General features: G+C 37.3%; 1 protein-coding gene across 1 annotated transcript; it reads right to left on the minus strand.

The window, feature by feature from the left end:
* Positions 1 to 17,801: 17,801 nt before the first annotated feature.
* ANKFN1 (ankyrin repeat and fibronectin type III domain containing 1) lies at positions 17,802 to 80,917 on the minus strand. The gene is made up of 17 exons (XM_033002593.2): positions 80,726 to 80,917; positions 73,319 to 73,529; positions 68,551 to 68,745; positions 66,949 to 67,062; positions 52,594 to 52,691; positions 50,996 to 51,086; positions 47,096 to 47,203; positions 39,690 to 39,789; positions 38,387 to 38,519; positions 37,681 to 37,797; positions 33,736 to 33,951; positions 31,413 to 31,579; positions 29,845 to 29,995; positions 27,892 to 28,060; positions 24,288 to 24,454; positions 20,790 to 21,009; positions 17,802 to 18,598 (listed from the first exon to the last, which is right to left on the minus strand). Exons 1-17 carry the CDS (start codon positions 80,909 to 80,911, stop codon positions 17,802 to 17,804), a joined length of 3,240 nt encoding a protein of 1,079 aa, XP_032858484.2. The 5' UTR covers positions 80,912 to 80,917.
* Positions 80,918 to 144,179: the final 63,262 nt, after the last annotated feature.

Genomic DNA, 144,179 nt, shown 5'->3' on the forward strand with positions numbered 1-144,179 from the left:
CAAACGACAGCATTCCCTGGGCAAAGAAGCCATTTTGTACAAGTTAGTAAGTCTATTGTATCATGGGCTAAAAATGTAGGAAAATAATGGATCTTGTTGAAAGGCTGCTTTGAAAATTTTCAAAACATCAAGAACACATATACAGTAGTATAAAAGGACAGCTGTGGTGTTGTAAACAGACTTAGCAGAGACATTGGGAAGAGAATCCAACATATTTCATACAAACCAGTACACATTTTCTGCACCATGCTATGTGTACTCAGCACTTGCTCAGTGATTATCCTCTCCAGTTCAGCTGCTTCTGTCAGATGTTCACTTTGCTTTTTCAGCTAAATGTATCAGGTGAATGTTAGTGCAGTGTAATCAGGATCCATTTGCAGTACATATTGTGCATGTGTTGAACTGCAGTTCAGGGTCTGAATTCTGGATCATCTCAATAGATTACACAGATAAACATGAGAAGATAAAAGCACACAAAGTACTTAACTGGCTTGCCCAGGGGCGCGAAACAGGAAAACTGAGAAGACAGCTCCACTTTCCCTGCTTCGGACCAGTTCCTATCTCTTATGAGTAGCATGTTGGCAAGGATAGGCCACAGGGCCTCATGGATATCATAGCATCTTCTGATTTCATTACAGTGGAAGTTAGTCATCAATTAGAAAGGGAAATCCAAATCACAGCTGCTGGAAAGGCAATGACAAAACTCCACAGCACTGCTAACAGCAGCTTTATCAACTGGCAACGAACATGGCAGAGTAAGAACTGTAGCTACAGGGAACAGTTGTGCAGTGTGTGAAATACCGGTTGCTCTCTGCACTTCTCACAGTAATCCTCGCAGCAAGGAAATACTATATAGACAAAATTAAATTTAGAAGGCTGCTTCTAAACTAAAGGCAATTGTTGCTTTTGTAGGACTCCTCACTGTTCTATCTGCATAGTCACTGTTTCTCAAATACCAGTCCTGGGGATAGAGGACCTTCAACCACCTTCAGTTAAAAGCATGATATATAAAGGAATTAAGCTGGAGGGCCTTTGTGTGGAGGAAGGACATTTTTGATAATGAACCATTTTCAGTCATGTGCCATTAGTGTCTGAGAAACAGCCCTGAATTGTTCTCACACTTCATGGTACAGCTTTTCACTATTTGAGTAAACGCCATTTGTTCCCTATGTAGTTCTTTCTACAGTCAATGTGTGGACTTTCTTTTTCATCTTTGGAGCTCACTGATTGTGCACCTGAGGATGGATCTGCAATGAAAGGAGACTGTTGCAGAAAGAGGACTCTGATTTGCTACAGTAATTAGATGCTAAGTAGTGAACCAGGCAGAAGACTGCAAGAAGATAAAGGCAACACTTGCAGTAACTTAACATCACAGAAAAATGAATTCTCTCCCTGTCTTCTGCCAAAGATCTCAGTGCAGTAGCATATAAGCAACTGAAAACTTTTCACAGGTGGCCACTCAATGTATATGTCTCATTTTCGACAATGCTTAAGCTATGCAGCCTCAGTTGGGACTCCATTCATAGCAGGGCACACATTCACAACAGCTGCAATTCAAGCCAACTGGAACTGTGCTTTGAACTTATAAAGTCCTGCTATGAAATAATAGCATTTAGGTGGCTTGAATAAGCACACCCACAATTAGGGGATACTCGATAATTTTGACTGTAGACCATCTATGCCTTGGTTGTCCAGCCATAAAATGACATCACATCCATGATGGTACGAGGAAGATAAAAAAATATATCCTTTCAAAGATTTATTATTTATATTATCATAGCACCTAAAAGCTTGGACGTGGACCAACCATGTTTAGTATTGTACAAATGTGTAAGAAAAAGGCATTCCTGCTCCCACAAAAGTTTATAGTGTAAGTTAAAACCATGAGGTAACAGATGGTATGACAGAAGAAATACAATGAAACAGTACCGTCTGCTGGTTTGCTTCACCACACCTGTGCTTCAGCACCTATGCTTTTTTTTTTTTTTTTTTTTTTCCTTTTTGAGATAAAACAGACAAAAATGCTTTTAAAAGAAGGCTTAGAAAACTTCAGTTACTGTGTTAGGACTCAGAAAAAAATTCTGTACAGCCTATGCACTAGACTATACGGCCTGTGCTCCATACATTTTGATGAACAGAGTCTTTTTCAAAAAGTCAGTTCTGTGAACTGCCAGTGAATCTAAAAGTTCTAAGTAATGCTGAGTGCTGAAGAGGTTGCCTCCATGCAGAAATGACCACATAGTAAGAGGTAAAAAACCTGTCTACATATACTACAGAAGGACATGGTGATTTGAGTTTTCCACATAAAACAAAACAAAGTCTCTATTATAGTTATTTGTTTGTTCTTTGTATTGCTGCCTGGGAAGCCCAGTCAGATGTTAGAGCCCACTATCTCTCAGGACCTGGGAATACATACCATAGAGATCGCTCCCAGCACAAGTATCTTATTATGTGATGGCTTTCCCAGCTAATTTGAAAGGTAGTAATTTATCTTAATTTTAAAATAAAAGTTGTTCTGAATCTGCAGATCTCTGCAAAGTGAGCAAGCACACCTGAGAGTTCTGCAATCAGCTGGATTTTATACATATTTTCGAAGTATCACAGGTATCTGTTGTGGGAGCAATCTGCAGACTGCAATGAAAAGTTTATGGAAATGTATTCTTTCAAATCATTACCCAGCCTTTCTCCCTACCCTCTACCATTTCAGGACAGGAGTACATATACAGTTCTCTCTTTTCCTTGGCATCTGGACAACTCTTCTACTGTCACTGCCCTGTAGTCCTCGGCTGGCATAAGAATTCCAAAATAAATGAGCGTGTTGTAATCAGGAGAAAAATATTGTGTCCTTGTGGTGTTGATGTTTTTGCAGCTCAGCTTCTCAATGGCCACCACAAGTTGAGCTGCATATTTCTTTACAAAAATATGCTTGCATTGGTAACTTGGCAGGCCACTCATTGAATAGACATTTAGCTACTTAACTGTTTACTGTTGCCAACAAAGTTCAGTTGATGAACTTGAAATAGGGGAGAAGTGGCACCTTGACAAACAGTACAGGGTTAGCAAGCAGGCGGGTGGTCTTTATGGCAAGCAGACTTTTACTGCAGATCTGCTGGTCAAGAGGCTTTTATGAGTTCCTCTGAAATCCAAAAGCTAATAGTAAGTGCAACGTATTATAGCAGAATGTCTTTAAAAAGACAAAGATACTGGCTAAATATCTTATAAGTTTAAGCATGTTTCAAGAAATCACATAAGCAAAATAAGCCTCAGCACATAATTTATAAACCCGCCTAAAGGCAACTAAAGAGGAGCATGAGCCAATACTCAAAACCAGCATGGAAGTACTTTAAAGGTGTGTTGCTGTGTACAGTCACACAGCCGGAGGGAACTTACTACCCAGGGAACTAGAAGGGCAAGGATGGGATTTTTAAAGCGCTCGCTGTCGGCTTAGCTGTGCCAACTTTTACTCCTGCCAAACTGCATCCAAAAAGGCACGTCTTAACCTGTGTTCATCTCCCAGAACCAACGCTCTTATTTGGGCCATGCAACTTCCAGTATCCTTCACTTCTTTCAAAAAGTGAAGTTTTGTCTCAACTTCACTTTCGGTAAAACTGGATGCACAAAGTCTCAATTTATTTATGCTGTAGCCTCACCGCTCCTACAGGTGTTTTTGCCTGCCTCCCATCAATTCACACCAAAATAATCTTTAAAGTACACTAATCTGCACTTTCAACCCGTGCCTTCTTGCCAACCTAGAGGGTATAGAGTAGAGCCAGAGCTGTATATTTGTTCAGGCTGGAAGACTTAAGTCAAGATCACTCACACTGCCAGTAGTTTTCCAACATCCTTTCCAGAGGTGTCTGGCTATAGATTGGGGCAGAATCAGCACCAAGAGCTGGAGGAGATGCTCCCACTCCCGGGCGGGCACTGCACAGATGGCAGGGTCACCATCTGTGCAATACTCCTGACTGATGACAACCAAACCAATCAGACTACTTACTTGTTCCCCAAACTGGTTAAGCAGAGGTATTAGTGCACTACTGCTGAGGGCTCTTTGCATTCTCCAGCAGGGTTTAGCAGATTAGGACAGGGACAGAAAGGCCATAGAGGAATAGGTACAGCCCAATTGCACCATTTTTTTCTACAGCTGTTGATTCTTATTACAAAAGGGCAGTGACTGTGTGTTATGAAAGTCCACAAAATATGAAGCTAATAATAAACTGCTAAGTGTCATGGGGAGTCTAAAACTATGCTTCATTTCAGTGGCTGCTAACATGCAGGCTATTTAGACTAGCTAACAATGTAGACCAAAATAATTCCTGTATGAATTAAAGCATGGGAGACATTAACCGTTACACCAGCAGGACTAGCTAAATTGTGCTGAAAATATGTACATCAAATGTACATGGTGAAGTTATAAGGGAATGGGGACAATTGGTTCTTTTTCCACAAATTCAACATTAAAGAGGGGAATTGCTATCTTGTGACACCCAGTATGAAAGAGTATTCAACAGATATTTTTAAATTTAAAGAATGCCCCAATACAAGAGACATTTTCCAGAGGCAAAGTTCAATCCACTCTTCAGTTTTTCTTGTAACTTTGCACATAGGCTTAAAAAAATCCCAAAACAGACCTTGGGCATACAAATTGGGGTGAAGTGTGACCACCTGAATTGATTTTTCTTTTAATGAACTCATCTTTATTCATTTCCCTCAACTTTCACAGAAATTATGTGTGTGCATGAATAATGCATGCATAGGGCCAAATACAAACTATTTTGAGAGCACAGCTCCTCCTAACATTTTTCATGGCAATACATGCTGTGGCATATGTATCTTATGACACAGGTATTAAGTATACTTTTAGAGTTCATCATAAGTCACATTTTTTGCTTTTCCTTACTTATCAAAAGGCATTTGGAGGCAATTTTTTTTTTTTAACTTCTAATAAGAAATGTGAATTTAGAGAGGCAGTTCAGTGCAAGGCACAAGTCAATCTTCATCAAGTTTCTCCAAAAGTTAATTGTACTCCCTATTTCTACTCAAAACTGCTCCAGTACCCAGACACTGGGTCTCACAATGCAGTTTCTTTTCAATGTTAGGACACCTTTACAATCTGAAGCATCCTTCTCATTAACATACATACTGAACAGGAGCAATAGCTCTTAGTCACCTCTTGGTTAAATGAGCCAGAAAGAATTGCCTAGGTATCTTGCCCTAAGGTATGTTTTCCAATCCCCGAATCATTCTTATAAATCCCTACTGATCCTTCTGAATCTTTCTGAAATCTGACTACCAGAACAGGATGAAATACTTTACAACTTGTATTAATATGCAGTAATGTGAATCTGTATGTGGTAAATCTGATCATTTGGCAAAGAATTAAAGTCAAAATAATTGGTTAAACCACAGGTAGAGAAGACATTTATCAAGAAAAATACCACTGAGACATTAGTTTGTTACTTCAAATGAGATTAACATGAAAGCTGAAAACTAGAATATTGCCTAGTTGAAAAGTAATCAGGTAGCTCATGCTCAGTACAGATGCATTGCAGCTTTCATAGCTTCAGTAGATGCTGAAATGAATCTTCAGGGTTGTTTTAAAATTAATTGCCAAAACTAAAATATGTTTTCTCAGCATTGGTTGAACTGATTTTCTGTAAACTGATTTAGCAAATAATGTAGAACATGTTGAAAGTGAAATAATAAAGCTATCTGTCACAAAAACAATGGACCTCTCATCAGCTTGCACATTAGTGAGCTCAGCAGCATGGATCTCATTTACTTCATGCTTGCTCCAAAGTTAAAGCTATCATCATGCACATAAAGGATATTCTATTCATAAATGGTAACTATGTTGCCTTAAATATAATTTTATACAATATATTTTAAAAATGCAATACTGTATACTGGATGCAATTGCTACAGAATGTAGGAGACCTGTGCATGAGGTAATTTTCTTCTGAGTTGTCCCTTTTTCTGGTATTGTGGGAGTTCACTGATTTACTTTAAGGAAAAATAGTACCATAAAAACTCCAGCTGAATAAATGTGGTTTTAAAAGTTTGTTGCATTAAACCTTTTATTTTACTTACATTCCTACCCAAATCCTACCTTGACAGATGCAGATATAAGAGCTGTGGTCTTTGAAGAAGTCCAGAATTGCATATATTTATCACATACTTATATTTTAACAAGCAATATAGTTTCAGTAGCCTCATCCATTGAAAACCTTTAGGACTCAATGCCAGCATAAAGCTCAACACAGAAATAGTTGCTATCTGAGCTTAGAAAGAAGAAAAAGCTCAATTTCTTTTCAAGTACAATGGATTAATGTAGGGGGGAAGTCAGTAGTGCTAAATTCATCCTTAATGTTAAAACCATGGATTGCAATGGCATTGAGGGTCAGAGATGAGTTTGGCCTGCTGTGGCTATGGCTATCTAATTTAATTAACATTTACGTTCTAAAAAACCCCCCATTTACAAGTACTAAGTAATATGGTAAATATGGAACAAATTATCAGCAACAGCAGGGGAGATTTAAAATATGCATCTTGAGTTTGGAGTCACTGAGAAACCTGTGGTGATGCAATCACTCAAACAGAGTAATCTTTATGAGTTTAACTTTGCCAAGAATGCATGTGGAAACTGTCTCCCAGAGACTCATCAGAGTGGATGACACTCCAGCTGCCCTTGGCTGTTGGAATGCCTTATCCATGTGGACCCATGCCTGAATGTTTTTTCACATCAGGTGTTTCCTAGTGACTTACAGCACGGCTTTTCAGTCCCTTTTGATTTGAAAACTCTTACAGCTTTTCTGAGGTATGATGCAGATCCCTGTATAGTGGGTTTAAGGCTGGTGGTGATGCCTGCAGATTGCAGTTTGGGAGGTTCAGACTGCCCGTATCTCTGCCTTGGTGAGCCGAAGGCACGCCCGCACCACTCCCCCGTGTCACAGCCCCTGTCGCCCTCAGGGGAGCTCCAGTCACCTCAGAGCCCCAAAAACGACAAATACCTGAGAGGCGGCGGCAGCAGCCGTTGATGCCTGGCGTAGAGGAAGCGATCCACACAGGCTGAGCTTTGGCAACGCGGGCACCATGTCTGGAGCATAGACCTGCCGTAACGTCGCAGCAAAGGGCCCAGGAACAGTGGAAAACATCGGAGTTTTATCATCCCTCTCGCTCATGGGCCCTTGGATAATTCCCTTCCCTCGCGAAGGCCGTAGAGCACATTAGGGCATTACATTTCAGGCAGGGCACCCCAAGCCAAGCCTGGCGGCCGCCATTACCTCACACTGCCCAGGAGAGGGCGCCGCGCGGCGGCCGTGGGACGCCATTTTGGGCGGGCTGTGAAGTGAGGAGGGGCGCGGCGGGAAGCGCGGGCAGCACCGTGCTGGGCGCGCGGCGAGCTCCGGCCCGGTCCCCAAACCGGGCACAGGCGGGACCTTCGGGCGGCAAAGGCGAGGGGCGCCGGGCAGCGGTGGCCTGCGGCTGGTACCGAGAGGTCCACCTGAGCCCCCACAAGGACACAGCTTTTTCCCGCCGCTGCCTCCTCTGTCACCACAGCTGCGTCGGGGGCTTCGGGCTCCTGAGGCGCAAACCTGCGTAACTCCGTAGGGCTGACCCGATGGGCGTATTTACTAGCACACTAAGGAAGTTAATAAGGACGTACTGACTTAGGATGGCAAAAATATATTTCTCTTTCAACGAAAAGTACACAATAGTTGCAAGGGGTGTTAGATTGGCATGGAGGGTGATATGGCTATTTATGATACGCAGCAAATGTAAAAAAAATAGGATGGGAGGTTGCTAATAAGATCCCAGATCAGAGCTTATTGGCATCAAGGAAAAGCTCTTGGAGCACAGAATGGGCTTTGGCTGACATCCTGGCACTCTGAGCAAACCAGGAGACCACAGCTCTTTTTGCTGCCTGTATTGAAGGGGAGATCTGCAAAGCTGAGCAGCAAAACCCATTGTGATTTAGCTGAACTGCTGTGACAGTCTTTTGTAAAATTCACATCCCTGGGCATCTGAGAGGGTAAGGCATATGCTGTGCTTCACAGTTGTTTGCAGGCTTCCTCCCCAAGGCCCACAGCACAGCTGGGTCTTATTTACCTAATTACTGTGTGTGGGGACAGGCTGTGGAGCTGATACCACTCAAGATGGGAGCATATATCTGTAGTCAAGCTGCAGAAGTAGGGATTGTGGCTAGAACTGTAAACGTGTGGGAAATGCTGGTTACACACATCTACCCAAATTAAAAGATAAGGAGTAGCTGAAAACTCTGCAGGGGTATGTCCACCTCTGTAAGATAAGGCAAGGAGTCAGCGGTGCTCTGCGGCTGCTTTTACAAAGTACCTGAAACAGCCGTCTCCAGCTGAGCCTGTGGTACGTGAATTTACACTTGGTGCATCTTACATCTGGAGACAAGCAGCGTGTAGCTCGTGTGCTGGACCTGTGCCAGGGTTAAGCCCCCAGTAGTCGAAGCTGGATCCCTGGTAGCACTCATGATGGGAGGTCAGGCGCAATGAAAGAGCCCTAGTAGTTTGAGAAGGAACACACCAGCACCTCTCCTGATGGGAGGTCAGGCACAGTGAGCAGGAGGGCCCCCCTTGTGCTGGCAGCTCAGTTCCAGTGTTTGGCCGGACTCCAGAAGATTAAAATAGAGCCTTAGACTGTCCCCTCGGCAGCACTGCCAGCCAGAGCCCTGACAATCCTGGGGTTGTACTCAAACGTGAGTCCCTTGGGAGCGTGGGCTTTACCCTAACAGCTGAGGCACTGAGTAGGTCGAAGCAGGCAGGGTTATTGCTCTTGTGACTCAGACTTGAGGAAGAGAGGGATCAGGATGGAGCCACGAGAGAGCAGGGGATCAGAATGAAACCACAAGGCACAGAAGGGGGGTAGGAGCAAGTGTGCCCCAGAAGAAAGCTTGAAAAAATCCTTCTGGGGGGGCTGGGTTCAAAGCATCTGTAGCCATGAGAAGCAAGCGTTAAACTATTCAAGCCCAGGTTCTCATTTAGCTCATTTCTGTGACTAATTCAGTAAAAAAGAAGATAAAAAAAAGCGCAACGTTTTCCTTTCTCAAACATTTTAAAAAGCAGTATGAGAAAAGGCAAAGGCCATGCAGGTTCTTGTGAAGAACCCCCATGTAGGTGGCAAAATCCTTTGTGGTCCAGAAATGATTACAGCTGAAGGGAACCTGAGCCACATTCTCATACATGTGTGACTGATACTAAGCACCTAAACAAAATACGTGATTTTCAGAAGTGAGGGCACTTCTAAGTACCACTGAAATCAACAGCAGTGGCAGATGTTGGCATTTCTTACAGAAGGGTGTTTCAATCCATTGCAGATTGATTTATCACCACTTAATGAAGACATCTACACTTGAAATGTTTTGCTTCAGGATTTTTAGAAATTGATTGCAAACAGTGCTGGACAAAACATTTTGGCACTGCCTTTTTTTTTTTTTACTCTGAAAAATTAGACTTTGTTGAAATTTTAAAATAATTTATTTTGAAAATATCATACTGATTCAGTCAGGAAAACGCCCATATCACCAAATTCAGTGATTTTATTTTGATATTTCCAAAAAGAAAGGTTTTATATTTACTGGTATAGAAGGCTGTTTTGTTTTTAAAATGACTTAATTATTAGTTTATAAAGCTCAAAAGTTGCTGCTCAGTTTACCATTTTTTCTTTGTAACTGAGTTGTGTATGTGAGCATCAGAGCACATTCTACCTGAATTTTTTTCCTGCATGTTTGCTGTAATAAAAATGAACTGGAAAATTAGAATAATTAGATGTGGTAGATAATTAGGACTAATTAATTAATTAAAATCTAAGAAAATAGAAACATTTTAACAATCCTTTTCCAAATGAACATAGATCTGTTTGAAAAGAGTGTCTGAAAACAGCAGTCTGGGGAAGATAACAGCGAAGCTTATTAATAGAGATTTTTTGTGTGTTTGCAAAACAAACAACCCAAATCGACCCCAAAGCTTTTATTTAAAGACAGAATTAAAAAATAAGTTAATAGTTTGCTCAGAGAGATGACAGTTTATATAAGTTACTACATTTGAATGGAACAGCGAAAGGGTTATCTTTTACTGTCAGAAGAATGAGTCAAAAACATGCCTATAAGAGTTTGTTAACTTCTTTCCAGTTGGTTTAAAAGCATTTCAGTAAAACAGCATAGAACACAGAGGCAGTTATAGAACAGCACTGTCCTTCAAGAAACCATGGCAAACTTGGTATAAAGGTCTGTAAGAATTACACTGTTCACCTACTTATCTTCTTATATAAAGAAGAAACCTCAGCTCAGGGAAAGCAAAACATATGAACAACCAGGCCCTAAAAAATGCATGGTACATGCAAAAATGCACCCAAGTAATTTAAGTACATGCACACAGAAATCCTTTGTCTTGCGGTGTTTTTTCTAGTTAATTCTTAGGTTACTGTACATGACTAATTACTTGCATTTGTTTTTTTTTCTTTTACAAACTTAGTGAATGTGGTAACCATCTTAATGTTTTGAAATTAAAAAACAAGTAGAAATGACTGACAGTCAAGTTTTATCTTACATTTTAAGCATTATTTTGCTCTGCTGCTTAACTTCACTTTGGTTGCGTTTTGGTTAAAATATTTCCCATGTGTGAAAATATCCACAGATACTCCAGTAAGATGCTGTTATTCTGAAGCTTGCAATGAGTTGGCATGTCATGGCTGAAATACAGACATTTGTCAACATTTACATTACCATATATACTTGTGCACAAGCTATCGATCATTGACTGATGATGTTGTAAGGATGCTAGCCAGAAAATTGTGTTCCTGCTCTGTCACAAGCTCTCTGTGTGACCTTGGACATGTCACTTATTCCAATTATGGCATTATCTGTACAAAAGGGAGAACAGTACATGAAACACTGAGAGGCTCAGACAGTATGGTAGTTAAATACATTTAGCAACCTGTCTGTCTTTGAAATGAGGTAAACAGTGACCCAAAGCAGAATCCTTCCTGTTTCACTTCAGCATTCAAAATGGAGTTGTTCTTATTTCCCCTGCTTACATACAGAAACACAATTTTATACTGCATTAGAAATGTTGCCATGCTATGCTTTTCTGTGTTCAAGAATATGTGAAAACAGCGGAATCACAACAGAAGAGTGTGTTTCACTTTTATAAGGTAAGTCCCTCAGTAGGTAATATCTGGGGTGTTTCTCAACTACAAGCAGATTATACATACCCACAATACAGTGTGTTTACAGCGTGGCTTGCAACAGGGGTTCACACCAGAAAGTCCCAGCAGATTCTGTCTGGTTGTCATTGTGCACACCCAGCTGAAGGCTGCAGAGCCTGCACCGCAGCCCCTGGCTTGGGGAGAGAGACTGTCAGCCTGCGAGATTTCTGGGCTCTTCACTGCTTTGATGAAAAGATGTCTGTGTGCCAGCAGCTTCTGCAGTTGTAACACACAGATTAGAAAGATGCCACTTCCTGTCTGACTACCCAGATGTCACTTCTGTATGAAGGCATTTACATTTATATAAATTGAATTTCCATTTCTATTGACTTTGATGGGAAGTTATTTTTACCCACAAACTTTGGAAGCCATGCCTGTTTCATTTTGATTTCTGAATATGTAGACCAAAATCAAAATTTGGAGACCATATTTGAAAGCTTGGCCTTAGAAAAAGTCACTTTCCAATAAAAGTAAAAGAATTCAGGGAAAAACACAAACTACATTCAGATTTCCATGGGTTGTAAAGCTCACATGCATGGGTACTTGATGATGGTCAAATGTAATGTTTCAAAAAATACAGATTAAAGATTATACACAAGTACACCTGGTCTTTAGGATTATGTGAATGTATACACTAGCATTTTTTTGTTAATGAGGGAGAAGCCTTGAAGTACCTAATTTTAGAAGAACACAGGAGTTGTAAGAGTGCAAGAGCACTTCAAGTCTTCTAAACCTTAAAAGAGCGAGTTTTCTATGATATTAGATCAAACAAAAAAAAATCTATGTTAAGAACATTTTTATGACAATGATTCACTCGAATAAACCTAAGATTTCTTTTACCATCCAATCTTTTTTCTAAAATAGTATTTAATATCTGAAGTTATAAAAAATATTTGTAGTCTCGAAAATTATTTTTATTGTCTATTTTATGTACTATACATGCCTCTTTCAGGAATTATTAAAGAAGCATGAGTCATACGGCACTCATTTACTCTTGGCTCATGGCCATCCTCAGTATATATTTTGCTATTTTCAAACCATTTGCAGGTACATATGCATGAAAATATTGTTGTGTCAAGTCCCAAGATCACAGTTAGCACAGCATACATTGTTCATCTATATATTTACAAAGTTTTAAAGCACATAAAATTGTGCATTATTATGTACCAAAGTTTAAACTTTAACATACGCTTGGTTGCATATATAGCAACAAGTTACAATAAAAATCTGAACAAAGACAACCAATAAACAGCCAAATTGCTATGTACAAACAAGGCAGGAAGCAATTAAACACTGCCTTGCACATTTCACTTAAATTACTTTTTCTCTGAGGGGAAAAAAACAAACAACCCCTCATCCCCTCCCCCAAGTCCCCAATAACCCTAAACAGTCTTCATTTTTATCAGCAAAATAACTAGAACTCCCATTGCTTTCAGTAGAGGATACATTTGCATAATATGGGAGAGAAATTTGGTCCTTATTATAAAATGTAGCAATACATTATGCAGTCTGTATTCCCCCTGCACAACTGGTAACACAGCAGCATGGTGGGCTTGTTCTCTGAGCCCAGCTCCGACAACGGTCCTGTGACCTCTAGGGGAATACTCCGTGAGATAAAACCCCTTTTTGTCTTCCTTACATATATATTTTTTTACACCAGCATAAATGTGTTGTTTTAATGATGACTCCGCTGATCCAGATCCTCAGCAGATACTGACCCAACCCTGTGAGCGAGTGGAGGTGTGCTGATTTATACAAGGTAATACCCGACTCAGCTTCAGTGGAACTACTCTTGATTTACACTGGTGCAAAAGAACCTGGAACAAGGTCCAAGCACAGCAGGATTGGGCCCCAACTGACCTTTATATAAAATAAAACACAAAAGGTCGGTGTGTTTAGCTTAAAATTAGCTTAATGAATTACTACAATTCACAGTAATAAGGTAGATTAGTGCTATACCAATCACTTTCTCTAATGTTAGATCCATTTCACATAGCTTTTTCAAGATAGAAAATTAAAATATCAATAAAAATAAAAAATCTATTCTTATTATTTGACAAGCAAAATAGGAGGTTTTCTGTAGCCTAGTGACAGACAAGCTTAGTAACACATTACCCTATTATAGGATGACTGGTTTAAAGGCTAAATCTTGCCCAAGATGCTGAGGAAGGTATTCTAGCCTGGCTCTTCTTTCACCCCAAAAGCCCAGTATGAGAGACAGCTAGCTGGGTAGGAGCTCACAAATGTCAGTGCCCCGGGGAGATGGTCTCTGAGTGGGTAGGATCTGTACAGCCTTCAGCAATATACGGGGCTTGCTCCAGAGCCCAGTGTCATCAGCAAAGCGACTCCTAATGCCTGTGCAGGTGCTTCCTTAGCAGGAGAGAGGGCTGCACTCGGTGCCTGCACAAAAGAGGGGCGAACCACCAGCCGACGCACGCTGCCAGTGTCACGCGCGGCCCACCTTGGGGAACGTGGCCCTTGGTTTTTGCAAGAATATACTGGGCCGACAGCTCTGCTGCTCGCTTCTGGGCACGATTTAGCCTTATGAATGTTACTTAATGGAATCAAAAGATAAATTATACTTACAAATAAAATATTCTAGCTATTTAATGTTTTTCTGTAGTGGAAAAATCATAGACCCACCTGATAAAATGTCCGTTGTCTGAAAATTCAAGGCCTCTTTACTAAAAATGCTTTTTGCTGATGGCAAAGTTCAACACCTCAGAGAAATTCAGTGTAAGTTTCCAAGCTGTATACCATATTTTCAAATACACTATACCCTTGTTGTTTGTAAGGCTGTATTGAAGTTTTACATAACAGTCATGAGCCATGCATTTAAACACCTTAAAAGAGTTGACCAGCAACTTAATGCATTTCTTTATACCACAGAGAATTAAAGATGCACCTTCTCTTTCCAAAACACTAAACATAAATGTTCAGGATAAAATATTCCATCTTCCCCCTCCCTCTTTAATATCTGTATTTAAAAATACTAATTTACAGATTTCTCGGTGTGTGTGCTTACTGTATAGAAAATCCAATTGTTAATATCTAAAGGCAAAAAATAATACAGGCATGGGAAATAAATGCTTGAGCCACAGGTTTCTTGAGTCAGAGTGTCCATGGGCAGACTGTCTTCTTGTGGATGCAAGAAATGTGCAGGTGCCTTGCAGTTTACCTGTATCTTGCTTCCTACCAGCAGAAACAGGAAAGTTTTAGACCATAGCAGATATGGTCCATGTTTTGTTTTTCTGTGGAGTCATAATATTAAAGCACTATATTCTTTTCTGGCCAGTCCAAGTCATGCCTGGAAATAGGAGGGACTGGGTTCAGCCCAGGTGAAAATATACTTCCTGGAAAATGCAGGACAAAGGCTCTGTGGCAAGATACATAAGTAAGAGAGAGAAATCCAGAAGTTTGCAAAGCCTAAGTACCCATTTTAGAGCAGAGATTCAGCTGATATAAGTGGGTACAGACTCATTTGAATGAGCTGTCTGCTGGCTAATGAAATTCTAGTATGCTGTGGGCTCTGAGCCACAGCATTTCCCGTTTCTGTGCAAGAATCCTTGGAGGGGCACTCTAGCTCAACCTGGAGAAAGGGTTCCTAGTAATTAAAGCAAAGGTCTGAGTTCCTAATTTTAATTTGATTCCTGACTATGAGCCTCTACTATAAGCTCTTCTGAGTAGAGTCACTCGTACCTTTATGGAGTGGGGATAACAGTGCTGTATTTTACAGGATTCTTCTGAATTGCTATAGTTGCCTGTGAAATGTGTGAATGATCTTCCTAAGAGAACTGCAGAAGTATTATGATTAGTATTATGACAATACTTGAAAGGCATCATTTTCTACTATTTATTTATCTCTGGGTCTTCATTACTGTTCTTTTAAGGAGCTGCGTTATTCAGTCAACCACTGAATAGGTAGGGATAGCAATTTTGAATAAAGAACATCTATTTCTTCTAAAAGATAATTCAGTGCTTTATAACCAGAAATATTTAAAGTCAGAACTATCAGTTACTACTTTGACTATTAAAATATGTGGAAGAACCTCAATCTGGAGGTAATAGGATAAAGGAAGCGTATCCCATTGGCCATCACGTAAACACTACTTTGATAAAACAAGGTCAGAATCAAGATGGGGTAGATTGTGTCTGGAATTTGCACTCCCAGAGTCAAATTCCATTTTAGCACAGATTATGATGAAGTCAAGCCCTTTCTACCAGTAAAGAACCCAGCACTTTATTAGATACGTGACTACTGGAAAAGTCCAGCAGCAGTAGATAACAGAGATTTTGACATCCTTATCTAACCAGCAGTGTATACATGTTCTGCTGTAGATTTTGCTACTTCTTGCCCTCACTGGTACTGAAGAGCCAAAGCAAAGCAAGGTGGGTTTCATTTAGGAACATTTTGTTCTATCTCGTCACTTCCTGCAAAAACATATGGCCTCAGCATATTGTTATTTTTATTCTTTAATAGATGGTTTTATGGCAGTTTTACTTAGAGACTAAACAGATTAAGGGAGCCTGGGCTAGGTGCTGTATATTAGAAAACAATGTAAATTATTTTGACTTCCGAATATGAGTATTACATTGTTCTGGCACTCCCTGGTGAAAAGCCTTCTGCTAATGAACATAATCTAATGTAACAAGCTGTTACAGCCTTCAGTGATAGTGAAACACCACTGTTTGGTTCTATGGTATGTGAGTCAGGTTTTCCCCATGCAGTTCCATGTGGCATAAAACATACAATGTATGTCCTTCTAGCTGCAAATTGGCACTGACACTTCTGCTCCCCCCTGCATCTTCTCACCCACAGGAATTTTCAGTATGGGTCTCATTCAAACCCCGTGGAAGTGAATGGAAGTCTTTCCATCCTCACTGTGCTTTGGATCAGGTAATGAATGAATATTTTTAGTGCAAAAAGTTAACTTCCCTCTCCCCAAAAGAGAAGTTACAAATGTAAATCCCTTATAGAAAGTTTTTGCCCTTATATCACTGCAAAGACTCTTCTTGGCTTCCACATACTGACCAAGCATAAAATACTGAATAACATTTATTTTTGAATTTATGGATTGAGTTCACAGGGATTTTAATAGCACTGGGGTTATGGAAGTGCTATTTTAATAAGGACCACAGATCATGGGCCCAAATCCTTACCTTTACCTCAAGGACTTGTAAACTCAACTATTTAACTCAAATCTCTTTATTGGAGGCCTTAGAATGTATCCACCTGGAGGCTGAAAAATTGAAAGGTAGAAGGCTGCGCAAACATGGAGTGAGGGAATTTAACCAGCAGGAATGTGGCCTATAAAATTAAACTTCAAGAACTGTTTAAGAAAAATTAAAGCTTGTGCAACAGCTGGGGTTTCTCTCCACGTTAGTTCATTTCTTAGTTACTCAAATGTTATGGTTCTCATTAATACAGATTTCATTTTTGATATCATCTTCTGTAGTACTATAAGTCTTACTCTGGTTGCAAATGACAAAATCACGACTCATTGTGATCTGCCCTTAGACAAGTAAAGCATTCTAAAACACCACCTCCTACCTGCCTTATGATATTAATATTTATTTGTGGCCCAAATAAAAAAATCTTAGATTCAAACTACACTCCAAATATCTCTAATCTAAATTGTCAGAATATCCCAGTTTTAGATGTGGTGATCAAATACCCCTGAAGTTTACAGTTAATATTCAGGAACAAAAGTAGGGGCATTTCTTGGTGTATGAGAGCGCTGACAACTTAAATGCACTCTTGTGTGATGGGCAGAAGAAAAGACCAAGCTTCACTTCAATCTCACTTAGAACCTGCATATTATTTCTTCAGAACTTGGCCTCATTCTGCCTGCTCTTGACCTCAAAGGTTCACCTCCTAAGCTTTTAAAATAACTTGCTACTTACATAATTTGAAATCTAAGCCCCTGAAAAAAAAATTGTGATAATTATGTCAGGCTCTGACAGCATTCAGAGATGGTGTTGACTGCATTTTCTAGATATTGAAAGAATTTTAATTTCTCTGTAAGTGGCTAGAAACTGTGGGTTAACTTTGTTACTAGACCAGTTAGCACTTTAGTTATATGCAACCTAAATCCATTCAATAAGGTTGAGAAATAGAAAAATTTTTAGGAAATGGTGGAAAACAGGTTAATAGAAGTTTAGGACACAGTCCTAACACAAGGATACCAAGGATGTTACAGTTTCTGCTAACTTGCAGGCAGAACCACTCATGCTTAAAATCTGGGATGCTCAGAGAAACATGGAAATCAAGAGTACTGCAAAACCTGATTACTAGATTTGCAGCTACAGATTGTTTTGTCACGTGGTGTCTGTTATGACTCTGCCTGCAAAACTGCAGATGCCAATAATAATGCTTGCATCATGACAGATACCCCTGTAAGAGCAGAAATCTGGTGATGAAGTCAAAAGATTAGGATTCTTTTGAGTGGCATGAGTTGCCATTTCAGGAGCTGGATTTTTACAAGTGGTTTTGAAAGTATGGCCCTATATGCATAATGCTCACAATCTCACTGTGGAGCAATGGGAAGCAGTGCAGAAGTCTGGAGTTAAAGTGTGCTGCTGAAGACTTCTGCAACAGCAGAACCCGACTGGTCATCTGGACCCATTATCTGTTGCATAGCACTGTGCACATCCCCGTGTTCTACAGACTGTGTGCTCATTGCCCAGGACTTGCCCTCTTCATCCAGAAATGTTGTTTTATAAGGTTCCACATGTATCCTGTGGGCATTCTGCATTGATTCCTCATACTTGCCTTTCCCATCTTCTGGAAGGCTGGATGCATGAGATAAGAAAGTGCTCCGAGACCCATCGATGGGAATCTTTAACTGCTCACTGGAGGTAGGTTCTTGAGACAAATCTGAAGATCTCATGAGATGCTGAGTATACACGCCTTCAGACAGAGAGCCAGACTGTGTCTCACTGTGCACACGCAGCCAACGGTGTTGCCGGCTGAAGTAGTTGTAATGTTGATGTTTCCCTAGCTTTTTTTTCCCTAAAAAGCTCAATGGCTGCTTGGAGCTAGAGGACTTCTCTGTGCTTCTCGATGCAAACCCTGACATTGTTAGATTGCTCATAGACTCTGTGCAACGTTCAGCATTGGTATCAAAGGCACTACACTCTGTCAGGCCTTCTTTCAATGTTAGGCAAGGCTTCATGTCATGGACTTGGAGAACATCGGGTGCACTGCCACCCAGGCCACTGCCTGCCTGCTGGGATATGTCATGTGAGGAGGAGTAAATCAGGTCTAATTCTCTGGGGCTTAATGCATCACTGGAGTCATAGTCACTGTCAGTTGGAAGGAATACTTCAGAGCAGCCTTCTTCATCTGAGCAGGGCTGGGAATCTGCAAAGAGAACTAATTAACACCAGGAAGACAAGCACAGGAGAAATTGCTTTCCTGTCATTTATGGTTTGGTGGGGGTTTTGTTTGTTTGTTTGTTTGTTTGTTTTAAATTCAGAATCAAATCTCCAATACTGAAAATGTATGTGTGTTTCATTTGTGGAATTGTCCCTGGGCCTAGGTGACAGCAAAGACAGTAGTTGGGGAGGATTTACAGATGTGTTAGAGAGGTGGTGGTAGAATTAGGAAAACAAAAAAGGATTCATTTATTATATTAAGTACAAGAAAGAATTTGAATTTTAATTTGGACTATGTTTTGAAAGGATCTGTTTTCTTTTATCTTGTTTTCACCAAATTTCATAGAGATGGAGATTTAGAAGACAGAAGAACTCTAATCCAGGTCTGCTAATCCAGGTTCTCTAATCCAGATTTTATGAAATATGTCAGTTGAGTTACTCAAGATTTATACCTCTGTAACTGTGAGTAGGGTGCAACTGTATGCATGTATGTTAAGAGGCTTGAGGCAAGACATGGAGGTAGATGAAAAAAACTACCCTTTGCCCATAAGGTGCATTATGTATGTTCAAATCCAGAGCAGACATACAATTCAAATGTGAATTTGTTGACCAACTCTTACACTGGCACTGAAATCACTGCTGTCTTTTGACTGCAGAAGGATCAATAACAATAAATAGTGGCATATGTGATAGAATCGATTGATGCTCCACTGCCCTGGGTAGTTTATGTTAGATCCAAGGAAAAAAACCAGATTTTATATAGTGCTGACTTCACTTTGACCTACTGTAAATTATCATAAAGCATGGCAATAATGAATCAAGCCCATGCAGGACAAGATAACGCTCTAGGTTACATGGTGCCATAGCTAAGGATTATTCTGCATTCATGGTCTGTAATGTAGGGAAAAAATTAGCTCGGGGAGAGGTGCTGAGACGTAACACCACTCTGTAATGGAGTGAATCAAAGCACCATCATCTTTGGGTTTCTTTTAACTTAATCTGATCAGAGTAGATTTATTAATTTTTCTTAACTGTATAGAACTGTCCGTTTGAAAAAACAAATTATTACCAAAATGGTCATGGCAGTTGTTCAACACAGCATCTGTTGCTTTTGTTTCTACTGTTTCATTTACTTGTTTAAAGACAGCTCAGCAGAATGATGGTTTACATTTTTCTCCAAAGTCCTTATTCTGTTAGCAAATTAGGTGTTACTGTTTAATTTGGTTCATCTTTGTTTGCTGTGATCCATTTCTTTCATAAGTTTAATTTTCCAGCAGTTCAGAGAAGCAATAATGGTCAATGAGGTGGGTACTTATTTGTGTAATTCTGTGTTTTAAAGTGCTTGTCTAAAACACTGAGAACACTGAGGTATGTGAAAATCACTGTTAAATCAAACTGGACTCTTGGCACTGGAATTTGCTCTATCAAAACAAAGCAAGAGGAGCATAAGAAAGAATTGCTCCAAGGCAGAGGAACAGTCAAAGCATGGAAAGAAAATGACTGTAATATCAGAGAAACGAAAGGTGACAAAGGGAGACTATGGAAAAATCTGACTTAGATGCTGGATAAATTATTAGAAACTATGGTGAAGAATAGATAGAAACACGAGTGATGAGAAAGGGTCAATAGCTTTTCTTAATAACTCATGTCTCATCAGTCTAATAAAACTCTGAACATGTGCACAATTAATACACAGGCATCCTTAGATTTCTGAAGTTTTTGTCAAGGTTCTTTACCACAGGCTCTGAAGCAATGAAGCTCTAATTGAGATAAGAGAAAGCTTGCTCCGTATATTGATAGCAGATTGTCAGTGTAGACAACAAATGAAGTAGTCAGCTTTCACTGTGGATGGAGTTTTACTGGTTCTCATATCATAGAGAAGTCAGTGATAGCACTTGTCCTTTCCAACCTGTTCATTAGATGATTTGGAACAGTTGGGTGACAAAGTTGGCTGATGATGAGCAATTTTTCAGAGTAGTTGAAAGCAAAAATTGACTGTAATGATTGTAGAGGGATCTCAGGATGTCAAGTCACCAATGATTGGTAAAATGATTGTTCGAATACCTTGGCAGGTATGGGAAAATATTTACTCCTTTTATAAAAAGACATACAAGAACTGTTATAATTAAAATTGAGTTCAAAGATTTTGCTTGATGAATGCAGAAGAATTCTCTTACCACTCACAGCTTTTCTCCTCTGGATTCTAGCCTCAGGTGAAGGAGGAGGTGAAGGAAGACAATCTAGATGTGAAGAAGTTGAACTGATTTTCTTTTGAGAATGTTCTTCTGAAAGATCCACAATCTTCTTTATGGGTAGGCCAGCTGCTGGCTGCTTGTATCTTGCATACTGTAGTGCTTCTGTGATCCATCTCATATCCCTCCAGATCTCATCAGTTTGCTGTAGAGAAAAAAATGGTGAAAAAGTACAGTTAAATCTGTGTATTCATTTTACCTGTGAACTTTCTTCAAGTGCCCAAGTAGGTGTGTATTCCCTGCCAAAAGAGAGAAGCAGGGTCCCCTGACAGGACTCTTCAGATTCAGGTAGTCTGAACTGCCTTTGGTTAGGTTCTTGTTCTCCTCCATCACTGCAGAGGCTGCTTGGGGCCACCAGACTCTCAAATTAGGTGCCTTCATTAAAAACCTATAGGTAGAATGGGTGAAACCAGGCCTAGACTCAGACATGGAAGGAAAATGAGAATTGTCTTTTGATGGAGTAAAAAATGTGATCAATTTTGTAGCACACTGGAAAGCTGGCTTCATTCTGTACTGGAATGAAAGCAAGGCTTCTTGAGTATCCTTGCAAACCCAGGATTATGTTCAAAAGCAGAGTACTCAGATCAAACATAGTTTTTAACAGAGGAAGGATATACATACAAAGCACAGCTGTGAGCCAAACTGCAGGTTTCTCCCTTATCATAATTTTGGTCTGGATACATTTTAATAGTATAAATCTACACTAAGACAGTTCTAGCATATGCCTGTTGATGACAATAGGAGACAAGTGCCTAAATCAATAGCAGGATATAGCTTTAAGTGTCTATGCAGGGAGGAAAGATGCTATTTAATGTGGGTCTTGAGAGTCTTGATAATGGAACACTTAACATCTTCAAGCAATTCAAGGTCTTTGATGACTGAGCAAATGTTGCTGCGACCAGCAAAGGACAGTAACTGTGTGTATAATATCCTTCTGCTGCAGTATCCTTTCTAGAACTTCCCTTGTACTTTTCCTACAGAAGATTCTGCATTTAAAGAAGTGAGCCTTCATATTAATATTGTAGTGTTTGAGGGAAACTGCTTTGCAGTTACATAAGCTGCATTCTGCAAGAATGAAGAATGAGAGCCCTGGGTCAGTAAATGAATAGGCAAAAGTGAGTGGTACTTTGTGCAGTGAGTATTATCAAAGATTGAAGTTACAGAGGGATCAGTGAAAAGGGGTCTGCAGACTAATATATTCTAAGACAAGTTCTCAAGCACATACTCTTAGCTGGAGAGACTTCTTCACAAAATGAACGTTCAAAGTATGAAATTTATTGCCAAAGGATACTGTAGGTGCCAGATTAGCTAGGGTAGTTCTTGATGAGCTCTGTTGGAAACAGAATAGCTGGATAGGTGGATCTTTGTTTTGACCTGGCATAGCCATTTTTATGTAAAGGTGAAATCCCAACTCCAGTGATGTCAGTGCAAGGCTTGCCACTGAGTTAATTTGAGCTAAGAATATACCCTGATAAGAATAGCAAATGGTTCAGAGATTAATTCATAATCCTACATCATTTCAAGACTTCGGTGTAGCTCCATGAAGAGAATGCCAGTTAGCAAACGTCTCACTCATTTGATTTTGGAGATTTTATATTTCCTTTTTGTGATCCTCCCTCGACTCCAAACAAAAAACATACTGCATGCAATTTAATAAAATGCAAATCCTGTTGGTTTTCTCCCTGATACCATTCTGTAGTGTCTCCTGGGACAATGGACCAGTCATTTTAATGAGCTGTGGCTCTTTTACAATTTAAGAACATTTGAAGCATTATGCTATATAAATTACATCTTAACTTCAGTTTTAGCTTCAGTGTCTGTAGATTTCTTTTCTTGCTATGTAACATTCTGGTAAAGACTCCAAGTACCTTATCTGCTGGTTTTTGTTTTTGTGTTTTTTTTTTTTTTTTTAATTTTGACTTTTCAGTTGCCCTCTGACTCCTTTTCAGAACTGCATTTATATAGACTCCCTTGCTCTTTACAATGTTTGGTTTGTGTAGTGACTTCAACACTGTCTTAGATCTAGGATCACACAAATGCTCTTGCGGTTTTGTGGTCACCACTGAAGATTGCGGTATGCGGTGGGCTGAGATATTTTTGCCAATAGGTGGAATACAGCTGGTTTTCATTTGAGAGGAAACCTGACAAGGCTAATACACTGTCACAATAATTCAGCACAAAACACTGAAGTTTAAACTGTTCTCCTGTATTTTCCCAGTGTATATATGTGACTCAAACACTTTGGAGAAGAGGAACACAGAACTGTCTATACACTGCATGTATATTAATATACATATTTTTGATGTGAAGGATATACATTTTCCAAAATCTGCAGACTGGGAAAAAGCTATATTTTCTGAGTGTGTGAATGAGAAGATGAGAAGGAAGGAGATGATTGAGTGGTAAAAGTACAATGGAACATTACTCTTTGCCCCCCTGCAGGTTGCCAAAAGCTCCAAAGTGGACAAGACAAAGGGGATCTGAATTCAGAGCAAAGACTGAACAGAAATATCATCTTGTTGATAATTATGGAGGGCCAAACATAGTCTCAATGGCATAAATGGTTGTCTTGGCTCCTATTCCAACAGAAGGTTGAGATTCTAGAGCTGTAAATTTATCTGCACCTCACTTGTAGAAAGACAGATCAACCATAGAGTCCATAGATGCACTCTGCAAAAGTCGTGAATTTTATCTATAAATAACCAATTGCCAAAATGGTTTGCAAAAGGACAGGCCTTGCTATGCTGCACAATGAGATGTAATTTGAAGATCCCTGAGTTGAGTAGGTAAATTCCTGATGTGGGAACACTACAGGAAAATCAGTGTGAGAAACAGAGAATAAGCAAATTAGACTAGTATGATAATATTTGTGATCCTTCTGCATTGGGGGTCTAAAGCAGTATCACTGCATGGTGCTGGACAGACTGACAGATGCTTTTGGGACTAGCTTGCCATCTTAAATGCAGAGCTGTGTTCTTCACTGTGATACTGTTGATGAAGATTGTCTCCACAACCTAGTCTGAATTTTCATTTGAATTTTTTTAATTGGCAACTTAACATGGTGAAAAATGTCCTCAATTCACAAAGACAAACAGTTACACAAATGAATGCCCAAGCATGGTGCTAGTTTACCTCACATTAGATGGGAGTGAGTTTTACAAGCAGACTGACACATTTCTTTATAACAGTCTAGTATAACTGTCATTTGATTTTACCCATAAAAATCCTTGTATAAAAGCAACAACTAAGGAAATCATGTTCTGGGTTTGAATTTCATAAAAACAGAATTGCACTTTTGATACAATTGCTCTTTTTATGATGTCTGTGAATAATTCTCCATTTAGATTTCAAATTACAGCCCTATGCAATTTTTAAGAAAGCCACCTTAAAATCTCCTTGGAATAGTCAGAAACAGACTATTACCTGTATGTAGTCCATAACTTGCTGGTGTCTTTGTTTGGCTGCAGCGACTTCACTGTCTGAAATTGCTTCCCTTAGGGATTGCTGGGTTTTCAGAGAGTCCAGCTCTATGACAGCAGAAAGGCGGCAATACAGGCTTATAAATTTTTCCTTGTAACAGCAAAAATGAACTGTGAAAAGACCAAATGCAAAGGAAACATTGTTATATTCTGGTAATGAAATATGAAATCCTTAGCTTTCAGAACACAAATTTTATTAATTATAATTATTAACTCTGGATGGGTTTCTTTAAGCTAGAAATAAATAATACAGGCTCTAATTCTCCTCTCATTTACACTGGGTTTACTCTGTAACTTCACTGATTTCAAGAGAGTAATTTCTAATTTATATCTAAGTGAAGGGCTAATCAGGTCCTCAGTATGCAATTCCAGAAGCTATCTTGCCCTTGATAGCTTTAACCAGAAAGGCTGTTTCTGAGGCTTTTATAGCTCATAATTTCTTTTATCAAGAAACTAGTGACATGACTGGAAAATTGAATTAATCTTTTTTTTTTTTTTAATTGAGTGTTTCAGAAAGAAAGGATCATTTCGAAGGATGATAACTTTCTCTTGGGCTAGGCTCGATTAAATCAGTAACTTAACTGTAAATGATTCAGCAGTAAAAGCATTTCAGTGATATCACAGTTTGGGCAAAATAAAACTCTTTTAGGTGTTACCACACATCATCCTCTGAACTCTCATGCAGAAGGGTAACAGAAATTTCAGACATGGCCTCTTGGTTTGAGTAATTTGGCTTTGGAGTAGCACAGAACTATTTGAGCTACCTCTACAAGAGGTAACTAGATAACAGAAACAGAACAGTGCTATGGAGCTTCACAAATGTTAATTTACCTGGCCTCTTAAAGCTACATTATTCCAGGAGCTGCAATTGCTCAGGCAAAATTTACCAGTTATCTCTGCGAACTGCAGTACAGACATACTGAAACTTGCTGAGAGAGAGCAAGTTTTCAGAAATACTTCCCTATTCATTGGTACTTCAATAAATGCAAGCATACAGCGTGATCTTGTTATAGCAGTGAATGCAGTTGGCTTACTACTGCTACTTTTCTGGATTGTGGCATGATATTTTTCAGGGTGATTCAAGTGTAAATTGCATATGTTCTTTTTATCATAAATATTAAAAAAGAAATAAAACCAGTGTCACATGTCTACTTATTCCTTGCAAACATGATAAGAATAATTGAGAAGAATTTCTCAAACTAAGAAATTCAATCACAGAAACATCATTAGCATAACAATAAAGGCCTAATCTGAACATAGAAATCCCACAAAAAAGAATGAAAGAAAGAATTCTACCTTCTGGTTTCTCAACGATGCCTAGATATTACAGGGATCTAGTCTGAATAGTGTGTGGTCTTACAGTATATATGCCATATGTGGTGGACTCTTGAGTGAATTACAGCCGCGGTTTCAGCTTCAGTGCTGAAGTTTCTAGCCTTTGTGGTTTTAAGTCAGACCCTTTAATGTTACTTTAACAAATGTTACTTCAACATAGTCTTTTGTGGTTATGCAATTATATAGTTGGTAGCCACCAGCTAATGGGGAATGGAAGCTTCTAATATTTGGGATGTGAATCACAGTCACTTTATAGAACATCAGGGATACATATATAATAAGTCATAAAGAAATGTCATCTGCCTTTGGCCAGATGATTGCTTACTTAAAAAAAACCCTCAAAAGTAAAATTCAGCTTTCCATACTGTTTTCCCCACCATGAACTGATTTCCCACTGCAGCAACACTGCTAATCAGAGAGGTCTGCACCCAGAACACCTTTTGAGAGATCACTCTGTTGCATGTTTATCTGCACCACACCATCCCATTCTTGGGATGATGTGTGTCTATTGCTTTGTCAGCCCGATGCAAACTATGTCCTGGAAGTGAGAATGACTCCTGCCCCTGGCCTGTGTACCACATAATGAGAGTTTAATAGTCTGCAAAACCTCTAGTGCAGAGATTAATTTGCTTCATGCATTAACTTGCATAGTGAATGCAGCAGTCACCTCTCATAGGGAGAAATCATATGCTCAATACACAGAGTCTAACTGTAGACTTCAGGGTTGCGGGTTAAGAAGATGGTAAGTCTGGCTTTAGGGCACCACAGCCCTGGCCACATGACCCAAAGCACTGAACTAACTCTTCTAGTTCAATGACGTTAGCTTTCTTTTGAAGGGATAACTTTTCCTTGGCAGACTACACCAGCTCATGTGTTGTCTGTCTGTACCTCTCATCATTTTATGGCAGCTCAGCTGTCATCTGTCCTCCCATAAGCACCATAAAAACCTAAAGTTGTCACAGGCACCACTTTGTGCGCTCTGGCTTGATGTGGCATAAACACAACTGTATATTCCTGTCTGATCAAAAAGAAATTTGTGTTGCTGGATGATAGTATGTCACGGATCTGTTGTGACTGCAGAAATGTAGTCTTGATAAGTCCCGCCATTAACATCTAATTATTGTTCTTCTACATTGGTGACTAACAGCAATGATATATAGGAAATAGGATGGTGCTGGTAATGGTGTCACATAAACACCTGAGAGAGATACCACTGAGGACACAGTTACCACAAGAGACCTATTCTGTAGTGGCTCCTTGTGTACTGACTCCATCAGTTTTGGCTCATATCTTTCTCTCTTCTCCAAGGCAGACAAAAGGAAGATATCCAGTTTTACAGGCCAGAAGGAAACAGGAGACTAATGTGTAAGGCTCAGCAGTCCTGATACTTACAATATTTTTTCTAAAAAGAACTATTAAGTCTTTATGAGCTGCTTTTATATGGAACCTTTCTTTACTTTGTGGACCGAAGAAGAAATGAGGAATAGAGGACCTTTAAGCCAAAGCACCTTATGCCTTCTGTGAGACAGCTGGAAAACTCTGTTTTAGGAAATTCCTACCCAGTCAGCAATGCAGTGGAACAAGAGGGCTGAATCTGCTACAGCACAGGATGTGTTCCCTGCAGAAACAGATTCAAGTCCAGTGCTCTGGCATTTCTCACAACAGGCTTTTCCTGCACCACAGCAATAGGACTGAGTCTCCTGCATTTTTCCAGGAATCAGAAGGAAGAAGATGACCCTCATGCGGGAAACTCCAGTCAGACCTTTCATAAAGTTGTGAGGGAGTCAGACCTTGAGTAGAACAATCTGCAATCAGGAACTGCACAAATTCTCCTGTACAAAACTGGTGATTATTCTTGTGACAATTTAGAGGAGTATTTTTTTGCATCTCCTTTCACACTCCAATCTTGCTATGTTGTGTAATGTTTTGGTTCTGTTTTTTAAAGAACATCATCTTCCAAATAAGCTTATAGACACATACTGGATAACTGTGGGCTTTGCTCTATGCTTTGCATTTCAATAACGATTGCTACAGTGTATGCTTTAACCGCTCTGCTCTCTATAACTTGTACACAGTTATAGGTAGTGTTGTTGCCAAAGCCATCATGTGATTTATTGACTCTCCACTGGGACAAGGGGGAAAACAGATACAACTTTGTGATTTTATTATAACGAGACTGGGTTAATATTTCTAGGTGAAGCAAGCTACTATACCGAGTTCAAACATCTGAAGAGGGAGGTTAAGAAATCCTGAGTGTGGGGTGTAAGGATTATTCTGTCCTGGGGCAGTGCAGACGTCGTCTGAGGCGGGGAGCAGGAGAAGAAAGGAGACATTGTGACCCAGTTCCAACACCTCCTGTGTATACAGACGGAAGTGCTTAGCCTGTAGAGGGACACGCGCGGGGGAAGAAATAGGAGAGAATTACAACATGGCACTTATATAAACAACACCCCAAATGATATAAAACATTAAAGAAAATTTGCACAACATCAAGCTTGGAATTTTTATAAAACATAAATATTTGGGGGGGGGGGGCTAAATGTGGGTTCATGTCACTACATAAAATAAAGATTTAAAGCTGCAATGTTCCACATTAAAACAACACACACAGGCACAACCCCCCTGAAAACAACATTTATGTTTCTTATTAGGCAGAAAATGATCACATGCTATGTGCTTTTCAAGATTATGATTGCATAATTATGTGAAAACATGAAAATGGATTCAATTAAAAACCTTTAAGATTCAATTTAGGGTTGGTTAAGAGAAATATGCAGCTCTCCCTCAACACAGCACTGAAAAGGTTTAACAAGTGCTGCAGCAAGAGAAAATGGCACACACAGGAGTTGGCCTGGGGCTGCTGTAGAGCTGCTGTGTGCAGCACTGCACTTTACCCTGCATATGCACCAGTGTCACTGTCCATGAAATAATACCACAGAAATAATAAAAATATATAAATAAATCTGTTGAATTAAAAATTCAATTCATTAACATAGAAGTTTGGTCTGGAGTCATCAAAACATTTACAACTGTGTTTAACTGCAAGGTCACGTTTATGTCTATCTCTCATGCAGAATAGATGAGCTTAAATGTTTGGCTAAACTGCAACCTAAGGAACATATTGCACATTGATTTAAATACTTTAGTCACTAGGTCAGGGAAAAAAAAAAAAAAAAAGGGCACAAAAGCTATAACCTCCAAGAAAATACACTAGCATAGAGACCTGTACAGAGCCCTATTGAATTAAAGTGACTGACCACAAGGCAACACACAATCTGTCTCAATTTTGGGTTTACTTGAGTCTTACTTGGCTCTTCCCAGGCTAGAAGGTGCAGCACTGATGGATTCCTTTTTAAAAGCAAAGCCTAAACCTTTCAAAATCAAGAAATGTAGAACCAGATTAATTTATTTTAAGGCCACATCTTTCTAGCTGCACAAACAGACCTTGAAGTGAATATAAAGATGATTTACTTCTACTTCAAGCCCTCTTTACCCTTGTAGACCAAAATAAAATGGAATTCATGTAAACAAGAAACAAACTCTTTAGCTTATTTTTTCATGGATCTTTCACATCATAGATTATCCTCCCTGACTTTATTTATTCACATATGCATTTCTTGTTCCTAAATGTAAAGCCAGAAGCCAGATACCTCTCCTCACCCACAGCAATCTGGAGATCTGGAACTATGTGTTTTAGAAGTGCTACGTTTATCTGTGTGTGAATAGCAAAACCCTGAGTCTTCAGCAGGCCTTTCATACACCCTCACTACTTCCAAAAGAACAGTCAATTTCCCTGCTCACCTGGAAAAATACCTATTTTTCTTTGCTAGCTGTTTAAAGGTGCTTGCAACTAGTAGTTTAGTGGAAAAGTGCTTATTTGCACCTGCCTGAAGTTGCACACATATGCTAACAGATGCAAAAATAGGAGCTAATTGAAAATTTGTCTATTAATCTTTATATGTTCAAATATCCAGGAAAATAACAGTTTTATTGAAGATGTTCCCCCCACACACACTTAGAATAACAGAATACGAAGCTTCTCAGATTTTTTTTTCTTGCAACCATAACATTTAATCCCTACTTGCAAGTTACACAGTTTGTAACTTCTAGTTGTGTTCTTAAGAATCAATTTTTAAAAAGGTGATAAATACCACAAAGGAAAATACCTGATGCAGAGGTAGATTGATCTGTTTAAGGAGAGCTTTCACTGCCATCTGGAGCTCATACAAGAACAATTGAGTAGGGCAGTCTGAGGTATGATCCATACTTTCCACAGATTCTGAGCCAGAAAGTGTTTGGATCCATTCCCACTCATCTCTGTATGTTGAGTCAAGTTAAAATTAGAAATAAAACAAAAGTTCAGTGCACAAGCAGGAATTCAGTGTATGTGCATTTGGGATCTGTTGATAGTTTAATCCTCATATAGCAAAACATTCTAAACGTGTGCAATCTTGATTGTTTGTGGTTAAAATTCTAACTTTGAAAAGTTTAATTCTTCTAGCACATGTACATCAGGATGAACATTCCTTGCAAACTCCTGAAAGTCCAACTGCCTTTGAAATATTTCACTAAGGCTTCTCAGTCCACATTTTCATTTTCACATACTTCATTCCCTATCTACCACAATATTTTAAAATCATACATTGGAAATTACAACAGTGACAATTAGCAGGAAGTTTAATTTCTGTGAGACTCATTTGTATTCACTGGAGCCAGTGAACTTCCTGGTTTGCTCAACATATATCCATTCTAGACCAGATAAACATGGGAATCATCTTTCTGGATCAAATCCTTAATTCACCCTGCCCAGTATTGAGTCTTGAAAAGCAGCCAGCACCAAACATTCAAGCAAAAAAGACAGGAAACCCCACTACCAGATGAGTAATAGATGTGGTACAATTCGCTCCTAAGTAAAGATCTGATCTTAAACTTCAAGAGTCAGACATTGTTATAAACTCTGAAGCACTAGGCTTTATATTCCTTCCAAAGTTTCTGTTAGTATTAACTACTACATTCTAGATATCCTTGTTATCGTATAGATATCCAGCTCCTTTTTCCTCAAGCAGAATTATCAGCTGGTTACTGTGATGATGTGGGACTTAAAAGCTCCAGAAAAAAGCTAATAAAATGTGTTTCCCACTAGGCAAGGAATAGGCAGTACGAAGCAGTGCACCTGCCCAATAGATAAGGGAAGCAATGGACAAAGGCTTTCCTAGAGCACAACAGTTCAATGGCTGATAGCATTTGTCTGAATGTGTGTTTTCAATTGCTGTATGTTTGCTGTGTATTAGAGTGAGAAGCCCAATACTGCATAAGAGAAGCTACAGAAAAATAAGCTACACCAACACCCCATGGTCAGTGAAAGTCAACAGAAAGGATGACATTAAATTCACTGGAGGCTGAATCATGGCTGCAGGCTATGATTTTCCTAACGGATATACGGAAGATCATTACCACTGTGCAGAATTTGAGTGACCACAGAATACCACCCTTAGAAACCAATGGGCTCATATGTATGTGTTCTGGATAGGCCTTCAGATTGCCTGAAAGACACAGGTGCACCAATTTATTTCAGCACTGATCTCTGTGATGGTACACACCTGGGCCAAACTTCACTGGAACCTACAATTTCGCAATGGCAAAATTGCCTTAGCCTTTAGATTTGATCAGTTGTTTCAAACTTAAATGTTTTTTCTCTACATATGTGTGTGTAAATACATATATATTCACTTACTTGGAGACATTGCTGTTGTCTCGGATTTTAACATGACACAGGACATTAGGCAACTTCTGCAACACAAGCACTTTGATTTGATCCACTGAACTGCAGAGTTTAAGGTAACCCAGATACAAGCCAGGAGGAAGGCGTTGCTGACTTCGTTTGTGATAGGAAAGTATGTCCTGTTTTAAGAGAAACAGTCCTACATAAAAATCTTTTTTTTTTTTTTTTTTTTTTTCCACATAAGCAGAACAGTTTGGGATCAAAAAGCAACAAATGTTTTTACAGCCGTCTTTTTGTTTCAACAGCGTTCCCTATTCGCAAAGCATTTAAGCACATGCTTAAGCATATAAATAATCTCTGGTAGTTTGGATGCACCTCAACAACTTTTTACTTAAAGCCATACACAGGTTCTCTAAGCTCTCCATGTCATGCAGGGATTGGCTCTAAAGAACTGAGGTGATAATCTTCTGCAACTGTCATGTTTAAACTAGCTTAAATAAAACCCACCTCTGCACTCCTGTCTGATCATTTCAGGAGTGAGCTGGGTCAGGGAACTGATTCAGCTGAAAAACAACTTGGGAAAAGGAGCAGTCATTTTTCAGCCAGAGCAGTTCCCTGGTTGACATTTGGTGTGTAGCTACACAGATGGAGCAGAGCAGCATTGGGAAAAAGCTATCACCTGGGGAAGGTGGGAGAGAGGGGCTGAGTAAGCCTGTACTTTCACCAAAGAAATCATTGTAGAGTCCCAGCCTCCATCTCTCAAAATCCTGTTCTGTATCACCTGCTGTCAACAGGAAGATCTGTATGAGCTTGGGGGTTGGTGGTTGCAAAATTTAATTAATGGCTGTGTTTTCTGGACAAGTATCTTTATCGACAAACAGAGTTTAGAAGGAATTAATAATGATGGTGTATTTGCTGAAGCCAGGAGACTTTTTTAAGGCTATGTATAGCAGTCCCCCAAAACTACCCTAAAAATGATGTCTGCTGCCATCCTGAGAAATGTGTGCTTCTGCAGTGGGTGAGGATTAAGACACCTGGCCTTATGCCTTTAGTCTTGGAACCATCAAATTATCTGCCAGTGCTATGCTTGGCTCTGACCAATGCAATTAGACCCTCATTTTCACAAGCACTTCATGAACAAAATACCCATTCGATGATTAAACAAGTAATAGAAGAAAGGGTGGGCATTAGATAGGAATGTGTAAACCATTAGGGGAACATTTTTTCCACTAGGATCTCTGTGGAAATCTGATCAGGCCTTTATTTTGGGTTTCCTAATATAAAACTTTTGCCCAGATTGACATTTTTCTACACCTTTAACACATTTTAATACATTAAATCTAACATAGATCAGGTAAGTTTTATTGTCTTTTGGAAATTTTTAAACGTTCCTAAAACCTGGTAATGTATATTTTGATTGCCTGTCAGTTTCCGGTACGAAAAGCAGTCTCTGCTCAAGAAAGTGCCTCTAATTCAGAAATGAATCACAGCAGTCGTCGGCTAGTTGAGGGTGCTAAAGAAGGGACTAAGACAACAACTTGTCTTGTAGTAGTTTGGGTTACTATGCAACTGAGTTTTAGAGAGATTGGCTACTGACATTTTATGAGAAATAGATTGCCGTTACCTACAGAAAACATGTATTTATCTTTATGTGAACTATCTATGTTTAACATGAGTTTATAGATACCTTGATGCTTGGAAGGGCTGAAAACCCATGGCTCTCAGTGATGTTAAACTGAACTGACTATGCAAAGCAGCTCCAATATCAATCCTTACCTTGGTATTTTTCTAATTGCGAAATCTAGGGGCATGTTATGCAGAAATTAAAGGAGGGTTATGGTCAGTAAAGAATTCTTTAGCAGCTATACCAGGCTCCAAGGAACTCTGAACCCCACAGAACAAGTTTATTAAGTAGAACAGTAAAGTTTTAAGCCTAGATTTAGTGTTCAAGATTGGATGGAAAAATCTTATGGAGTGTAGAAATTGTAAGTGTCTGTATAGGTGCTTAAGAACATCCCAGAGAATTTTAAATGTTTTTATATCCCGTGCTACAGAATTCAATAGCATGGTTTCCCGAAACTGATAGAAACTACTATTCTCTGCTAGGACTTTGAAGTAATATCTTTAGAATCTCATGGATATTTTACATATTAAGGATCTGATCCCAGACCCACTGGAAGTAATGTAAGTCTTTGCTTTCAATGGGAGCCTTGCCATTAATTTTATTGGGCACTGGATTAAGGCCTAAAATTCTACAAGACTCTTCCAAAAATCAGGGTTCTGGCACAGGCTTTACAAAAGCAAATAACATAGAGTAAGAGAAGCAAAGCACTACCTGGATTGTTATAAGCAAGATGTCTAATGCTGTTGGCTCCTCTGGAGTTGAAAGGGATTTCCTCTGGCTTTGTAGTTTGGATACCTGCATCCATTTGCCATTAAAAAAAGAATAAAGACTCTCTACTTCTCTTATAGTAACTATCAGCATATTGCCATGTCGATCCTTGATTGGCTCATAAAAAACTCTGCCTAAGTTGTGAGTTCCCAGCAAATTCTAGAAAACAAGCAAATTACAAAATGAAAGTTATTTATCGCATATCAGGAGAGTGGTAATTTTTGAAACTTAACTTCGTGCTCACTGGCATCAGTCCTATTGAATTCAATAAAATCTAGACACACAGTGTTTCTCAAACCCTTGCCCTACAGTCATATCATTCAACTGGCAAAAGGAAAAGTTTTCTCTAGGTTGTGTTTGTGGATTGAATTGTGGATCCTCTGATGTATTTGGTCCAGCAGTGTTTGTCCAACATGTAATGGAGAACATCAGAAAGAGTATTATGACCCAGTGACTTTGAAAAGGAAACACTGCAAAGTAATTCATTTATTTGGACAGAACTTCCTATTTTTGCCCGGTCATGTAAAGATAAAGGACACAATTTCCAAAAGCACTCTGTCGGTCTAGTGGTGATTCCTTCAGGGTCAATGATGCCTTTCTGATTTGACTTTATTGAAGAGGTAGGTGCTTGTCTTAACTTCCCCCTAACTACATTTCAGAGACGGTACAAAATTATTCTTCTATCCCCAAATCATTCATAATGGACACTTCAAATGTTTTCTGTTAGAGTCATTAACAATAATCTCCATCTTCCATTCTCCATTTAAAAATCATTCAGATTATTTTCAGTAACAACAGCAAGAGGCAATCATATCTGTGTTGAATATAAATAATTTTGGAGCTAAACTATGGCGTGTGTTTGTGATGAAATACAGAAGAATTTGAAGAGACACGGACCCTTTTCCTTTTCCTTCAGGTACCAAGAATGTGCTAGACAGAACCGTCAGAAACTAACAAACTACCAGGGCAAAGCTGTCCAGGAAAATATGTGAGGATTAAAGAAAAGTAATTTTAAAAGACTCCACATAAAATACATATTTTGGTCAAAATCCCTTTTCTCACACAGTAAGGCATCTGCTTATAGGTGCAAACACACTCAATCCAGTGACCAGCCACTGAAGAGATTCCCAGATGTCTTAAAGAAAAATGCCTAACATTTAAAATATGCGCATTACTTTGTGACTTTTTTCAAGAGATCTACAGTAAGCTGGATAGAGATGGAGGTAGTTTAAAATGAAAACTTGAATTCACAATGTAGCACATTGTATGTTTAGGGAAGTGCTGTACATTAAGTTAATGACATTGTAAACAGAGAGATTATCCTGAAATTATTTATCTGTACTTAGCAGGCAATATTTACTTATAAACTGTATTATTAAATTGCTTATAAACTCTGGGTAATCAGCACAGTAACTGCCCTTTATGTGGCATAATTTAGCTACTTAAGCTTTATGCATCCCTCTCCAGGGCATACTGTTGATGTCTGTATAGCGCTCCCTTTTTCTTTTAACTGTTTTGAGGTTAGCCTCCATAACTGATTAACACTGGGTGTCTTGAGTATACATTTTGTATTAATCCATGTGTCCACAGGTGGGACAAATCACTGCAGGTAGGTGTTAGTCATTAAGTTGTCATATTAATCACTGCAACATATGAATGTGCCTAGATGAAAACAAATTTTACTGTCACTGACTGTATATTCTGAATGACATTCCATCACACAGAATGGGGTTACCTACTGATATGAATATGTGCCTAATTCATATACTAAGAAAATTTTGTGTCTGCTTAGCCCCATCACTTGTGTTTTGTTTGCTTTAGTTGTCTAGTGGTAACAATAGGCAAAATTACAGTCCCTGTTGTCTCTGAATCTACTGATCTAGTCCCTTAGCAGCTGTGTTGTCACTGATCTTTTCCATTCTGTCCTAAATTCCTGCAGTCAGTCTATTAACTGCCTCATTAAAATGTATTCAACCATATAAACTTTATTGAGATCCTTCCATTGGTGGATCCCATTAGGCCACACACTGTTAGAGGTTGGTAGATTGGTGGCAAACCCTGGGTTCATCAGGGGACCAAGCTAACAGAACAAACATTAAGGACAATAAATTTGCCAGAAATTCAACAGAGCAATATACCACATGGACACATTTGCTATATCTCTGTGCGTCAAGCTCTGCTCTTAACATTGTTGGTAGCAAATAATAACACAATGTACTAGGAATCTCGGTTATCTTGAAGTGCAGTCCATGCATACTAGCAATGCTCTGTTAAAGGCACTCTGCACAGAGGGAATGAATCTGAGCTAACCAAAGGAATATGTGCTACCTAAGCTGAGCTAACCACACCAGAGGGAACATTCAGCAGATATAGTTAAAACTTTCTCTAGTGACAGCTCAGAGGACTGACAAACAGCTGCTGCTTAACACAGGTGGTCCTCCAATAAAGGTCCAGCAGACTGGCATTCCATATATTTCGGGATACTTTGGGGAAATCAGTCAAGACAGGTGGTTGCCCAGGAAGGCTACTCTCCTGTACAGCATGCTTTGCCAAAAGATGTAAAAAGCCCCACATGGATATTCTTAATAATGGCCACAAAGTATCTGGCTTTCATAGCTGCTATAAAACCTAGCTTATTGCATTGACTGGCAATAACAAGAAGGATGGCTAATACGAGCCGCGCAATATGAAGATCTTCATTAATTCCATGACCATACCATGGATTTTTCTGGGAAGCTGTGGTGACTTCATTCTAACAAAAGGTAGGAGAAAATGAGGCTTGGGTATACTTTTTTTCTGCAAGAATCTTGCACACATATTTTTGAAAATGTATCTTCTCACAGAAGTAAATAGTTTATGAAAATGTCTGCCTTCCAGCTAGAGATGTTGTCACAAAACCCATTCTTCCAAAGCTTTACAATAAACGTCAAAACATTCTGCTGGAGAAAGTGTAATTACTATTTGCATAGCAAATAGTGGACCGAGAAATGGAAGGATTAAGTGAACTGTTCAGTACCACTCAGACTGTATCTGTAGCACAGTTGCAATGGAACAATCTTGAGTCACTCCTACGCCTTAACAAAATGATACAAATAGTGCATGTAGTGCTGCTGTGCTCACCACTGTGCTGAGGGGTCAGCGCAAGATCTATGCACCACTTAATCTCTTTTAGTCTCTGTTTTTAAGGGTCTAAATAGGTCTCTGACTGGTTCTCTGCACAAAGGTACATTTTACCTTAAAAAATTTGGCAGCTCAATTGAGAACTTGATGAAAGATTGATTTTTATTTCCGTGCTGACAATCCACAAAAGCATAGCCATCCTGCTTGTCAAACAGTGCCGTTCTGCCCTAGAAACTGTACTTGAGCGGTTTGTAAGCCATGGGTGAATCAAGAGTGTTGTTTTGGCAGCTTCAGCAGCCCACTTGTCCTTCCTGTGGGGGACAGAAGCTACCTACTGCTGCAGGTTCCCATGTAGCACAAAGGAGTGCTAAATCTTACCCAGAGTTTAAATGCTTTATTACTATATTAATAATGAATAGGCCTTCTAAGAGGCTTTTGAGCAGCAAATGTTAGGATTATAACTCCTGAATTCCCAATTTGCAAACCCACAGGCTTATCTGTGGTCACTATTTACTGGTTCATGTCTGTTTGTTTCTTTGTCTGCCACTATCGCTTCTTTCCTTTCTTTTTCCTGTTCTTTACTTTTAATGTAACTCCTTCATTCCAGCTGGCAAGAGAGGCTCAGTGGCTCATTTCACTGTATATGATAATGCTACTCCAAAGAAGAGGCCGGTGGGGAGTGGTGAACCATAGGACAGCTGGCAGTACTATTCCTTAGAGATCAGAAAGTCACTAAGTTAATAGCTAGAAATATGCAGTGCAACCAACCTGTAACTGTGCTGCTGCTGAAAGCATCTTTTGCCTGGCTTGAAGTGCTGTTGATGAGGACACGGATATAGACATATTCTGCCTTAGCCATCTGATATCATCCCACATGCAAGACAACTGCAAAAATATATCCAGTTCAATCAGGTTTTGTTCTCAGCATTTACAAAAGCAGAAATGAAACTAAAAACCTTGGAAAAATCAGTAGATATTGCTCATTTTGAGTTTCTGCAGATAGCAATGAGTTGCCTAGATAAACATGAAACAGATACCAAACCAGACATAGAAGTTTTTCTGTAAACAACATGCACCTACTTCAATTGCTTTTTGGACTATTGTGTAAAATTGATTTACTGTTCTTTCAGGTATAAAAAGTAGTGCTAAGATATCTTGAATGATGGCATAACCATAATACCAACATTAAAAATTCTAGCTATTTCTTTAGGCTCTTCCTCTAAATGTTCATAAAACCTTTATGTACCCAAGTAGCAATCACTTATGTAGGATCATACAATTAAAGAGTTAATTGTACCACTGTCAGTGGCGCAGCCAGAATTTAACCCACATAAATGGTTTTCATTTTAACATGAGTGAAAGTACTTCATCATTTAGCTTTTTAATGACATGGTTTCTTATATTCAGAATGATAAGCTATGCATTGCTAGCAATGAATTTGTAGAAGCAATATACAAAATTAGGCTCCCATTACCTTTGTGAACCACAGGAAATCCTGCATAACTGAACTACAGTGAGAGTCATCAATTTCCACAATTGGGATTTGATCTTCATTGGTTACTAATAAATTGTCTTTGTAAAAAAATATAACAGATAAGTAGAGTCCCCTAAAGAAAGAAGGAAACATTGTCAAGCACCTTTTGTGTCTATTCACATTGATGCCAAATTTTAGACAAAGAATCATAGATGTTAAGTTTTGAGGAGACAAACTGAATCATCTAGTCATAACTTCTGTGTTACATAGATCATGCAGCTTCAGCCAGTGAATTCTGAAGAATATTTGGGAAGCTTATCACTTTAGATTATGTGAGACTACAGGAATTTAAGAAATTATGAATCTGTGTGAGCCGCTGACATCAGTTTTAGTAAGAATTTTGCCAGCGTAAACAGTACACAACAGAGGCTTTATGTGCTTCAAAATCAGAAATTTTACTAAAACTTTTTATCATTAATGGGCTTAGTTCTGCCCTCATTTACTTCAGAGCAAATCTGAAGTAACCCAATTGAAATCAGGTGGGTTATTATGGATTTACATTAGTGTAATTGAGTGTAATTTGGCCAGAATATCTGCAAAACTGTTTATAGAGATCTTTCCTTTCGATATTTACCCTTGCAATTAGTTACATACGTTAAGTAGTTGCCTTAGGGAGTTTAAAGACTCTGGAGAGCTCTTCTGAAAGAATCAAACTCTTATCAAAACACAAAGAAGAAAAAGCAAACTGAGCACTCCTGGCAATGAAAGAAGAAATAATTCAGCATAAGAAACTTCCATTTGCTAAAACAATTTATCAAGGCTGAGGGTTGTTTGGGTCACACTGGGTTGTAAACCTAGCTAAAGATGCTAGAGAATTCTAGATGTGCTGCTTGTTGCCAATGGGCTATTGAAACATGTTATCTGAGCTCTGCATTTTATGTTATGAATGAAATAAATACCATGGTTTCATTACTGAGCAGTAACAGAGGCAGTACTTCCAAAATACCTCAGTAACTGCACTTTGTGTTTGCACAGAATATTTCACTTGTTACAATTCAAATATATTTCCAGCAGTGACAATGAAAAGATTCTACTGATTTCAGCAGGAACAGGAGCATTATTTTCTTGTCAGCTGCACCAGTTGTACATGTGTATGATTTTATCAGCTTTGTTCTGATTGATTGCTGTGTCATTGGTAGTGGAATCTTCACATATATTTCTAGAGGTGCTTTTCACTACTGCATAAGAGCAGCAACTGCTAGCTAAAACTCAGAATGTTTGGGAGATAAAATAAATGACAAACCGTTTCAGAGTCTTCACAAACTTGTTCGATGAATGGAAAAGGTGCTTCAGGCTTCTGGAAACTGACTGCTTGCGACCAGCATTCTGTAATTTAGAACTCTCTAAAATGGAAAATAAAAAGCAAACTAAACCCAGCACTTACATTTCAGTTAATATCTCATAAAGAACTTTTGTCTCTTGAACCACAATACTAAATTTCAGTCAGTGCCCACTATACCTTTCAGAAGACAACATTTAGAAATATCCTCAAATACAATCTTTTGCTTATATTTTAATTTTCTCAGTGATATGCAGCAGCAAACCATTTCCTTACTTGCAGCAAAGTCAGACTTGGTAAAAATGTTTTGCTTCTAGTCAAAGTACATCTTGAACCAGGACTACATAATCTTAATGTTCAGAATGGAAACGAATTTTGCAAGTGGTGTCAAAAACCCAAGAAGAGATTTGAATGATGAGTCAACGTTTTAGGTTGTTGTAATTCCTCAGTTTCTGTCCCTATATAGCTTAAACTGCTAAGAACTGAATAATTGGTGCCCTGGCAATTACTAACATCACAGCATCACCAGTAAAAGCTTTAAGAAAACAACTGGGTTGATCCTCGTCTTTCTCTGTATGACATTAAATGCAAATGCTTTTGTTTGTTTGTTTGTTTTCCACCTCACAACAATTTCCACTCACCTGTATTGCTTCAGAACTCTCACAGTTACATTTGTTCCCTAGTAATCTGGAATCCAATGAAGAGGTGTTTAACTCATTTGGTTACTTCATGTCAAAGCTGAGACCTGCTGTGTGCCTGCAAGGATCTCTTGACCAGCTCTCAACAGAAGAATTTAATAAAATCACATATTCGCCCAATACTCTAGAAAATGTGGTTAAATTTTTATACATTGTATTATTTTTCATTTTAATGAATTTGACTTAATGTCTTTCTTTCTCTCATGTATGGCCTGAGTTTGTTTGTAAGCCAAAGAAAAATCTTCCAGTGGGAACTGAAAGTCACAAGCTCTGTGAAACAGCTGTGTCCACCTGTGTACCTGTAAGCAGACTTCAGAGGGTATGCCAATAGATGGCAGTCAGGAACACGGAGGATTGTATAATGTATAATGTATTGTCAGTTGTCGTTGTCCACATATGGCATTTAGAAGGAATGAGCTGGGTTTAGGGTTTTTTTCATTGTCTTTTGAGATGTCCCTCCTGTTTAATACTGTTGTAAGAGAAAGGGCAGAAACATTTAATTTACAAGGAGAATTAAATATTACAATAGTTACTGGGTTCTGAAAGGAAAGACGAAAAGAAAGATGTAACTGTGAAACTACATCTCAGTTTTCCAGGATCTGACTGTTTATTTGGATGAAGTATGGATACCCATCCAGAGTGAGACGTGAAACATTTTGAGGGACATCCTTCTCCAGTGGGGAAAAAATATGACTCATAAAGAATTATTTGCTGAAAGCTGCTAATCAATCTGCTTAGTTGTTTTCAGAGTAACATATTTCCCACTTACCTCCAGTGCAGAATAGGAGGTGTCTATCTGTGTCTCCCTAGTGAGTTCTAAGTTTGAACATTTAAAGAACATCTAAATTTGCTATTGTCAAAACCCCATCTGTGGAAGTGCTCAACATATTTTTAAATGATGAATAAATTTGCACCATAATTTGCACATTGAAAGCCACAGAAAGAAGACACATTGTTAGCAATAATTACCACTCTGCCGAACAGCAAGTACAAAGAGAACAAGGTTCTACTGGAGGTAAAATCACATAGTTCAGATGTATGAGACTTATTAGATCATCAAATCCATTGTCATTCCAATACAAACTTGTTCTCCATGGCATATTCTCCAATGTGCTGTTCAGTTTAGTTTTAACAGACTCATCCAAATCCATGGCTACTCCTTTGATGCAACTGATCTTTGTTTTCTTTTCCTTTAAAAAAAATAATTTGTTTTTCTATTCATATCTCCTCAGATAATTTTTATTCTACTGTGAACTTTTTCAATATATCACAGTAATGTAAACCAAATGCTACATGAAAACTCCTGTCTTACTGCTTCCTTCTTCCAAGGTTAAGACCAATTTAGGAATATAAATTTCATTCTAATTATGCAACTTTTATTTTCTTCTATATTAAGGATGGAGAGAATGGAAGAGGAAATTGCTGAAGGCAAAACAACATAATTCTGTTTAAAACACTCAGAGACCGCAGCATTAAAATAAGAGGGCACATTACAAGTGAAATATATGTTACTCAGCTTTTCAGTGGTTTGGGTTTAGTCCACAGCTTTGCAAAAGCCAACAGCAAAAGAAATAATGTAAAACTAGATGGAGACTGTAAACTCTCCTACATTGCTATTTGCTTTTGTTTTACAGTGTAGTGTGTCTAGAAGCCAAAAACCATGGAGTTGATATTAGAGAATAATTTGGATCCACAGGAAATGGAACTTTGTTACTTAATTAACTTACCAATAACATAGAGTAACAGTTATAGAAGAGCACCAGTAGCAACAAAATAAATTTATGTTAATAAATGATACAGCAATAGAGCTGTGAGCTCTTTTAATAGCAGCTCAGAAGTGAACAAATAGTGGCTGAAACTAGAGAATTTCCAGTGATATGATTTAGATCAGAAGTATTCAAACCTGGATTGAAATAGGCAATTAACTACAAAGGTATATTTACTACATGAGCAGTTTTTCTCTTCTCAGGTTGGATATATAAATGTTTCTTCGCAGTTCACTTAAATACAACAGTTTCTTAAAAGCAATACAAGACCGTTATGGAAGAATAAGAACAACGTTGCATACTCAGGCTGCTAGTATGCATCTGGGGTCTCTGCTCTAGAGGAATGTCTGTTATGCCATGCCATTTCTCTGAGGAGGAAGATCATCTGGAATTCTTTGACCAATCACTAGACAAGTGGGTGCCTCTCCTCGAGTGGGGCAGATGTGAAGTAAATGGAATTACCTCAGTGCAAAATTATCTGAGATCTAAGCCCCACAAATCAGACAGTCTGTGGAGCAGCTAGATATCATTTAGGGTGACCCTGAATAAGGAAGCAAATTAGCACAAGATGAGCTACATCCCACTGAAGTCTTAGTGGAGGGCATAAAATAGGATTTTCACTAATTATGCAACCTTACGAAAATAAATCAGATAGCTGGAAACTTCCAGACAAATTCAAACTCAGTTTAAAGGTACGCATTTTTAGCAGTGCAGACAACTGACACTGTGATAATGTGCATGAGACATAAGTCCACGCAGAATTTAAAGGCATAAGTATTGGCCAGATACCTCAATAGCTTGAGACCATGGTAGATTCTGTATTACCTCACCTGAAGGTGGGATGTTTTGCAAAAGAAAATTCTGTATCTTATGAAGAAGCTATTGGCATGACAGTCATATTACTGGGTGGTATATTTTGGATTACATAGTCAGGCTCAACAGCTGAAACTGTAACTTCTTAAATTCCCTACCTGAACTTCTCAGTCTATGGATTGTTTGTCAAGCTTGTTTTTGTATATTCTCGCAAATAATTACAATCTAAACATTTTAAACACCCTGTGGAATCAGAGATCCTTGTCTTTGTTAAATGCAATAAAACTATGCGCTCTGTGAATCAAATTACAATTAGAATATTTTTATTTCACCTCTGACTTGTCTAGTAAAATACATTTCAGCTGAATTTCAGAAAGAAAATATCTGGTAAGCATTTCACTGAAGAGTTGGGTTCCTTTCTTAATGAAGCATCACACAATTACTTAATCCACTCAGAATTGTTTAGAAAGAATGATCTACAAGAAAAAAATACTTAAATAATACATTTGAAGTGTTGCCAGGACACACAATTGTAGTAACTCAGTTATGATAGTCTGTAGCATGGTATTATGAAGACAAATGGATGACTGTTGTTTGTAATCATCAGGGTTTTCCAGAAGATTAAACATATGAAAGCAAAGCTTCCTAAGTAATTCCCTAGGAGATTTCATCATATCACAGAGCAGGTTCAAAAGCAACAGCTGATCTAATTCCAAAAGCTCTTAAACTCACTGTACATTCCAGTGTATTCTTCCTGGTATTTTTGTAAGCTTGTTTTCTTCAGCTTCTGCAATGCAAAGCTTAGGGCAAAAAGCAGGCTGTAGAGCAAAGCCTGAATGAGCAGACTTGGGCAAGAGATTTGCCTGGAATCTGGGCTATTTAACCCTCACAGCTCACGCTGGAGCACTGTCACACAGCCCTGCTCTTCTAGCTCATCTGTATTCTCAGGCTTTTTGCCTATGTTATCCAAATAATCTCAGACTGTTTAGATCAATTACCTTCAGTTTTTTCCACCTCCTTTGCACTCATCCTCCACTCTCCTTCATCCAGCTTGAGCTGCATGAGTGTGATATCCCACAGAGGAATCACTTAGTGAAAAGCCAAGGTGCCAGGACCCCAGTGAGGCCTGTCTCTGTCTTCACCTAGCTTTAATTCATGCAGAGTTTCAGTCTGCTCTCATGTGTAAACCACAGAAAATCAGTGGTAGTAAGCAAATTCAAGGATACTCTACAAACAATGTCCAGCTATTTACTGACATCACTAAAGCAAATGAGGAAAACAGAGGTCACAATATTAATGTATAATCAAAGAAGAGCAAACCTCATGAAGTGCAACAAGGCCAAGTGCAAGACCCTGCACATGGGTCTGGGCAATCCCAAACACAAATACAGGCATGGCGAGGATTGGATTGAGAGCAGCTCTGCAGAGGACGACTTGGGGGTGTTAGCTGCCAGGAAGCTCAACATGACCTGGCAATGTGCACTCACAGCACAGAAAGCCAACTGTGCCCTGGGCTGCATCAAGAGAAGTGTGGCCAGCAGGTTGAGGGAGGGGATTGTCCCCCTCTACTCCTCTCTTGTGACACCCCACCTGCAGTACTGTGTTCAGCTCTGCAGCCCCCAGCATAAGAAAGATATGGACTTGTTGGAGTGGGTCGAGAGGATGCCATGAAGATGATTGGAGGGGGGCTGGAGCACTTCTCTTAGACAACAGGCTGAGAGAGTTGGGGTTGTTCAGCCTGGAGAGGAAGAGGATCCAAGGAGACCTGACGTGGCCTTCCAGTGCTTAAAGGGGGCTACAGGGAAGATGGGGGGAACTCTTTATCAGAGGTGTGGGGATAGGATGAGGGGTAATGGCTTTAAACTGAAAGAGGGTTGATTTAGATTAGATCTAAAGAAGAAATTCTTTACTGTTCAGGTGGTGAGGCGCTGGCCCAGGGTGCCCAGAGCAGCTGTGGCTGCCCCCTCCCTGGAAGGGTTCAAGGCCAGGTTGGACGGGGCTGGGAGCACCCTGGGCTGGGGGAAGGGGGCCCTGCCCGGGGCAGGGGGGTTGGCACTAGATGATCTTTAAGGTCCCAACTCATCCTATGATTCTATGATGCTATTAGAGAAGCATGATAAAGAATGCATAAATGCCTGGGGACATCCTCAGTTTATGTATAACAGCATATCCATGCTGACATCTATCTGTGTCAGTTGAATCATGCTAATTTACATTAAGAATCTATCTCAGACCTCTGTATTACATGAAGTGAAAGCCATTATTTGGGCTTTTCAGTCATATACAATAGCTTATCTCAGATCCTTGATCAAACTCCTCAGAGTTCACTGAGGTGGATAAATACTAGAATCAAATTTCAGAGTCAAAGTGATGTCATAATTCTTACTTTTTCTGTAAACTCTTTGTCTTGATTGTTTACCAAATTACTGAAATACATGGGATTGACATCAGCCATGTATTTAAGGCAAGTTCCAAAGGCTCCCCTATTATGTTACAATCCTGATTTATCCAAAATATGCTACTGTGTAATGCTAGCATTACAAGCAATTATGAGGTTTTTTTATTTGGTTGGAGGCAAGGATGTTGCTCAAGCTGACTCCACAGTATCATACTGCCACATGTAAAATCCCACATCCTCTCTCAGACATGCAAGAAAATGTTCTGATCTAAACAGATTTTCTACATTGGTTGTATTTATTATTTAAGGAAAAGGAGTTAGGAAATCAACAGAGTTGTCTGTGCTTTGCTTTGAGACTGGGGTTGATTTCTTGAGCAGTGGAATTTTGTAAGAACCAGGTACTCATGTCAGATTCTCAAAAGGAGGGATTTTCTGCATGTTGTTTATAACTGCTTCTGTTCTGGGCTGGTATGTCAGTAAAACAATTTATACTAAGAATATTTTCAGATGTTCCATCACTTATTCCCTGTTGACTAGGAAGGTGCCCTGAAAGATGTGAGATATGCACTAGCTTCAGAAAGGAAAAACTGTACCATGCAAGAAAGACTAATAGCATGAAAAAGCTATGTAAGAGATAGAATACATCATCTGTATTTTCAGTACCATGACCACCTGCAAGTGATAATCCTTGTATGAATTTTAATTAGAGAAACAACATTTTCTTGCAATATCTCCTTTCCCTTTCCAAGCAACATAGCTGAATAGTTTAAGTTGCTATGGTTACAATGGGTTGTGGCAGACTGTGGATCATCGTGATAGTGACATATTTGCACATTTGCATCTTTTAGTTTCAGCCACATGATTTTAGCCCTAAGTATTTCTATGATTTTAAATCAATTGATGCAGCTTGACATAACAGTCATACTAGGTGAAGAAAAATAAAAACTTCATGGTAGTTCAAGTTTTCAGTTTAAAACAAGTTCCTTTGCAATGAAGAATTATTCCAGTTAGAAGTTTATTTTACGAAAATAAATAGTACTTTTCAACAACTCATATAGAACAGGAGTTTTTATATATGCTTCAAAAAGAATGCCAAGCTGTTGCCTTGGCTCATGAGCTATTAAAGGCACAGTCTGTTTCTCATGAATGAAGAGCAAAGAGCTGGCTGAGATTTGAATTCTCTCCTAGTTTTGATCCATTCTATTTGAAAATGTAGCAGTCTTATCTTCCCACTGCATTTTGCAAGTATTTTTCATTATAGATTGGCACAACATCCACTAGAGTACTTAGTGTCTTCCATTTGGAGGCAGCCAAATCCTCTCTTTTGATCCAAAACAGTTAACTCTCTAAAGTATTTCTTTATATGAAAAAATAAAAGAGAGATCCTTGAAACATTTTAGTGGGATTCTGTATGAAACTAATTTGTAGGAAAAAACAAATCAATAGGTGTGTAGGGTACAGAGGGAGAAAGGGTGTGTCTGTGCTTTTGTGCATTCTAGTTTTCAGATGTTTTCATCCAACTAATTTCAAGGGTTAAGAGCAAGATAGTGTGCTAAAGTGATTCCAGATGGGCCAATATTAATATCTTTCTTTTCCTGATGAATGAGAAGGTATGACCTAGTTAGAAAACTGCTAAAATTACAGGCGCCACAGAGGCTTCAGCTGGTGCCCTACCACATAGATATTTATCCTTACCTCTGCAATTATAATGCTGATGAGCTGCTCGAACCTGCTGAAGGAGACGTTCCAGGGCCTCAGTGTGTCCCCTGTGCCGAGGTTCTCTTCCACTGCAGTCTTTCCAGTCTATTGAACAAAGGAAATAAACAGAAATGAAACACAAAGGAGCAGGAGAAGGTTTTAAAATATTTTCTTGCCTCTGGTACTTGGCTTTAGAGAAGTTTTACATCTGTGCATGCAGGAAAAATGGCAGTTGTTTTAAAGTCTGCTGTTGTTACTACTGCAATAGTTTCCTTTGCCTTGTGCCAGCTAGGTAATTAATCATAATGATTATTAGCAATCAGCTGCTAGAAGCTCCTGTAGTGAGTGACTAGACAATGGCTATTTCTTTTCAGTACATAAATGGCCTCTGTTGCTGTAGTGTCAGAGCTGCTCTTAGCCTGTACTGCACTGACACTCAGTACCTCACTCAGTACTACTGCTCCTTCTGCGTTTTGTTGGGACACCAGGAGGCTAAATGACTGTCCTACAGTTATATAGGAAACGGATTGCAAAGCAGGGAATCAAAGTCTTCCTACATCCAGAACTAGATCTGTAGCCAGAGGAACATGCTCTGAGTAAAATCACATCTGAAAATCTGCTCCCATCAGAGACCTGAACAAACACTGGCAGTTCCTGCCCTAGAGCCTACGGTCTGCTCAGCACTGCACTCGTGAGGCAAGAAGCTGCGGTTTCTGTCCCACATACCTTCAACCTACAAAAGACTTTGTTTTCAATCATTTGCTGCTAGCTGCAATCTCAGTCTTGATTTTAAATACAAGCAATCTCATCACAAATAGGAGGATGAAGCTGTGTATATCAGAGTGGAGCTTTTTAATTCCAGACTTGACTGTTTTCATACTTTCATTATAATGAGAAAAAAGTATTGCACCAGTTTCCTGACTCAAAACAATGGTGAATTAAAGTATTAAGAGAGCTGTCTGCAAGGGAGGCATGCTTCCATCTTGCTGGCACAGGGGCCATGTATGTATTCACAGCCACCAACAAACAGTTTGCTCACTCACTAAATATACAGATCTAGTTTCTAGTGCAAGTTTGGAGTCAAGCATTCCTTCCAATAGGCTCACTATGCCAGGGATATAAATATGTATTTGCTGCCATTTAGTATAGCAGCTAGAATAAGCTCCATGAAAGGGTGGAAAGAGAAGACGTTTGCTATCCTGATAGCCTGTGGGCAGTTGGAACAGCTGCAGAGAGGCTGTCCTGCATGTCATATGCAATTGCAGAGATCAAGGGCCAGCTGCATTTATAGCTCTGTGTGGCCAGTTCTTAGATCTCCTGTGAGCAGCCAAGAAGAACCAACTGGAACTCACCAAACTCAAAGTGCTTTGGTGTCATCAAACTGGTAGTTTTGAACCACCTCATGATTTCCCTATTCCAGTGGTTTCCAAAATGTTTGAGCCACCAGATTGCTGACTACCTTAAAAATGTCATGGAAATTAGACCAGCGTCGCTCATTGTCCATCACTCACACACTGATGAATGGCTTAGAAATGTTACTGTCTACTGTGATTCCACAGACCGGCTGCACAACACTGGCTACCACTTTCCAGGCTGCTACTGTGTATGTGGGAGAAAGAGGAGGACAGTAGCAAGCATTCACTGTCATGTTACATGGATGCATCTCCAAAGATGTCACTAACCTTTGATGCTCTGGGATTGGAATGGATCAGGATTAAACCCTGAAGCTTTCATTTCCCTTGCATGTTCTTCTGGCTGCCATTACAGACAACTTTGTATAGTATTAATGTATTCACACTTAATTTTTAGCTTAGGGCCATATTTTGTTATGCAACACTGGTATAATTTCAGGTTGCTGCCTTCTTGCCAAGCACAAATCTGCTAGTTTTCAAAACCAGTGGTGAAGGCAGTCACATGGATAAAGAAGTTTTGCCCCTAGTAACTGCAGTGGTAGACAGCATCTTGTTTCTCAAGCTAAAATTCTGATGTTAGTATTAGTTAAAGAAATAATTTACATTTAAGATCTGATGGTCTCACTTGCTGAAAAGCTTAAGCATGTGTCATTAAGAATACTTAAGGAAAATATCACATTCTTGCCAGCTATCTGTATACAGTGAGCTGAGTCTGCCTAATGCTTCTGTGTTCATCAACAAAGAAAACATACATATGTATGTGAAGAAACATTTCTCTTTGCCATCAATTCACAAAAAACCCCATATATATCAAGTGATGCTCCTTCTATCCTACAGGGAAATCCAAAAGGCTCATTTTGTTCCCTTGGCTACCTTTCAGAGAGACACCCCCACAGTGATTGTCCCAGGCCCTTCAGTAGTACTCCCATGGATGGTGCTGCTCTCCCTGGGTGAAGCAGGGACTTCACTGAGTCCTGAGCAGCTGCACATGACAACATGGCCCTAACGCCAGCAACTCTAAGACTTTCTGCTGCTTTAAAGCCCAGAATCCCTGAGACACTAAACATGGGAAATGAACTTAATTCTCTGCATAGTTTTTGTGATGATCCACTGAAATCTGAAGGAAAAGTTCCCTTACATCCCAAAGTTTTGGAACTGTCACATACTGTCAGATTTCAGAAGGTTAATAACAGTGGGCAAGAAATGAGACAGGGAAGACAGTGCGATATGCTCAAAGCAAATGTTTATATTGCACAAAGCTACAGTGGTAAATGCCACCTAGCTTGCCAGGACTGCCCTGTTCTTTGCGGATATTAAGCTGAATAACTAGCAGCTACTGTAAAAGAATCTGTTTATCCACTGATGTAAATTTTTGGTTTGTGGGGCCAAATCCTGTGAAGTTATACCTCGTTGTAGCCAGCGTAATTGCATGTCACTAAATTACTCAAAACAAGTCTGTAGTAGTGAGTTATCCACATAGTTAAGACTAGAATTTTGTCCCATGACTGTAGCACATTTTTGTTCTCAAGCAGAATATTTATTTACCCTAGTTCTGGTTTTATTCTGGGGTAAACGAGCAAAATTTAAACAAAATGGGATAATGGTACTGCAAGAGCCTCCTTTATCCAACTCTCTCCATTATGACTACTGAGAGTAGGTACAGCTTGCTTTATTTTTCTCACATTAGGATGCAAGGTTAATAATTTGTTACATTAGCCTAATAAAAACAAGTGCTAATGCAATAAAATGAAAAATCCCACTTTACTGCATTATCAATACAAGGGAAGCTGTGATATGCTGAGCCAGTTTGGCAGTGAACACTGAGTGTGGAAAAGCAACTAACAATACAATGTGATTATAATAGATTAAAAATGACAAATGAAAAATTAGTCCTAACGGAGTCTGAGAAAACCTGTCATAAGTTTGAAAAGGAAGAAAGGCTTTTGGACATATCTGGAACACTTTAGTACTTATGGACTAGTTCCTATCAACATGTGTGTTCACACTAGAGCATTTTACATACATAATGCTATAAGAATGGTTCAGTGAATGGGATCTACATCTGCTACAAGGCAAAATACAAAATTATGTATGATACATGTAAGTGTTTTGGTTCTAGCAGTTCAGATTCAGGTTTTGATCGATTCATGTGCTGACAAATGAGGCTTCATATAGAAGAACTCTATTAAGAGAAAAAAAAGTCAAAATATTTCTCCTTTTTCTTAAGTGTTAGTGACTAGATGACAATGTTCTGTTAAAGGACGGGAGAAGAATAAAAGATAAGACAAATATACATATATGATTATTTTGCCTATTTCTTGGGGGTGGAAGGAGTGATATTTATTTATTTATTTCACTCCTAGATGACATGGCAATTAAATCACAAGCTCCGGAATATCTGTCTTTTTATGTTCTTTGAAGAGGGAGAAATTCTTACAAAGCAACATCATTAATCAAACTAGGAGGGTAGACAAATTCAACCTACTTGAAGGAGAGGCATATTCAGGAGTAGGTTTGCGTGGAGGTCCCCATCCTCTCATGTTGTATGCTGAAACATGGACATAATATCTCTGGCCCTGCAAATGAAAACAACTGTAGTCAAAACTATCACTTGACTCAAAATCTTGCTTGTAATAACTGGAAAGCAGTCCCTCCCAAAGACGTTTTCTTTGAAAGAATTAAATAGCTTTCAGTGGCTTCAACTGATGCACCATGACAGATTGAAACATAGCACAAAGATTTCAGGATAGGTGATCTGCTGAGGCTTAACAGAACACACCAATTCCTACTGACAAACTTCAGTCTCTTCTACCAAAGCCAAACCCTGGGGACTCTTACAATCAGACTTTGGGAATAGGGAGTCCCCTTTATTGTTGTATTTAACAGTCTCTCTACCAGCACAGCAACGGAAAAAACTTCATTTGACTGCCACTGAAATGAGACTTTTATCACAGATGTTGATGCATAGATCTAGGCTGATGGAGAGCACTTTGGAAACTAATGTTTAATTTAAATATGTTATATACTTTGGAGAGTATAGACAAACTCACAGTAAGCACTGTTCTTAACATGTGCCTATGGAAATGACTGTGCAAGCTTGCTTGATTTTAACTTAAGACCAGTTACTCTGTTTTGCTGTTAGAAAATGAGAAACAGAGTAAATACATATTGTGGCTCGGCTCCCTGGTAGATGGTGTGCTTCAAATCAAAGATTTATTCAGATAAAAGGCTAGAAAAAACCAGTATTTTTTTTCTGTTCCATGCAGAGTGTTTTATATTGAGCCCATTGATTACTCTCTAAATTTAATTCTCTCGTTTTGCATGCCTGTGTTTCGGGGCACTGGCCAAGGGTCACATGCACACCTCCCCTACTATAACTTTGTAGGCCCGATTAAGTGTGCAGTGAATTCAGTGGAAAGGTTCCAGCTCAGTGGATGATGGTTTGGGCCCCTCTGTCAATGTTTCCAGTGGAAATAGTTGTATTTTATGCAAGCTTTATTTTTATCAAGTATTTTGTGAATCAAAATTTGCTTGCACAAATGGTCCTGAATGGCCTGTAGGAAAAAGTCTTTCAGACACATGGTCAAAATTATTCTGCTTAAGAATACATATGAATATTCACCAGTTTTCTCCATTGCTGACACTGTTCTTATCAGTGTAAAACATTTATACAAAAATAAATAACAAAAATGAAAATGATTGTCAACAATGTGTGTGTTCCTGGAAGAAGTAGAAGAGAAAGAAGTGTAATTTTAGCTATTGGTCATCAGTGAGGACTAGATCTTTCACAGGGTTTTGATCTGCACTAAGATTGTCCTCTGATCCAGAAAACAGTAACTTTCACTCCAGTCCTTTCTGATCTCCTCTAAGCATGACAACTTATAAAACAGTTCATGCTGTCTATTCCTTTGTGACTTTTGGATTATGGATGCCAGACATATGATGCTGAATGACTAAAAATTATTGCTAGAGTAAAGACACTCTACAGTTATTACCAATAGGCATGGATGCAAATCATCAGTGTCTTTGTATCACTGGGGCAGCAGGGGACATCAAGATCTAAATGAGCCATTTGGCACTTACTGTTCTGAGACCTGTGATGGTGCACCTCAAAGACTGAAGATTATCCATAATTATTTCACCAACCAGAGGAGAAAAGTCTTCTGAAGAGCTCCATTCCACTAGGAAACAAATAGCAGGAGAAAATAAAATCAAATACCAGTCCAAGGAAAGAAATCAAAGTACTTGAATCTCTCACAGGCTGACTTTTCTCCTAGCAGTTTCCCATTCCATGTGGGTACTAAAAGTCATGTTTAACAACAATGTTTAGCAAAACTTCACACAAAAATTCTATCTCTGCATATGAGAGAGTAAAGCAAAATATTGCTCAAAAGCTTTTCATGAAAGAATGCTTAAAAATACACTGCAATACAAATTACATTCAGTCAACATTTGCTCTCATTTAAACAGTTTCCTTTTAAAGAAAGAGAAGTAGTAGAAAAGAGTAGGTAGGAAATTTGGACCTGCTAATGCCATTTGTCAGTTTATACATCCAAACCAACAAAGAGTACTGTTTTACAATTGGATCTGAATAGGTAGACATGGGTAGAGAGTCCTTTTGGCTCCACAGGTCCACAAAACTCTCATCACCAGGCCTTGGCTAATTCGTATAGAAATATCCTCCTCAGAATGGATCTGACACCCACTAGAGTCTCTTCATTGGTTTCAGTGGGTTCTGGCTCTCTTTTCCAAGCCTGATGCTGCTGTGGTCACTGAAACTACAGAGCTCCATATGGACCCATTATGTTGCATCCACTTTTGAAGTGAATTACATGGCGCTGGGCTGATACATCCCTCCCAACCCATCCTGCAGCCTAAATTACAACGAGTACCTTCACCAAAGTGCTCCCATCAACTTGTACGGATGACTCATATTCCTGCCTAAGCGGGTTATGAAATTAGTAGTCCTGCTGTCAGTACTCTTCTTAGTACTAGCAAAAATGAATGTGCATGTAAAGTAGTATCAAATAGATCATGAAAAACTACTAGATGATTTTAAAAAAAGAATATATGCAAGTGGGGAACTGATGGCTACAGGTAGGAAGACAGACTGTTTTTCTTAAATTAGACTTTATTAATGACAGGTACCATGATTAAAGTTAAGGTTAATCCCAGAGTCATACCTCTGGGATTTAGTAGCTTGTACTTTCAGACTCAAACTTCCAGGAAAACCTATCAAAAACATTCTGAAATTAATCTCTTGAATTATTCTACTGTAGACAAGGGAGAATCCCATCAATTTTGTGGATTTACACCAAGGTAGAGAATTCAACCCAAAGCTTCCCCTTTAAGATTCACAAAATAGTGTATAGGTACGTTATCTGCATATTTATTAGTGTCGGAGTCAGTAATTTAGAATGGATCAGAGGGTGTAGGTATTTTAATTTCAGCATGTGGAATTTTCATCTTCTGTCTGTGTCATACTGGTATGTTCACATTAAAAGAAAGAGGCTTCACAGAATTTTTTGCTCAGCATATACGTTTAACTGCCAACACATTTTTCTAAAATAGCCAAGTATCAGTAACACAACTCATTTTTCCTTTCTCTACTAATTGCTCCTTTTCTGTGATTGCAGTTTGTGAATGCACAGCATGTTCTGCAAAATTTTTGTATTTGCAAGGATATCAGTTTTGTGTATTGTCTTTGAACTTGTTCAGTGTATATTTTTCTAGTTTTTCATGGTCTTTAAATACCCAATTACTGCCACTTTTAGTGGAAGCTCTCTCTATATATTAGTATGAAAATGTAAAGACTGTTATGGTAAACCTTGACTTTCAGGGTTTGTAACTCCACTGCATTAAATCATTGAGGACATTGTATACATGCTGCAAACTTAGACATGTCTGCTTTTGAGAAGGACAAACTGGAGAAACCCTGTTCAAACTGCTGAACATGTTATCAACAGGCTTGCAGTCTCTTCAGATACCATTTTTCTTTTCAAAGATTCTTATAAATCAAGATAGTGTCACTCAGGACACATTCTGCCAAAATATCATGTCTTCATGGAAATCCCCAGGCATGACTGAGTGTGCTTCTCAGCACGAGGGACAGTGGTAAGGTTGCACTTCAGACAGCATGAAACAAAAGCCAAGGATGAAATAAGCAGCTTTAAGCTGCTTTTGATCTTTCCAAATTTGCAGACTGAGCTGTTCTATGGACTGAAGACTGCCCAAACATAAACTGGTAGTTGAAGAGGCATATTTAAATTTGGGTAGTTTACATGAATAAACATTGCAGCCCTGTTCTTGTTGTGGGTCTCCTTCTCAACTCTTCCACGTGTATTCTGGCATTTAGAAAAGTGCTCCTAATATTTAGAGATCCTAACACATTGCCTGAAGAAGAACTACCTGCCTTAATCTAAACAAGATTGCAGTCGTACATGTTTGCAAGCATGTATACAGCAGGAACATCATGATACTAGTATTATGACTAGCAACAGCATGGCAGTTTGTTCTCAGAAATAATCAAGGACCACTGAGTTCAGAGAAAGAAGCTGAGTTACCAAGGGGAGAAAAGGCTGATACTGCCTTTAAAGCTGTCTTAGGGACAGCTGAGGAAGTGGATTTTGAAATAATAAACCACAGTTTTTCTCTGATGTTCTAGAGAAAACTGTTGCCCCAACTCATGTTAGTAAAACCCCACGTACCCCTCATCCACTTGCTGGGTGACACCGTGATCTCCCAGTCCCTTGAAGGACAACTACTCGCTAGGGAGAGTGACCGATTCTGCTAGACCTTTTACAAGGTACTGTGGAGGGATGTGTACCCCTCTGATCCCCTCAACCAGCTGAGTCTTCACGTGCTGCTAGGCTGAGACTCAGCTGTGCTTCTCATTATACAGCCAAGTAATGCCAGCATTTTGTACTTATTTTTTTAGCTTACCCTGTGGTGACTGAGACTCATGAAATTGAAAACACAGGAATATGATATTAGCTTGTGGATCAGGTTATGGTTATCATTATGATTGAGAACCCCCCTTTTAAAGGTTATTTACCTAACAACATGGTGCATACAAAGTTACTCAAAATTCATTTTTCAAATATATATATTTAAAAACCTCACATTTGGAAAAAACCCTGCCCCCCTGTTTCAATAAAAATTTCCATAACTGAAAAATAAATATATTTTGAGCAGCTGTGTTGGAATAGTGCCTTCTTTCTCCCCTTGTTTCAAAGTACTACTGAAAACATATCAACAGGATACAGTGAAACATTGCTATTTTTGACAGAATGTCATTCTCTGAGTCATGATATCTGTCATAAAGAAACTCATAACAAATTTTGGAATTTTTTGCTTACTTTTGATCTTAAATTTTTTTTCCCAATGATTTTACCGATTCAAGTGAGAGGAGGATGACACGATATGGTTTTAAGGAAATGTAAATCAACTTAAGTCATTTATCACTGAAGTTTATATCTCCTGTTATACATTGCCAGCTTTCAGCTTTCTACCATAATGGTCATTTAAAAATACTACATAATAAAATATTATACTCAGTCATTGGGTTTTAAACCTTTTAGAAGGATGTGAATACCACTCCCCCGATTTTATGAATGGGAAAATGAAGGCAAGGAGAGGTAGAGCATCTTGTTCATTCAGCAGGTCCCCAAACAACAAGGGACAAACTCCTGTGACTTGTATTACATTTATTAGGACAATGTTGCTCACACTTTCTGGCTGTGTGGGATATATATAGCTCTTTCTGGTACCAATACAAAACTATGCATCCATGGTCTTACCTTTGTGATTAACCTGGATCTAAAAATTATGTAACTTTGTGCACAAGCAACCCATCGTGAAGATTTTGATAAATCTTTGCTTACTTACTGAGAGAGAGTGCTGGGAGAGACTGTTCTGGTAGTAAACAAAAAGTATCAACCATTTGTGTAACTCTAAAGTCCTTGGGACTTTAAGAAAGAACAAAAGGCTAGCTAACCTCAGCACTTTAAAAATTGAATATAAAAATGCTGAAGTATAAAAACCTGAAGATGAAGAGGGTCCTTTATAAGAGCCCAGGAATAAGAGCTGGTCTTGTAGACTGTACCAACTGTGCTGTAAAGGACCTGAAAGCTGTTGGGTGAATTAAGGATGGAGCATGTTCCAGTCCTGTTCTGAACACGCCAAAGGGCTGCTTTGTCGTGAACGCTGAATGTCTTTGCTGTTGCGGCTTTCCATCTGACACTTCACGTTATGTCAGAGCAGGGGGGTTTTGTGTGTTTAATATATTGGTGACTATGTGTTTTAATGAAGGTGCCCTGTATTCCAGAGCTAGCAAATGCACGATGTGTTGCTGCGGTCGCCAAGATAAGTAGTAATTTTTAAATAAACAGCAGTATAAACAGTTACATAAAACTCATGTAAATTGCTGGCACATAATTTTAGACTGGCTTAAGTTATGTAACTTACTTGTGGCCAAGGTTTGTTTTTTTTTTTAATACCCAATTCATGCACTTTAATATAAAGGCAGAAGTTTATTTTCACCTGTTTCTTTTCCACTCGCTATCTTTCTGTTATACTGAGCATGCCTTAAACAGCTTATCAGAGAGATTGACAGACAGTCAAGAGACAAAGTGAAGGCACAAAACACCTCCTGACCCTACTGCAGATTCATTCAGGAAAACACCTTCTCCTGAATCAAACAGCCTGAGCCACAGTAGAATTTGTCACTTCTCTTGGCATTTGTTTTTGCTTGCACTTAAATTACTCACTGAATTGCTGAGTAGATTAATTAGAATGAGGGACGTGAGTTATGTTGCTAGGTTGATGGGTTCTACAGAATATTGTACTGAGCTGGGATTCTGGGTTTTATTCTTACATTTGCTACTGACTTGCTGTGTGACCTTGGGCAAAGCATGATGCCACTATGGCTTTTAACCCAGACTTAAGCAGCAAAGGTTCTCTCTCCTCCCTTCCTCCCCATGTCCAGGGCCTAGGCTGAAGGACACCGAGATCTTAGTTTGTGTTTCCAAGGGCCTCCAAACAAATAATTGCATTGTTCAATAGCTTCCTTTGAAATGTAAAACTGAAAGGGAGCACTAACACCAGAAACCACTTCACACCATCTTTTTCTGCCTGCTGATCTTTATGAAGTAATTTTAACAGTTTACACTCATAATATCTTAGAAGCTTGATTTAAGGATATTGAATACTGTTATTCATGTGAATAAAATCAGGATGAAAGTATCTAAACAAATATTTAGAAGTATAACACAAGTGAAAAGAATTGAACACTAGTGAAAAGCAGGAATCAGTTGGTGTAGACATCATCATCACCAGCTCAGATGGAGAACATTGTTTGCAGTATTTGGTCAGCTCCTCCTAACTGCCTTGAATTGTTCTTTCCAGTCTGATTTAAGAAAGGAACCCAATTTTTACAGATTTGGATTCAGGCTATGTTCATGCCTCTCTCATGTTTGGAAATTCTCCAAAGAATGATAGAGAAAGACAAGTCATACCAGCTGTAGGGAGTACTGACAGAGATCCCAGCATAGTGCTTCCATTAGGACAAACCAAATGTTTGGCACTGAGGAGTTTGTGTTCTTTCCCATGGATTTGTTTTTTTTGCTGAAGGGTATAATCCATCCATAAATGCACACTAACTTAGAACCTTTGGAATTGGTTGCTTTTTTCTCAATAAGACTGTAGACAGGGACAATATGATACAAGCCACAGCATTTACAAAACGGACAGGTGAACTTTTAATTTGTTTGTTTGTTTAGGGATGCTAACTGGAGCTTACTACAATGTCTAAGGCATTTAGGCATATTGCTGTGCCAACACAGGAGTTAAAACAGTGTAGTCATGGCCTGGGACTAAGATTTCTAGGTATTACTTAAATTAAAACCTGAGCTCCTAACTGTTCTAAATACTAGTGTTCATTATTTTGGGTCTTATCTATTACTTCAGTTATTTCCATAAACTTATTCAAGGCTCTTTGCACTGGGTCAGTAGAAACATCGACAAAGCTGAAGAGGAATGAAAAAGGTGGAAACAAACAGCACTGTGTCCACCTAAAGTAAATAAAGCACTGCTGTTTTAATGTGAAAGAGCTATGGGTGGGTTTAAGGACCTCTCATCAGAACAACAGTCAGAACAGTACCAGGAAGGAATACTAAGAAGAGCATTCCTAGACTATTCTAGAGACCACATCTTCATTTGAAACTTCCGTGGCTATAAATCTTCATGGTGCTTGTTTCAGAGAAATTTTTTAATAATCAAATACTTTATTTGCAGTAAAGCTTTTTCCCAAGGGGCTGTGGGTTCCTTTACCTTTTACACCTGCTAATAATAACTGATGATGTTCATTAACTTTTCTTGTGGTCCTGTTTCTGGATGTTCCTCTGACCCAGGCCAGAATACTCTATTTTATGTCTTGATGCTTATGGGAAGCATTATGGCAGCAGGCTGGGTGCCAAAGACACATCTTTGCTTGATCATGGTTTCACTAGTTCATCTTATAGAAAATATACATTATATAGATGATTTATAAGATACTATTTTTATTGCATTGTAATAAAATTCTCGCTAAGAGAAAATAAAAAAAATGACTCTTTTTTCTCAAGTATTTAATTAGTGTTTTCTAAGTACTAACAATTCTTTATCTGTTTGTAATAAGGTCAACCATTCCAGTACAAGAAAGAATCTTTTTCCTTTCTGTTAGTGAAAATGACATTTCTTACTAACATTTTGTAAATAACTAAGAAAATGTGTCATGTGGGTGCATGCTGCCATTCAATGTGGGCCAGTGGTTAAAAAGCTACAATGGATTATAATAAGAGCCAAGATTTGTGTCTCAGCCCTGCAATGACAAACATATCCCATTCTGGCTGTGGAAAGAAAAGTGGGAGAAAATACATATTAGAACTGTGAAAAGGGATTGGAGAATAAATGGGGTTCTTATGCAAAGACTTCACATCCTAGAAAGGTATAACAGGCTTGGCTCTGATTCTGCAAATTTCCACTCCCAGTGGGTATGTTATACTCATGTAACCTGTGTAACCAAAGCTGGTGGGGAAGCTTATGAAGGTAAGGACTCATTTGTGTGAAGCATGCTTGGGTTAGGCTTAGGTTCTTTCTATAACATAGTAGACGACAATCTAATTAATAATGATCAGTAGAGAAAATGCAAACAAAAAAATAATCTATCACAATGTACCAGACAAACTAGAACGTTGTACAGCACTGTTAACAAAGAAAGTAGATACAGAAATGCTATTATTTCTATTACAGAAAGTAATCAGTATAATGGGATTCCACTGCTTTTCTTCTGGTTCTCCTGTAATATATTTTTAAAGAGGGACTTAGCTGCATAGATATTAATTATATTTAAAGCTTTTATTTCTTTATAAACTAATCCCTACAGTAACTTAAAGAACTTTCACCTTTCCCTAGCACTGCAACCAGGTGTTACAGGCAAAAAGGTCTTGATTTGGAAAACTTTTACTTAATTGAATTTATTGCCAATTAACACAAAATTCTGATCACTCATTCAAAGTGAGAAGAAAGAAAACATAAACAATTAAACATTTAAGTGAACACCTTTCCAGTGCTTTTTCTACTGTCAACTTCCCTTGTCTCTACCATGGGGTTACACTCAGCAGTGGGGTTTTCCATTGCATTTAGAGCTAGCTGGGCCAGCTGTGGCCAGCACCTGGCATCTCCTGACCTCCTCCCACACCTGTAGCCCCTGGCTACTGAAACCTGCTATATGTACCCAACACAGCACTAGGGCCTGAGCCAAGTGGGTGCTCATGCATGAACTCATTGGGTGCTCAGATGCGAGTTATTAGGGTGCTCATGTGTGAACCAGCTGGGTGTTCATTAGTAAATTAAATGGGTGCTCATGCATGAACTGATTGGGCGCTCATGCATGAATTGATTGGGTGTTCATGTGTGAACTAATTGGGCACTCATGCATGAAGACAGTAAACCTTGCAATTTATGCTTAATACATGAGCTGAGATCTTGAAGCAGATCCAAAGGCCTGATTCCAAATTTACATTCATTTATCATTTCTGTGGGTCAGTTCTGATTACTAGAACAGTATCAGGTTTTGGTTGGACAGGCAAACTGACTATGTTTTAGACCCTTTATGCCTGTAAATGGTCTAAAAAAAGTCCATGATAGACCGAAGAAGACTTCAGACAAAGCAGTGAGCAGGGAAGGGAAACTTTGCCACAGTCCCTTTGAGGACATTCTGGTTTTGTTTAAGTCTCCAGTGAGGAAGCATTCTCACACCCATGAATCAAAAGGTCTGCTAAATCAGGAATCCCCTTCAAGGCAGAAGCTGAAGGTCTTGAGTTCCAGTCCTGCCTCTGACAATAAGAAATTCACCTTTTCTATGCAATACCTATGAACTGGAATCTATAACACTTAGCCACATGCAAATAATTTTTAAAAACACTTACTAATTCTGTTAAGTCAAAGCAAATGTAAAAGATAAAGCAATGTCTAAAATTCATCAAGATCATGACATGAGCCTTTTTTCTTAGACACCAAAGGAAGACAAAACCAGAGCCTATATGTCCAGGTTTCCTCATAGCCATTCATCTTGTGCTGCTGTTCAAAATCCTTATAAAACACAAAGCAGGAGGAAACAATGACTGAATTGAGTAACTGGTGTGTCTGATCAACTACATTAGTTAATTACACCATCACTTAATACGTGATGCATGTTCAAAGGTGGTTTTAAATACATAGCAAACTTAAAAAATAGAAGTTCTTAAATTTTATGTTGTCCAACACATACTACAGACATTGACAGGAGCTAGAAATAGAAAGGTTTGTTTTAACATTTGTACATTTCTGTACTTGCTAGGCATAAAAATAGAAGTCAAATTGCACAGTCCTGTTAGCTACCAAAATGTAATGTGCAAATAAAGTACCCAGGAGACCTAATAAAATGCCATAAATGAACTACTGTAAAAAATATCAGACCACACCTATTCAGCAGGATAAATTCAAATGTCTTACAAAGAAATGTATTCTCTTTTCTTTTTATGGAGTAAGAACTGCTTTGGATAAAGAAAGAGCTTCAAAATATACAAAGAAACTTTGAATAATAAGTGAAAAGGGTTTCAAGATCAAGTTAAATGCAGAATGCTACTTAATTCCACTACAGACTGGAACAGGGTCAAGCAGTGACATAGAATCTACTTTAGAAATATGCATAGATGTTAATATTAAAACACCACATTTTCATACCTAAGATTCACTTCTATGAGCATCCATTTCCAAAACCAGGGTTCTTCTAAAAATCAGTGCAAACACAGGCTTGCTGTGTTCTACTCTGCCATGTGAACACTTAGGTGCCACCAAAGTGGGAAAAAAGCTGGAGATGTCATATATACGTATATATGTGTATGTGTATAAATATATATGTATTTAAGCCTTTGTGTAAGCTCTACCTATTAGACTAACCAAATCTGTCTGGAGTCAAGCCCACTGTACAGTACTAGAAGGATCACTGCACAAAACCTGCTATGGAACAAATTCAGACTTAATCAAACATGGCAGCTCAAGTATTGATAGACAGATCAAATGCATAATTACAAAACATACTGTATATGCTTTTGTACATGCTCACAGGGACAAGAAGCAGCCCATGCAAAATGATGATTATTTGGTTGTGAAAGGATTACCCCTGAGAGTAAAACATTCAGAATCACACAAAATTTGTAGATAGTTTTTGTAAAATCTTTGAGGTTTTCACACTGAAATGCTCAATCAAAAATTCCCATTGACACCGTGAGATATCAACTGAGAATCTCAAATACAGATTTTATTTGGCCTACAGAACATACCTCATACAGGTCCAACCTGGCAGGCTTCCTCATCCCATGATCTCAGGTGCTGACCCTTAACGAAAAGGCATGTCTGTTCATCCTTCAATTGAGTCTTCCAGTGATAACACCAACTTGCACCAGCCTCTCCTGGACAAGGGTATTTGCCTATAACCAACCCATTTCATGTGGCCATGTGATAGCAACATACTGTCACTAGGACTAAACATGCTAGGACTAGCATATCTAGCTAGGACTAAACCGCTTACTTAAAGACAATTTAAATTATTTTAATGCAAAAAATTCTGAAATGAACCACAAATTCCCTTGGAAGAAGGGAGGCAGGGAACAACCTTTTGTCAGAATTTAAGGAAAACATAACTCCTTCCCTGATATAACCTGACATGTTTTGTTTTTTTTTTAAGAGCTACACTGACATAGAAAATAAAAAAAAATCTTCTCTCCATCCAAGAGAAATCCTAGAAGGCAGCTGGGCAGTCCTGACAAACATGAAGTATTCTGATAAAATAACAAACTAAACAAAAAGGTAACACGGGCTAAAGTAGCCTAGACAGCTTAGTATCACTATCTGGAAAATAACTTGTCATCTAATTCCACAGCTCCATCCAAACAGAGAAAACATCAGCTCTGTTTGCTACATCAAACATGGCTCAGATTTTTTTCTTTCTTCCTCTCTCTTCAAACATAAATAGTTTCAGGCTCTTAAATAAATTAGCTTAACTTTGGTTATACAAGCTGTTTTATTTTTTCTCCAAAAGGGAATATAGATGTTTGTTTAAAAATTGTAAATTAAATATAAATGGAGATTTTCCATTGCATAGTGATCCTTTCCAGTAGGTAATGATCGGAGCTTTGTCCATTTTTCTTCCTTATCCTATACTTGGGGATCATAGCATTATTATGACTACTTCTGATAGGAAGTGAATGAAAAAAGGATTACACAATAAGAAGAGATTTACCTGTACTTATTCGCCATAAAAGCAAAATAATAATCATAATTAAAATGCACAGAAAATAAGTGCAACAAAATTACTTAACATTACTTATAACTTTGTTCTTTAAAAAAACGTGCTTCCTTAGTGTGTATGTGTTGTGTGGAACATGTGAACCCTAGAAAGGCTAATTAGTGAAAGACATCAGTTCTTAAAAGCCCTACAAGCACTTACCACTCAGCTCTATTGGGACTATTTCTAGGAATCAAGTGGTGCCTATCTGGATTATGTTGCTGCTGGGATTTTTTGCATCAAGACAGTTACAGTAGTGTAGCTCTGGGATAAAAATACATCATGCAGTAAAAATATAACAGTGTAAACAGAAGGTTCACCCTAGCTTCTGTGAGAGCCGACTGCTTCAAACTGTGGCAAGTTATTTTGTATGTTAGTGTGGAACATTTAGATTGTGTTTTTAGATGTAAAACTAAAGTGGATTTGAAGTACTTCCACAGTGGGATGTGAAATTTGGCTTTAGGGCATGATTAGCCAAGGGCAGGGGGGGTTTTCTTCTCAATATTACAGTGACACTTCACATCCTTCCTAAAACTGTCTGGGGTGAGGTATCTCTGGCTTTGAATCTTTCTCTAGCATGGAGCAGATTATTACGATGATTATTGATTTATGTCATGCCTGTCTGCTTCCAGCCTCAAAACACATTACTAAATTACAATATATATAGGAATCATTTCACATCAGCCACCACCACCCTGTAGCCTTCTCTGGAGGGAAACTGAAGGGAGCCATTAGGATGGTGCCTGCAACATTAAACAACAATCCAGGAGAGGAAGTAAAGAATACTCTGGCTTCTTAAGGCAATGGCTCAACAGAATGCAGTCACTGAACTGCCATCCAGCTGGGACACCAAAAGTCAATACCCATTCACCGTGTGTGGTTAAAATTAAATCTCCTAATGAAGTGAGATGGTTTTAGTGGTTAGAGAGTGAGTGCAAAGTATTATTCTCCTGTATTATTATTTGTAAGTTATACAGCTGTCAAGGGAAAAGATCACACACAGGAAAATAGCAGACAGATAACGTTCCAAGCCCAGTTTCTAAATGACATTTGGGCAAATAAAGCTTTCAAAAAATATGTTAAAAAAAAAAGATGACACCAAAAAAAGGAATTGGCAGTTTCTCACTGTTTTTAGGGAACTAATCTAAACTGAACAGAAGTGATATCAGTTTTTATCCCCTATAATTCAGGTCTGGATAAAAGAACATTATTAGCTTCTGTTAATGAGCAGGTATTCCCTAAACACTGCTGCAAATGCCTCTGAGTTTTAATTTGCTTAGGAAAAGACATGGTAAAGTATTGAGGGAATAAAAATGCTAGCAGTTTATTTTTGCCCCTGAATTAGCAAAATGCTTAGATAGTTTTCTAGATAGGAGGTTTACATATATCTGACTAAAAAGATTCTCACATAATGTTATCAAGCTCTCCTTTCAGGGCTAGTAATTGCTAGCTGGTTCTAATCATTCTTGCAAGTGATCATTTGAAAGGTTCATTTTATGACCCCTCAACCTAGCACAAAGAATCTCACTCCATAATGTAATAAACAATTCTACAACCAGTGCTTAATTAATTCCCGAAAGTCACCAAAAGGAGCTATTAATGATCTTTCTTTTTATCTAACCATAAATATGCAAGCCTCCTGGGATAAAGAATTTAAAAAGAACATTCTGGCAAAACTGTCAACTTCATAAAGCATAAAATGATCACCAGTGAGGGTAATTCAAAACATGACAGCAATGCTACCTAGTCTGATTAGAAAGTTAGGCCAGGTTGAATTAAATTTCTCTGAATTTTAAATTAAATTAAATACCAAAAAGAGGACAGAATTGACATGATGCAAAACTGACACAACCCAAATGAATACACAAGAGAAAAATACTACAACCTTCAGAAAATTATTTTTAAAATAAATTCTATTCGGGAATTTGCTTTACTGTGAAGATATCAACAATCAATATAAGTAGAGTGTGGAAAATATTTTAAGGTTGTTTAAAATATGTGTATTACAAAGAGCAGGCTGATATTTTCAGAGAACTTAAGTGTTTTAGGAGCCCAAGTATCATTTTCACAAGCAAATCAGGCAGTAGGAAGCCCTTAAATGAAATTTAGTTTCCTGGCAACCTAACCCATTGCTGAAAATTAGATTTAGGTTTCTAAAGGGCTTTGATGTTTTTGAAAATCACACTTCCTGCAGCACTGCACAGCTGACTAGGTGTAATACAGTAATTTACCCTTCCACTGAGACTATCGGGAATGGAATCACTTTGATGTCTTTAGTGATGTCTGTGAGGTTGGGTTTTTCCTTACACTGTAAAAAAATTTTTACTGGGCATAGCCAGTGATGACTGGAATCTCTGAGAAGAAGCAGGAGGAGGGAAGAGAGAATCTGCCTTTTCCAAAAAAACCTCATGCAGTCTTTTGGGTGCTTGTGTTTGATGTCAGTGGAGCCTGCGCACCAGCATGTCCCACCTTCAGAAGAGCTCCATGAGCTATTGAACCCTCGATGGACTGGGGCTTTCTCAGTCTCCCCTGTGACACCCACACATGGAAACACGAAATAAAGTGCTCCACAACACAGCCGCTATGGTTTTTGCTACGTGTATGGAAACCCAAGTTTCAGGTACCTCTCAAATGAGATTTTAATTAATACAAAGAAGTAAACACAACAGGAAGCATTAAGCGACACAGTGGAAAATAACTAAGAGGACTTTCAGGCTCCCCACTCCTTGACTCCCCTGGGCTGGGCAGAGAAGGCCTCAGATCTTCAGAACAGTGCTTTTCAGCCCCTTGACCTGTGGAAGGACTCGGGCTCCCACTGGAAGATAGGGGCTGTGGATTGTTGCTCTTAACACTGAAGAGCTTTTTCAAATGTTTTAGAAAACCTGGAAGTTCCTCTAAACAGTAAATTTTAAAATTTCTCATTTTTGCTCTAATCTTCAATAAAACTTTTTTTTTTTTTTTTAAAATGTTGGAATTTCCTGTGGAACAGAAATTCTGTTTTAAAACCATTTCTATTCAACAGCACTATTCAGATGGAAGCATTTTCCTATTCATTCTACTTTGCAACTAAACAGTGCCCCCCCAAATGTATTGCTCTTCCAAAAACGATGTGGCAGCCCTGGAATAGCTAATTAGTTGGGCTGTATGATGCCTCTGCCAAAAGTTTCAGCTTCTAGAGGCATTCCTTTAAGGAACGGTGATGTGGGTTTGGCATTTACAAGGATACACATGGTTTCAGGAGCCCACAGGCACCAAAAGTTAGCTTGTGTTTTATAACTGCTCATCTCAACCCAGTCATTGAGCCGATGTCCTAACCACAGTGAGTCAGGCAAACTTCTTCAAAGCACTCATGGAGAAAGCTTTTGGTTAATTTATTTTTCTTTTTAAATAAAATTTGTCTTTAGGGGATCTTTTAAGAAAATTCCACTTCTACAGCTATTAACTAGGAAAATAATAAAATTGAAACATTACTGGCATTATAATATAATCGCTTGTAGATAAATACTTTTGTCACTTAGCCCTCAAATTTTTGCACATTGTTAAGGTAAATGAAAGATGTCTAAATCCAGTACCTTTATACTTGGTCACCACAGCTGAGTTGACACTCAGAGGTTCTTGGAAGGTGACAGTGAGTGATGTACTGCTTGTTACCATGAGACAGACATTGGTTGGCGCCTCAGGGGCTCCTGGGAGAGAAGAGAAAACATCAGCTCTTCAGCACAACAAATCCTATTCAAACAATGTTTCTGAGTCTTCAAAGAACCCACTGAAAATCACCCTGCAATTGTGAGCTTTGGGGTGTAGGTGTTTGTGTTCTCTGCCTTTTGAGCATTTTAATTAGTGCCCCTGCTAACAATATCCTGCAGACACCATTTGTTTCTATCATGGTTTTTGGCTCCTTTCAGTTAAAAATATCTTCCTGCATATATGTAACCCAATAAAACAGATTCATGCTAATTATGTCAATGAAAAGCCCCTATAAATCTCTTGGGGTGGTTAGGAGGAGAGGAGAAAGGACAAAACCACAAAGAGCTAATTAAACCTTTATGGTTTCACTAACAAACTCAAATTTATCAAATAACAGAAAACATTTTTACATTATTGTGATTCAGAAATTGCAAATTCCACAAATGTTTCAGTGTAGTAGTTCCAAAATATAGTTGTCAGTTGAGGCATAGCATTTTATTTATTTATTTTAAAAGCTTAATTCACAGAATATCAATCAGATTCAATTCAAAAATCAAACACAAAATGTCATGACTTATTGCTGGCATTGATTTAAAAAAATCATCCTATTAACTTACACTAGTGCTGTATTTCCTGTATTTAGTATCTAATACAAGGAGCACTGCATCTGTCTTGAAGAAGTAATCTTAGAATACAATAAATCTGAGAAAATTATTTGTAAGTGCATTTATATAAAGATGGTTGTAAAAATGTTAATGACAATGATTATATTTCATTGAGTAGGATGCAGCTAAAAGATCTACACGTGAAACATTTCAGCCCTCTTTATTCCTTCCCTTGGACCCAAATTCACATTTACTTTGGGCACAGACTCGCTTGTACAACTGTTTAAAGTGATCCAATCTGTGACTATGCTGATGAAATGTTATACGTGGCTGCCAAAATTAAGATTGTTTTCACAATTTTTATATGTAAAAAGAAATTCCAATCAAATGTTTAGAGCAACTCCATTCTTCTAAAACAGAATACATTTTAAAAAAATAAATTCAAATTACAACAGAAAAAAAGGCCAATGTCCCCATTCCTCTTCCTCCCTGCTCATATATTGTTTTCTAATCTTCTGTTTTTAAACTCTGAGCACATTAAATGAGATCCAGGAGTAAATATAGAGAGAAATAAACAGGACAGAATCATTAGATTCTGAACCAAGAGTTTGGAGGTGTCAACTTTGTGCAGCCCACTCCTAAAGGACCTATGTGCTTGTTGTTCTCAGATATTCAGTCCTCTATTGCTCTAACATCAATTTCTGTCTTATTCCTGAGAAGGCCATTTAGTCATATGCCTCAGTTTTCCCGCCCTAACATTTGTCTGCTTCACAGCAGTGCTGTGAGGATCAGTTAGTGAGAGCACCTTTGCTCAACAGAGGCAGAGTGTTCTCAGTTGCAGAGTTATTGACTTGAATTTTGCAACTACTTTCTTCTACTTACTAGCATGCTCGTAGCCTGCCTTCATGCGCTTGTATAGCCTGTATCTCCATTCCCATGCTTTTAGTTGCTTCTCTTTTTCTGTGTTGTCTGTACCAAGGCCTTCATTCATCACTTGTGCAGACAATTCAGTAACTCGCTGCTGTGCTTCCTGGACCAATGTACTCAGATGCACTGACCTGCTTTCCATGTTAACAACTACCAAGAAAAGGGAAAAGTAAGTAATTGCTTGGTGGATTTATGTGATAAAATTCTGGCCTTACGCATTCCAGTATAACACATGTAAGGTCAAATCCTTGAACACTCTGCCTTCCAGTAGTTACCTTGTTAACAGGTGGATTAGAGCACGCCAATTTATTCCACTTAAGGATCTGGCCACTTAAATGGGATTAATGACATGAATAAATTGAGCATATTATATCTTTCAATGTTCCTCATATGCTTAAAAACGTCTTAATTAGACTGAAATTGCATATATGTTTTAAGTTCATGGAATATTAAAAACAAACTAAAATAAGAAAGCATTTGGTTTCTATCCAACCCCTACTTTGCCATAATATCATAAGCTTTCATAGAAAAATAGAAGGTTGTACTCATTATAAACACATACAATATATAAATCTCTAGAAGCAAAGAGAAATCTAACTGGTAAACCTAAGAATGAGAGTTTTGTGCCTAAGGGCCCATGGCTGGTATAGAATGGATCTCTTTCCAGATTTTATTTGTGGCATAGTTTTGCCCATGTTAATATCTAATTAGTCCTCTGACAGACTGGACAGATAGGGAGCAGCTTGACACATAGAGATTTTGTTTTTCTCCTGTGCTCAGAATAATTTTAATATGACGTTTAGCAGTTTAGGTTGCCTGTGTGAACTACTGCATGCTACATAAAGGTGAAAATGAAGATCACATAGGTTACAGACTAAAATAGGTTTGATTTTAGCCCAAGTACACAAGACTACCCTAAACCAGCCCCTTGATTTTACAGTGAAATGTGTTGAATCTAGCCCTATTTTCAGAAATGTTCTTAGCTTGAAATTATTCAAACTACTTGCAGTTTAGAAAATACAACTTGTAAAGGTGCTTAAGCTGGAGACAAATGCAACCAATGATCTGATGTTCAATATGCAGGGAATGGTGTACAGGAGAAGGAATTCTGAAATCACAGAAAATAATTTTTATCCGGTGCCTGGTATTATTGCAGAAGAGCTCTGAGACAGTCTTAATTTAAAAGGCCCCTATTTACCAAAAACACTGCCCTAGCACAAGCAGCTACTTTTAGCAATGATGGGGAGTCACTATGTAGGGACAGCCAGGCTCTTGGTTTCCCTAAGGTTTTTACAGGAACAGCATGTCTCTTGCACAGGAGGCACTGATCATTCAGTTGCATAAGCCAGGAGCTGTAGACCTTTCTGGAAACATCAAACTGTACCATATAAAGGACCAAGACTGACAGGTTTTTGACATCAAATCACCACATGAGCAAAGACGTCTGCACATATGAATGTGTTATTCCTAAACTGGAATCAGAGGATTATGGGACAAATCAGATTGGAAAGGACGTTCTCTACTCCAACCTTCTTGTGCCAAACAGTCAGCTATGAGGTCAGACCAAGTTACTGAGGGCATTACCCAGTCTGGTCTTGAAAACTTCCCAGGATGAAGGCTTTACAACAACTCTGGGCAACCTGTTCCACTGCTTTGCTGTCCTTATGGTGAAAAAGGTGTTTGTTTTATCCAGTCTGAACCTCTCATTTTAACTTTTGCCCTGTGTCTTTCATAACAGTATCACATTGAAGTTTATCAGTCTAAGAATAACCCTACATACTAATGTGAAAAGTGCCACGGGATCTTTAAAGATCTCTCCACAGGAGGAGAACAAAAAATTACTCAATGCCTCTGACATCCAAAAGGTTGTTTCTGAAGTATGTTTGTCTCAAAAAAAGACTTTGGAAAAAAAAAAAAAAGACTGCTTTCAGAAATTGGCTTGAGGCCATCCTTCTTGAAGTTTGATCATTCTTCATATGGACATCAGAGACACATGGCCAGGCTTACTGGAATTTGCTGGTCTCCTCAGAACTGCCTGTTTACTGGGAGGCCAAAGGTGATACGGTTTCCTGGATCCATGCCTACAATAAGCATGCAACACGTCTGATAGCACAACAGGACCGAGGAAGGAGATTTTATCTGCCAGAACTTTAGGTGATTGAGAATTGGCATTAGTTCAAGTTCTCACTAAGGATCTGGCTCTATCTGTTTAATCAAGATTCTGATGCACAGTTGTCAGGTCTTGGAAATGTGTCCAATCAGCCACTGGAAATTTTAATCTTATTTTTATTTGGGTTCACAGGAACAAGCCAAGACAAACTGTGAGTATATGACGAATAAGAGTAACTGAAAAGATAACACAGTGGGCTTTGCTTCCTCCCCAGCTAAATTAATATTTTAAATGCTGTACTCTCTGATCTTTCTCTGTTTTTAAGAGATGTTGGGTTTATGTTAAAATTTATACAGTCTGAGCTCCATGTGGAAATGAAGATCGTAGTTTTACTTTCTATTGCTTTATCTGCCGTGGTTCCTATTCCAGGCAGAAATCCAGGTGATACAGATGGAAGCTATCTGTTCTCCAGATCCTCTTTTCTACAGCATTAAGTTAGGTGCTATAGTGAGATTTCAGCTAGATCACTACAGTGCATATAATGGAAGAGCAAGAGTTTTCTCTGTAGGAAGCTTTCTGTGTGCACTTGGAATGGGGAATTCCTCTACCTTGCAGTCTCCTAGATCTGTGCATCTGCCCTACACATCTCCAATCAGATTAAGAGGTGCTTGTGTCCTGTCTCAAAATCGGGGTGAGTCAGAATTTTACTTTGAAATCCCCTCCCACTCAGCCTGGGGAAGCCTTACTTGACTACCCACTATAGAGAGAAGAAAATGCTCCCGCTGGGTGCTGGATCATGTTTTTGCAGCCCTGAGATCATACAAACAGAATGGATTTCATTCTAACAGTGTTGGTTAAGTACAGAAAGCGAAGCAGGCGGCTAGAGAAAATAGAAAGTGACTGCTATCAGTTCCACAAGAATGAAGCCACATACAAAGATGCTGTGAACCTTTGTTTTGGGTGCTGGAAATAACTTTTTGCAATTTGCTCTCAAGTAGCAAATATAAACTCTTAAGGTAAAAAAACCCAAAACAAATTTATTGAGAATGCTTCATCCATTATTTCAATCAGAAAAACTAAAAATCAAGATAAGTGAAGTGGAAATTTGGTGGGTATATTTTGAAATGGAAATGAGGTGGTTATATATTCATATTCTCTGTGTTCATAGGCATGTTTGCATTAATTACAGGAAATGAATACTAATTTATGATTGCCCCTGCTCGCCATCAGACTGCATTTATTTACAGATGAGGTCAATGAAAAATTAGTTTAGTCTTTTTTACTGCTGTTTAGAACACTCAAGACTGTGTTTTCCTCTAGATTTGTCATGGTTAATGAATGTTGCTTCAGCAGTCAATCATGTACTCTAAATGCTGTCACACTTTTTTTTTAAAGCCTCAGTCATGAACCATGACAGAAAAATAAACAAATAAATATAAAACTAAAAAACTCTTTTCACTGAGCAGCTACACTATGCAAAAATCTCCAGGGAAGGTTAAAGGAGGCCAGAATAAATGATAATATAAGTGCTGTGGACATAGAAAAGCAATAAAGGTGTACCAACACTGAGGGTCTGGCAAAAAAACTCAACACACACACGCACATGCACACACACTCTCCAGTGAAAAAACTGGCAATGTTAGTAGCCTCAAGGTGCAATTTCCTGGAGCACCGAGATTGACATGCCAGCACTAAATGTTGTTAATTTAACTAACTTCAAATTAATGGCAGAGTCTGCAGTGGCCGAACCCCTCAAACACAGTCTCATTATAGCCTTGCTGGGAATGTCCTAAATATAGGCATTGACAGTTTAAAACAAATTCGCATACATTGGTGTATTTTTAGACACAAGTAAGGCGTCAGAGTTTGTGTCATGGTGTACAGTTGATTAATTGGGTTGGTAAGTCACCCTCCAACCCACAAATTGTGCATAAAAATGCCCATGAAGGAATACAAAGGAGTTTTATAACTACAATATGTAGTTATAAGCAATATTGGCATTTCAGTAAAGGTAGAAGGTCTGGTTTGTGTTTAGATTTTCTCTGGTTCTGTAGAACTTTGGAATTCTCATTTACATAGGATTTTAGGCTATTTGAAGACTAGGAGTGAGGAGTCTGTGGCTAATGGAAATGATAGATTTCAACACAACCAGTCTCCTGAAGGCAGCATAGCCAAAATCAAAAGGATAATCAAAATAAACCAAAGTCTAGACAACCCATCATCCTTTCATTTTTTGATGAGAAATTCCATATTTCAGACCATGATCTTTGAATCACTCAGTTCCTGTTTCCATATTTTTAAAGATTTTTTTTCCTCATTATTAACTGAGTATTAACTCAGCTGCCCAGTGTTAATCACATTAGAAGATCAACCTGATTCATCAGTTGGTGTATCTGACATAGAGAACAAAAAAGATCTACTGAGCACACATTCAACAAGCAGACAGTGCTGCAAATGTCCTCCAGCACTATGGCACTGTTGCTGGTATTATCATCTTTATGATAAGACTAGTCAATTTTTGTGTGTAATGTAATTAATTAATTTCCCCAAACAACAGCAAACCTAATCTACAGGCAATTATCTAAGTCAATTCAATTTGTGTTCTTTACTTACAGTGTGGGCTTTCCTTTGCCCCAACGTGTAGAAGGGTCCTAGCAATAGGGACGTTGTTTGTCAAAATGGCAATATCCAAAGGAGTTAGTCCCTCACTGTTTGGAGTGTTCAGGTCCAGTTCCTCCAGTGTGTATTGATACAGAAGAATCTGAACAGCATCCAGATCTTGCTGTTCTACGGCCTCAAACATAGCTTCATTGCACTGAAAATTCTGTGTATCAATAAAAACAGAAATTCTGTAAAACTTTTCAAATGTCAGTGTTTTAAAAATAAATTGAGAAAATTTGTCTTTTTGGAGATCGCTGTACAATATTGATCCTCCAGCCCCAGCTTAGGTTCAGATAGAAACATGAAAATTGCAGCAAATCTGCACTTGCTCTGCCTCTGGACTTGCTTCAGGTCTGAGAGAAGAGTCAAGTGAGGTTCATACCCATACAAAACAAACCCATACTTATTTAGACATCTGTCCTGTAATCAAACTATATAATCAATATTATATGTTTTCAGTATGAAACTGGATGAAAGACTGATTTTGGCAGAGTCTTGGACTACTCAATTTTTCAAACTCAAAATTTAAAGTAAAAATCTACAAGCTCAGGTGATCAAAAACTAAACCAAACAAGATACTCTGGGCTCCAGTGTGAGCTACTAAGTACTGTTCATGGAAACACTTTGGTCATTTCTAGGTGCTCACATTTTTGCATTTAACTCGTAACTAGAATTAGCTTTGAAATGTATAGTCCTTAAATAAAGAAGTAGAAATGAGACTGAAAAAATTGGCTAGTCCAGTGTGCACATCCAGGAAGTGATGTGTCTGAACGGCAGAGAACACACTCATCCAAAACCAAGAACATACATGGCACCAACTCTCAAACAGGGAAAACCACTAAACCTTTTCCTTGCCAATGTCAAGGAGATAAAAGAATGGTATAATACAAAGAAACCTATAATTTCTTAATTGAGTCGGGGAGAAGCAGGTGCAGGAGAATAGCATGGCCTGCAGGTTTCTGTTATGAGAACATCCTTTTGGAGCCAACAGTAATGACATGTTATTTGGCAAAATTCTTTAAATTTTTTCCCAGTGTCCCATTGCCATAATTACCCAATAGGGTTTTTTGCCTCTTAAGAATGAATTAGAAGAATCAAGAGGCCCAGCTAAGCAAGGAGGGCTCAGCATGGGGACACATAAAGGAACTGAGATCTACATAGATGCATTGTGCCAACTAGAATACTAAAGAAATGCAGACATAAGAGAGCAAGTGATCCAGATACATGATGTAATCTAACTGAAATCCACATGGAGGAAACACAGATAAAATTCTTAAATAATGACGTATTATTTATTATGTAAAATAAATATTGAATTGAAACCATCTTCTAATATGATTAGAAATTAGTATTTCAGCTACATCAAAACTTCATTTTCTTTTTTAAATTGATATATTTTTATTTGGCATACCCCTGTCCAAGTTTTGCTCTCAGTGAAACTACACTTTCTGAAAGAGCACTGATCTGTCGGAACATCTTTTGCCTCCTCCTAAAACACATAAACTAATGGTTTGCAAGCAGTTATGAAAAATAGAGTCCACAGTTACACCTTGAAATTCGATCATTTCTACAGTTTTTTTTCAGTTGTGCTTGAAGTTAAAAGTGTCTTCAGAAATTCTCAGGCCTGACAGAGATCTTCCAGTCTACCGTTTTCCATGTGAAGTATTGGTACCACGCTAAGAAATTGTAAAGATGATGCTATCTTAGAGTTTTAATATTGACACCACCTATGCTGAGTGTTAGGGATCAGCAGAATGAGAAGATAGATGTACATAAGATGAGCTTTACCCAAAATCGTCAATACAGAGAAATGAGATACTTATGTCAAATGACTATCTGAGGATGAGATGAACTATACAGCAATAAAGTAAATCTAGGAGAGTAGTGCCGACTTGGGAATCTGCCTTTTAGACACTTAAATACAGAAGATAGCTCATGCTGGAGAAATATTTTTTCTGTACATTTCCATGCAGAATAAGAGACATTACTTAAACAAGTGCATCATCAAAATGGATCTACTGTCAAATTCTTATTCTTGGATTCTTCTCTAGATTGTAAGATTCAGATTTAATTTCATTATCAAAATCCTAGATCATACTTCAGTGTTAGATGTAAGAGAATGATCTCAGAAAAAATTGAATGGCAAACAGTTAGATTTACCATTCTTTACCTACCTCTCTGTTCAAGGCAAAAACTTGTCTTTAAGGACATATATCATTAGAGAGGGCACATCTCCAGCAAATTTTAGAAGAGAAGCCAGGACATATTTATCTCATGATAAGGTAAAACTTAAAAATGACAGAAATTTTTACTGCAGTGTAGCAACATTTCTTTTCATTCCAGTAGCTCCACACATCTGCTGTCTTGCTTATATAACATCTTATCATCCTGAAATCAGAGATCTTACTCTTATTCTGGCATTTTGTCCCTACCTTGAAGTGATGAAGTTCTCTGGCTAGAAATTAAAAGAATTTAAATTAATTTTAATTATAATTACAAAATATTTAAATTAATGGTATGATTCTGATACATGCTATATGTCATCAACTCTCACTCAAATCAATTATATTAATTTAACAGCTGTATGTCACTGTACTATGTACTCAGAATTAACATAATTAGATCATTTATATTCCATCTAGAGGAAAAAAAAAAAGCTGTGCTACTTTTCTTTTTGAAACTTCATTATTTTGAATGCAGAACTGTGAACTGGTAGACTGTTTTTCATATAAATTATTAGAAATGCAAAATATATTTACCAATTCTCCAAAAATATATATCAACATTCCAAAAAGCATTAATTTCATCACAGTTTACACCCATTTCAAATTCTTTTTCTACTGATTTCGGAACTTCCTCTATACTGTTGTTCATGGGAATAGAGCATCAGAAACATCTGCTTTTGATCCAATCAGAGAACAAAAAAAAATCATGTTACTCTTGTAACTGATAACAGCTAGGAAAATCTACTTATTTAACAGTAAATTATAAAGAGCTTACTACAAAGGGAATTGGTTGAAGCAAACTGAATTACTACATTAGTTTCCATTTCTTTTAGTTAAGCTCATTTTAGGAAACACTAGTTAACAATCTGATAGCAGAACAAAAAGGTACAGCTGATGATTTTACTCAATGACATGCTTGTGGTGCTCACTTAGGACAGGAGACTAGATATTTCTGAGTTCATGTTTCCACTTCTGTGGCACTGCGTGCATACATGGTTTTCCCCTTTTCTGAAATCAGAATAGTCATTCTCTTTTAATTGACTTTATGTATGTGCATAAAAGTTAAATGAGTTAGCATTTGAAGAGTGCTACCCTAAGAGCTCAATACCATTATTTGACTTTAATTTCAATTTTGTGTGAAATTCAATAAATCTTGTACTACATCTCAGGAATTTCTTGTGTTATATAAAAATAAAAAATCCCGGTTACATAATAATAAAAAAAAGATGGCTAATTCCAGTATTACAGCTGAAATCAACTCAATGTTATGGCTGACAAAAGCATTTGGCCCTTTTCAAACATATATAAACACGTGCACTTTAACAGATTTTACCTACCTGAATGATTATTGTAGAATTACTTTAAAAACTTTGATTTGAATTATTATTGATTCATTTATCAACATTTAGACCTGCCTACATGCCCTTGAAAATACATATTTAGATTTTTGCTTGCCAAATACAATACCTAAAGTATTTGTGAAATTTTGGCCTTAAATAAGTTGCCGAACAGGATCTAAGCACATGCTTATGTTAATTCCTCATAAATGCTCTTGACAGCTAATCTGTTGGTGAGAATGCTTCACCAAAAGGCAAAAATTAAAAACTAATTTATCTTTCTTCATTTCATTAGAAATCACATTGAAAAAGTTGCACTGATATAAACAAGAAACAGAACACAAATTTTATAAGCTACTTCATCCAATCTAAAGAATTATGAGACCAAATTGCAAATAGCAGGTTTTCCAAATGAACAATTCAGGCTGAAATATGTTGGCAAGTCTCGTAACTTCAAAGAGTGTAAAAACACAGGAACTGTGATATGGTTTTTCTAACTGGGTATATATGTATTCTTCATCTACAGAGCAATGCACATTTAACCATGCTACATCTATTTCAGTCAAAAAATATCCTGGTGAGGCAGACAAATATGTACCACATTTTCAGCCGTGAGAGTAAATTGTCTCGTTTGGAAGTCTGCATTGAGCCCAGCTCTCCAAGTCCAGAAAAACATTCTACACACCTGACCAACTCTTCCCCAACTATTTGCTTTCACACAGAAAACCAGAATATATTTGAAGATTATATATTTTTCTGCAAAAAGCTGATCACATTCTGTGTAAAAGACTCTTTAGTATCGCAGCGTTATTCAGACATCTGCAGCCCAAGGGTAAGAAATTCAAATAAGGCTAAGAGATAGTATCTTTAGACCCAAGTGCTCAATTTTAGTCCAGCTGGTATTGTCACAAATACTAAAAAAAGCCTTCTGATTTCTGTCTCCGTTTACATTTACCAGATAACTTTCTTCTGCTCTGAAAAGACAAAACCATTGAATTCAAAGAGAAAACTGAATCACATTTACAAGTGATCAGGTAAAGTTTAAGAGCAGTTTTTACATTACTTTTTCATTAACTCAGTCCTGCAGCCTCAAATCATTAGCTAGACAGCTGTGCTATGTGATTAATTTATTTAGGTGTTACTCTGATGCACAAATGTATATACTGAAAAGGACCACAGTATTGCTTTGCAGTAAGTAATAACCATGTTCCAGTAAGTGATTCAGTGCTGGAGTGTTTAGTAATGCAATCTTATGCAGCTTAATTAAAATGAAGTGCCCCTTTCAAGATATTTGCTCTAGGTTTGACTGAAAAAGTCCACTATGTGCTACTGGAGTTGGAAAAAATGTTAAAGTAGTTTCTGCAAAGACTTGTTTTGATAAACAGGAGTTCAAGAATAAAGCTATTTTGGGACATTGCTATGTCTGCAGCAAGACAACAATTTACTGAATGGAAAGTGTTGCACAGCAAGAGAGAATGGAAAGAAAACTCTTCACTAGCCAAAGCTGAGAGAAAACAAATTCTAACAAATGTTGTTCACTTCTCTGGAGACATGATTTTAGTCATTGACTTAACTCTGCAGCACAGAAACTCAATGATTAGAAAATACATCAGCTAGTGACTCGACCTGGAATATTTCCACCCCTTCCCTGATGGTTTCCTTGCTATTTATTTCTTGGGAAAACTGTGAAAACAACAGACAGAATGGATAAAATGGGATCCAAAGCCTTTTGAGTTTGGTGGGAGTCTGTTGACTGACTGCTACGGACACCAGCTCAGAACCCAGACTGATAATACCTAGAGGTACCAGTGCTCACTGTAGGTCAGCAGTGACAAAAGCTGTATCACTCCCATGACAGTGTAGTGGGAAAAAAAGGTAGTGCAAGAAAGTCTACATCCCATTAAACCACCATCCACATCACAATGTAAAATTGAGTCTCCTAATCACAGCTACTGATTGAATAGGCACTCCCACCACCTGACAGATCTGGACTGAAAAGACAGAGAAGTGAGCTTCTAAGAAATTAGCTCTGTGGATAGCAGAAGACTTGAGCCTCAGCAGCAGTACACTGGCCCTCAATCTTTGGGCTGTGTTCATTTGCAATTTCTCTTCTCATTAGTTTAGTATGACGGAAGACCCCATATTTGAAGGAATATGTAATTTGAAGTGCATTTTTTAGAGAAACACTGATCAGAGGATCGGCTAACAAACTGGCATTCATTCAGTCTGCGCTGGCATGGTCTCCAGCACTAGTTTATCCTCTTCTCTTTCACTCGCTTAGTCACACACAAGCTTGCAATTGGAAAGAAAAAGGCAAGAAAAGATAGTGACTACAAGTCCACCTAAAGAACCTTTTCCCACAGTTCATACTTAAAGGCCCAAATTCAAATGTTCCCTACAAACTGAAAGCATCTGGAAACCCACTCCTCAAAAGCACAGCTGCTGGCTGCTGTGCAAAGGCTGCCCTCCAGCTAGCAAGCCGTGTTTGAGTTTCAGGCTTCTCCTTCTGTAAAACAAAATCTATTGGTTCTGACAGAGCTGAGAGGAAGGAGCCATGATCCCCTGCTTCCTTCAGATCATAGTCTTTCCTCACAGGAGAGAGACAACAGTCTCTTGACTTTCCAATGCACTAGAGCAACATTTCAGCTTAGCTCTTCCATGGGGTATGCACGAGTCCTCTGACTTCAAGGAAGGAGTGATCTTAGCAAATAGGATCACGGAATGATTTAAAAATTATTTTCAATTCTTGCCTTGATTCATAGAAATTGTCTCATATGTAACAAAGATTTGTGAGTGCTAAAGGAATCTAGAATGTGCTTTTTCTTGTGGCAAAATGTAATATTTTTATTATCTGGCCTAATCATATCCAGAGTTTATTCCTGCCCTGTGCTAAGTGTCTGCCTTAGTGCAGCAGAATAATGGTTCTCAGAGGTGTCACCTGGCATATTCACAGACACAGTTACAAGTCATTGCTCTTCCAAAGTGGGGAAGAACTCTTTCCTTCAAAATAAGTCAAAGAAGTTGATGGATATGTCTGTTCTTCCTACTTATGGAAAAGGAGAAATTATTTTTTTTTGGCAATATCAACAACAGGTTCATCTTACTCCAGCAAATATAAAAGATTCTGCTGTGCCCTGAATTTACACTGTGCTACTATTTCAAGGACAGAATCCATTCTTCAAAATGTATGTGCTGGAGGTTGTGTAACTTCATCAGCACTGGCATAAATAAGAGCACTTGTGAGTGTCAAATCCAGCAGGTGCTTATATGCTTTCCTGTACTGGCACCAAGTGCTCGGCTGTGTTCTGTGACGGGGTAGGGTACCCAGGCCAGACTTTCATGTGTGATCTCCTGTTTCCATCGTCCTGTCTAGTGACCATCACCACCGTCTGTGAACAACCTTGCATTTATCTGTCACAGCAAATAATTTCCAGTTGCTCTGTTGTTTGGAAAAGTGGGAATTTCTATTACGCTCATCTTCAGTTTTCTCAAAAAACTTTTTCTTAATTTCTTGTAAGAGAAACACTTCTGTGTATATATCTAATCCACATTTTGTCACATTAATGGCAAGTTAAGACCTTAGAGTATCATCACTTGAGTTAGGTAGATTTTCTTTAGCTTTTAAGAAGGTCAGACTTTATTTTGACAGAGAATCATAAATGGTAAGTTTGGGAAGAGTGTACAGCACTTGTCAGGGAACAAAGTGAGATGATGAAAATTATACAGATTAAAAGTAAACTGATTAAGGAGATTAATAGGACAGTAAACTTACAATTTGCTAAATATAAAATAATTACCATTGAGGTCTTACGGAGACTGAGCCGGTCAGATCGAGCTCTGAAATATGCTTCATCAAAGGATGTATGACTCCCCTTAAGCTTCTCTGACAGGTTCCGATATAATCGCTTTGCAGCATTTGGAGAGGATGGCACACTGTTCTTTTTAGTCTGGAGGAGACTTAAATTATGCATTTGCTGTGTCATTTTCAGCTAGTAGTTTCTAGAAGAAAAACAACAGCTGTTTAACAAGTTTTTGCTACACTAACATTATTGATCAGAACTGTATAATTGAAAGGCACATTGCAAGACATCTGTGGCAAAAATCACTTTCATGCACACAGTTTTTGAACACCCAGGAGCCCGTTTTGGGGCTTTTTCAACGTCAAATTGCTATTTATGGAATTCGTCCCATGGATATCTATGGGGAAGGAGAATAAGGATGGAAAAATAAAACAGACCTCTTCAGAACTATTTGCTAATTTGTATAAGGAGAAAAGGTTTAATTTAATGCGGAAAATGGCCTTTTGACAGAGTGAGTTCTGGTAATACAAGTATCAGAAAAAATTACATGCAAATGTAAATGTTACTATACAATTTGGATAACATGTACATAACCTGTGTTTTGTCAGTACAATGGTTTCTTAAAACAAAACTGAAGCAAATGAGAGGAAAAACCCCTCTGATTACAAAACACAATGCAGGACTGAATTTTTCAACTGGTCATGATTTAAATTTGACACAAGCACAACTGTGGCAAGACATGTGCTTTGTATCCCACATTACTATCTGCTAGCAAATTGTGAGCTGTGAAAGCATGTCATGTTTTCAGTTGGGTGGGTGGATTCTCTTTCTCTAGAGACTCAAAGCAGTATTTCTCACTCAGGAAGTATGCCTGGATTCAAAATACTTTTTCATCTTTGAACCCATCACAAGCTACTATAGAAATAATGCATGAATTTACATTTAATTTGCATAAATGCTGACATGTTGCCATACAAATAAAAGTCAATTGCTACAAAGAACATTTTTTTGTTTTTTGTTGGAGTTTTGAGGAGCATTTGGCAAGGAGGGAAGCTGCTCTGTGATCAAGGCTCCTAAGGCAGTATGTTTTAGCAAGTAACAGCTGAAACACAGAAAGCCTGTTTAGGCTCTGTTGTAGGCATAATGAAGCATATGTACATTTTTAGTTTAAACTACCTGTGGCCAACTAGTGTCCAGGTTATTGCAAACAAAGACCTTATACTCTATGTTTTATACTTAAAATAATCTGTGATTCTAACTGTTGCTGTTTACAGTTTCATACTGAGTAGTTTCTTTCCTCAGTTAGTAGACAGGCACTGATTTTGTCTCTATATTGTATAACTTTACCCTGCTCTGTGTCTGCCCTGTCCATTTACACCACAAACTTTTCTAAGAGGGACTGCGCCTCCTTCTCTCTAAGACTGCCTAGCCTAATAGGGTTTCCATATTATCTCATAATTAAAGAATACTATCTATGCTCTATGATTACAGTAGTTTTTCCATATTAGGAAAAATGGAATTAATATTTAGCTCTGGAAATACTTTATGTGGGAACAGTTTTGCCTTTCTGAAGGGAAACTAAAAATCAGATCTGACCCAACTGCAAACACAGGAACACTCTCCCCAGGGATCTCTAAGTGAAAAGATGACAAAAATGCACAATTTCTTCATGTTTCCTTTTCCCTTGTCAAGAGTGTGTACATGTTTATAAGACAGAATGTCTCTCTAGAAGACCTTACAGTTGTAATAGTAAATCTGGCTACCCTTTCAGATTATTATTTCACGGAAATAAAGCTTTAGATTCTTTGTAGTATGATACAAATCCTGTAACTTTCTGTTCTCATGGCCTCAGCCTGCGTCTAAGCAAATCAGACTCCAGAAACAGACTCTAATAACTATTTATAATCATAAAAGCATTCTTTACTAAACGCTCGCCCCACTGTTGAGGCTGCTCTTTGGCATGAATTGGTCCCTAAGATTAAAGACACCATCCAGGTCTCATAAGCTGTCTACATCTTCCTTTCTCATTTGTAAATTGAGGTGAAGCAGACATCCTGAGCACAAAAGTATATGCTTACAAGTAATCTCACATATTCTCTAAGCTTATGGAGTATTAAAGAGAGACCAAGTCTCTGAATGAAGAGAGACAGAGTCAATTGTTATATGTGACAAGAGGACTTTGTTAAATTAGAACAACAGTGTGTGCAATCAGAGGAAGGGAATTATGTGAGCTGCATCCCTGAAACTAATGTGCATGAGTGGATACGATAAGAGACGAGGTTGCTGGGACTCAGGAAGTGACAATACTACAATGATTTTGGACTGCTTTTCTCTGAGCTTATGGAATAAAGCTGAAGCGAGGCTCACACAAGCAGTTTGTTCTGCCTTTTAATTATTACATGCATTTCATCAGTGCCTACAAGGACTAACTGAACTCACTATCTCTTCAAATGAAGTATTTTATTCTCTGACCTGAACAGCAATCTTGAATAGACTAGATAGAAAGGCTGAGTGGAAACCAAAGAACATAGCAAAATATGTTTAATCAAAGTCTCTGTCATGAGGAGTTGCTTGTTAATGTCAGACTAGAGCATAACAATAAATTATGGTCACCAATGCCAACTCGCAAATGTTCCAGACATGCCAAAATTATTTGGAACCATGTGCTGGGATCAGTGTGGGTTAGGCTTTACTGTATGGAGGTTACCGGTAAGTGTTGAGTTTTAATATTGAACAAACTTAGACGACATCCTTTTGTTTTACAGATGCACCCGTGGAACCATTTGGGAATATAAACATGAAATAAAATAATCTAAAGATTTCGTTCACATCTGTGTCTATTTAGCAAAGCTTCAACAATTCAGTTTATTTTCAGATATTTATTACAAATAAGCTTAAGATATAGTTGATTACCCATCTTACACTGTTCCATGTTATTAGTATTTTAAAGAAACTCAGCGATTTACCAAATAGAATAATGATAATAATTTAACTCTCAGTTACTTAGAGTAACACTTCCACAGTTTTTATTCATATATAGAGCTACAGATTATCCTACATAGATTTATCCTCTTACCTCCATTTTCAAGAATTTCTTCCTTTCATCAATAAAGTACAGGTCAAGAATCAGTCCCAAATTGTGGATTAAAATGGGCCAATAGATGTTATAGGCATATTTGTAAAGGAAATTTCAATTTCCCAGTATAATTTGATTCCAAGAATACAGTCATTGAACACCAAATACGACACAGTTAGTAGTAAATTCATGAGGGAGAAGACAATTTGCATTTACCACACAAACCTAATCATCATCAAGATGAGGACAAAAGAGTAGACCCATCCAATACTTAATTCAAAGATAGCTCATGATACTCCACTGTGTTTGCTTCAAGATTATAGGATCAGCACCTCTTAGTGGCACATTATGACATTATGGAGAGATTCCAAGCTTCATTTTGTAAGTTTACATTAAATAAACTAGGCATATCTACTTAGTTGGACTTCTCATACCTATTGTGGTATTATTAAAACCAAAAAGAATACCTGTTATTAAAGCTAACATGGTTTATGCCTTTATCAGTCCTCCCTAGGCTGATAAAATACTCCCTTCATATCGCTAGACCAAACTACCTGCTTGCTGACTTCAAGTCCCTTCACTGTCTGGGGAGAGGACAGCCATTGAAGAAGAGCTGATTTTGGCTGGACATTTTTGGTGTTGATGCAAAGAGGCATATATTTATATTTAAAGTTATGTTTCTGGAGGCTGTAGTGTTTCTAGCTCACAGAATTAGTACTGTGACAATATTCTTAAGGACTAAAATAATTATTAAAAAAGGAATTTTGCCAGCCTGACTCCTAAAAAAACCAATATCTTCTCCAGCCTTCACTAATGCAGGAAATGTACTTGTGTCCATCTCAAACTCAGTTGCCCAGATGTCTTTCACAGAATGTCTTGTAAGTCATCAAGCTTTTCTTGAGAAGTAGAGAGGTTATTCTCAGAATCACAACTTTTTACACAGAACAGCTCAACAGCAACATTTTCTTTTATGAGAAGCTTTTAACTTGCTCAAGTAAAGGAGAAGTACCTCTTAGTTTTTGAACAGTTTTCCAGGAAATCTGAGGGTTTGGTAGAGGTCACACAGCTCCCAATACACGTTCAAAGCTCAGTTTGTTGTCAGTTCTCTCTATTTCAATATGTACACTGTAAAAATAAACTAGGTTCTCTAAATATGTTATAGCACTCTAGGATGCTGGTGTAGTGTCTCAGGACCGATGCAAATTTAGGGATCTTTGGGCTGCTAGCCTATGTCTCCAACCCTGAAATGCCTAGCAGCAGTTTAATACCTAGTCTGCTCAGGCCTGTTCCCCATGACATGGGTTACTGTTCATATTGACTGTATCCAAACATAGTTTGACTCTAGATATTACAATTCCTAGGGACTGCTGGAGTCCTTCCCACCTTGATCTGAACAATGAAACATGATTTATACATTCAGAATAAAACAATAGTATGTTACTACCCAGCTAAACAATTACTTCTGATGACAGTAACAATAGGATGTCCATATTACACATGGAAACATTTCCCGTACACATCCAGTGCAAATCCCCAAGACTAATATTAATGTAAGAAGAGGACAGAATCTTTTATAATCTCGTGAAAGTTTCTCTTAAGAGCAGGTGAGTCTATAGAGAAGCTCAATAAACCCTGTAAAAATTGCAGCTATTCCACAACAAAACAGATGGCATGTTTGCTATCCACATGGAATCAGTGTATCACAAATTACTTGAAACACATAAATATTTCCTGTATACTAACCATCAATATCCTGAAATAGTGCATGGAATAAATGTGGAACAATAAAGCAATAGCTAGAATAATATAATGGAAATGAACTGCAATTTTACCAATGTATCGAAACAGTAAGATGCAAAATGCTACTGATTATCATACTTAGCATATTTTCTAGTTACCTACAAGACAGGAAATGAAAAAAATAAAAGGTAAAGGCAAGCTGCATATTCTGGAAAACTTTCTGGAATTGTGATCTTTTTAGGCTGTAGAGAGCAATGAAAATGAGATTGGGCAAAATCATGGGGAAAATGTGCAAAAAACAAAAAGGAAAACAGCTCATTTCACATGATTCTGTGGCTGAAAACTTACTGTTTTTTATTGGATGTTGGCATTTTATTTTTACAGACAAACTATTTTATAAGAGCAATTTTAGGAGCCTTTTTTAAGTCATAAGTTTTGGGTTTTTTACAACCATGTCCTCACCACACCGATCAGGTGAAGCCCTGAAACATGCATTGTCTTGATTGAAATAAAAAATCCCCCAGCTGAAATGTACTTAGCCTGAGGATATACAATCGTCACAACTAAAATTATTACAGTATACCAAAGGCTAACAGTTTAGAAAAAAGTGGTGTCCAGAACTGTCCCACTGGAGATTTTCACCTATGGAAGCCTCTGCACATACCTAGCATAGGTCAGAATTAAATAAGGACATCTCAGTATGGTTCAGAGTAGCCCTGTGTGATTGGATTAGCATTCTTACAGCAAGTCAGGGACTACAACAAGCAGCACAGTACAGGGTTTCTCAATAAAAGGCAGAACTAGACAGAATAACAGCAGCTCCCTATATAAGTACTCATAATTAACAGTAGTTTGTATTTCCAAGAATTAAAAACACAAAATGAAAGTCTTATGGAATTTCTCTAGGGAAACAGTTACTGTACTACCCTGGAAATAGCCACCAAACCAGTCTTGTTTGTATGAATATTGCTCCATGTTTGTATGCTATTGCTTGTTTGCTATTGCAAGTTTGTTTGTATTGCTATAGCATGTACCAAATCAATGATGGAAGTCTTCCAACACACATTTCATGTTGCACATACTGTAGCCTAACCTTTGTGATGTGATTTCTACTTGTGCTTCTAAGCATTGAAGTAACTGTTGTATTTCCCAACAGTGGGGTGCTTTGAAAGTCAAATTCAAATACAAATGAATATAAATTAGTTACCCTTATAAAGGCGTTTTTTTTTTTTTTTTTTTTTTTAATTGGCAAATACTGACCTAATATTCATGTCCTTTTAAGAACATATTACAAAGAGAGAAAAAAATATCTGAATTATAGAACACTGTCTGTTGTATGTGGCTCGCATATGCTGCACTGCATAGACAGGTGCACTAGTAGGACACAGCATAGCTGCAAAAGCATTAACTTCAGATTTTAGGAAAACAGAGCAGCCAAGAGAGCACTCAACACTATATGTGTTCTTAAATATGTTTATGAGAAAATTTATACTTGAAACTAATAATTAAGAATATATACATTAAAGAGTTAAATTTGACTTACCAGCTTAGGCTATTGAAGGCAAAACGTGAACAAGTTGCTGGTAATTGTCCACTGTCTTCATTCAATGAATCACATTGGCTTTGCTGTGTCTGCTGGTTCAGCCTCTGGGCAGAATGAGTAAACCTCTTCCTTATACTGCATGAATGATCAGATACAAAAAAGCTTATTACTAGCAGATATTGAAGTCCAAGATCACTGACAAGATCTCAGAGCAAAACAGTATTTAAAACAAATAGTGTTGTATCACAGATAAAATGTTTGGTGCCTTAACTCTATACTGGTTACCTGTGCAACTATAGGAATGACTAATATATAAAGCTCTTGCCTCCGTAGTCAAAGATGCCGTGACTTCCGTATGCTTTTAGCTTGTTGTATCCCTTAAAATTGATCGGCAGCACAGTGTGCAAGTAGAAAAAATAATTACCGCCAGAGTAAACAAAACTGTGATTGCAATTAATTTGCCATGAAGAATGAGCAAAGAGACATTAATGCAGCCATCTTAAAGCAGTTAGTTTTATGTTAAACCAATAAACAGGGAAAGAAGCACAGTCCTACACTCAGTCCAGTAATGCATGTTGCATGTGATGTATTGTTTCTTCTTTCTTCAAGCAAGCTATCACTACAGCTGTCTGCAATCATAGCAACAAAAGCAGCAAACATATCCATAGCTATTGGACATTTGAAAGCTCCCAGTCTGAACAGGTTATGCTTAAAAAAGATTATTAAATGAATAAGAAAAACATACTTTATTGATGTATACATTTCAGCTAAAACAGATCCTGCACCATCTGCTCTAAGAGCTTCCAAAATAGTAGAACAGTGATATTTCAAAATATATTTTTTTTTACTATAGGGCAAAAAATGCAAAAGTTGGATCCCACAGAAACCCACAAAAATGTTACAAAGTCAGAATATGGAATAACCATACACAGCTTTAGAATTCTAAAAATACAGGTTCTAAACAAAGATAAACAGCAATCTAGAAAATCGTTATCCTTCCTGGACAGTCCACTGGGTTAAATTCATGCAACCAGAACACTCTTGTGCAACATCTGGCAATAGAAAAAAATTAAAACACACTAATTCCCGGGTCTGTCGTAGCCAGTGATCATTAATATCTACAGAAAAGGTACTTTTTATTGTTTTTAAAGGGATAACAGAGCTACCATTACAATCTGCTGAAAAAAAATTCACTGGTTTTAATCAGACATGATGCTTGATTTTTGGAAAACCTTGGAAACCTCCCAAAAGCTGGTGACCAGTCTGATCTCCCACCCTTCACAACTCAGTTAAGGGTACTGTACCTCATACCAAATAGTGTTCTTTTCCCAGAGTAGCTGAAGCTAAAATCTAGTCCTGGGCCTGACATGTCATGGGACTTGAACTAATTCTATACTTTTAAAATCAATCTGGATATGGACCAGACCATTTTTTGAGAGATTTTCTATATTCACATATGCATGCCTATATAAATATGTGTGTGTATGTAAACATGCATATGTATATATTTCAAAGACATAAGAATATCGAATGCAGCTACCTGCATGTTTTGCTGCAGCAGAGAATTACTAAATGATATGACAATATGCTATGCACAACATTCCTTCTCCTACACCGTGAAAATCACAGGCTACATGTGTATAGGATTCCCTCTTTTGTTCTGCTGCTTCTAAGGATCATTAGTCAAGAGGCTGTAGGATAGCTGACTGAGGTCACTGCTCCTTGCCAACAGTAGGAAAATTGGAAATCTTTCGAAAACCACTGAATACCTCTCTAACACTGGGATACTATCTGAGAAAAAAGCATGCTGAAAATCTGAAATGTCTAAATCAGTTAAAATTAAATGTAAGCATAAAAATTCCATTTTCAATGCTGTGCTGAATAGGAATGAGTCTTCTGAGTCAAAATCCCCGATTAAGTTTTTTTGGTCTGTGTAGACCCCATCTATGGAACTCACTTGTGAGGGAATTCTCAATTTCCAGCTGTATTTAGGGGGAAAAGCTAAAGTGAGTTTACTGAAACTAGTCTATTCCTTAAACATTTTCCAGCAATTTCTCATTATGAGTCAATATTCCCCCTTCTCTCCTTTTTTCCTCCCTTCAGCTTGGTGGAAAGCAGACCTTTTGCAGTTGCAATTTCAATTTTTATAATGCTTCGTACTTCTCTATTGCTACGCAAACACTATTTAGTAGAATAAAAGACAAGGTGTTTTCTTGCCTAGGCTAGTTCTGTGAAAGACAATTAGTTAGTTTATATCGAGTAAATGTATTTCTAATCTTCCTGTCATATGAATTTATGTTCATTATTATGCTGTTCAAAAGCCACAGGACATAAACCAAAACTCAGTAAGATAAGTAATCATAAATTTACTAAATGCTAAAAACATGAAATTCATTACTAAAAATGATGCATGAGTGTGTGTAAATAATGTGAGAGGCACCTACATCTAGTTCTGGAAATGGAGAAGACTAAAAGACCTGCAGAAAACAAACCCCTGGGTTTATGATAAAACACATGCAAGCAGATCCGTTAGTCTGATCTTGTACAGAAACCTGCATGTTCTTAGCCTTTGATGATTCCCTTAGTGGACTCAGAGATGTCAGCCTTTTATTATTTCACTTGCCTACATTTCATACTTATTAGTTGAACAGAATATTTTGCTTGCTGTACTTATACTACTTACCTAACCTATTGTGACAAACATTCATGCAATGTTTAATCACTCTAAAAGTTTACCTACCTGCAGTACGCCATGAGCTGATTCCACAAGCTGCTATTATTATAACTATTGCTAAAACTGCACATTTTTTGAAGATGTACATTTAGCAGTACATTTCATTTAAAGAGGCCACCCAAGTTGGCTGAGTAACTGACACAATTACCAAAATGTTTACCCTGTATTTTTCTCAGCTTTATACACCACAGATATTTTTAGCAGCCAAGCATGACATTGTATTGGCCATTACTTCCACTTAGAAAATTCTGTTTGCTTCTTCTGGACACCGGTGACATTTCTGGGATGAGGGAGGCTGTTCTCGTGCAGAGGATAAGCAGCTCACAAAGCTGTTCTGTGTAATACCTCAGGATATCTGCAAACATTCATTTTCCTTTCGTCAATCAATAGGTGGCAGTATCCACCCAGTTCTTCCAAAGCCTGGTGTGGTCCATGGAGCAGCAGCCAGGCACAGGTACTGCGTTGTCCCAAGTACAAAACGTCCAACACTTAATTGCAGATGGTATTTCAGTAGCAGGCACGTCTTCCATACACAGAAACTAACGTTCCTATATTTTATATCGCCTTCTGTTTCAGTGCTATGCATACACTGAGTTCGTGAAAAATGCTTGGTAGACCAGTAGTTGGGAAACTGGGTGGGAAGTTTGGAGCAAAGAAACTCACTTCACATGGAGCCTGACTTTACTTCCTAAGCAGTCAATGGCAAAGCTGTCATCATCATTAGAGACAAACCTGTATTTTAGACTGTTTATAATCCCCCTAAAAGAACAAATACTGCTCAAACATCAGATCTGACGTCCCATATAGTGTTGTGGCTGAGGTTGGGCAATGTAGCCAGGCAGATCGGAAACCTGGGAATGGGATCTCCAGCCTCCCTCCCAAAGTATCATGGTCAGGCCAGCTCTGTCTGGCTTCTGTACGCTCTCTCATTTTGGAAATCCATGACTACAAAGGGGGTTAAGGTGACTCTACAACCGAAGTTATACAGTGGGAAAGGTAAAAAAATAAACAACAAACCAACCAAACAAACCAATCCCCAAATCCCCAAACCCAAACAAACCTATAAAAGTGTATCTTTCTTTGTCCTCACACTTATTCTTTTATACATATAAGCTACTGTAGTAAATTCCAACTCTGGTTTTGGCAATTTCTGCCTCTCTGGCTCCTTGTTTACCTATCATCTTTCACACATACCCTTTTGCCAATTTGTTAATTCTCTGTCCTATTCCCTGGTTTCTTGTGCTTCCTCAAGGACATTGATCTAAGTCTTACTGTTTCACTAATTCCTTTAGCCAGTGTTCTTGATCCAAATCCATAGCAAATAACCTGTTATCCACAGAGACACAGAAGTATTCAGTATATTCATAAAAAAGACAAATATTTCCCAGTTCATCGGTCATAAATGTGATCAAGCTCAAGAAATTCTGAAATTGTGAGTGAAAAAAAAATAATTGTGTTTGGACTAACTTTAGAAAATTTCCCAATGAAATAATTTCCCCAAGTGTTTTGAAATATTTGAGACACCCGTGATGTAAGCAACAAAAAGAAACTGAGCTTGGCAGCCCCAGCCCCTCCAGGCTTCCTGCCTTAGCCGTGGTTTCTAATCTACAGTCCTCTGAGCACAACCTGGATTTCAGCACACCCAGGCTCTGCTACAGGGCTGAAGCTGGCAGATACGCCAGCGCCTGGGGCTTGCAGGCTCCCACTTCCACAGGCAGGGACAGGGAGGCCAGGAGTTCTCCAGCTTTTGGCAGCCTGTATGGCAGCAGTGTCTTGGACATGTGGACCCTAGTTGCTTGTATTTAAGAGCACGTTTTAGATGAACTAGCAGGAAAACAAAACTGTTTGGTTAGAATTCTTTAAAGACGGCATGTTTTTTGTACAGTTTGTTTTTGACAAAGTGGCTTTTTTATTTTTCCTAGTCTTTTTAATTGGAAAATTCCTGAGAATAATAATCCCAGGCTGCAGTGGAACAGAATCAGGCCTGGAGTGTTTGAGCCACAAAACACTAGCCTTTTGGGATCATTTGGAGCGTAAGTTAAGGTAAACAGAAATACGTTTTAGTTCATCAGATCCTTAAAGCCAATACTGTTTGAAACTAGGAACCAAAGGGCAGCTGCTGTCACCCTAAGTGATCCACATACTTATCAACAAACATTGCTTGATGGAAATGCTGCCCTATTGCAAAAACATTGTAAATAAGAATGCTCTTTGCTAATGATTCCTGTAATTGTTCTCCATATTAGAAAAAAACCCTAAACTTGTACAAATACATCCATCTTCAGAAAGCTTATAAAAGTACATACAAGCCATTAGACATATCTGAAGATATTGCTGTTCCTCAGAAGGAAATTACCCAGCTGAACACCATAGAAATAATGAAGTTGTCAGCAACAACAGCGCAACTTTGTTGTTTTGTCAATCTCGTGTTGATTATGCTATCTAGTCAGACACTCCGTATAGAGATAATTTATGCCATGTATTGTTTGGCCATGACTTCTCCCAGCTGCACTGCATTTAATCCAAATTACAGCAGAACATTTTACAAACAGAAATTAACAGGCTTTTCATAGCTGTCAATTTCTAGATTAGGAAAGAATAAAGAAAAAACAGGATTTACCAAAATTGATCATGGAACAAAGTTGAACAGAGACAGACACACACAATTCCAGAGAAGCACTTTTTTTTTGTTTGGGTTTTTTTTTTTTTTTTAAGCTATAGCTATAAAATGATGCCGTCTTCAGAGATCAGAATAATTTTTAGGGTTGTGACATGATCATTGAAAAGACCAAAAGGAACTTATAAATATATAGATAGGTGTCATTGCAACTTTTGTAAGATTACAGTAATTAGCAATATACCTATTAATCTAAGGCCTATTTCTGAAGGTGAATCTCCTTTTTCTTCAAAACTTGATGTATAAGAGCATCTATTAAAAAGCACTAAACAAGTGTCATTATTTCTCATACTGAATAAATAAGCAACTTTGATAACAGAAGAACAACTTCCTACTGTTCTGTGAGCCCCAAACAGTGTTTATTTCACTAAAGAGATACTCCATAAAGAACAGCTTGTTTCCCTGATAAAAGCAGAAATCAGTTTTAGGGAAATGATTTGTCCTTAACAAATATTTTATAATTATTAGAATCGGGCATTCCAAAAAACCAAGAATAAAATACCAGTCCAGAAAAACTTTGATACTTAGGACAAGGAGTGGGAGGAAGGTGACTACTTTCAAAGGCCAACATTTACCTTGGGAGAATAACTTTTCCAGATCCTGATAGAGACAGGCTACTCTAGATAACAACAATTCAAAACAAGAGCCTATTTCTCTGCATTATCAGAGAAAGAACAACAAGGAGATCTGTCTCACTAGACCAGCTTTGTGAATAGCCCCAGGGGTCATCTCTGTAAAATAGAAACATCACATTTCCTGGCTATGATAGTTTCACATGGACTGGAATTCATATTGCAATCATTCGGTCTGATGTGACTGTTCATTTACATTTTAGTTGAAACAAAAATAACTCTGAGGGGTTCCAAACCAGTGTCTCACAGGAGCAATGCAAAAACCTAAACAGACTAGAAGTGATTGCTGTGAAGTAACTCCAGGCTTTCCAGTGCAATTCTATTTCATATTGAGTTTAAAAACACATTTAAACATTCATTTTTGCAGAGCATTTATGATAGCTTTCAAATCATGAAGATCCAAGGTTTACTGCAGAGGCAATATACATGGACATAAAAGAATTTTTGTTAAAGCCTTTTTATACTTTACAGAGGCAAGGATGTATGATTATGTATACTTAACAAGGGATGTGAGGCAGAGCAAAAGCAGTGGCAAAACTCAAAATAAGCGATTCTTTTTTCCTGAAGCCCAACATTTCAATTACAGTAAAATTAAAGTACAGGAAATGCAACCAAATCTTTCCTGTGTAGCATATGAAATATCTGTAACATACTTTGTCAAAATCATTATATTTTTATAGCAGTGGAGGCTTTTAGAATATGTAGCAGTTGGAATAGCAGTTCATGAAAATACCCTCTCATCATTTTTCTTAAACCCTAAAACTGATTAATCTGTTTCCTTTCAATCAGTTATGTCAGCTTCTCAGTAAGCAATAAACACTATTACTAGTTCTCATTTTATTGCCATGAGTCCCATCTCCATCACCATGAATGAGAACAGAATAGAAAGAGATCATTTCTCTTTAACGAACACATACTTTTTGGATGGATTTAGTTCACAGCTTCCTTTTCTATTCCTCCATCTTCCTCATGTCCTAGCTAATGCATCAATTAACACCAAAGGTGAGGAATTAATCAGAAATAAATTCCTAGTTTTCATAGCAGGTTGCAGCAAGCATTACTCTGTTTTCCAGCAACTCAAAGAGAATCTGATTCAGACCATGAGGTTCTTGGGTTTATTTCCCACATTCAAATTCTGACTTAGCAAAGTACTTGGCATGCAGTCTTCAAGCCACTTACTATTCCTTTCAGAAGTAAAAAACCCAATCCTTTTTTCATGAGGGATTGTGATATAGGCCAAATCCTGGTATATTAGCAAAAGTCTCTGAACTTCCATCTTGTTAATAAGCCATCTGGGACATGCTTTACTCATTCTCACGCATCCTTAAATCAGAAAGAACAGTACTGGTTAATCTTGGGGAAGAAGGTGCTTAAAACACACAACAGCACTCTGGCAAGTGCCCGGATCTGCTCTAGGTGGTACAACTGGCACGACCTGCTCTAAGTCACATTCTGAGCCGGGTTAATCTCAGCTCAGCCAAGTTTCAAAGTACCTTTTGCTCTTCGACTCATACTGAAACACTTGTTAGTCCTACGGTACAGAGACATTGGCTGGGAAAGCCTTTGTGATACCAAGATCACACACCCTACAAATTTACTATATCAAGAATATTTTGTTATCTATGTGTTCACTTATATTTCAGTTACATGCAGCAACTGAAAAGAATATTAAAAATTGACTTCAAAAAGTGAAATGACCAAAACACAGACAGCCTATTATAAATAACTACTACCTGTATTTTTATAAATTAAGTACTTAGAAAGTGTTTGTACATCACCATGCAGATATTACATTCATTAGAGTTGTCACAGGAGACAGATGGCGAGAATAATTTGCTTTTGTGTTAAAAGATTGAATATTGATTTGAAAACAAGGACTCATGGTCCAATGAAATGACCTTCTCTGCAGCTACAAGTGCTAATCTAACTTCATCTGAATTGAGTTAATAAATATTTGCAAAACCAGGCAGTTTAGGTGGCTTAATTAAGAAAACACTTGCTTTTCACCTTTAGGAATTCATTTCCTCCAGGGTCAGAGTTTGGTGGTCTTACAGCTATCACACAAACTTGTACACAATTTGGAATGATTAATGATCTCTGTTTAGAAAAATTATGAGGTGCTATGAGGAAAAATTAACTGAATTCACACAATGTGAAAATTCACTGAGTACCTTTTCTCTACACTTTTTTTTTTTTTTAAAAAAAAGGGCATGATCTGTATGCATGCTTTTCATAGATAACTTGTATATGAGTAACCTAAAAACCTGCACAGAAGGAATATCTTATATGGTAATGCAGTCAGGCTCTCCAATAGGCAACCCTGAGTTCACTTGAAATCTTCTAGGTATTAAATGCTGGACAAGAGAATTACTTTTCAAATATCACTTACCAGTATGACACCTGAGTCCTTATACAGAGAAAATGCCCACAGGTTTTAATTCAGATGCTTTTCTTGACTGTAACATTAAAAAACACACAAGAAAATCCCCCCTCAACCCATACAGGTTTATCACACCAATGAATAGTTTTGAACTTTTTTTTTTTTGGTGACTTTTTTCTGATTGGTAAATAATATGCTTTAGATCATATTCTGCACTGCTTCACCCAATGCAGATCTTTTGATTGATTGCAACTGAGAGTATAATTTGCCTCTCTGAAGATACCATTCTGGCTGAACTCCTGCCTCTGGGGCTCTATCCACTTTTTTTTTGCACTATTGCAACAGATGCCATACAACATCCAGTGTTGCTACCCAGCCAGCAATAAAGCCATGTATTTGTAATGAGAAGTTTGCTTTGTGATCAGTTTTTGGTTTTGCACTGATTTGAGCAGTATTTGCAAATAAGCATACCCTGGTCAGAAACTACTTCAACACTGATGATGGTATATTAATTTAAATGTTGATAGCAACAGTTTTTTAGGTAAAACAACCTGTTTCTTTGAGAAAAGAAGTCATGAAAAATAATGAACAAATTAAAGGTTCAAGAAGCCTGGGCAGCAGTACCAGTTTAAATATGAATATGGACACCTCACTATGGCCTAGGTGTGTTACAATTTCCTTTCCTCAGCTTCTGATCTATTAAATATACAACTGATAGGTAATAGTGAAGCTTAAATCACTAATAGTTGTCAAGTATTAAAAGATTCTCAGATGGATGATATTTTATTATATACAAACCTCTAACAGAAAATCATGTGCTCTAATACTTTGGAAGCACCTGATCTTTTCTATTGCCTGTACTTTATAATAAAACTATGTATTTTGGTTTTAATTAGGGGCTTCAATTAGCAAGAACTTGAGAATTACCCATGACCAGTATGCAGGATGAATTCGCCGTCTTCTCTGAAAATCAGAAGGTCAAATTGATTATTCCAGCTGTACTTTGTAAAAGGCAGTGTTAAACATTAATCATATGAGATTATTCCTCAGAATTGCTGGTTCAGATGGCTCTGTTGCCTACTGTTCAATACAAATAAGGTGAATTTTCTTGAGAATTATTGAACTACAAAGAGGGGAAAAAATTTAAGCTGATAAGAACTATTTCAACCTTGAATCATAAAGATCAACCATAAAAAACATGTAAAAATTTTGTTTTCAATTTTAAAAAAGGAACATTCAATGACACAGTAATCCCTTTTACAATAGTCTATCAGAAAGCTCAGATACACTTTCACACTGACTTCAGTACAGAAATGTATGTTTTATACTGGAATTACTGTTGTAAGCACCAATACTTGAAAGTTCAGTGAACTGCAAATATACAGGACAGGGAAAGGAAGGCAGGGAGAGCAATTTGTCCAATGGTTACTCAGTGTACCTGTGGCAGACCTAGAATTTGACATTAATATTGTTCCTGTGCCTATTTATAGCTCATCATACAAGTTAACAGAAATGCTGGAATTTTGTCCAAGCTTGGCTCATCTGATTTACCCCCACACACTTCAAGAAATTACCATGGAACTGAATTTTAAAATTACTGGCATGCTACACATATCTGTGTGTTAGAAAAGCCCAGAGATTAGATTACATAAAATTAGAATAGAATAAAGTTAGTGGCCACTGAATGATGACAACTTTTTCTTTAAATGAGGCTATATTAAGAACCAACTTAAAAGTAAGAAGCATTTCTTTATTGAGTGGTTGGTCAAACACTGGATCAGGCTTCCTACAGAGGCAGTTGATGTCCCAAGCCTGTCAGTGTTTAAGAGGCATTTGGACAATGCCTTGAATAACATGCTTTAACTCTTGGTCAGCCCTGACGTGGCCAGGTAGTTGGACTAGATGATCATTGTAGACCCCTTCCAACTGAAAACACTCTATTCTAAGTGAACTTGTATATCAATGACAAGCTAAAGTATCACTACGTCAGTATTATAGAAAAGTTTGATTGCTAAACTATTACATTACAATCTCAAAGTTTAAATATAACTATTTTCTGAAAAATCATCCAGACAATTACAGCATGTGCAAACAAGTGTGGTCCTTAAAGAATGATTCTTTAGAAGGGTGAGAAATGCAAGACTGTAACTACCAGCCTCCTAAAAATACAAACTGATAGTGTCAAAGTGTCTAAAAATTCAACAGTCCGATATATCAGATACAAACTCTGCTGGGAGAATACAAAATTGTAGGACACACAAAAAGACAAATGAAACAGTGGAAGAAACACAGTTACAAGCTTAATAGTTCCAACCCACCACAAAGATTGCCCAGATTTTCCTCTATTTATACCAGAAATTAACTTTTAAATATAACAGAAAATATATGATTCATAGAATTACAAATAGTTCTAATATATGTTTAAAGAAATAATGCAGTCAGTTATAGAACATTAAAAATAGAAATTTTGGTCAGAGTTTTTCCAACAATTTATCTATGAACAGTTGAATGGGATTTTAGTATGCAGCATCTTTTTCAGTAGGCTTTTTGGAATAGTAAGGAGAATAATACAACTGGTTACTTCTAGACAGAATAATTTATATAACCCTCATGAAAAATAAGGAATTCAGGCTTTAATGTGAAATGAATCCGGTCTAATTTTAAAGTGAAGTTTCACAGCTCCACGCAATATGATCTTCATTACCTAATGGGAGCTCCTGTTTTGTTAGCCAATAATAATCACCCCTCTAAGCTATTGCCTTTCAGGTATCTGCTAAAGATCTGATGGTTTTGTAAGCTTCACTAGCTCTTTGATCTTAGGTTTGAGTAGGGAGAATCTCTCAATATGTTACAGATATGAAACCTCACTATATATGAGAAATATCTACTTTCTTCAATCCTAGATTCAGCTATTAAAAAACAGAGAATCACAACAGAAACACCAATCCTAACAAACTTTGGCAGTACTGAGCTACTGCTGTTCTAAGTTCAGACAATATTTCCAATTGTGAACATGGTGCTTACAGTAGATGACAGTGTAAGAATTAAATACCACTCGCATAGCAGAAATACATTTGAAATGTGAAGTGGGAAATAAATGGGTGATCACAAGTATACAGGAAAATAAAATAGTTAGGACTGCAGAGGCAAATTTTGAATTTGCAGTAAAAGTTGCCGGCCTGCAAGACGTGGTTTTGAGAATGCACGCTCCAAAGCAGAGTCAGTTCCTTTTGATTTATGTCATCTATCTGTCTATCCAAAGAAGCATCTGAACTGTATTTCCAAGCAACCAATAAAATCAAACGAGATAACTTCTCAGAGATAACTCATGAACTTTTAATTTCCTTGAGAAGCAATGCAGAAAGTAATTGATCTTTAGATCTATACATTCTGTTCTTTTACTCAGGTGAAGAAATTATTGTACTGAAAATTTCTATATCGATATGTGTTCATCTAATAAAAAGCAACCAAGAGAGCTAGAATATATTAAAATAAATTAGATACACACAATGAGCTTTTTAGACACAATTCAAGAGCAACTGTATTTCCTCAAGTATAACTACCAGGTAAATAATTTTCTGTAAATAGTACTTTTGAGAAAACTGCTTCCAGATGATTTCTGAATAAAAAGAAAGGCAAAATTCACTACAGCATTTGTTTCAAATTATACAACCAACTAATTATCAAGTAGAGTTTTTCAGTATTGAATAATTAGTACAACTGAATAGCATACACAGATGGGTGAGAAAATGAAATTTATGAGTGAAATATGAAAATCAGTGAAGTCTGAAAGTAATTACAATGGAATTTTATTCCATTAGTTCTATATAAAGAGATATTAACTCATTTTCACCTCTGTCTCTAAGACGACAAGGCAGCACACTGATACACAGCTTCATCTATTTCAAAAAACACAGGATTTTACACTGTTGTTAATCCAGGAACAAATGGAAAAGGAAGAAAAAAAATAGTCTTTCTTTACAATTGACAGGTCATGATTAAAAAAGGTCAAAAAATGGCATTTGCATTATCTGCACTGTTTAGATAATAATAGTGTGTCAAGAGTGAATGATAAAAAAAGTGTTTTCAAAAAACCTCAACAAATGACAAATGAAGATGACAAATCACGGATCAGAAATTATCATCCAAAGCTATTGACCACAATTAACTGCAACAAAATTTGAGCCAATCAATAACTTCAGAAGTATATTTTGCTTGGTTTAATTCTTCTGCTGGACAGCACAGATATTGTGGAAGGCTTTTCTTAACTACAGGTTGAACATTCTGCAACTTGTTTCTATTACCCACAACTCATCTGCTTATGTTCTTTTATTGGCATCTTTTATGAAATCTGAACACCAAAGCTGAAACCTTCTTAAACTTCCACTGATATCATCATAGCAACAATGTTCAGCTGTCAGGGGATCAAAATGTCCAACATCCTCATTTTACTGCTTTTGAGACAATTTTTTTTAAAATCTGGAAACACATTTTGTTTAAAAACTGCAGATGCTTAGAAGGTGTATAGGAAATTACTATTCCATCTACAACATTCTTCCAGGATAAAGATCAAGGCAGGAAGAGCCACTGAAAATGAATTTGGTACCAGAAGATAGGCTATACGTAATTTCAGTGATGGAATAATCCCTTGTTTTATTAGTAGCTATATTCTTAGATAAATAATTCTCACCAGTTTAAACTGATACAATTTCAGTTTGTAGAAGAAAGCAAGCCACTATTTTGGTAAATTGCTTTGAAAGTCCCAATAGATGTGTATCTGAATCATTCAATGACAACTTTAAAAGAAGAAACGGTCCAGGACAAGCTAACACTTATCTTTATAGAATGGATTTGTGACAGGGACTGTGAAAGGAAAACATACACAGGACTAAGATCAACTTCTGATCATAGTTATTCAATTACAATAGCAGTTAGTAAACAGCTGAAAAAATAGGACACCGTCTCCATCAGGTATATTCTGTGACAGAGGAAATAGGAACTTGCTTTTCCTAAAGCTACATGAAGAACAATTACACAGTCTTTAACAATGAAAGCAACTCTAATTTTTTGGATCTTGAAAGTATAAACAAACAACATAAGATCTCTGCTAGAGTACGTATATATACCCAAGCGTTTTGTCTTTCTGGAAAGCCTCCAAAATCTCAGTCATTTGGCTGAAGTATTATGCATGGGAATATATATAATACTAGCTTATTGAAGAGATGGACAAAGTTTTCCAGTAGCTTTTGAGTAATAAAACAGTATTATAAAATGAGAAATCTGTGTAACCTTCAACTTGCAGTTTTCCATTGCAATTTATCAACTGTTTATTAGAGTCTAAAAATGCTCCCATTATTACCTCTGTGCTTTCTGGTTATAAGGTAATAGAAGACACTTTTTAAAAAGTTGCATCAGACTTTCTAAAGCAAGTATTTAGAGAACTGTTACATTGCTTTACTCTTAGAAAATCAGAATCTTGGTTTTCTCACTACTTTGATGGTCACCTTCATGACAGTAATCCTGTGAAATACACAGCTTCAGAGGATTGGAGATAAACTTCTCTGGTAGCTCTTCCTTTTATTTATGCTTTATATTAAAATATCAGAAGTGTGGTGCATTCAGCAAGCATTGTCAGTATCTTCAACTCATGCAAACTATTATTCAGAAAAATATTGCACTGTCAATTTGCAACAAGCTAAAGGAAAACAATTTAATGACAACTTATTATACCCAGAAATTTATCGTAATGATGAAATTGCTTTCTTGTATTTGGAATTATAACAAAGCATTTTAGAAATAACAGGAAAACTTTAAAAAGTCTTCTTTCACACTAACACTCTACTATAAAAGTAGTAATTTGCGGGATGGACAAAACAATGCTGTGGAGTGACAGCTCTGATCAAACTGCAAAGCGCTGGTTAATATCTCTTTAACTTTGATCAGGAAGGGTTTATTTCTGAAGTAGCAATGTCTAGATAAAAACATTTTTTTTTTTTTTACTTCATTATATCATAAACAAACCATAACATAGTGATTTCATAAGCATTGCCACATTTCCCTTTTCTCACAACAGAAAAGAAAAACTGCTCTCTTGTGTCCATTCATCACCCTTTAAATGAATAAGGAAAAGATACTAGTTTGATAAATGTAAGAGCCAAATTCATGATAAAATATACAAAATTATCATCAGAAAGATGTTACACATTAATGGTGTCCTCAAGTAATGTTCTGTAAAGCTTCCTGAGTGACTGTGTGACATATCACTACTTTAAAGATTACGTAACTGAACATATTCTTGCATCAATTTACATCACAAAAATTAAGGTTTTAAATTAAGATTTCTACAGAAGACCCTAAGGGCTCCACAAATTATTGTAAAATTTAGAGAGGCAAATGTGATTTGAGCAGCTAAATGAGAAGGCATTATAATCGTCAAGGCCTACATTCTCATTGAGATCTGCATTTATGTAATTCTGGAGTCAACCCAAAGAATTCAGGAAGTTTCCACATACTGAGACCATCACATATTTACTTATTCAGGAAAATTTTTGTAAAATTTCATTTCCACTGTATAAATTTATATATGAAATATGGGAAAAGATGGCCAAGATCAAATGTGTTGGGCTTGATCCTGCAAACTCATGAGCACATTGTTTGCTTCATACATGTGCTGCAGGAGCAAAGCTTAGTGTCACAGACATCTTTCAGCTGTGCACAGGGCAGAGTAAGATGAAATAAGACCCTCTGAGTTGTGGCCCTGCCCTTAACTAGTCTGGTGGGGACTGCATGTTTCTGGAGTTAAGGGGCAGGGATGAGAAAAGGGTAGCAGAAAGAATTTCTTCAGAAGATTTTCCTATTTTCGAAGGATATGAGGGGAGTTATCTCAAGAGGTAAGAAATAAGACCAGACAGGTGATTAAGACAGTCCTTTCACAGATTGCAAGATGAATGGCAAATGCCCTTGTGAAATACTTGTGGTACTTCTGAATGTAGATAAATGACTTCTTTAAGCTGCCTCAAATATGCAATGGTGAGCCATAGGCCTATGAGCAGTCCCAATAAAAAAAAAAAAAAAAAAAAAAAGTGAAGCAATTTGCACACGTTGAGGCTAACTGATTTCTAAGGCTAAATTATATTAAAGCACTTACACAGCCATTAAACCTCATGTTCCTTCACCACAGCTGCTTAACTAGTGATTGTAGGAAGAAACTGTTCTTTGACAAGTTCCCTAGTGAGTGAGACATTTTAGACTTTTCTTTATGATTACTCCTGTTTTGCCCACCCACTTACAACCCCAACTATAATAAGGCTATTTATGTTAACTACTACAAGATAAATGAAAACCACATTTTTGATACGTATATACAAACCCAGCACTCCGTGTACTAGAGCAACTTTGTGCCTCATGAGGGCACGGACTGGACTTGTGACTGATCTATGTAGTTCTGTCATTTTAATACCCCCCCTCTCCAACCTCTTGTTCAGATTCCTGTGCCACACAGCACATGGCACCAATCAGCAACATCATGCCACACAGCTGCTCTTTGGCATCAAGATCTATGTTCCTGTAAAACACAGGTAGTCTGCTTGGTCATGCAAAATGGCAGTGATTTCCAAGCATGTGTATGACACTAGACTCAAGGCTTTGTCACTGGAATATCAGGTATCTCCTAAAGCCAGGTACAACTCCAGCTACACTTACAGTAGAAGTCCTTCCACTGAATTTAATACTAGAATGCACGTCAATTCATTCAAGCCTCATGAAGGCAATTAGTTCATTCAACACTGGAGGTACAACTGGATTAATAAAGATGTGCTTTTAAAAATGTTCAGAAAAACTGGTTTGAGGTTACAAGCAGTACCTCAGAAAGTTCTTGTCTGAGATAACAAGCAGTTGTTTAAAACAAGTGGAGCAGTTCTAACAGATTGGACTGACTCTATAGTGTTGCAATTAAATCACCAACCTGGTAAGAGGGAAGTGCATTCCCTTTTCTCCACACCAGTCCACAACCTGCAAGTTTTTAACTACACCTCGATCTGCCTCTTTCAGTGAGGAAATGTAAGTATGGATTGGAAGATCATCAATTCAATGTGCAATGGTCAAAGCTTCCAGTTCTCACATCTCCAAGTCAGAAATTCAACCCTGAGACTTAGAAAAATACCCAAGTATAGATGTCATTCTATTTTAGGAAAGCTTCAATTTTTATAAAGAATTTCCAGTGAAAACAGTACAGTAAGAATACCTAACTAGCTCCTATTTACTGTGTTGTAATGTACCATAATGGCCACCCTCCATTTTGTGTATGATACCAGCTGAAAAAAGTCTCAATATATGAAAAACAGGAGCTTGAAACATTCTTCAATGTGCGCAGTACTTTGAAACATGAAAAAAATCCTAAATCTTTAGAGTGTTCAGATGTGAATAACAGAGATAAACATATACTACATAGTGAGGAACAAGCATAAAGCTTTCATGTCTCTTCATGGGAAATCCTATAGAAGGTGATTAAACCCACAGAGGCCATTGTAGAACTCATGCCATACCATTTGAGAAAGCCTTTTTTTACCCCAATAACTGACAACAAAGTTATTAATTTACAACAGATTTCTTTTTCCTGTATATCTGCAGCTAACAGTAATTTTTAAAGCCACTCTGTTGTTTAACTACCAGGCTCAACACGGAAAGTTGTCAGTTAGAAAAATAAAATAAATCAAAATCAGTTAAATTTGGCTCTCCTCCCCAATAGTCCTAAGTTATGAGCAGTTATTCTCCCTTCTCTTCAGAGCCTCCTTTAAGCTCTCTCATCAGGATTTCAAAGTTAGATGATCAGATGTTCAGAGAGGCACCTAATTTCTCACAGGCACTTCTGAAAGATCCTGACTAGGTCTACAGTGAACAATTTTCTTTCTCTTCCCCTGCCCCCATCCTTTTTCTGGCCTTTGATCTTTAGAAAGCACAAATGAATAAAGTCATAGCCCACAGAGTCAATCCCCTACTATTTACCTCTTTCCTCTCTGCCCCCCTTCATGACCAAGACCCTAGCACAACCAGGCCAGTTAAGTTGGGCTAAGATACAGCAGCAGGTATCATCAGCACTGTGACAAATGAGAATGTGTGTCAGGGGAGACTGTTTAAACAAACAGTTGGATGCTTGGGAACACAGACAGAAGACCTAAGATCTTGCTCTTTTTTCTTTTTCTTTCCCTCTCTGTCTTCAAAACAGAAGATTAAGCTTGCTGTGAACATGAGCTGATGAAAAGAATTCAAATAGTGCTTTGAATAGTGCCACTGGGAGCGTCACAGGAGAATTACAAATTGCTGCTGGAGACACCAGTCTCCCTTTACAGAAAGTTAACATAAAAGTACACATATCTTCTTTCTATAAGGTACTAACTTGTAAATTAACCTTTAATGGAGTATAAATGATGTCCTGAAAGAACTGCTTATGCAGCTATATTTATGATCTAGAAAATTGCAAATATTTACAAGATTATAGGTGTTAATGGTCTGTCAAAAATGTTTGTATATTGTACATACATTAAACCTCAGTTTAAGACCACCCTGCTATAAAGACCACCCCATTTCTTGTCCCATATAGAATTTCACTTTGATTCCATATATTCCATTCCTTATAACAAGGCTAAGCCTCAGCACACACCCAAACCACTCTAGACAAGAAACTTCTCCTCCATAGGATCCACTTATTTTACTCCCTGATCCCAGATCCTTTGTGCAGCTCTCTATTGGCCAGTATTATCATTGTTCTTCACCTTCAGTAACAGATCTGAAGAACACTCCAAGTTGCTCTACTGCTCATGATACACTCCAAAGGCAAAGCAAAGCTGGAGAGGGCAGTCAGATAACAGGCTTCAGAGATCTGAACTGCAACACAAGCAACAACTCTACCTTCCAACATTCCTGCCTCAGTTTCCCCACTCTGATATAAGCCAGTCACACTTTTCAATGAAGCACCTTTAGCATCTCTGTGTCGTCCTCTAAGGAACATATTTACTGTTCAAACACGGGTCATCAGTAAAGAAAACAGATAAACCAAATCCTGCTGTCTGGCCTCTCTTAAGACCTCTGTTTCCAAGGGCTTCTGCTGCTGTCGACACAGCAGGTGTACCCAGTGAGGCCTTTCATCTAGCTGGTAGAGCAAGCCCCTTTCCCTGACCCAGCACTTCTACAGCAGCCCCCTATTCCCTGCAACTCTCTCTCAGCTAAGCTGCTTGTTGTTCTTTTATCTCACCACCTGGGTGCAGCTAATTAATCACATGTGGGGCTACACACCCAACTCCTTAATACAAAATTCACAAGATTCATTTTCTACATTTAGGTCTCAGGTCTGAGCGTTCTTTTTTTCACTAAGCTCATTATTTATCCTGTAATTTTCCATACAACACTTTTTAATTGAGGTTTTTGACCAATGCTACAGTGAAATAAAAAGAAAACATCCCCTCTTTGAGTTAACAGCAATTTCTGTATTTGTCTCTGATTTAATTTTTCTTTGGTAAATAATATTAATGTGCTTTTCCAGACAGAAAATATAGCAACAATAGTATCAGTACAAGCTATTGAATGTATTTGCTATTCAAGTGAGAGACTAACTTGTCCTCTGATCTATTACAGTTTCTTTTCTGGGCAACTGCATAACTCTCTATGTCAGAAATTTGATTCAGATTTTGGAATTAAAATTTCTTTTTCTGCAAATATTGTCAAATAAAACCAGTTGGAACTTGTCAGTTGTGATAGTGAGATTTCAGAAAGGTCAAAGTTCAAATTTTGAAAAAAGAAAAACATTTTTTTTGGAAATGCGTGTAACTAAACCCAGTTTCTTACTCAAAAGATGTTACATTTTTAATACTTGCTTTAGAAACATCAGTGTATTCATGCATAAATTCAGCTGGGGAAAAATAAATATTTTAGGAATAAATACTTGGGACTCTGCCCAGGTTTTATTACAACAGATTATTTTATTTTGTAATTTATCATTTGCTGTACATTACCTTGCTCAGTGACCAAAAAAAAAGCTCTTCATTAGGATAAAAAGTCAAAGGAAAACTTGAAAAGGCCCCGTCCCCACTGACCTCATGCACATTTTTATTGATATCAAATTGCTCATATTTTTTTGCCTTGCCATTTTCATTTTTATACCTGCTGGGTCAGATCTTCAAATGATGTAAACTGGCATAGACCTAATGGTTTCAATGTAACTATCAGAGCTGAGGATCTGGCATTAATTATTGGGGATTTTCTGTTATCCAGTGAGATAATGTAAAAGCAGTTCCTCTCATAACTTTGAAACAGAACTATCTGTAAGATAACTATAGAGATATGTCTTAAGTGCACTGCTATTAGGAAAACATTAACTTCTAAGATTTTAACCAGATCTTCAAATTGTCTAATTATTTTTATGCTGTAATCCATGTCAAGAGAATAATAAAGTTAAGTTTCTCACAAATTATGAAACATTTAATACTCCTAAAAATACAGGATTTGCTTGGAAAGCTCAATGAAATTATGCCATTTCAATTTTAGTGTTGTTTTACACAGAATGAGCTGTCATATCAATCTGGCTGCTAATGAGCAGCACAGCAAACAACAAAGCTTATATACAATTTTCAGTTTCTATGCATTGTATTTGACCTGGTTTATGGCTGGCATAACCAGGTACATTGCCAGGTTCCAAAGTATTTCTCTTGCCTTGAATGCATAGTTTCAGTGAGTCTTCTCAGTCTTCTAAGACTAATCAGTCAAAAGGGCTTTTTATACAAGTGTCTAGATAAACTTCAGAATTTTATTTTTATAGTCCTATAGGTTGTCTTCTAGTTTTGCAGCATCTAGTGAGTAGAGATCAAAAGCCCGAGATCCCTAGCAGATCAACAAGAGGTTTTGTTGCAATCAAACACCGTACATGTCATACAGCTTCTGTGCTTCTAATATATTTCCCATGTTAAACAAAAGCATTACAAACTATGTATTTATAACTCTGTTATAGAGCAAAAAAAACCCTCACACAATCATGAACTTTGAAGCGTCTAATGTTAGCTTTCAAGGACAAAGACAAAACTCCAAGATCTCTATGACTAGATACCCGAGGTGCCTCTTAATTTTCTCTGATCATCAGTGCAATGAGCTATACATTTCCATTAATATAATTGGATTTCTTGCTGCCAATACTCACACTGGAAGAGTGTTTTCCACCAACAGATGGTACATCCTGATTTACCATTTATAAACTTATGCATTTGTAGCTAGTTTATATTATTTTGATTTTTTATTCCCAGTATTTTTATTTGGAAGTGTATATCTAACTTTGACGTCTTCCCTCTTGATACACAAACAGTGATTGTGGACCTTGAATCAATTAGTTGATTTCAACAGCAGTTAAATGTCTTTGTGGATCTGAGCCTTCATGTTCCTGCATTCAAGTTTTTCCTCTGTAAATGAAGAATAAACAGTCCTTCCTTTCCTCTCCTCTGTGTTCCTGTTCAGACTATAAATTCTTCAGGTCAGGAATTCTGTTACTAAATGTTGGTTTAGTGCCTACTACAATGGGTATCTGCTCACAGTGGGGTACTACTATGTTACAAAAAAAAAAAAAAAAAAAAAAAAGTAAATATTACTGACAGTAAAAATACAGCTTGTTGACTAAAGGTGCATGAAAAGAATTTTGTCCTGTAGGACATCAAAGTTCTTAAAAATTCATATATCAAGTATTGCCATCTGAACTAAATTAGTTTTGTAGAACTAAGATTTCATGGCAAATAAAAATAGTATATCATCTTAATAAAAGCATCATGTGCAAAGGGAAAATAAAAGCAAGAAAGATATAATTTTATAGTACGTGCACAGTTCTTCTTACTCTGAACTGAAATTCAAAACTACCAAAAGAAGCAGCCATCAACAGCCACATAATCAATCTGCTGCATAGCTGGTGCTGGTGTCCAACTTATTTGATACAAAGGACAGTGGAAACAATAGGAAAGTTTGCAGGAGTGTAGTAAATAACTCTAATGCTTTGAATTGCAAAGGGTAAGCAGCCTACCAAAAGTATTTATCATAGTCATATTGGGGGAAAGAAACATCACCAAACAGAACAGTGCAAGCCAGATGCTTGGAGATTAAATGGGGTCAAAAATGCAACCCTAATTTTCATAACATCCTCATAAAAATTCACAGGAAACTGCTTTCTGAACCTGTTATGGAAGAGATTTTTTTGAAAGTTAAAGGGGACTTGCAGATTGAAATTCTACTGAATAAGGTCAGAATTACAGAGGAAGGGAAAAATAATCTGTTCATTAGATAAAACTAACATAAAAATCAAAACAGAACAATGGCTGAAAGTAGTTGACAGTTATGTCTAGACTTATGAGACCAGATTTACATCTTTCAATTTGCACTTGTGTTGAAGGTTCAGATCAGAGTCAGATCTTTAACCCCTTCAATGAAGGAACTGGAATTATTGCATACAAGTGAACAAACACACTTGACTTTTGTGAACTCCCCAGACTTGCCCCTTTATTTTATTTACATATTATATATGTAAATAAAATAAAATAAAATAAAATAAATAATTTTCTAATATGTGCAGCTTCTTTCAACCATAGTGTCACTCCCCCTTCATTACTGCACACCATCTGCTCAGCAAACTGAAATATAATTGAAAATCAACACTATAGAGATCAAAATGGTTGTTTCAAAGTGTTATTGTTTGAAGCTACTTAGAAGCATAGAAAAATGTTTAGGTATATTGATGATTTTAATTTTCTTTTTCTTTGAAATCTCAAATTTCAACAAAAGTTCTTTGGAAAAAATAATATTGTTTTACTTGTTACACAATGTGTTGAAAATAAAAAAATAATAAAAAAATAAATTTCCCTCTACTTTCAAATTTAGGAATATGTGACCAAAATGTTTTTTAAATGCTCTGATACCTTCCAGTTTGAATGTGGCTTTTCTACATTAGACAACAAGATTCAATTCAAAATCAGTTATTCACCTCTAAAAGTTCTTATACTGTTCAAGATGACCTGTTGCTTGTGTTACCCCAGGACTTTTGAACCAACTGCTATCATCTTTTTTTTTTCAAAATATGTAATAATAGGAGATATCACTTTTTATTTTATCACTGGGACTAGAGACCATATGATTGAAAATACAGAAAATTACGTCACCTGAATTTTATCAACAAGGACTCACGATCAGACTGGTTAGGGGTGAACAAAATTCAATTTCCAGGTGAACTTCTAGAAGTAGAAGCATAGATAGGATGTTGATACAATACTTAACCTACAAGATTGCAACTACGTTACTGATAACCTATATTCTCACAGATCTGTGCTGTATATCATAACTGAGTGAGCCAAGAAATAAGGAATCAAGGCGGTGATGTGGGTAGGTGACTGGATCACATTCAGTATATAGATTCTGTGTTTCTACCTCATCCTTCAGTAATGACCTTCTTCAGTTTCTTTAATCTAAACACAGGTGTAAAGAGTAGGAGTAATACATACACTTACAACACTGCACTTTTTTATATATATAAACCCAAGCCTAAAGTCCATTCAATATAATGGAAGATGTCCCACATTATTTCTATACAGTACAGACCTTAGCAAAAGAGAGGATCTTATTTTCAAGAGAAAAATAAGATGGAATCCCACCACATATGAAGGCCAAGATACCAGAAGCCTCAAAAAAAGTAAATTAAGGTCATGTTATTCAATATCTCTTAAATATAATGGATGAAGAAGCCCATTAGAAATTACAGGAATCAAGTCCTTAGCCCTTTAGCTGCCATCCAAAAAGCCATCTGACATTTTCACCTACCACTAAGAGTTCCTGTGCCAGCAGCACTAGGACAATGCCCAAAGCAATGACAGACTTCTAATTTTCAGGCTTTGATATTGCAAAACAATGCAGCAAAGAGAAATGAAAACGTAACAAATTGGTTGACAATTTTCTTTTAGACTCTTCCCTTTCATTTCTACCATACCAATTTACCTCCTGCTGACTTGCAAAAGAAAAACTGTGTAATTAATTTGCTTTAGTGGACAGTGGAGGAATACAGAATGCAAATATGAGAACCATAGCTTTTGTGTATTTTGGCTGACAGTTTAAGCTGTAATTATTATCTGCCAACAATTTGAACAAAAGTGTAATCTCTAATGCAAATGAATTCTCAGAAGAGCAAGCAATAAAGTTTTAAAAAAGTAAAAATCAGCCACATCTGAACATACTGGCCATACTCTTTTTGTAAACAAAAAATTTAATAAATTGATATGCTGATGGGACATGTGGTATAAATAAACTGTGCATAGGAGTGACTATACAATGTAATTTTTTTCCATCAGTGACTAAGACAACCTACCATACTTATAAAGGTCATCTTTCTTCTTCTATGGAAATTCAGAAACAAATTTTCGTCTGTATTTCAGAAGAAGAGTAATTCTTAAATAATACTGCAACTGAAGTACAAGGTGCAATTCCCTCAGTACTCAAAGCCACTATGGCTGTAGAACATGGTTATGTTTGGTGTTCCTACAGCCTGTGAATGAGTCTATACTGCTGCCCCATGCAAGTATGATCTGTGTGTCTGCTGCACGGTGAGTCTAACACTTCTGCAAGCCATCAGACCTAGTGCACACGTGCTGCATAGACTGCCAGTTCGTGATCAGATCGCCCAGCCAGATGAGGTATGTTGGATTAATGCACACGCTTGAAGTTACTCTGTGGCACAGGCACATAAAGGCTGGAGTACCAAAAGCACTTTCTCCGACAGCATAGTTGACTTGAGGTGTTTCTACCCTCCCTCTTCTCTAGTTCCCTCCATACAGTAACAATCCTGTGCCCCATGTTCTGATATAGCAACTGTAATTGAAACTGTTTCAGCTAAACATAAGAGATAGCCTTCTGGGGTTCCTATAAATCCAGATTGAAATACTCAGATGTATGCTGTGCAACACCTGTGCAGCCAGCTCAACACCATGAAAACACCATGTCAGACCTACTGTATGGGGTATAATTGTTGTGCACATGAGGAACAGAGCAAATCTTCTGTATATGCAGGGAAAAAATAGACAGAGCTTGTGAAGCAGGTCAGATGCTTCCTGAAAGACTTGGCTTACTGAGTGAGTGCAGCCTGAATTGAAAGCACATGTGTGGTAGGGCAGGTCTGTCCAAAACTTCCGGAATGCGTCAGATCTATTGCAGGCAGACAGCAACTGTGTAGTGCATGCGCACTTACTTAAACTTTTATTGGAAGAACGAGTTTACTACAACTGCCGCATGGGATGCAGTCACTGATGCTCCAGTTGGCCTGCTGTGTTACCAGAAATCTCAGATACATGTTTGAATATGTCAAAACCTTTGAAGCTAAAGATTTTATCCGGAGAGGAAAATCTGGAGCTGTGGTATCCCATATTTCTCCTTCAATAAAATCCAATATGAAGAATTGTTTCCCAATAGAAATTTTTGAGTCACTGTAATGTCTATCATGTTAAAACATGTCAATTGTATCTAGTCTGACACATGACCCAAGTACAACAAGCTATACATTCCCATACTGGAACTGTAAAATAATGTACATGTATACAACATGGACAGTGTTTGTTGTAGCTGTGGGATACTTCATCTCTCTCCCTGTATTCTTTGCCACACTTGCACTGCAACATAAATGAAGCAATCTCACTTCTCTTACTACAGAAGGGATTTGGCTTGCCTTAAGATTGTGTGTTTGATTCAGAACAATATGATCAACTTGCTCTTTTTTATAAAAAAGAACAGCTTATGGTAAGATGAACATGGCATACCAGGGGAAAGACTCTACAGAGGTTATGATTTAAGCTTAAAAGCTAGTACAAGTTAATTCTTCTTGAAGCCAAAACAGCTGGAAAAGAGGTTTTCTCTGACAATCATCCCTAAATCTAAAAACTTGGCTGCAGAGACCACTAGTTTACTCTCCTTCCCACACACTACACTTTTGTCTCTGAAGCAACTAGAAATGCAACTTTGAACCTCTCATATGTACAGAGGAAACAGATGATAAACTCACTATTTTTGCCAAATTAATTTTGACTAATGTGCTATCTTGGTGCTAAAATACAACTGGAATGATGGTCTATGCAGATAAAATTAGTAATCTGATACTACACTTGCTGAGTAATTTGCTATACCTACACGTTCAACTTACCAACTTAAAACTTTGGTGGTGCTCATTGTCACATCAAGGGTAGGAGGGCTCAGATTTCAAGCTGTGGTTGATCTTAACAAATAACTAAGCATACAGATGGAGCAGCAGTGTGGAATACTGGATAACACTTTGGGCTTGGGAGTGAGAAGACTTAATTTCTATTTTTGTTGTATGACTGTGACCAAGTCGCTTCCTGTTTCTCTGACCCCTTCTGCCCTCATCCATCATGTGTCTACACAGCACACTTCCTTTCTTATATGCAATACCTAATAAAATAGGTAGGTGATCCTGTAACACAAATAATATCTGTACAATGCTTCTTGCCTATGTTTATTAAGACATGTTTCCTCCATAATATTCTACATTTATGATTCAAAAGATGGCAACATATAAACTGTCAAACTCACAGAAGACATTTTTATCTCAATTCCCAGTGGAAAACAGTCTTACAGATATGTGAACCATTAATGATGTCAAAGGCTTCTTGTTTCTTTTGCACTCTATAAATCTTCTAGTACATATCAGATACAAACACATTTTCAAGCATCAATTAATATATTTTATCTTACTTATTAACGTGTGTGTAAAATTTTGCCTCTGGCAACGTATCTCACTACTGTATCTGCCTACTATTATTTACCCATTTTTAAGCCCACATTTTCATATATTATTCTTCTATTTCACTTAGGGTTTGATTTTTATGGAAAAGGCCATCAGGAATTACTGGTACTTGAGAGTTTAATTTTCTCAAATAATTTGTAACTTTTATCAACAATGCAAAAAGGGAACAGAAGTTATGTTCAAAATGAATAAAGTGAATACAGCTAATAGAGACTGATCTAAAAATTGTATTACTGCTTCCTAAAAAATGTGAACAATAAGACAAGTGGGAAAAAGAGTATGAAAGAGAATTGGAGCTTTTTCACCATTATCTGAAGACCAAAAATACAGTTTTTATTACACACATACTTAACTATCAGCCGCCATACAGTCTTTTCTGAGCTACGTGCCAGCTCTGATCAAACTGTAGAACACCAAGGATAACAGCTGGTAAATGTAACACACACTCCCTGGTTAAAGTTCATGTCATCGGGAGAGTAAAATGCATAGTGCTAAACCCTAAAATGTGTTTAGCATTCTGGTCTTAACCTTGGAAAGCATTAAGCACATGATTTTCTTTAACCCCTCAGAAGTCTAAGTAGTTTCACTGAAAACAATGAGACCACTTAAGTACTTAAAAATTAAGCGCAAACTCAGGTAGGTTGCTGGATTGGGACAAACACGCTTGCAGATCCAACCACTAATTCGCATCCTTGTTTGCAGCTGTATGCAGTTAGATCACTCAGCTCTGTACAGTGCTGGATACAACAGCCTACAGGTAACTGCAAAAGTGCTAGTTCTGTGAAGGGTAAATAATGTTGCTACAAGTAGACTGGATACATTCACATAACAGGGGTTAGACTTCAGTTGGTACTACTTAGGTCAATCTTGTTTATATACCTAATATTATAAATATGCAACATTAATGAGCCTAACATGTCAAATAACATTAAATAATTTGGAAGCCAAACATTTTTTTGTGAGAAGAGATCAGTTTCTTGAAATATACAGCTTTTAATGGGACTGAGAAGAACAATTATCTTTTATCTGCTAATAAACATGAGACTAAAAGGATACAAACCTAAACTAATGAAAAAATTATATACCTTAAGTACCCCAAAATACACAAAGTCACTGTAATAAATAATCATCAAACATCCATCTGTAAGATACCTATACCAAACTTACTGCTAAATAGTGAAACGAAATAGGGTTTTTTTAAAATAAAAAATGTCTCTGCACTGCCATGTTAGCAACAAGGTTCCCTGAGCAGAACTCTCTGTGTGTAGGTCTCCCCACTCCAAGTTTCACACATCCTCAAAGCATCAGAGACTATGTATATACTGCTGAGTTGATCTGCCTATGTACAGCACCTTTTCTCCAGAGCTTTGAAAGTTCAGAAATCCTGAAAAAACAATTCAAACTCTATTTATTCTGCTCCAATAGATTCTCAAGTAAAATAATCCAAACTCATTGAGTAAGAGTTGTCACAGTTTCATGTTCTGCCCACAGTGTTTTATGATTTTTGTTTGATAAATATTCTATCTCTTAATATTCTCATACTGGAAATTTAAAAAAATATATTAAAAATTATAATTTATTAAAAAATTTACCACTTAATACCCCATTCAAGCAAATGTCATGATTGGAAAACTCATTAAAAAAATCTCTTTTTAAAATACAGTCTCTTTAGAACATAAGACTATTTTACATGTTTGCATTTAAGAAGTAGAAAATAAAGCTCAGCACAGCCATTTAATGGGAACAATATTAAGGCTTGTCCACACAGGAAGTTAAGCTAAATTAGCTGAAAGGTGTGAATTTAAAGTGCATTAAGGTAAAGTGAACTACAGTCACTTTACTTCTGAATGAGAACATTCACACCAGGCTTTAATGCCCTTTAACTAATATACTTTAAAATCATATCTTTAGTTAATTTGTCTTAACTTCCTGTGCAAACAACTCCTCTCTAGCACTTAGCGAGAGCCACAATATAGATTGATGTGGGTATATTTATAAATATGCCTATTAACCTTAAGACTCTGAGTCAATAAAATTTGAGATGTTAAATAAAAATAAGAAATATGTCCTTGCATGAACTTCCTAGTGCAATGAGAGTGCAAACAGTCCTAGTGTTCTTAGTGCAAACATATCATTAATTTAGCCCTAATTTGTATAAAAGTATATTAAATGCTCAGAGCCAGATTAAAAAAAAAAAAAAAAGAAGCAATTGCATATTATAACTGACTTTTATGAATTTATTCCTGAAACAAAATGAAATGTAAATAAATAGAAAATAAAGCTATGTTTTTTTTAATTACGGCACACGTATTGAGATTCACCAAGAAGGACTAAATATAAAGGACCTACATTTGAATTCACTTTTTAAAAACGCAAGGAAAAAAAGGCTCTAAAATTCTTTCTTTTCTGAGGGATGTTCTGAAAGTCATGGTTATAAAGGATGCCTCAAATTATCCAGAGAAAGCAAAACAAGACTTTGCCTCAGATAACCTGCAAAATCAATACTAACTGTGTTTTTCCTGCCACTGCTCAAGTTTAAAAAAATCTTTTCAGAAGCAACTCTTATAGAAAGAGAACAGAGATATACTTAACACCCCATGTATATTTACCGAGTGACTTAGTGCTCTGGCAAACCAAGGAACAATGGTCTGGCATAACAACCAGTGTTCAGACTACTATTGTGCTCTACAGACTAACTCACTGAGATCAGCTACTAGGAGTCTAGCTTGGAAAAAAAAAAGATGCCCTTTGCAAGAGCAGCAGAAAATGTCCTGTTTTTCCAGCCAAGCTGGCACACTGATGTTGTGTGTCCTCAGTATCCGGGTAGCCCTGGAGGCAGCCCCACATGTTCTCAAGGTTACACAGAAGCCTCATGATTCACCCCTAGATAGCCCCTAAGTCCTCTCTTCAAAAAATGATGAAGAGTACACATTTAGTTCAAAAGGGAAAATGCAATAATGCTGAGAGAACTTTTTTTTTTTTAACTGATGTCTTAGAGGATGGGAGAGTGGACCATGAAAAAGATTCTCTTTAAAAAGAGGACTACTAAAATAACAGCACTGATGGTTGCTAAAACATAAACTTTTAATGAAAAAAATATGCTGTTCAGCATATACCATCTTTTTTAGTTCATCAATTCACAAAAAGCTTGACCTGATGCAAGCACTAGATGTTCTGATCAACTGACTACAACAGAATACAGATAAAAAGATATCTAGCAGGTGATATATAAACAAATATTTGCATCAACCTTCATAAATATTCTGAAATGCTGAGTATGCCCAGAAAAGTCATTTAGTTAGCAGAACTCCATCAGTTAAAACCTTCCTTAAGTGCATTACTAATTTCACTCTTACAATATTACACAGTAACACAAACTAAGAGTATTGTATTAACACAAGTGGCAAAGCTATAGCCATTTACAGTTCAGCAAAATGTAAGAGACTGCCCTTGCTTGGGCATCTTGGTGCTGTGTATTGCACATTACAAAACACAATTGGCGATGAGAATATCCAGGTCTGTTTGATAGCTTTTTCTGAGTGCAGACTGTTGCTTAGACAACATACAGCCTTATGCTTTAAATCTCAGTTAGAGCCACAATCCTCTTTTAGTTCCTCATGTTTTCTGATTTCACCTAACTGGGCAGTCCATGCACTATTTTTGAGCACTCAGTACTAATACAGACTTTGGACAGATTTCCCATAACTCGATATTCTGCATTTTGTGCTGCTGAAGCTTTTAAATCATGGTTCATTTCCATGATGAAAGCCAGTCACAAACTTAAACTCTCATATATAAAGCAGAAAATCTAACCATTAGGTTAATAGTTACAGTCAAAGGCAGTAAGAGTGTGTGTGGCAAAACTGAGCTATTTGTCCCATAGCCCCTGTTTGTGTGACACCTTATTCTTCTCACTTGGTACCTTCCCTTTATTTCCAACATGTTCTCTTTGTAGCCTTTAATTCTGTTATATGTAATAGAGTAAGTTCTGGAGAAAAAGCAGTTATTGTTTTTGCCAACACTACAGCAAATGTAGATTGCCTTTGAGGGGTAGCCTCTTGGTGTTTTCCCTGAGCAATGGGCACCCACTGAGTTGAGCTAACCACACACTAAGATTGTAAGTGAAAATATATGGTCATTTTCTGTTTGTGCAACAACATTATGTAGTCCTAAACTTCAGAGATCCCACCATCTTTGTTGTAATTTTCCCCAAAAAAGACTGTTAATATGCTTTAAAAATTCTAGATGATTTGATGTTTGGTTGTTTTATACTCTCAGCCCTTTAGAGCCATGCTCATTGCAAGAGCCTCTAAGCGTGCTTTTCACTACTGTGATAAGCAAGAAAGAGCTCCCATCTCTGATGCTGTTTGCTATGTCCTCTTCCATTTCTTTTATAGCTTATGGAGTTGGGAAATTTAAATTTCACTTTTTAATTATGACTCCATCCCTGATGTTAACACCAGAACATTGCTATCTATAAGAACTTAAAAGGTGGAGCTTTATTCTACAGGAGATCTAGGACCCTGCTTGGACTCAGTGGAAGAGGGACGGTTTTCTCTTTTGCTCAGCGATGTAAGTCAGGGACATAATGTAATTTACAGAAAGTTGTGCATAAATCTTGATCATCACAGATATCACACCCTACAAATACAGAAAATCCTTAAACCAGCAAAAACATTAAGAGAAAATGCACCTGAGACAGGCAGACACGTGTCTAATTCATACCATCAAGCTATGAGCTAAAACTTTAACTTCAGTGATTATGCCTGAGACATTTAAATGGCTTTAAATTATAAGTCTAGCAGAAGTATTTTTCTAATAATAAGCCATTAATTCTGGCAGTTTCAGACTGTCTGAATCTAGGTGTATAAACTGTAGCTGCATCAATCAGTGCTGTGTGTCTGGCTATTTCAGGCATTCCTTGTTAGTGTAAAGAAAGAACAGTTTGTCCACCAAGCACAACAGCAGCTGAGATTCCCGTTGATTGATAACTAAATGTGCCGTAGTGAAAATATATTCATATAGAGCTGAAGAAGCAGGCACAGCAAAGACGTAATAGGGGCGGAGGAAGGAGAGATGAAATTGGCCACAACAGGAAATTCCTTCTCATGAGTCTTCCAACTAGCTGACAAGATGGATTTCATTCCTGCAGGTAACAGTGCCTTTATATTTAATCTTCTACAACATCTGTAACCATGCAAATTCTTCACTGCTCTATATGCAAGCTCAATTACTGAAAAATTGTTCTTGCTGTTTAGGACATTTCTTCACTGTATATGGTACTGTTTCACATACAGAATCCACTGATGCCAACAAAACTGGTGCGTGAAGAAAGCATATATATGAAGGGAACTTATTCTGCCAGTTGAAGAATCCTTTACTGATCACAGTTAGGAAGTTGGAAATTTCTGAAGTCTGAAGTGGTTTATCAAGAGGCTTGTAGTATTTATTTCCAGAGAACCAATGATTTTGCTGTTAAGAATTGGCAGTTCACAGATGTCACAGTATTTAGGTTGAAGAACCTTATTTTGAAAACTTTACAATTCTAGCTAGGAAAGGAATATTTTCTGCTGTAAATGTCAGTATCAGTATTATACACAGTGACGTGTAAAACTCAACTAATTTTCCAGTTTGGTGAAAATTTCACATTTGGGTTCTCAGCCAAATGTCTGTCTGAACTTCTGAGCTTTGACAGTCTGAAAAACAGGCTAGAAGTTTCAGAGCACAGATTTCTACCATTTGCAAACTGTGAAAATCTAGGCTATAAAACTTTGACAAAATTTGGCCCAGACCCTGACTTGATAGATCAAGTAGGTGAGCATCACTACAGCAGTTAGTAACACAACATCAGAATTTCCTATTACATTAGCCTCTTTTCTAACATTCATTCAATCAGTACGGAAAGACTTTTGTCCTCCTATGCAGTAAAATACTGAAGTATGCACTTAAGTTTAACTTGACCGTCTTTCCGTCAATGACATAAAAGTTTGAAGTGCAACAAGTACTTACCTGAGAGGCAGATAATCCTGTAATTAAAATGCCATGCTGCTAGCTCTGTTAGAAGATGTAATGAGGAAGAGACAGTCACTCTGCTTTCATTTCCGGTCTATACATTGGTAGTAAATGCTTCTTTTATTGTCAAAGCAGTGAGGTAAGCATCCCAGAGCAACTGAGACTGATTAAATTTGGATGTCACCTACCTCCAGGTGAGGTGAGTCTGAGCCTCCCATTTTGCCACCTAAGCTAAGTGGTATGGTGAAAATCAATTACAGTCCAAAGGACTTAACCTTGAATTCACAGGTATATCTGAAAACAAATTTGGAACAATCTTTTAATCCTTAAATACATTTTATGAAATGCAGATTTCTTGGTAATGGTTGAAGATATTAGATACAGTCAAAAAAGATACTTAAAAGCATGAGTCCTTTATGAGTGGAAACTCATACAGGCATTTCAGCACAATTAATTAATCTGCTTATATTTAGGCACGGGCTGAAATATCTTGGTTAGCTGATACCAGAAAGGGGAAGAGCTTTAAATACAACATCAAGGATGTGATTTTTAAATGTTTTTGTGGTCATAGCCAGGTTCAGAGCTCAACTTTTCAAGGGAGAAAACTGAGAAAATAACTATATTGAATTATTTTTTGCCCTGAAAGAGAAAAGGCCAGTAGAAACACTCCCCTATCAAGCAGTTTATTTACAGATGACAGGCAAGCTTTCATTCTTATTCCAGTTCATGACTTTGTGTTTTTTCTAATTTTTTTTCTTAAAAGTTCTCTGGCATTATTTTCTCTAATCAGCTGTGAAAAGCACAAAATAAAATGATGTGGCAGAGGTTTATGCTCTTGAGAAATCAGCCTCCTAGAGTGACTTCTAAATTAAGGAAATACATTTTTTGTTTTGTCTTTTTCTTGACAATTTCCATGTAAACTGAAATGATACCATTCCCCATCCCATCAAGCCACATTGTTCTTGGAAAAAGAACAACAACATTCACTTATACAAAAGAACTTGTCTGGAACAAACTATGAATGAAAATTGGATTTATTTTTATTTCGTTGAATTTGTTGTATGACCTAATGAAGGGGACTACCCCATTCCTGGTGAACAGAGTTAACTCCAAGTTAGCTTCCCCTTTTCAACAAGTGCTGCAAAGAGATTCCCAAAGGGATGTAGCTGGGGATCACTAGAAGGAGGCTCAGATTGATGCATTATGTAGAAGCTGTTATTAGTAGTAACAGTGTGGTAGCATTTATGAGCCATGGATTAGTGTCACCCGATGACAGCTGAACCCATCTATGAACTGTTTCCCTGCTCCAGTTAAAGACATGTCCCCATAGAACTTTTTTAGATAACAAAACAAAAAATGAATGTTGGCTGATCTGTCTTGCCTAACTGGGGGATTGGAGTAAGAAGATCCGTTTGTCTTTCCTTCGCTCAGAGAACTGGTAACAAGTCTAGTCTATTCTGTTATTTCCCTCTTTCTCTTCTATTTTGATGTTTCCAATTATGCACTGGAAAAGCATTCTATTTTCCTTTGCTAGAACAATTTTTGTCTTGCAATATTAACCTTGCCTGGTGCAGAAGAAGGTGCAGACTAATAAGACCTCTTTTGCTCCAATTCACTGGAGGTGGTGAATCCAGATAGACCTGCAGAGTGTGCACAGGCAAACCCTGTTAAATCTGTGACCAGGACACATTCATGAGACTATGTGTTTCCTGCCAGCCTGCAAGGGTCACTGAAGACTAATGCTACCAGGTTCTCAAATCTGGGGAGACACATCTCACTTTGCAAACATATACTACTGTCCCATTGCCAAAAGTCAGATCAGGAAATGACCCATATATTTCACTGTTGTTCAATGGGCAACATTTTGCAAAGGCCCCTGCAAGATTTCGTTTTCAAGGCTCCCATTAAAGATTTAAGATTGCTGTGTTTGATCATTGAATTTAAAAAGTTAAAGCAAAATAAAATTTCAAAGAGAAATGTAACACTGTTTATGGAAAGGTCAGATTGTAACAGTTACAATGAAGACATGCTCAGGTGCCTGGCTTATGTGAGACATTTTTAATTTTCATATTTATAATTACAATGAATGCGTTAAATAGAGGTAGAAAAGATGGATGTGGGGCCTTTAGTTCCCACTCCTATATCAATAGCACTTTGCTGAAGGACAAATTCTTCAGTATGCTAAAACAGAATTACATAAAAAAATCTTCTCCATCTTTCCCATACACAGGGGCCTGCATTTAATTTTCATAGTCATTAGCAAATAATTTATTTTTACCACTTCTTCCTAATATGTCTGACCAAATATGCCACATAGAAGCCCTCCCCACGCACTGTCAAGCAGACTAGGAGAAACTAGTTAAAACCATATTTCATTTTAAAACTTCCTATACAGATTAGGCAGATGCAGACAGGGGTGGTCTGTCTGCCACCAGTGATTGTCTTACAGAACATGAAAACAAAACCACAAAGTTGCTGACAGTCTGTTTTTATGTTTCTACCCATACAAGTTTGGTCATGGCTTCTCTAAGGATGCATAGCTGTCCTCGTTTGAACTTGTAGATCTCAGTATCCTCTTTTATGGATTATGTTTCCTTTATACTCAGCCAGATGGAAATGGGGTTTTTCCAGCTTTGCAGTCTGGATCACAAGCTGGGTTTTGCTCTGCTTCTGTACATTCATTTATTTCCATTTCATTTTCCGTTGCATTTGTCTACCCAGGAAATCACTGCAAATTACACTGGGACATAAATTCACAGCATACCAATTACTTTGTAATAATTCCCTGTGTTAATCCACTCACCATACCCCAAATCCTTAGAAAGTGGAATAAACTTCCTTGTACTTACTGAGTGTTCAAAGTGCCACACAGTGTTGCTGCATATGCTGCTACACATAATCTGACACCTCCGCTTTCTTTGCAGCAATTTTTCTATTAGCTATTAACTATTTTAGGTGACTTTTCAAAAATATCTTCAGACAGGTATATTATGTGTCTGCTGGTGACTGTTTTTGCATGTTAATAATCCAGTTCTTCCTGTACAAATCTTGGACTCTATCCTTTAAATCAAAAAATGAAGTGTCTCTCAATAAGGACAGATTTCTAAAAGCCATTATTTTAAAAAAAATTTTGTTCAGAGAACGAACTCTTCTTTTATTAAATGCCTGCTAAACTCTTAACACTCAATGTTCTGTCACACATAGAGTACATTGTCACAGATATAGTGGAAGCCATTATTAGTGGCTACAGAAAGACACTCTAAGAACTTCCAAAAGCCACCCATTCCTGTTTCAGATTTAACCAAAGAACAGGAAACCATTAATGATGAATTTCACCTGTAGAACCATGTGCAAACTCTACATGTTTCATTATGGAAGGGAAATAGTTTATCTGATTTACTCTACACTTCTAACCCTGCATCTATTTTTTTTTTATTGTCTGCAAGAATTTCCCTAGTCACACCAGAAAGACAAGCACAACAGAAGATTCCAGTAAATCTTTGCACAAAAACAAGGTGTCTCTCTTTCCAGCCTTCCATACTTAACAAACACAGTGCACATTTTGTGTTGTAGCACTCAGCTATTAAAAATTGACAACACAAATTTAGTGAAAGTAAAAACTTTCACCCGCCGCAAACTGGAACTTTACACATGAAAAACTGTTAATAAATATTTTTTTTTTTCAACTCTACAAAACAGAGAACTATGAACAGAAATGAGAGCTTCCAGAAAGGAGAAAGTCTGGATCCTAAGAAAATTACTCTTATTCTTGTAATAGAGAGTACAAAGAAAATAAGAGAGAATGTATCCAGAGCAAAGACTGAATTATGATCTGTGGAGATCCCTGTTATAGATTTTGGATTGGGGATGGAATATACATCAGAGAATAATTAAAATTTTGCAAAAGAAACCAATTTAATAATACATGGAAACATGGCATGCATTTATGTTATGTTTGTTACCATACTGGTATTACATTTCAGTTCTTGGGGGGAATACAGGTTAATAACTCCGCTTGAAAAGAATATTGTTGGCAAGCTTAAGGACACAAACCAGTTATTCTGTACCCAGTACACCAGCCAGCAGGACACATTTCTACCATAATCTGCAGTTGGTCAGCTCTAAAACATCTAATTAAAGCAATTATTCTAGACTTTAATTGTTTATTTTTATTACTATAGTATCAAGAGACCCCTGCTGAAACTGGGGCTATATGCTCTACAAACACTTAGCAAGAGAGAATAATTTGCCTTTCAAGCTTTCAATATAAATAAATAAGACACAGAGGAAACAGCAAGGTGAAGAGATGATAGTTATGTGTGGGTTCAGTTACATAGTGGTAGAGACACGATTAACATCTGACCCTACTTAGTCCCATTCTGGTGTCTGACCAGTTGGATGTCTAGGGTTTTATATATAATTTCAATCTTTTCTTTAAGAACAACAACAACAAGAAAGAATAATAAAATTAAGTATGAGATACTATTTCAAGTTACAGTACTGGGTATTGGAAATTTTAGGATTCTGATCCTAAAGACCCCGTGGTTTTTAACAATAGAGACAAAAATATTATCAGGTTCATAAATGAAGTGCTTATTTATTCTCCAAAACATCCTTTGAAAGTTAAACTCAAAGCTCATTGAAATCAGCTAAAAATTTCCATTAATTTCAGAGGCTTTTGGATTATGTTCCTTTTGTGTCCCAACAATAAACCTTTATAATATTAATTTGAAATCCCAAGATAAATCTAAAAACCCTACTTAAGAAATGTAGTGGCCTAACTAACATGAAATAAACAATCTAGCCACTTGTTGGGAAGTCCATCACTGCTGAAACCTGGCCCTGTAAGGCGAACTTTGTGAACAGGATAAAAGTCCCAATAAAGTTGGCTGTGCACTTTGAAAGAACTATGGTACCTTACGTATTTTATTGCTAACATGCATAAATCAATCAGTGTCCTGAAAGCAACAGTCTTTCTTAACTCATTGATTTAAAGTAAGAAAGGCCAATCGTCACACTTATGTGTATAAATAGCTGATTTTGATGAGGTAAGACCCATGAGTAGGTGTTTGCAAGAGTAAGGTCTGAGACATACAATTCACACAGAGTTTGCTAGGTTTACAACTAAATACACTTTATGTCAACAACTTAAATATGAAGTCTAAAACATCACCTTTTTCAATAGCAATATTAAGCTCAGCAAACGTTTTCAAAGGAAGAAAAAGTCACACACAACAATGACTACACTTATTCTCAACATACAGTTTCTCAGTATCGCAGTAAAGCAGTTCATTACTATCAACTTTCTTCTCTCTACAGATTCCTGCAGGGGAGTTAGTTTTTAAATAATTTTAAAATTCACTAATTATTCTCATAAAAAGCATGTCAGAAACCTGGACAGAGGTTCATAACAAAATAACAGAGAAATAGAAGAAATTATTATCTATAAATAATGTTTAGCTGCAAGATACAAAGATTGTATAAAACCAGATACATTTATCTCTCACTTATCCACCTTTGCCTGCAAAGACACCGTACTCTGTCTGGTAGACTAGGTGGGTAATAGGCGAAAATATTTTTACTTTTCCAGTTACCATCCTCCTATAGCATCTCTTCTCTCTCTATGACAATTCGTTTGTTTCTTGAATGATGAATCTAAATATAATCCCAACTGGCACTATAATCAGACTGGGAGGATTGACAATGCTTGGTGTAAATAGTACCACTTTCACAGCTTTACTATTGCATACAATGAGTTTAAATAAATAGCCATATGAACACAACAACAGATATAATCTGGAGAAATGCTTCTGCCATCCTGTTTTGCTTCCTTAAATAGAAAATAGCAAAGAATCACTGTTGTTCAATAGGGATGATAATGACATAGGATTGGAGCTCTCTGGAGCAATGGCTGTCACCAAACTGCAGACAAGCAGTGACAAAATTAAAGAAATGTCAACTCTTCAAACCAACCTTTTCCTCCAACCTTTTCCACTTACATTGCTCAGACTCTGGTATACTCTCCAAAACCTTATCTTTCTATCATTTTACAGAGTTTTAAAAATATCTAAAGCATCATTCCTGTAGCATGACATGATGTAAAAATACATTCTTCACTGTAAGACATCAGATGTTGCAAATCTCAGCCTCTTATTAATATCTAAATGAAACTGAGTTATTTTTAAATGTACTGCTGCAAGGAACAATTCTTTAGGTAATATAAACTCTAGTAGTTCAAATGAATTTGGTAGTGCTGAAACATGTCACAGCTGAGGCTCTATCCTTACCCCTGCGAACACTCAGACTGCATGCTATCTGTTTTAAGTGCTCAAAATAGATACAGATAATGAGTTACAAAATATACTTTTTATAAGAATATTCTGGAAAGTAGTGAACATTTATTTTCAATCCCAAATTGAACACAATGGTCAAGTTCAGACAGCATTGGTTTAAGCCTTATAACAGTGTGTTAGAAATCTGAAGAACCCTTTAAATAGACAGCATAGAGACATTCATCTGACCAATGATCTCACAGTTTCTTTGTGCACAGTACCGAAGTGAAAAACAATCAGATTACAGAGTAGGAATTGTACAATGGAAATAACTTCTAAAATAAACAATATTAACTATTTAGATATGGGATATTTTTTAATATATAAGCCCATTTAGTTTTCAAAAGCCTCTAACAACCATCATCTGGTTTAAATTCTAACTCAAACAAAGTAAAATGCCGTGTTGATTATTTTTAAAGAATAACTTTCTGGCTATATATTAAATAAAAACTGAATGATTACCTTCACTTGTGAGCCAAAAAATATTGTCACACCAAACAGAATCCAATAAAAATGGCCAGTTCTTTTCCATATCCTTTTGCAATGACCATAGATCAGATTTTCCATGTATAAAATGCTTAGTGATATATATACTTTTCAAGAAGTACAAATGGCTAATTGGCAATTCTAACTCAACAGTAACTTCTGAAAAAATTTGATACACTTCAGTATAATGAAGATTTTTGAAATAATATTTTTGAAATACAGTCATAATTTTAAATATTATTACAGAAACTTCCATAAGCACTCTAATCACACATTCGGTAAAATATTTCAAATGTTATCCTTTCCTTTACAGAAGTTCACTGACTGCATATGTCAACTTCCGTAACATATTATTTCAGACATTAAAATGTTGGACCTGAAATTCTTATCTATTTCAAGTGACAATCTGACTGATCTAAAACTTAGGTTGGCCTACAAAAACCATTGTGTTTCAGTCTGAATATATACTCTCCTTTTCCAAAAGGATTTGTTACTTCCCTGGTGATGCATGATAGCTATTGTATAATCTTGCACTGCCCAAAAAAAGAGGCTATAGAATACAGCCTATACAAGCAGAGATTTATGAAGTGGCAAATATTTGCTTGAGACAATTGCTGACCTCAGAGGAACATCTTCAGGAGACCAGGCATGCTGAGCGTTGCCATATGATTCACACAAGGATTAGCTCTGAACAAAAGCTGCAGAAACTTTGTATTTAGAAGAAACTTGGATTCAGGTACATCTCAGCTTGACTCCATTTGAAATGTAAATCCAAAGATCATTTATTTCAGCAACGTCGGGATGCAAAAGGGAAAGGAGACATTAGCCTTAAAAGATTTAGAAAAGGGTGTTTTAGGATCCCTCTGCAGATTTCTATCTTTTTCAGCTCACTATTTGCCTTAAGGCAGGAAACTAACCCTGAACTCATTGTATATGCATTTCTGATATGTTTCTGGGGAAGGCAACTTTAGACATCAACTTTAAGCTCATACCTGAACTTCCTCCAAAATGCACTCCAAACTCTCAAGGTTTACTACTACAGAACAAACCTAATCTGAATCATACAGGAGATAATCCTTAACACAGTCTTGAAGATGACACAAAAGCAGGCTACAAAATCAGCGAAGGAGTTTTTTCAGGTCTTGGTTTTACCTTTTTTAGATCCAAGAGAAATATTTGTAGAGGCAGAGAAATGAAATGATAACCCACAGTTATTGTTTATTTTGAAGACCCTCCCACTTAGTTTTTCATACAACAGTCCCAGGCAATATAGAAGAGTCTGAAGGATAATCCCATGAATACATCCATTACAATTCAGAATAGCTTCTGTATAGCAGGCTCTACAAACATACATTTATGTGCTTTTCATAATGGTACTGAAAGAGTAGAAAAAGAAGGGAAAAGGAAAAGATTATTTTTTTTTTTAATTTTTTAATCCAATGAGTGGAAGAATAAGAAAGTATGAAAAGGCAACATCGCTGAACAAAAATTGATACAGAAGTAAAATCAGCTTCTCATAGGAAGAGGAGAAAACAGCTCCACAAATCCTATGACTGAAAAATTAATAGAAGCAGGTGATTAAAACTGAGGGCGTAAGGAAGTAATACTGGTTCTCCATAGAGCTGTCCATTAAAACTCTATTGATAATATTCAAGTAGAGAGAAGAAACATTAATCTAAGTCTTCTCATATGTATGATATTTGTGAATTTGAAAAGGCTTTGAGACAAAGCTTGTTTATCCAAACTCCTTGCTGAGCTCTTTCAGATGTCCTACCTACACTTGCACTTTAGAAGATGTATGTTTGCTGCTCATTGGCATTAAATTTTTAAGCACACCACATTGTTGTTTTTACATCTTAATTGCTGGGTAATCTGTTTTTTCAGTGAAATAAATCTTTGGGCTATAACACTTCCCAGTTGTTTATTCAGTACAGTTTATACCACCTCAAGTATGCCTACACATCAAGCTAACATAACGTGATTATAATAAATTTTGTCATAAATAAGGTAGCAAGGATGACACTAGCAGTGAAGACATGAAGGCACTAGATATAGAAAGTAGAGCGATCTCACTGGTTTTAGGAGAATTTGTCTTCTCATCACCCTGGAACAAACTAAGCCCACTGCCGCAGTGTTTTTACAGTTGCTGTTACCTATGTCAGTAGGAGTGCACTAGCACATGCTACAGTAAGAAGTGTATTTGGATCAGTGATACAACATGAGTAAGTGGGATGTTGGGGCAATGAAAGATCTGGGGCACTTTGTCTACTTTCAGGGCCTCTATCTATATAAGCAAGTAGTTGGGCCATTATTCCCATGGGCTAACTGGCATTTGACCCACATGCATCTCTCTGGCTACATTACAAAGTTTGCAATGCAGACATACAGGTCAGGACTTAAATGACACAAGGACAAAGACTCTAGCTACTTTGCTGAACAACAGCTACAGACTCTGTACGGTCACTAGTCCTGTCTTCTTAAGTCCTTTAAAGCTCTCTGAAAATGCCAGACCAGTTCCAGGATTGGAAACAGATGCGTAAGAGCCATTCACAATTCCTAGGTTTTCTGGCTCTTCCCACAAAAGATGCTGGAAGGTCTTTACATAAGAAGATGACCACTGTCTACCTTCATGCCATAATAATGCATTTCAGTAAGGGATCAGATGAGTGGTAACAGGTTGCTAGGGGCAGTATTGCACCAGACTATCATACCAGTCCTCTCTTCAGGGCTACAACATAAAAGCCATGATCCATGAACAAGATAATATATGATTTGCTTTTTGGACAGAACTATCTTGGAGGAGTTATACCTGCTGACCTTTTAATGAATAAATCAGACTGCAGAAAGAATTACTCACATTATAAGTCTTGCCTTTTACTTGGTGTTGAAAAATCATATAGTACATAAAAATGGTAAGGTCCAGAAATTTGATCTTGTATAAGATTATCCTTCTTGCTAATGGCATGAAACTTCTCCAATTTCTTGGATGTCAGCCACATAAATGAGCTTCCCATAAGTCTTCCTATAGATCAATCATAATTAATTTCTTTAATCTCTAACATCCATTTTTTCTTCCATTTCAACTTAGTCTATGTATGTGTCCTATACATAAAGCATCAAGAAATTGAAGTAGGTGTTGATATCAATCTAATCTGCTTCTTCTGCATTAGATCTTTGCTTAATGTTCTAAAATACGTAGCACTTCTGTAGATTATTAAAATTCTTTTTATTTAGTTAGTTTCTGGATGAAGTGATCCCTTAGTGTTACTTCCTTGTCTCCAGATTTCTGAGGAGGCTTTATTTATGTTTGCAGTGCACTTCAAATGCTTGGATGAAAGGCACAGTATAACTACTGCTAATAACAGTACAAACTTATTAAATCTGAAGTAACTCAAACTGCTTTCAGGGGCTTATTCATACAGAATCTCTAACAGCATGACTGAAAAAGGACTGACATTTTTGTTCATCTGAATGAAAATAAACTCTTCCCCAAAAGATAGGGTCAGTGTCAAACAAGGGAAAACTGAAGAACTAGACAGCAAATGGGGACAAGGGAAGTAATTGAGATCAGTCTGCAATTACTTAAAATCTTTGCTAAAAAAAAAAAAACAAACCAAAAAAACCCAAACCCAAAACAAAACTAAAACCCAGAATTGTCCTTACATATTACAAAATAAACACACTGAATTATAATTTGGAACTCAAACAGTGCCTCCTAAATGTCAAATATTTTAACCCTGTACCTTAGTTAGCATCACTGACTCATTCAATAGTATTGTTTGAAGTAGAGCACAAAAGGAGGGAAATATAACCACAGAGAGAAAAGGGGAACAATTCATTTCAGTGATATTATATTATTCAGGCACAAAACCCAATATTATTCGTAAAGATGTAAACACGGCAATTTTTCATAATTTAAATTTGAACTAAGAGACAAATTGTCAATTACCATGCAAAAGGGACTATTATGACTGTTTGAACCTGTGTTCATCTAGAAAAAGCTCAGTGGTACTGAGTGCTGTACAAGCACATAGCAAGTGGTGTGGAGAAGGTTAGCATTTCACAAGGAATAGGAAGAGTAATAACAGCACATTATTGACATGACTCTGGATAACTGCTGCATGATAGTTCTGCAGCTGCTCTGCGCATGTAGACACCAGTGATTTTTTTTTTCCCTGCAGTGATCACATCTGAAATAAGAGCAACTAAGTTGCCTGTAGTGGTAAATGCATTCACTGCGACATTAGGAGATTAACCTGTAAGTGTGGAAAAAAAGGAAGCCTGAAATCCAAATAATCAGTATGCAGCACTATTTGTCAAAATATGAACTTGATTGCCTGAATTTTAATTCAAATGTGATGAAAAATTGTGACCAGAGGAACTTTGTACATTAAATTAGGAAGAACTGAGAGACAAATTAATCCCTTTAGTCGCCCACAAAATAACTGACTTAAAATTGGATTAATTCAGATGTCTCTTTTTAGGTAAAATGACTACAAACTTACTGAGTTTATGCATTAGGCTTTTCCAACTGAGACTGGCAAGAACTCTGCTAATACATAACACATTAGAGACAGCAGAACAAATGTTTATTTCAAGACATACAAAGATTAAATTTAATTATTTCATAGTATGCTGTATTTCAGTGAAACACAGCTACTACTTTACCAATGCTATAGCTATTTTGAGGGAAATAAACTGCTCTATTTCTGTTATTTATACACCAGCATCACAATTTTTTATGCATATGCACATGTATGTACATATACCACATGTGCATATCTCCTCTTCTGTACCATGAAGAAAAGCAACTAGATCTATCTACAGAAAAGTTAGTTGACTTAAATTTTCAATAAAAGAGCAATACTTTATCTCAGATTCTGCATACCTTATCATTAACTTCAAAAACAAATACAATTTTGACAAGCAATATGGCATATTTTTACAGTATTTTAGAGTCCTTTCAAGGTCCTCATGGCATATCATCTCCATTTAGTGGATAGGGAAGGAAAACAGAGAGGTGAGGTGAGATGTTCGGGGCTATAAAGGAAGTCAGTAGCATACTATGGACTAGAACCCAGTTTTGCTATTATTTCCAGACCCTGAAAAGCTAAATGCAGACATACAATCCTACCAGTAAACAAGGTAAGCATCACATTAGTACCCGTTTCAAACATACATGCCTACTGGGAAGTGCTGGACACTTCTGGTTGCCAGCCAGTAAACTTTCCCCCTCCTCAGCGTGAACTCTGATTGTGTGCCAGTTCACTTACCCATGATTATCATTTTTTCTGTCTGATGAGCGTAGAACAATTGCCTTTCGAGCACTGGTTAGCTAGAGCCGGAAGAACCGTTTGCCTCCAGCCCAGCTGTCGGAGTCTCCATGCAAGATGCCGTGCAAAATGTTGAGTTAAAAGAAAACACGAGTAGGGGGAAAAGAGAGCTCTCTGAGAACCTCCACATGGTTCCTGTTGCTAAGGGAACCACTCCCTTTGTCTGCATAGGTTAGGAATGGCTGCTTCGTTTGGAATCTGTCTCTTAAGTACTGAAAACAGCACAACAATTTCAGGAAGAAAAAAAAAAAAACAACCCCCTCCAATTCATTTTATGACCAAAGGAAAACTGAACCACTTAAGAATTCTTACATTAAAACCAGCTATTAGTAGTTGATTTGGATGACTTCAAGGAGATGGTAGAACTCATCTGTGCCATCTGATGGGACGATACACCACTGCACACAGTTTAATTTAGTTATTGTAATTAGCTTTTGGGAACAAGGCAGCTGATTACAGAAAGGTAGATCAAGAAATCAGATCCAGTTTACTACAGCAAATGGAGAGAGACCAACAGCAAGAAATATCAGCTTTTAATAAGTATTAATGACAGACTGCAGAAGAGAGATGTCTTTACTTCTATAGGCTCCTATAAAAATCCAAGTCTGAATCTTTATCTCTGTTCTCTGTGGCCGTTCTCCCTTGCTGCCTCTTGTCCTCAAGGCCCAACACTGCATTTGCTGTGTTCCTGAACCCCAAAATATAAGAAAATCAAATTCTATATGGGCCCATTGGTCTCAGTCCAATTCAGCATATGGAGTTAGGAATCCTTGCTTCTTATCTTTGTCTATCCATGGTTTTAAGGAATATACCAGGATGTGTACTTCTGGATAAGGGTGATTTCACTGTGAGTCTGAAGTCCTACAACACGAAGAGCTAATAGAAATTGTCATGAAGGTTAGTATATTGGGAACAAAACCACCTTGAGTCTAACCTCAAACTTTTTGTTTGCATTAAGAAAATCAGTCTCCTTATGAAAACATTCAGCACAACATGCATTGCACAACACAATCATCTTTTCACTCTCTCAGGTGACACCAAAACCAGCATCCCAAAATACTGTGAGTGTAATTTTTTTCTGTGGAATCACTTGTTTCAATATCTTAATGTTATGGGGTAGAGATGGTCAAAGACTTGGATCTAGATCCAAATTTTCAAGCATAGACTTAACTGAGCCCCTTAACACATCCAGAGCGCAACCAGAAAAATGTGTTACATTATGTCTAGATGAGTAGACAAAAGTTCAAAATATTACTTGATGCACTTCTGTATGGAAATCAGATTTTTCTCATTCCACCAGAGAGCAGCTGCAAGTGCTTGCAACAGTGGATAGAGGTCAGAACTAGTTCAGTCTTATGGTAAAGAGCTGAGCTTCACTTTATGCAAGGTAGTTGCTGAGGAAAGTCAGTGCCAGTGTTCTATTTTCCTAAGAGTCGAGCTGATTTTTTTTCCCCTCAGTCAGACTGCTGCTCTTAGAGAACACTAGTCAGATAACAGTATGAGACATCTTTGCTCACACACCACAGTCCAGCACTGATTCTTTGACATAAAGACCTGAAAAATTCAGCTGTCACTTCATTGCACATGTTGAATTGTATCTGCAGCATGATATGTGTTGCACCCCCCCTTCCTTTTCCTCTCACCCCAATGAGTCAAATAAAGCAGTCAAGATTGCTTTGTAGAGAGGCCCTCCTGCTCTCCTTTGCAAAAAGATTAGGAGATTAGAGAGGGCAACTGAGAGTTCAATTTAGGGACGTTAGAAAGCAACCCCTAACATACAGGTTCCTGTTGCATCATTTTTAGCAAGGAACAATTAATGGGAAACCAATTTAAAAGTTTGTGGTTTTAGTTATTAGTTTCCTTTCAGATGATTAATTTGAATTGCTCAGTCCTGCTGTGTATTTGTGTACACACACACACACACATCCCATTTTTTCCTCCTCATGGATAGACTGATGTCAAGGCTAATGCAAGCAAAGGATCTTGGGATTCTGCGCAGCCACAGCAAGGGAGGCAACACCTTTTAGGACTGAACTAAACTTTCTGTCAATAAATTCTTTACCCAGTTTATTCTGCTGCTTGCAACCCGTGGAGCCTTCTTCAACATTTTTACAATAACAAGGGCAAAACCATATACATTGAGAACATTCAAAGTTAACTCCCAGCATAATAAAAATCTTCAACACCCCAAATTCATGCTTAGTGAGTCTAACAGTGCATTTTATCTAAGTCTTTTACAAATCTTTTTGTACATAATTCTATCATTAATACTGGAGTATTTTGCTGATCATTCCCATTTTATCACTTCAGAATAAAAAGACATTGAGAGTAATTTCAGATCACATTACAATTTTATGAAGGGACCAGGGACTGCATCAATGCAGCCTCCTGCAAAAGATGTTTTCTCTGTTTAATAGAAATTTCAGCATCTTGTACAGGACATTTAACATTTTCCTATTATTACAAAAGCAACATTTTATTGACAGACTGTTAGTGAGGCTCAGACTTGATGACCATAATGCCAATTTATACAGAAATGGAATTATACTGAGGAACTTTTCTTCGATGAAATAGTAAGAACTTTATCTATTACTATAAATGCCAGCTTCTCAAAAGCTCAGTTGAAAAATTAACTTGTTCAAGTACCGATCTCCTAAAGAGTCTGACTTTGTTATGCTAATCCAAAGTATTAAGAATAATCAGAAATGAATTCATTAATGGCTACTTGAATCAACTGCTTTTTGTCTTAAATGTGAACACATCCACCCAGTCAGAAATTACCTAACACAGTGTGATTGAAGGTTATTTATTTACTTACATATAACAAGCATCTGAGCAGCTTGCAGTGCATGAAGTGAGGCTATGGAAAAGTACATTACAGTGCTCCTGCTTCAGGGACCTCTTGGTCAGAATTTCAGTATATATGCCTATTTTCTGTTTATTGTTCAGTCAAAAACATTAAAACTCTATCCCCTCAGCCCACAGACTAAAACTTAGTGACCAAGAAAAGATTGCCTGCCTTATTTAAGGTGGATTAAAGGGAATTTTAAAAATAAACATTTACAAAACACTGAAAATATCATTTTGTTAAGGTTAAGTGTATAAACACCTTACCTGTTACAAATATAGATCTTGTTATGCAATGAAAAAGAGAAGCAGATGGAGCTGTTGATAGCCTCAATGACAATAGTGCAACGTGCAGTTGCACAGGAACAAGTATTTCCCTTATAAGGAAAATTTTTCATATTCACCAATTTTTTTCAGTTGCAACTTGGAATTAAAATTCCAACACGAGAAATTTTCCATAGGAGGGTCATATTTAAAAGACCCTCTATGTAAAAAAACCTTTACTTTGAATGAACTGACATGGATTTAAATGACCTGTGAGAGTATGTGTATGGTTGTATGTGCATGTATAAGGTTTCTTGTCCACTTTCGTGAGCCCAGACTCCCATCCTTGGTGGCAGTCTGCCAAACAGGCCAAGAACGTGAAGAAACTTGACTTTCTGGCACCATTCCATGTAAGATTCTGGGGAGCTGAGAGCTGGGAAAAGCGGGTGAGCTGGCAAGAAACCAAGCACATTTCCATCAAAAATTTCATTGGAATAGACATTTTCATGCAACGTATTAGGTTTTCGTGAACTAACATTAGCTGAGAGAAAAATGTTCCACTGGAAAGTTTCCAACTTGTCCTAGTGCTAAGATCTTGACACTTGGACCTCCTATTTTTCATTCAACTGAAAAATGCATTTCAATTTCGTAGTGTCATGCACAGAGATAGAATATAGTTTACTGTACTATTGATTGTCTAAAATTATTTATCCTGATATTGTAAAAACAAGCTTTATTTTGGCATACTGCAGCGAGTGCTGTTCTCTCATGCCTGCATGCTTTTTTGCAGTCCCCCCACCCCTCAGAGTCTTTCATCTAAATGGATCACAATATGGAGTGTCAGCAGAAGAAGGACTCAGTGGTGAGAGAACTAGCTTGTACTCAGAGACAGATTTTAATATCCATGTCTGGAACAAAATCTCATGTTTTATCTTCTGTACTAGTTCAGTAGGGAAAACAGTACATCCCTACTGTGCAGTGTTATTAGAATTAATACATAAAGATTATAATAATGGACCTGTAACTTTTCTGACAAACATATAGAATATATTAGCTTCAACTACTAAACTGCAGAAGTCTCTTAAAAATGAAGTATTTAACATTATTTTGAGTAAAGATGTCACAAAGTTGTGTCACAAAACAGAGGTAGAGAAGGCTATAGTGCTGGATGAACAGTCAATCGTATTTTGAATGCAGATACAACACACCCACACACACTTCAAATATTTGATTTCACAGATTCTTTAAGACAAAAATGTATATGCAAGTTTAATTTAGCCAATGCGTTCCAATGCTCCTTTTAATTATTGTGTTTGCTGAGTATTCAATCTGCTGATTCCCTCTCCCCTTTATTATTCCCCCAAATCAGGAGCTGAAGGGTCTGGTGTGTCCATATGGTATTCTGCAGGGTTTTCTTCCCAATTTTTTCCCCTTTATCTGAAATATAATTTCAAATAACAAAAGATACTGACTCCTCTAGAAACCTTGTTTCTGATATCCATAAATCATTATGGACAGCAAACAATTATTCCAGCATGGCCTTTTTGTAAAAATATGTTTATTTTGCCATTTCTCCAAGGTAGCAAGTTGAACCTGAGAAAGCCTCTGTACATGAATTAATAGAAAAAAAACCCATGTCTGTAACCTAGCCTCACTGAGCCAAAACACTCAGCTCTGCTTTCAGGCACATACAGAATTTTTTTAGTTCAATCTCATGTTTGTGTGTATTTCATGGATCCTACTTCAAAAATTCAGACTGTATTCAGCAGACAAGAATAGCGTATCGGTACCAAAATATTAGATCACTTCAGCAAAACCCAATCGTGTTGAACAAGTGTTCTTAAAACTAGGGAGGGCCAGACAAGAGGTGCAATGCTTGCTTTACTAAAGAAGCCTTAAGAGTCCAGGATGGTGCAAGTACTGCAGAAACTGCAAGTGACACCTGGATGACTAGTGAAAAGGATAGTTAATACAGTGCTTACCATTGCTTAATAATCAAGAAAAAACCCCATGTCTGGAGCTAGCAGAATTCCAGGGATGTTCCTAGATATTTCTCTGAATTCCATCTAACAGCCTACACAGAAAACAGCAACTTACTTCGACCAGTTCTGTTCTGCTCCTTATAGTTGGTCTTCATAAACTTTTGTATAACTAATTTTATGCTTTCACTATATTTGGGAAATGTATGTTTGCACTCTACCTGAATTTAGGATACTTTTATTATGCAGTATAAACAGTATTAGATTACTCAATGAAATAAAATTGAGAGAGGCATCTAACTTAGGAAACCGATCACAGTGATGGATGGAAGAAAGAAAGCATTCTTTCTTACTTCCTTCTTAAGAACGGCTACCATCAAAACCAACTATACGAGCCCTAGGACAAACCACCAGTTGACTGTAAATTCATATTTTATCTTACTTTTCTTTTTTTCCAAGTAGGCTTGCATCAAAATGTTTATGGAGGAAGTTAACATCTTTTGCACTGTGTTTAGACAGAATCCTGGTCTTTGACTAAGATACAAATCCTGCACTAAAATAACTGATGTACAGCCATATTATATTAGATATTGTGCAATCTGTCTTTGCAATAGCACTTCATAAGGAGGTAAACCCATGTAATTTGGCAGGTACTTTTAGAATGAAATTCTGGTATTTTTCTATTCAGGCCAAATTGTTCTACTGACATATCAAGGTAGACACGTAAATTAAGGTGCTTTAAAAACTAAATAGTATCGTTAGAATCTAATATTTAATGAAATTTATCATGTAAGGAACAATAAAAGCTCATCTTATTCAAACTGCACATGTGATATTTCTGAGCTTATTGGAAAACTTGAACCAAATTCAGCTTTGTCACTGATAGGATACTGCAAAACTGGACAGTTTCTGCATGCTTAGCTTTTGAACCTGCCTCTCAGAACACTTACACATATTATGCCCCATTCAGGAAGTGATCTCACTGGAAAATCTGAGCAAACAGTAGGATAGAAGTTCCAGACTCAAAAAGCTAAAGAATGTTCTTTTTTTTTTCCCTTCGTCTTCTTTTAAATTAATTTAGTGCTTGTAAAAAGAATTAGATCGACAACCCTAAAGACCGAGGGTTATTGTGTACACACAACACAGTCATTTTCAGTGTCCTGACCTCATGCTGATGTTCAGTTCATTCTGAGTCGCAAGTTTAACTTACCATCTTAGGCATTAATAAGACTTCACTCAAAACTAGTGCAGAGATAAATCACAGATTTCTTAAGCCTGAGGGTAAATATCTATATAATCATATAGACAGTTCATTAATGCAGTAATTCATCACCCAGGCTTTTAAGTCCTCATGGCAGAAAAGAAAGTGAACAACCCATTCTCAGCTGAGCACTAATATGCAATTCTTACTACTTGTACTGTAGTAGTATCCTTCACTCACTAGGTCTCTCAATTTTGATCAAGAACACAAAATTTGAGCTAAAGCTGACATTAAACATATCCCTGTAGGATTACTGCCTTGCTTTATGCTACTAGCAATGAAATAGGTATTAGCAGAGTAACAAAATATGAGCCAATATTGTGCTCTATACAGTAGACTAAATCCCAGTCCTAGACACATTGCAGCAAGTCTTAAGGAAGCCTGAGGACATTCCAGTATCTTGGTGAAGCAGGGTTAATTCAGCTTCATGTCTCCATTTTACTTCCTGGAAAATTCTTATCCTGTTTGGAAGACTAACTCACCTAATTTTCAAAAGTATGAAATTTCTCCATCTCCATTTCAAGTTGGTGTCAATATTTCTAGGCTGTGCAACTAGTTTCCTCAAGTGCAATTGAAAAAACTGGCTTCAGTTATGCAGATATTTCCCTTCCCAGTACTGGTCTCTAGAAATTTCAGTATACTCATATTAATCATGGAAGTCTTCTGAATCTCAATTAGTCTCATTGTTTTATATTCTAAATTATTAATTCTGCTCCTTCCAACTATAAATTTCAAAAATATTAATGTCAATCCCTTGCAAAAGAAACAGAATTACTGTTTGCAATTTATAAAGAGCAAGGTTGACCATAGGATACACTGTGGCAGAACTGAAGGAGAAAAAGCACTAAAGGATAACAAAGGAATGAGAACAAGTGGAACACTCAAAGAGAACAGGAGCAATTAAATTAAATTAATTTCCAAATAATTTTTCAATAGAATAAAATAGAATGTATTCCAAGCCTGCTGAAATTTATGGGAATCTATCAAAGAAAGTGTTTGCACAGAATTAGCAAAGCACAAATCAGACCTGTGGATACATGTTGGTCAATATCTCAAAACACGGTTGCATTATTTCAGCTAGTGTTCAGCTGCTTCTACTTGACAATGATGTGCATCTTACACCTCCCCTGACAAGAGCTGACTTCAGATTTGTTACCTCTGCTGTTAATTTCTGGTTTTTATAGAATATAGATTTAGAAAGTTATACCACCCACTTGCAGCAAATTTAAATTTCTAAATAACAGCAAAGTTCAGTGATAGCATCATGAGTGAAGCTGCTGCAGCATATTTAATTATTCTCTTTACAAAGAGCAAGTCTCTCATGCTATATTTATGTATAGATAGACACACATATATTCAGACTAAATTTATTGCACTATACTCGATTTCTCTTCACTATACCTATTTTTTGTGCTATCACTGAGAGCATTTCCAATGTACATATTTGCTCTGACACCTCTGGATATCATTATCATGTTCTCCTCACGCCCTTGAGTGAGATTGACTCACTTTCATGTCTTCTGTTGCTATGAAAAAGTAAACAGTAGCAACAAAGCTGTCAATGAATTGGTTCTGTTTTTATCATGTATGCATTTAATCCTTTTATCTATATACCTGAGATAACTTGTTATATCATCCAAGTCATTCATATTTTCCTACAACTCTTGCTTAATTTTTGCAGAAATTTATACCTGCCTCTTGTGTACTTTTCACTTTGATTAAGCCAGACAAAGAGCAAAATAAAACAAGTTGACTACATTTAATCCAACAATTATGACAAATTCCTCAAAAGTAAAAGTTTCAGAGAATCAGGCCTTCTGTGGGTGCTCCCGTCATCAAGCACACACAGGTAATACTCCTTTCTGTGTCTCATAAAGGCAAAAAGAACTCCTAAAATTGAACTTCATCCACTCCAATCAAAATGCCACTCAACTGCTGATTGAAATATCCTTCATTCAAATCAGAGTGAGTGCCTTTAATGGCTACCCAAATGGCTGTCAAATTAAATAAGAAACAAAATGCAAATAAATTAGCATTCCTAGCTACTGATACACTATAAATATTTATGAGGAAAAAAAGATGCTGTAATTTCAAATGATACCACAGGCCTATTTTGTACAAACAGTTAAAACAGTTATACATGCAATACTGTACTTTGCAATTTTTTTCCATTTCACATCACCATAATCACCTAATAAATATTTAAATGGACCCATTTGCTGTAACTATAAAAGAACCGTGTAAACTTGTTGTCATCTAGACACATAAGCCGCAGTGGAGTCAATGAATTTCAACAGTCACTTAATATTGCAAGCCACAAGCTACCTTAAACCTGCCAGCAACTGTCTGCCAGGAAGCTACTGTAGCACCACGGCTACCTCCTCCAACCCAGGACACGAGATTCATTATGAATGCTAGCATTGCTACTCTAATTAGGCCTGGGAGAGGTTTAACAACCATGCTACAGTCTTGCTGCTGACAAATATAAAAATAAAGCCTTGTTCAAATTAGCAATGTGAAGTGAGAAGGCCTAGAAGCAGCAACTGTCTGACCAGTAGTGAAACAGTTCTAATCTATAGTGAGGTTATTTTGCTTCATAAACTGCTAGTATGTTACCTGCAGGAGGTCTCCCTGTAAAATGAATTATAGTAAGCTATATGTGATAATTAACCGTGCATTAGCAAATATCTTGAAACAGGGGGGCTCTGTTTTCTCTGTATTTTGACTAATAAAAGCATGAATTTGTTCAACAAATGATCATTTAGGTTGTGGAATGCTAAGCATATTGGAAGAACACAGTAAGCAATAGAATATTGTAGGTGGACTAACAGTTTCCTTACAAAAACAGGCTGTTTAATAGGCTGGCTCCATACTACGTTATTCACAGTACTAAAAACCACAGTGTTGGGAAGACAAATACAATATACATTTAAAATAATATAAACCTTGTACTCCTATTTACTTTAAAAATGCCATGGATGTGACAATAAAAAAAAAATCCATAAGCAAACGTTTATTTCAGAAAGACAAAATCCCAGATGACTCTTTCCAGAATGTAAACAGATAGTGAGGCAATTGGTATGGTCATCTTCTCTAGGGGGGAAAAAATGTAGCTGGGTTTAAAATAGTCTACATCATATGAATGTGAAGCAAGGCAAAAAAAATAATCTTAATTTATTATGTATACTGCTTATCACAATAAAAATAAAGTGGTGCTATAATTTATTTTAGCTTCATTTACATCTTATGAAAACATATTTAACCAGTAACAGCTTTATGGAACTGTGACTGTACCAGCCACGTTCTTGGCTGTGAATCAGGGGTCAGAGCCACTTCAGCATACACAGGTTGACAGTCTGTACCTCTTTATTCATACTATATGGACTGGAACTCAAGCTTCTACACACAACAAGCTGCAACTCTTTTAACTACAAGTGATCTATCAGCTTTAACCAGACTCCATATACTAAAGACTAATTATAGGATTTGGCCTTATCATGGGAAGAAATGCAGCCCCAGTGTTACTGGAATGAACCACAAATAAAAAGAGATATTAATGTTTCAGTTCATAAATATCAGCATTCAGAAATCTTTCAAAACTTTTAAAATCTTTAAAACATTTTTAGTGTTCTCTAACTAAATTTAAGATACAGTCAAGATCAGAATATATCTCTCAGATGTTTCTCTCCCATTCCTTCCACCCAGCACAGCTCTCATCTGCCGTGTAACAAACAGCACATCTGAAGTACTAATCTTTCACTCCAGCATGCTGGGTCTGTTTCAGCTGATGTAGGGGGTATTGGTAAGATACCCCCTGATTTCCGAGGCAGGGAGTTATTGCTAAAATGCCAGAATTATGAACATATAGCAGACGTTCAGTCTTAGAGTAAGACAGGATATTCAGAAAATTGGTACCTGGAGAGAACTGAAAAGGGTGTGAAAGGGCAGCCTGTGATACACAGTGAAGAGCAAGAATGCTTCTCATCAGTTTCTTGCAGCCTTCCTTTTGAACATCCATTTGATTCAACCAAAGGATATTGGCTTGATATTGGCTTTCTAATATCTACAGAAATACTATTTTTTTGGCAGCTAGTAGATGCATATGTATCATATACATGAAATATTTTCTTATAGCTAAATTATCGTTGCCATTGAATTGAAGAAGATGGGTCAACAACGCATTATTTAGAAAGCATATAGAAAGAAAATAGGCACACTTCTTATAGAAAATACTGCATATCATTAAAAAGGTACTACAAAGGAATGGAAAACACTTTTCTTGAAGATTGTTTTTTTGTTGTTGTTGTTTTGTTTTGTTTGATTTGTTTTTTGTTTTTTTTTTGTTTGTTTGGTTTTTTTTTTCCCCCACAAAAGACTACAGGTTATTTTTCCTACTCACACTACAGAAGGATAAGAAATTATAAAAACCAACTTGCTATCCCCCAAGAGAGTACACACTTTTTTGTCTTAAATATGTAAGTGACAATCAGCTGGAAAAAGAGGATGAGGATGAGTTTAAGATTCCGTTTTTCCCTAAGTGTCCATCATAAACATGTTTGATTTATGTCCAAGAGCAATTTAAGTATATATATATGTATTTCTTAATGGTTCTCCCTCTCAACAACATAATTGTTCTCTACAAGTAAGGACATCAGATAATTTTAACCATCGCTTTTTGAGTGACCACATGTATTCATACGATTACAGTTAATAAAGTTTAAAAATCCAGTAACACTTTTAAAATTTAATTCTCAAAACCAAAACCAGAACCCTAAAAGTTGTTTTTATCATTGCACTAACCTTCAGTTTTCTAAGGTAAATGAGAATTTAGAGTGTGCTCTATTTTCTCTTGAATTGCATTTATAGACTTTCAGGAGGAGAGTAAGATTGCCCCCTTTTGGAATTTTTAAGTGTAACAGTCCAAATAAAGAATTGGGTGAAAAACTTTCCTAATCCCTACTCAAGATATGCATCTCACCAGGGATTATTTGTGCTTCATACTGTTGTGTTCTGGTATTATTATGTATGTGGCCTCACATCCCTTATTAAAGCAATAGGCATGAAAATATTCAACTGCTTTTGCCAGCAACCACAAAGGTACAAAATCTCCAGTCAGATAAAGGTAAACATATGGAACCTTCCAAGGAATGCAGTAGTAAAGATGGAACGTATGACTTCATTTTCCCCTTCTATGCTCTGTAGGACAAACTTCAGAGACAGTAATCTATAACTACAGTGCACCATAAAGTAGCATTTTCTGATGAAATTCACAGAGCATTTTAATATTTTAAATAAGAAATACAACTGAAGTTCTGAACAATTGGGACAATTCTTGTGATTCCAGATTTAATTTAATAGCAAAACCATCCTTGGTATACTCATCTGGTTGTTGGGCTTTCTTTTTTTCATTTGTCAGTTTTAATACCTAAATGATGGTCTTTCATGAAGTGCACTAGTTCTTTAAAGAGATAGATAGATATTCATGACCACAATCAGAAAATGCACAGTAACTAGGAGTCTCAATAGAAATCTGTATCTTAATGACAATCTTATTTTTATTATTACAGTGCCATAATGCCAAATAGATCAATAATAATTTGTTACTGAAAGCAATGCAATTTAGTCCTTTTAAGTAGTTAATAATTAGAAGTATTTTGCAAATGATGCATCATTAGTCTGTTGCTCAATCAGTATCATCTTCTAATTTTAGAAAGCTTATCCTTTTATAATGTATAATTACGTTATACAACACATTGCTATTTTGTTTCAAAACTGAAAAATATTCTCAACTTTTTTCAGTTTAGTTTATTCCACATAACTTTGGCATTATGGCCCTGGATCAGTGTTTCTTACTTATCTTTGCATAGATGGAATCATAAGACCCATACTATATTTTATGTACTGAAGTAGGGTGATATGACCTACACCAGTCTTCAAGATACAGTACCTTTTAAGAAGGAAGTATTGGCACAATCAAATCTGTGAAGCCAAATAATATCTTTCCTTAAAGCTACCAATCATTAAATCAGTGTGTACCTTTGATAGTATTTTTACAGTAAGGTATTGCAGCCTCTGCTAATTTTCATGTAGGTGCATCCAGTAGGTGCACCCACTGGTAACGATGCACCAGAAAACACTCCCAAGTCCAATGATGCACAGCAAGAAGTGGAGGTGCAGGCTACACCTTATGTTTTTCTGTTACTTACATATTTATTTGGAAAAAGGGATATGGTCCTATCTCTAGCCAGCATTTTTCTCAAGTGATTTGTTCCCCACACTCCTGTGGAAGACTGACTGAGCTCAGTCTGCAAAGGCTATAATCACATTTTGCCATGGCACA

The sequence above is a fragment of the Tyto alba genome, unplaced genomic scaffold (assembly GCF_018691265.1).
Source record: "Tyto alba isolate M040663 unplaced genomic scaffold, T.alba_DEE_v4.0 Super-Scaffold_39, whole genome shotgun sequence".
Taxonomy (NCBI): domain Eukaryota; kingdom Metazoa; phylum Chordata; class Aves; order Strigiformes; family Tytonidae; genus Tyto; species Tyto alba.

Coding starts and splice junctions, on each gene's coding strand:
- ANKFN1 (XM_033002593.2), bottom strand. CDS start 80,911: ATGACACAGCAAATGCATAATTTAAGTCTCCTCCAGACTAAAAAGAAC. Junction 52,692..66,948: donor TGTGGTGACCAAGTATAAAG/GTACTGGATTTA, acceptor TTTGTTTCCTAG/TGGAATGGAGCTCTTCAGAA. Junction 21,010..24,287: donor AAGTTATGGACTACATACAG/GTAATAGTCTGT, acceptor TTTTCTCTACAG/CAAACTGATGAGATCTGGAG.